At 49.6% G+C, this 140,654-nt stretch overlaps 1 protein-coding gene, 2 non-coding genes and 1 pseudogene across 10 annotated transcripts; 3 read left to right on the top strand and 1 right to left on the bottom strand.

Annotated features, from left to right (window-relative positions):
* The first annotated feature begins 28,019 nt into the window (after nt 1-28,019).
* PRRC2B (proline rich coiled-coil 2B) lies at nt 28,020-137,144 on the top strand. Of its 7 annotated transcripts, none has more exons than XM_050759694.1 (32): nt 28,020-28,224; nt 67,834-67,999; nt 69,660-69,837; nt 73,554-73,656; nt 76,416-76,488; nt 81,562-81,705; nt 84,084-84,325; nt 84,769-84,890; nt 85,341-85,483; nt 92,893-92,983; nt 96,922-97,114; nt 103,641-103,959; nt 106,784-106,974; nt 109,974-110,169; nt 112,507-112,723; nt 113,450-115,528; nt 116,760-116,965; nt 117,473-117,618; nt 118,245-118,386; nt 120,732-120,814; nt 121,383-121,574; nt 121,720-121,917; nt 122,367-122,453; nt 123,689-123,793; nt 123,951-124,143; nt 125,108-125,205; nt 126,178-126,305; nt 126,871-127,111; nt 130,425-130,580; nt 131,181-131,272; nt 133,384-133,465; nt 134,707-137,144. In XM_050759694.1, exons 2-32 carry the CDS (start codon nt 67,885-67,887, stop codon nt 134,839-134,841), a joined length of 6,690 nt encoding a protein of 2,229 aa, XP_050615651.1. In that variant the 5' UTR covers nt 28,020-28,224; nt 67,834-67,884; the 3' UTR covers nt 134,842-137,144. The 7 variants fall into 7 exon arrangements, with proteins under 7 accessions (XP_050615651.1, XP_050615654.1, XP_050615653.1 ...); XM_050759697.1 differs by having other exon boundaries at nt 67,830-67,999; nt 96,928-97,114; XM_050759696.1 differs by having other exon boundaries at nt 67,830-67,999; nt 103,644-103,959.
* LOC126938163 (small nucleolar RNA SNORD62) lies at nt 124,683-124,768 on the top strand. Its single transcript, XR_007719989.1, has one exon. It is a non-coding gene; the product is annotated as a small nucleolar RNA SNORD62 (small nucleolar RNA).
* LOC126938164 (small nucleolar RNA SNORD62) lies at nt 129,478-129,563 on the top strand. Its single transcript, XR_007719990.1, has one exon. It is a non-coding gene; the product is annotated as a small nucleolar RNA SNORD62 (small nucleolar RNA).
* Nucleotides 137,145-137,983: 839 nt separating the features above from the next.
* Nucleotides 137,984-139,130, bottom strand: LOC126937069 (uncharacterized; annotated as a pseudogene). The gene has a single exon (XR_007719634.1). The product of XR_007719634.1 is annotated as an uncharacterized LOC126937069 (transcript).
* Between the last annotated feature and the right edge of the window lie 1,524 nt (nt 139,131-140,654).

Genomic DNA, 140,654 nt, shown 5'->3' with positions numbered 1-140,654 from the left:
ACTAACCATGCCTAGGAAGGAAAGGAGTTGTTGTTTTGTAGAAGGGATTGGGATTTGGGAGATTAGCCGGACACGATCAACAGGGAGAGTAAGTGTGTATTTATGAGAATTATGCCGAGGTAGGTAACAGATGAGGAAGAAATTTGGGCTTGACTGAAGTAATGGGGGCTGTCCGTGAGGCCTTGCAGCAGTACAGCCTAGGTAATTTGCTGAGCCTGATGGGTGTCAGGGTCAGTCTAAGTGAAAGCGAAGAGAGGCTGGGATGAAGGGTGTAAAGGAATGGTAACGAAAGAATGTTTGAGATCCAGAACAAAATACTGGGTTGTGGAGGGAGGTATTGAGGATAGGAGAGTATATGGGTTTGGCACTATGGGGTGGATAGGCAAGACAATTTGGTTGATAAGGTACAGATCTTGAACTAACCTGTAAGCCTTGTCTGGTTTTAGGACAGGTAAAATGGGGGAATTGCAAGGGGAGTTTACACACAAAGGAGGCTTTGAACGGGGGGAAAAGGCAGCAATGAGGTGTGGCTGTAGCCTAGGAATTGTCAGGGAAGCAGATAATTTAGTTAAAATGTCTTGGCCTAATAAGGGAACTGGGCAGGTGGGGATAACTAAAAAGGAGTGCATAAAAGAATGTTGTCCAAGTTGGCACCAGAGTTGGGGAGTTTTAAGAGGTTTAGAAGCCTGGCCGTCAATACCCACAACAGTTATGGAGACAAGGGAAACAGGCCCTTGAAAAGAAGGTAATGTGGAGTGGGTACCCTCCGTATTGATTAAGAAGGGGACGGACTTGCCCTCCACTGTAAGAGTTACCCAAAGTGTCTGTGATGGTCCAGGAGGCTTCCGAGGTGATGGGGCAGCGTCAATCTTCAGCCGCTAAGCTAAGAAGGTCTGGAAAGGAGTCAGTCAGAGAGCCTTGGGCCAGAGCTCCAGGGACTCTGGGAGTGGCTGTCAGGCGAGTTGGACAGTCCGATTTCCAGTGGGGTCCCGCACAGATGGGACACAGCTTAGGAGGAATCCCGGGCTGCGGGCATTCCTTGGCCCAGTGGCCAGATTTCCAGCATTTGTAGCAAGCTCCTGGGGGAGGAGGTTCTGGAGGAACCCCTGGCAGCTGCGGTTCAGGCGTTTGGAGTTGTGTGCTGGAGATGTGGCTGGGGTTTGTCTCACAGTGGAGGCAAGGAATTGCAACTCAGAAATAAGTTGCTACTTGGCTGTCTTTATTATTGTGCACCTTGAAGGCGAGGCTCATTAAGTCCTGTTGTGGGGTTTGAGGGCCGGAATTTAATTTTTGGAGCTTTATTTAATGTCAGGAGCAGACTGGGTAATAAAATATATATTGAGAATAAGATGGCCTTGTGACCTTTTAGGGTCTAGGGCTGAAAAGTATCTCAGGGTTGCTGTTAAACAGGCCATGAACTGGGCTAAGTTTTTTTTTTTTTTTTAAATATTTGATGAAAAAGAGCCTAAACGCTAACTGATTTAGGAGGGGTCGGATAAAGAAAAAGGAACATTAATCTTGACTATGCCTTTAGCTCTAGCCACTTTAAGAGGAAATTGCTGGACAGATGGGGGAGGGCTAGTCGCAGAACGAAACTGTAAGCCAGACCGGGTGTGAGGAGGGGAGGTGATAAAAGGATTATAGGGTGGGGGAGCGGAGGCTGAGGAAAAATTGGCACCTAGCTTGGCCTGGTGAGGAGGACAGAGGTCAGATGGGTCTGTAGAAAAGGATGATTTTTAGAAAGACTCAGCGAGGCTTGGGGTTGGGACTGAGGGGACAGGCGGGAGGGAAAAAAGGAAGATTTGGGACGAGTTGCATTGGGAAGAGTGACTAGGGAGGGACCAATGTGTAAAAGAATGCCTGGACGTCAGGCACCTCAGACCGTTTGCCCATTTTACGACAAGAGTTATTTAGATCTTGTAGGTTGGAAAAATCGAAAGTGCCATTTTCTGGCTATTTGGAACTACTGTCGAGTTTGTGTTGGGGTTAAGCGGCATTGTAGAAGAAAATAAGGCATTTAGGTTTTAGATCAGGTGTGAGTTGAAAAGGTTTTAAGTTCTTGAGAACACAGGCTAAGGGAGAAGGAGGAATGGAGGGTGGAAGGTTGCCCATAGTGAAGGAGGCAAGCCCAGAGAAAAGAAAGAGTAGAGACACGGAGAGAAGGAGTTTGGGGGTTCCTGCCCTCCAGAAAAGCGGGAAAGGGATCAGGGCGCGGAACTAAGGGATTGGGGTGCAAAAATAAGAGGTCAGGGTGCAAAAATAAGAGGGGGCACAAAAATAAGAGGGGCACAAAAAATTAGAGGGGCACAAAAAGTAAGAGGTCGGGGTACTTGCCCCTTCCCCAGAAAAGCAAAGAAGGGGTAGAAACAGAGAGAAGGGGTCAGGGTGCTTGCCCCTCCCCCAGAAAAGCGGGACTTGCCGCTTAGGGTGAAGGACCAAGGCAGGCGTCCCCACAGCGTGGTCAGACACCCCTGAAACGTGGGTGAGTAATCAGAGAGGCGTCCCTGCAATGATTAAACACCACGGGAAGGCTGCCTTCCCCAGTCCGTGACCAGCGCCGGCGTTTTGGGTCCACGGATAAAACGTGTCTCCTTTGTCTCTACCAGAAAATGAAAGGAATTGAAATTAAGAGAAGGGAGAGACTGAAGGGTGGTGCCATGATTGAAAGGAGAAAGAGGTCGAGGGATAGTGAGAGAGGTTGGAGAAGAGAGTAAAAAAGGGGGCACTTACCTGATTTAAAATTGGTGAGATGTGCCTAGGGCTGGTTGGTCTGAGGACCAGAGGTCATAGGTGGATCTTTCTCACGGAGCAAAGAGCAGGAGGACAGGGGATTGATCTCCCAAGGGAGGTCCCCTGATCCGAGTCACGGCACCAAAATGTCATGCGCGTCCGTGTGAAGAGACCACCAAACAGGCTTTGTGTGAGCAACATGGCTGTTTATTTCACCTGGGTGCAGGTGGGCTGAGTCCGAAAAGAGAGTCAGCAAAGGGAGATAAGGGTGGGGCCGTTTTATAGGATTTGGGTAGGTAAAGGAAAATTACGGTCAAAGGGGGTTTGTTCTCTGGCAGGCAGGAGTGGGGGTCACAAGGTGCTCAGTTGGGGAGCCAGGAAAAGGAATTTCACAAGATAATATCATCGCTTAAGGCAAGGACCGGCCATTTTCACTTTTTTTTTTTTTGGGACGGAGTCTCGCTCTGTCACCCAGGCTGGAGTGCAGTGGTCGGATCTCGGCTCACTGCAAGCTCCGCCTCCCAGGTTTACGCCATTCTCCTGTCTCAGCCTCCCGAGTAGCTGGGACTACAGGTGCCCGCCACCTCGCCTGGCTAGTTTTTTTGTATTTTTTAGTAGAGATGGGGTTTCACCGTGTTAGCCAGGATGGTCTTGATCTTCTGACCTTGTGATCTGCCCGTCTAGGCCTCCCAAAGTGCTGGGATTACAGGCTTGAGCCACCGTGCCTGGCCCATTTTCACTTCTTTTGTGGTGGAATGTCATCAGTTAAGGCGAGGCAGGGCATTTGCACTTCTTTTGTGATTCTTCAGTTACTTCAGGCCATCTGGGCTTATCCGTGCAAGTCACAGGGGATGCGATGGCTTGGCTTGGGCTCAGAGGCCTGACAGGAGTATTTTCTTTTCTTTTTTTTTTTGAGACAGAGTCTCGCTCTGTCGCCCAGGCTGGAATACAGTGACATGATCCCTGCTCACTGCAACCTCCACCTCCCAGGTTCAAGCGAGTCTCCCGCCTCAGCCTTCTGACTAGCTGGAATTACCGGTGCATGCCACCAGGCCTGGCTAATTTTTGTATTTAGTAGAGACAAGGTTTTACTGCGTTGGTCAGGCTGGTCTCAAACACCTGACCTCGTGATCCGCCCCCCTTGGCCTCCCAAAGGGCGGATTACAGGCATGAGCCACCGCGCCCAGCCGGATGTATTTTCAGAACAACTCTAAAGCAGAATGCTGTTCAAGTCACCTAATTTCTGCCTCATATGGTGTCTCTTTATATGCATAAGCCTCACTGTTTCCATGGGTCCCTTGGAAATACTATCACGAAGGTGACTGGCTGATGGACTTCATCTTTTGGTATCATTATATACTTCTGGTGGCATGTTACCCTTGTTTAACAAGCCCAAGAGGCACTGCTTGCAGAGATTTTCACTAGACAGGATCGTCAGTGTCAGCTTATTAAATATAAACAAGTGGCATCAGAAATAAGATCTACCATTATCCTTTCCCGTTTTTCTGATAACATGGAAATTTTGCCCAGTTTTCAGGCTATTGCCATTCTTGCCACCGCCTAGCTTTACGATCACACCAGAAAACACAGCATGACTGAGAATTCGAATAAACCTTCCAAAAATCTTCTCTCCAAAAGTGAACTGGATCTCTCTTGGGCCTCATACACCTCACAGATAACAAACCTTCATCCAGAAAAACGTTTAGCTCTTTGTTATGAATTTTTTGCGAGTCTTCCATTTAACTTCTTCAACAACTTCACGATGATCTTTGCAGATATGCTCATTCCCACAGAGGTTCCTTCGAGGAGGGAGTTTTGGGTTTTGTTATTTTTCCCCCACAGACCAAAAGCTACAGAAATGAGAGGCCATGGCCGGGCGCGGTGGCTCACGCCTGTAATCCCAGCACTTTGGGAGGCCGAGGCAGGCGGATCACCAGGTCAGGAGATCGAGACCATCCTGGTTAACACGGTGAAACCCCGTCTCTACTAAAAATACAAAAAAATTATCCAGGCGTGGTGGTGGGCACCCGCAGTCCCAGCTACTCGGGAGGCTGAGGCAGGAGAATGGCGTGAACCCAGGAGGCGGAGCTTGCGGTGAGCCAAGAGTGAGACTGTCTCAAAAAAAAAAAAAAAAGAAAAAAGAAATGAGAGCCCATGCACCAATTTTTGCTGGTCACAGTTCTGGATCCTTTTCCTTTGACCAAATGTCCTCAATTCCCCCACATGGCTCTGGAGATGGGTTTGTAAACCGAGAGACCCCGCTGTCAGCAATTAGCTTCCCTCCCCAACCGCTGCCGCCAAGACGGAGTCTCACTTTGTCGCCCAGGCTGGAGTGCACTGGCGGAATCTCAGCTCACTGCAACCTCCGCCTCCCGGGGTCAAGCAATTCTCCCGCTTCAGCCTCCCAAGTAGGTTGGTTTACAGGCGTGCGCCACCACGCCCGGCTAATTTTTGTATTTTTAGTAGAGACGAGGCTTCACCATGTAGGCCAGGCTGGTCTCGAACTCCTGACCTCGTGATCCACCGGCCTAGGCCTCCCAAAGTGTTGGGTTACAGGCGTGAGCCAATGCGCCCGGCCTTTAGCACTTAGCTTTTTGATTTTTTTCTTCCCTTTGCTCATAAACATCTACAAGCCGATCACTGCTCTGCTGCGGAAGCGCCACCTGCCCCGACAGACTCAAGTTTGTGTACTGCCGCTGATGGGTGTGTCCATTTGCTTTCGGAGAAGTCTCCAGGTCTAGGTTCCGAATTCGGCTGCAAGCTGGGGACCTTACTGGGGGCCCTGTGCACAGACCACGGCGTCTGGCTTCCTCTCAATCTCCCCCACCAAGGCTCCCGTCAGCATCTTGGACGGTCTTTCCCGGGACAGAGGCCACCACCCCGCCAAGGCTGGCCTTCCGCCCTCGAGCCGGACTGTCGCTGTCTCGGATCGCCTCGCACTACCCGACACATGGAGCGCGGATGCGCGCGGCAGGACCCTGCGGGAGTCAACTGCTAGCGTCTCAGCCTAACTGACGTGAAAGTTAGTCAAAACCCATGGCGCTATTTCGGCCAGTCGGAGCTGGCCAATGGATGAGAGGCAGCTACTTCATGCAATCACGTCCGTCCGATGGCCCGCAGGTCGCCCAATCGCAAAACGATGCAGCCAAAGTCGCTTCCGGAAGACGCAGGGAAGGCGGGGAATAGGGAAGGGGTGTGGCCACAGGCCCCGCCTTCCGCTCTGGGCAGCCGCGGTTCTGGGCGTGCGTGAGGGAGGGTGGGTGCTGAAGGTGGAGGCGGCACCCACGCCAGGTGAGCAGACGTTTTTTTGGGTGGCTCTTTTACGATCGCTCGGCTACAAAGAAAAGGTAAATGTTTGAGATAATGGATATTTCAGTCACCTTGATTCGTTCTTTACACATTGTATGCATGCATCAAAATAACATGTACCCCCTCAAATAAGTACTATTATCAATTTAAAAAATACCTAAGAAAACCACTCGTCCACACTGTGAGTTAGTGTGGTTAAAACTAAACACACTGTGGCTGGGTGCGGTGGCTCACGCCTGTAATCCCAGCACTTTGGGAGGCGAGGTGGGTGGATCACCTTCCGAGGTTAGTAGTTCGAGACCAACCTGACCAAGATGGGGAAACCTCACCTCTGCTAAAAATGCAAAATTCAAAATTAGCTGGGTGTGGTGGTGGCGCCTGTAATCCCAGCTACTCGGGAGGCTGAGGCAGGAGAATCACTTGAACCTGGGAGATGGAGATTGCAGTGAACCAAGATCACGCCATTACACTCCAGCCTGGGCGACAGAGCGAGCCTCTGTCTCAAAACAAAAACAAAAGCAAAAAACGAAAAAAAAAACCACTAAACACACTTCACTGATTCACGTATCCAAGAGTTGCCGGTGATGCCTTCTGTTTATATTTATCTGTATTCTAAAAAAAGAAAAAAGTCAGAACGATATTAAATTTTGCTAACATGTATTACACAGATTGAACCCACTAGGCGTCAGTCTGTATAATGCATATTGTAAAGGTTAACCTCGCTCCTTTTTTTTTTTTTTTTTTTTTTTTTTTGAGACAGAGTCTCACTTCATCCCTCAGGCTGGAGTGCAGTGGCGTGATCTCAGCTCACTGCAACCTCTGCCTCCCGGGTTCAAGTGATTCTCCTGCCTCAGCCTCCTGAGTAGCTGGGATTAGAGGCATGTGCCACCATGTCCAGCTAATTTTTGTATTTTTAGTTGAGACGGGGTTTTCTCCATGTTGGCCAGGCTGGTCTCGAACTCCTGACTTCCAGGTGATCTGCCCACCTTGGCCTTCCAAAGTGCTGGAATTACAGGCGTGAGCCACCATGCCCAGCCGATTTTTTTTTTTTAGATTACAGATAAATGTAAATAGAAGGATCATATTTCCCGCACACATCCCAGTGGACCAGCTTGCACCTTCCCCAGGGTACCACTGCCTCTCTTAGGAGACTCTGCCCCACAACACTTCAGTTTATTGTTTGTGGAGAGGCAGAAGCTGAGCAATTAATGTATAGGTAGACGGGAGACAGACTACCCAGGTTTGAGTCCTGTACCTTCCATATACATGCTGAGTGACCTCAAGTCACGTAACTTCTCTGTGCAATTTCCTCATCTTCAAAATAAGGTCATTGGCCGGGCGCTGTGGCTCACGCCTGTAATCCCAGCACTTTGGGAGGCCGAGGCAGGTGGATCACAGGTCAGGAGTTTGAGACCAGCCAGACCAACATGGTGAAACCCTGTCTCTACTAAAAATACAAAAATTAGCCGGGCATGGTGGCATGCACCTGTAATCCCAGCTACTCGGGAGGCTGAGGCAGGAAAATTGCTTGAATCCCGGAGGCGAAGGTTGCAGTGAGTTGAGATTGCGCCATTGTACTCTAGCCTGGGCAACAGAGCAAAACTCTGTCTCCAAAAAAAAAAAAAAAAAGCATTAACAATAGCTGTCTGGTAGGGTTTTTGTGAGGATTGAATGAGTTATTATGAAGGTGCTTAGAGTAATGTGTAATCCATAATCTGCACTTAATAAATGATGCTGTTGGCCGGGCGCGGTGGCTCAAGCCTGTAATCCCAGCACTTTGGGAGGCCGAGACGGGCGGATCACGAGGTCAGGAGATCGAGACCATCCTGGCTAACACGGTGAAACCCCGTCTCTACTAAAAAATACAAAAAACTAGCCGGGCGAAGTGGCGGGCGCCTGTAGTCCCAGCTACTTGGGAGGCTGAGGCAGGAGAATGGCGTGAACCCGGGAGGCGGAGCTTGCAGTGAGCTGAGATCCGGCCACTGCACTCCAGCCTGGGCGACAGAGCATGACTCCGTCTCAAAAAAAAAAAAAAAAAAAAAAAAAAAAAAAAAAAATGATGCTGTTGAGGGAATGGGTGTTGTCTCAGAGCAGGTAGGAGCGCCCCATGTTATCTGTCCTTATTTCATTGTCTGCCACAGGCTTTGAGGTCGGAAGGAACTTGTCCACGTCGGTTCTCTAAGCATGCACCTTTTACCTTATAAAACTTACCTAAACTTTCTGAGACTCAGTCTCCTCCTCTGTAAATGATAACTGATGTTAAGGATGAAATTAGGCTGGGCATGGTGGCTCAGGTCTGTAATCCCAGCACTTTGGGAGGCTGAGGCAGGCGGATCACCCGAGGTGTTCAAGACCAGCCTGAGGTCAGGAGTTCAAGACCAGCCTGGCCAATGTGGTGAAACCCCTTCTCTACCAAAAATACAGAAATTAGCCGTGCATGGGCCGGGCGCGGTGGCTCAAGCCTGTAATCCCAGCACTTTGGGAGGCCGAGACGGGCGGATCACGAGGTCAGGAGATCGAGACCATCTTGGCTAACACAATGAAACCCCATCTCCACTAAAAATACAAAAAAATTAGCCGGGCGTGGTGGCGGCGCCTGTAGTCCCAGCTACTCGGGAGGCTGAGGCAGGAGAATGGCGGGAACCCGGGAGGCGGAGCTTGCAGTGAGCCGAGATCGCGCCACTGCACTCCAGCCTGGGGTACAGAGCGAGACTCCGCCTCAAAAAAAAAAAAAAAAAAAGAAATTAGCCGTGCATGGTGGCAAGTACCTGTCATCCCAGCTACTCGAGAGGCTGAGACAGGAGAATCACTTGAACCCGGGAGGCGGAGGCTGCGGTGAGCTGAGATCGCACCACTGCACTCCAGGCTGAGCAACAGAGTGAGACTCTGTCTCAAAAAAAAAAAAAAAAAAAAAAAAGGCTGCACTCCAGTAATCCCAGCACTTTAGAAGGCTGAGCAACAGAGTGAGACTCTGTCTCAAAAAAAAAAAAAATACAAAAAAAAATCAGCCAGGTGTGGTGGCACGCACCTGTAATCCCAGCTGGGCATGGTAGCTCACATCTGTAATCCCAATGCACTCCACTTTCCGTCTCCAAAAAAAAAAGAAGAAGGGAGGTAGACACCCACAGGGAAGGGTTCTTAAAGGAGGATGTCCAAGATGAGTCGTGAGGGTTGAGTAGGATTCACCTGTGCCAAGGAGGCTGAGGGAAGTCAGGCAATTCAAGACCAGTGTCTAGGGGAGGAGGTGACACGGCCAAGGAGCTCTGCTGGAAAACCCTGGCACAACTGGTAGCTGGTATTTCACTAGTTAATTTCTCCTCTGAAAAGAATGGGAGACAAAAAATCCCAGCACTAGGCCGAGGCGGGGGATCACGAGGTCAGGAGATCGGGCTGACCTGAAACCCCGTCTCTACTAAGAAATACAAAAAAAACTAGCCGGGCGAGGGTCCCCTGTAGTCCCAGCTACTGGGGAGGCTGAGGCAGGAGAATGGCGTGAACCCGGGAGGCGGAGCTTGCAGTGAGCTGAGATCCGGCCACTGCACTCCAGCCTGGGCGGCAGAGCGAGACTCCGTCTCAAAAAAAAAAAAAAAAAAAAGAATGGGAGAGAGCACAGGAGCGTTCAGCTCACCCTCCCAGGGCTGGGATGGACGCTGAGCACCTGGGAAAAGCTGCCGCTCACAGCCCTTGGGGAACTTTTGCAGGTGGGGACCTGACCTGTGGGGACATAGTACAAGGAAGCCCAATTATCTCATTATTATTGGTGCATTTTAGATTCCACACCTCGCCCCCAATGGCATGTCATTCCCCCTCCGGCTATGGTCTTCCTCTGGGAGGCTGGAGACCTGTGGCATAGGAGCACCCCCTGCCTTTGTGAGAACGGGCCTGCCAGCATTTTTTTTTTTTTTTGAGACAGAGTTTCACTCTTGTCGTCCAGGCTGGAATGCAATGGTGCAATCTCCACTCACTGCAACCTCTGCCTCGCGGGTTCAAGCAATTCTCCTGCTTCCGCCTCCCGAGTAGCTGGGATTGTAGGTGCCGACCACCATGCCTGGCTAATTTTTGTATTTTTAGTAGGGACGAACTATCACCATGTTGACCAGGCTGGTCTCTAACTCCTGACCTCAAGTGATCTGCCCACTTTGGCCTCCCAAAGTGTTGGGATTACAGGCGTGAGCTACTGCCCTTGCCTAAATAAAAAAGAATTTCAGTAGAGATAGGCTCTCACATGCTCGCTTCGGCAGCATATATACTAAAATTGGACATAGGCTCTCACTATGTTGCCCAGGCTGGTCTTGAACTCTTTCCTTCAAGGGATCCTTCACCTTGGCCTCCCAAAGTGCTAGGATTACAGGCGTGAGCCGCTGAGCCCAGCTTTGAATATTTTTAGTGGTGTGTGGTAAAATACACATACAATTTACCGTTTTAACCACTTTGATGTGTCCACTTCAGTGACATTTAATACATTCACAGTGTTGTGCAGGCATTACCTCTCCCTAGTTGCAGATTGTTTTATCATCCCAAAAGGAAACTTGATATGAATTAAGCAGTCGCTCCCCATCCCTGCTTCTCAGTCTCCGGCAATCAGTGATTTGCTTTTTGTCTCTGTGAATTTGCCTATTCTGGGCATTTTGGGTGGTTTAGTTTTTGTTTTTTTTGGTTTTTTTTGAGACGGAGTCTCGCTCTGTCGCCCAGGCTGGAGTGCAGTGACCGGATCTCAGCTCACTGCAAGCTCCGCCTCCCGGGTTCACACCATTCTCCTGCCTCAGCCTCCCGAGTAGCTGGGACTACAGGCGCCCGCCACCTTGCCCGGCTAGTTTTTTTGTATTTTTTTAGTAGACACGGGGTTTCACCATATTAGCCAGGATGGTCTCGATCTCCTGACTTCGTGATCTGCCCGTCTTGGCCTCCCAAAGTGCTGGGATTACAGGCTTGAGCCACCGCGCCCGGCCTGTTTTTGTTTTTTTAATTGAGATAGAGTCTTACTCTGTCACCTAGGCTGAAGTACAGTGGTGTGATTTTTGGCCCACTGCAAATTCTGCCTCCCATGTTCAAGTGATTCTCCTGTGTCAACCTCCTGAGTAGCTGGGACTACGGGTGCCCCTCACCACACCCGGCTAATTTTTGTATTTTTAATAGAGACGAGGTGTCACCATATTGGCCAGGCTGGTCTTAAACTCCTGACCTCAAGTGATCTGGCCACCTCGGCCTTCCAATGTGCTGGGATTACAGGCTCAAGCCACCGTGCCTGACCTTTTTTTAAAAATTATTTTTGCAACCTAATACAGGATGGACATTTCGTACAAAGGGAATCTTGCAATACATAGCCTTTTGTGTTTGACTTCTTTCCCTTAGCATAACGTCTTTGAGCTTCATCCGTGTGGTACCATGTGTCAGCACTTCTTTCCTTGTGTCTATCCATTCATCAGCTGATGGAATTTGGGGTTGTTTCTGCCTTTGGCTATTGTGAATAATGCTGATGTGAACATTCGTGTATACTTTTTTGTTTGAACATCTGTTTTCAATGTGTTGGGATATATATCCAGGAGTAGAATTTCTGGGTCATACAAGAATTCTGCGTTTAATTCTGAGAAACCACTAAACTCTTTTCCACAGCAGCTGCACCATTTTACATTTCTACCAACAATGTATGAATGTTCCAGTATCTCCGTATCTTTGTCAACACTTGTTATTTTCCATTTTTTTGGATGATGGCCATGCTAGTGGGTATGAAGTTGTATCTCATAGTGGTTTTGATTTGCATTTCCCTGCTGGCTGGTGATGTTGAGCATCTTTTCACGTGCTTACTGGCTATGTGTATATCTTCTTTGAAGAAATACCTATTCAAGTCCTTGGCCCATTTTTTTTCCATTGGGTCGTTTGCCTTTTCGTTTTTGAGTTGTAAGAGTTTTATATATATATATATACACACACACACGCGCACGCATATATACACACATATATACACATATACAGATATACACATATATACACATATATATGTATATACACACATATATACCTATATACACATATATATACATACATACATATATATGTGTGTGTGTATATATATATTATTATTATTATTTGAGATGGAATTTCACTCTGTTGCCCAGGCTGGAGTGCAGTGGTACGATCTCGGCTTACTGCAACCTCTGCCTCCTGGGTTTGAGCAATTCTCCTGCCTCAGCCTCCCAAGCAGCTGGGACTACAGGCGTGCGCCACCATGCCCAGCTAATTTTGTATTTTTAGTAGAGACGGGGTTTCACCATATTGGCCAGGCTGGTCTCAGAACTCCTGACCTTGTGATCCACCCGCCTCTCAAAGCGCTGGGATTACAGGCATGAGCCACCGCTCCTGGTCGAGTTATTTATATATTCTAAGTCAGGTGTGGTGGTGCTTAGACTATATAGATGGTGCTCCAAGTAGTCTCAGCTACTAGGGAGGCTGAGGTGGGAGGACTGCTTGAGCCCAGGAGTTGGAGGCTGCAGTGAGCTATGATCCCACCACAGCACTCCAGCCTGGGTGACAAAGTGAGATTTTCTCTAAAACATAAATAAAAATCTTAATAAAAGAGTTCTTAGGCTGGGCACAGTGGCTCACACCTGTAATCTCAGCACTTTGGGAGGCTGAGGTGGGCAGATCACCTAAGTTCAGGATTTCGAGACCAGCCTGGGCAACATGGTGAAACCTTATCGCTACTAAAAATACAAAAACTTAGCTGGGTGTGGTGGTGCACACCTGTAATCCCAGCTACTTGGGAGGCTGAGGCAGGAGAATCCCTTGAACCTGGGAGACGGAGGTTGCAGTGAGCTGAGATTGTGCCTTTGTACTCCAGCCTGCAAAACAGAGCAAAAACTCCATCTCAAAAAAGAAAAAAAAAAAAAGGCCGGGCGCGGTGGCTCACGCCTGTAATCCCAGCACCTTGGAGGCTGAGGTGGGCGAATTACGAGGTCAGGAGTTCGAGACAAGCCTGGCCAACATGGTGAAATCCCATCTCTACTAAAAATACAAAAAATTAGCTGGGCGTTGTGGTAGGCGCCTGTCATCCTGGCTACTCTGGAGGCTGAGGCAGGAGAATCGCTTGAACCCAGGAGGCAGAAGTTACAGTGAGCCAAGATCGCCCTACTGCACTCCAGCCCGGGTGACAGTGTGAGATTCTGTCTCAAAAAAAAAAAAAAAAAAAAAAAAGTTATTTGTATATTCTGAGAACTAGACCCTTCTCAGACATACGGTGTACATATATTTTCTCCCTCTCTGTGGGTCCTTGTCTCACTTTTTCGACATCAGGTTAGATTTTGAGATCTATTTCTCCAGGGCCTACACTTCCGAGATACCGGCCTACACTATCTAGGGCAAGACTCGATTACTAAATTCTGCTACCAATGACCCTTCTTCATCCTACCCTTATCCTACCACCTCTACCTCACATGTCAGCTTCACTAGTTGCTGTGTCTTCCTGGGTCTCCATGTTGAGGAATATTCTGAAGCGGTTGAGCAGGAAGAGGACTGTGGTTTGGGAATGCCGCCATGGGCACAGAAAGGGGGCAGGTGGGATGGCTTCCTGATACTTGGCCATTCCTGTTCTTTATTTGGGAGGCTCCTTCGAGAGCTGCCTCTTTTTTCTTTTCCTTTCCTTCCCCAAACTCAACCCTTCAATAGTTCTTCATTGCTTATACTCAGCCAGAGTTTCCAAGTTTTAGTTCTTTTTTTTTTTTTTTTTTTTTTTGAGACGGAGTCTTGCTCTGTCACCCAGGCTGGAGTGCAATGGCGCGATCTCGGCTCACTGCAACCTCCGCCTCCCGGGTTCACGCCATTCTCCTGCCTCAGCCTCCCGAGTAGCTGGGACTACAGGCGCTCAGCACCACGCCTGGCCAATTTTGTGTATTTTTAGTAGAGACAGGGTTTCACCATGTTAGCCAGGGTGGTCTCGATCTCCTGACCTTGTGATCTGCCTGCCTCAGCCTCCCAAAGTGCTGGGATTACAGGCGTGAGCCACCGCGCCCGGCCAGTTCTTTTTTTTTTTTTTTTTTTTTTTTTTGAGACGGAGTCTCGCTCTGCCACCCAGGCTGGTGTGCAGTGGCCGGATCTCAGCTCACTGCAAGCTCCACCTCCCGGGTTCACGCCATTCTCCTGCCTCAGCCTCCCGAGTACCTGGGACTACAGGCGCCCGCCACTGCGCCTGGCTAGTTTTTTGTATTTTTTAGTAGAGACGGGGTTTCACTGTGTTAGCCAGGATGGTCTCGATCTCCTGACCTCGTGATCCGCCCGTCTCGGCCTCCCAAAGTGCTGGGATTACAGGCTTGAGCCACCGCGCCCAGCCAGTTCTTTTTTTATATTTGTTATTTTTATTATTTTTTTGGGGGGACAGTTTCGCTCTGTCGCCCAGGCTGGAGTGCAGTTGCATGATCTCGGCTCACTGCAACCTCTGCTTCCCAGGTTCAAGCGATTCTTGTGCCTCAGCCTCCCGTGTCACTGCGACTACAGGCACGTGCCATCACGCCTGGCTAATTTTTGTACTTTTAGTAGAGACCGGGTTTCACCATGTGGGCCAGGCTGGTCTTGAACTCCTGGCCTCAAGTGATCTCCCTGCCTTGGCCTCCCAGAGTTTCCAATTTATTTATTTATTTAGTTTTGGAAACAGAGTCTTGGTCTGTCCCTCAGGCTGGAGTGCAGTGGTGCCATCTCGGCTCACTGCATCCTCTGCCTCCTTGGTTCAAGCAATTCTCCTGCCCAAGTAGCTGGGATTACAGGCATCCACCACTACGCCTGGCTAATTTTTGTATTTTCAGTAGAGACGGGGTTTCACTATGTTGGTCAGGATGGTCTCAAACTCCTGACTTCAGGCAATCCACCCTCCTCTGCCTCCCAAAGTGCTAGGATTACAGACGTGAGCCACCAAGCCCAACCAGAGTTTCCAAGTTGTAAATCTTACCCTTATTTTTTCTTTTATTCCCCAGTCTCTGGTCTTTGCCTCCTCTCTTCCTCCAGTGTCTGGTGGGAAATGGAGGGCAACATTTTAAGGACTGGCTGTGGTTTGAAGAGAGGGTGCCAGGGGTCCCAGGGAGCCCCTGTATCGCTGAGCCCCTCAGAGGAGACTTGCTTTTAGCCTGTATGTGTGTCCACTGCTGAGGCTCAGATGTCCGTCCCTGCTGTGAGCTGCTGGGTCTACGCAGGGGCCCCCTGCTGCTGGTCCAGACCAAGTGTTGTATTTTTAGCTCCAGGCCCCCATTCCTTTTTTTTTTTTTTTTGGAGACAGTCTTGCTCTGTTGCCTGTTGCCCAGGCTGGAGTGCAGTGGTGTGATCTTGGCTCACAGCAACCTTCACCTCCCAAGCTCAAGCAAGTCTCTTGCCTCAGCCTCCCAAGTAGCTGGGATTATAGGCGTGCACCACCATGCCCGGCTAATTTTTGTACTTTTAGTAGAGACAGGGTTTCACCATATTGGCCAGGCTGTTCTCGAACTCCTGACCTCAAGTAATCCGCCCACCTCAGCTTCCCAAAGTGCTGGGATGACAGGCGTGAGCCACCGCACCCAGCCAGGCCCCCCATTCCTGTAGGAGTGCACCTTCCCTCAGGTGGGGCCACATCTCCAGTGGCCACCAGAGAGTGTGGGGTGTACTCCTGGTGCTCAGACACTCCACCCTCTAGCCTTTTGTTCATGCTGGTCCCTCCATCTGGAATGTTCCTCTACCGTCTCCTCTGACTAAACTCTGCTCTTCCTTCAAGTCCTGCCCTCAAAAGCACCTGCGCCAAGACCTCCTCCAGCTCTCCAGCAGGAATCCATTTCCCCCTGGAATATTGTTCATTTTTCCCCTTGAGTTTAGAGGACTCCACTTTCTTTTTTTTTTTTTTTTTGAGACGGAGTCTCGCTCTGTCACCCAGGCTGAAGTGCAGTGGCCGGATCTCAGCTCACTGCAAGCTCCGCCTCCCGGGTTCACGCCATTCTCCTGCCTCAGCCTCCCGAGTAGCTGGGACTACAGGCGCCTGCCACCTCGCCCGGCTAAGTTTTTGTATTTTTAGTAGAGACGGGGTTTCACTGTGTTACCCAGGATGGTCTCGATCTCCTGACCTCGTGATCCGCCCGTCTCGGCCTCCCAAAGTGCTGGGATTACAGGCTTGAGCCACCGCGCCCGGCCGAGGACTCCACTTTCTAAACTGAACATGGGAACTCATGCTGTGTCTCGTTAGTACAACTGCACTGTGGAGAACAGGTGCAGAGCATTTGAAAGCGGCCAGTCCAAGAATCCTGGAACAGCTCATGACTGAACCAGCTGGAGGCCTCACATTCCTGGATCGGATCATATTACAAGTTAGCTGTGGCCAAATCCCTGTTATCCTCCTACCCTTTCTCAGGAAGGAGGAAGCACTAGAACACGTAAGAGCCAGGCCCCAAGACTTTCAGGCCCAGCTTAGGCTGTGTCTGGCAGGTAGTGAGAGCTCACGAAATCAGTCTTCATTGTTGTAGGGTTTTGGTTTGCTTGTTTTGGTTTCTTTTTTTTTTTTTTTTTTTTTTTTTTTTTTGAGACGAAGTCTTGCTATGTCGCCCAGGGTGGAGTGCAGTGGCCGGATCTCAGCTCACTGCAAGCTCCGCCTCCCGGGTTTTTACGCCATTCTCCTGCCTCAGCCTCCCGAGTAGCCGGGACTACAGGCGCCCGCCACCTCGCCCGGCTAGTTTTTTGTATTTTTTAGTAGAGACGGGGTTTCACCGTGTTAGCCAGGATGGTCTCGAACTCCTGACCTCGTGATCCGCCCGTCTCGGCCTCCCAAAGTGCTGGGATTACAGGCTTGAGCCACCGCGCCCGGCCTTTTTTTTCTTTTTTTGAGATAGAGTCTCGCCCTGCCGCCCAGGCTGGAGTGCAGGGGCTCGATCTCGGCTTACTGAAACCTCCGCCTCACAGGTTCAAATGATTCTCCTGCCTCAGCCTCCTGAATAGCTGGAACTACAGGCGCCCGCTACCATACCCGGCTGTTTTTTTGTATTTTTAGTACAGATGGGGTTTCACTGTGTTAGCCGGGATGGTCTCAATCTTCTGAGCTTGTGATCTGCCCTCCTCGGCCTCCCAAAGTGCTGGGATTACAGGTGTGAGCCACTGCGCTCTTTTCCGCGACAGGTCTTGCTCTGTCACCCAGGTTGGAGTCCAGTGGCACAGTCATGGCTCCTTGGAACCTCTGCCTCCTGGGCTCAGCTCATCCTCCCACCTCAGCCCCTGAGTAGCTGGGACTACAGGCACCCACCACTCTGCCTGGCTATGTTTGCTTGTTTGTTTGTTTGTTGAGACAGACTATTGCTCTGTTGGCTCAGGCTGGAGTGTAGTGGTGCGATCTCAACTCACTGCATCCTCTGTCTGCCTTCTGTGCTCAAGCGATTCTCATGCCTCAGCCTCCTGAGTAGCTGGGATTACAGGCAGCTGCCACCATGGCTGGCTAATTTTCGTATGTATGTATGTATTTATTTATTTGTTTTATTTGAGATGGAGTCTCGCTCTGTCACCCAGGCTTGAGTGTGGTGGCACGATCTTGGCTCGCTGCAACCTCCATCTCCCAGGTTCAAGTGATTCTCCTGCCGCAGCCTCTCAAGTAGCTGGGATTACAGGCACGTACCACCATGCCCAGCTAATTTTTTGTATTTTTAGTAGAGACGGGGTTTCACCATCATGGCCAAGCTTGTTTCAAACTCCTGACCTCAAATGATCCGCCCACCTCGGCCTCCTAAAGTGCTAGGATTACAAGTGTGAGCCACTGCGCCCGGCCTAATTTTTGTATTTTTGGTAGACACGGGGTTTCACCATCTTGGCCAGGCTGGTCTTGAACTTTTTTTTTTTTTTTTTTTTGAGACGGAGTCTCGCTCTGTCCCCCAGGCTAGAGTGCAGTGGCGCGATCTCGGCTCACTGCAAGCTCCGCTTCCCGGGTTCATGCCATTCTCCAGCCTCAGCGTCCTGAGTAGCTGAGACTACAGGCCCCCGCCACCGCGCCCGGCTAATTTTTTGTATTTTTAATAGAGACAGGGTTTCACCATGGTCTCCATCTCCTGACCTTGTGATCCGCCCGCCTCGGCCTCCCAAAGTGCTGTGATTACAGGTGTGAGCCACCGTGCCCGGCCTGGTCTTGAACTCTTAACCTTGTGATCCGCCCGCCTTGGCCTCCCAAAGTGCTGGGATTACAGGCGTGATCCACCGTGCCTGACCTAATTTTGTACTTTTTTAGTAGAGACAGGGTTTCACCATGCTGATCAGGCTAGTCTTGAACTCCTGACCTCAAGTGATCCACCCACCGTAGCCTCCCAAAGTGCTGGGATTACAGCCATGAGCCACCGTGCCCAGTCAAAGGAGACATTTTCACACTGGCTGTAACAGAAGTGGAACCAGAGCTGGAAGATGGACAGGAAGTAAGGAATGAGCGAACCCAGGAGAGCAAGGCTGGAGAGAGTGGGCATGAACCAATGAGCAACTGTTGGGTTGTGTTTTGTTTCCTTTAATTTTATTTATTTTTTTGAGATGGGATTTTGCTCTTGTCACCCAGGCTGGAGTGCGGTGGTGTGATCTTGGCTCACTGCAACCTCCGCCTCCCAGGTTCAAGTGATTCTCCTGCCTCAGCCTCCGGAGTAGCTGGGATTACAGGCATGAGCTACACCAGTAAGTTTCCTAATATTTAAAAGAAAACAGCCGGGCACGGTGGCTCATGCCTGTAATCTCAGCACTTCGGGAGACTGAGGCGGGTGGATCACATGAGGTCAGGAGTTCGAGACCAGCCTGGCCAAAATGGTGAAACCCTATCTCCACTAAGAACACAAAAGGCAAGGCTGTGCGTGGGGCTCACGCCTGTAACCCCAGCACTTTGGGAGGCTGAAGTGGGTGAGATCACCTGAGGTCGGGAGTTCGAGACCAGCCTGACCTAAATATACAAAATTAGCCGGTCATGGTGGTGCATGCCTATAATCCCAGCTGCTTGGGAGGCTGAGGCAGGAGAATCGTTTGAACCCAGAAGCGGAGGTTGCAGTGAGCTGAGATTGCACCATTGCACTGGGTGCGAGAGCCTGGGCTACAAGAGCAAAACTCCATCTTAAAACAAAAAAAGAATAGCCAGGCACGGTGGCATGTGCCTGTAATCCCAGCTACTCGGGAGCCTGAGGAGGGGAGTCACTTGAACAGGAGGCAGAGGTTGCAGTAAGCTGACATCATGCCACTGCACTCTAGTCTGGGTGACAGAGCAAGACTCCGTCTCAAAATAAAAACAAAATTATCCAGGGGTGGTGGCACATGCCTGTAATCCCAGCTACTTGGGAGGCTGAGGCAGGAGAATCACTTGAACCTGGGAGGCGGAGGTGGCAGTGAGCTGAGATCGCGCCATTGCACTCCAGCCTGGAAAACAAGAGCGAAAAACTCCGCCTCAAAAAAAAAAAACACCTTACTTACCTATGTAAGTCCCTTAACTTCTGACCTAAATTTCCTTATCCATAAAGTGGGAGAAATAATAACAGTCTTGCAAGTGTTAATTAAGTTATCTTAGCAGCATGCCTGGCCCAGAAAAGATGCTTTAAACAACAGCAATCATCATTCTTTTTTTTTTTTTTTTTTTTTTTTTTTTTTTTTTTGAGACAGAGTCTTGCCTTGTCACCCAGGCTGGAGTGCAGTGGCGCGATCTCAGCTCACTGCAAGCTCCGCCTCCCGGATTCACGCCATTCTCCTGCCTCAGCCTCTTGAATAGCTGGGACTACAGGCGCCTGCCACCACGCCCGGCTAATTTTTTGTATTTTTAGTAGAGATGGGGTTTCGCCATGTTAGCCAGGATGGTCTTAATCTCCTGACCTCGTGATCCACCCGCCTCGGCCTCCCAAAGTGCTGGGATTACAGGCATGAGCCACCACGGCCAGCCCATCATTCTTATTGTTGTAATCTCAGAGAGAAATGCAGAGAGAAAAGATTTCCTGAATTTGGGGTGTGGTTGGGATGTAGCCTAACCGTTGAGCTTTGTGAGGCGAGTACAGGATCTGTGGCTTTTTTTTTTTTTTTTTTTTTTTAAGAGATAGGGTCTTGCTCTGTTGCCCAGGCTGGCGTGTAGTTACATGAACACATCTCACTGCAGCCTTGACGTCCCGGGCTCAAGCAATCCTCCCACCTCAGCCTCCAGAGTAACTGGGCCTACAAGTGTGCGCCAACATTCTCGGCTACTTTGTTAATTTTTTTGTAGAGATGGGGTGTCTCACTGTTGCCTATGCTGGTCTTGAACTCCTGGGTTCAAGCAGTCCTCCTGCTTTGGCCTCCCAGAGTCCCGTGATTATAGTGTGACCCGCTGTGCCTGGCCTATGCCTGTGGCTTTTTAACAACCAGGGATGCAGCAGCTCCCACTGTCCCCAGACAGTGTCATCCCACTTCCAGATCTGCCTGATGAATGGAGCCTTTGACTCGACTTTCCCCCTTAACACTTCCTCATCTGTCTTCCCAGAACACCCACGTCCTTCCAGGCTTTTCATACGTTTATGTCCTCTCTTGTCAGATGATAGAAACGGGTAACCCTATGATTCTTAGTGAGTCCCAGGGTCCCTTCTGTTGTGGCCAATGAGGTCAAGGGCCAGACACCCATTCTGCCATTCAACAAACCAACCAAATTCATTGAGCACTCACTGTTTACCAGGCACCACGTTTGGTGCTAAGGATAGCACAGGTGTATTAGGGTTCTCTTAGAGGGACAGAACTAGTAGGATATACATAATCATATATGTAAATCATATATATATATACACACATAGGAGTTTATCAAGTATTAATTTACACGATCACAAGGTTCCACAACAGGCTGGCTGTCTGCAAACTGAGAAGCAAGGAGAGCCAGTCCGGGTTCCAACACTGAAGAACTTTGGGAGAAAGATGTAGGCTGGGAAGTTAGGCTGGTCTCTCTCTTTCACAGTTTTCTGCCTGCTTTATATTCGCTGGCAGCTGACTAGATTGTGCCCACCAGAATAAGGGTGAGTCTGCCTTCCCCAGCCCACTGACTCCAATGTTCATCTCTTTTGGCAACACCCACACAGACACACCCAGGATTAATACTTTGTATCCTTCAATCCAATCAAGTTGACACTCACACACTCAGTATTAACCATCACAGCAGAGAACCAAATGGACTAAGTCCTTGTCCTCCTGAGCCTTAGACCGATGTGATGTCTCCGTTGTGCCAGACTTAATCCCTGAGGTGATTTGCATCAAATAAGACAGATGCGGTCATCCTGCCTCTCACGGTACTGTCATCTCCTCCACCTCCCAAACTTTGGCAAAGGCTATGAGGAACAGTGGAGAGGATAAAGAGCTCACTGTCCCCGTGCCGCCACCGAGAGCATGAAACGTGCCCAGCGCTAAGTGACATGTGCTATAAAGTGTAAAATACATGCCGGACTTGAAGACATCATGTGACCACAAAGAATGTCAATGATCTCATTTATAATTTTAAAACATTAATTACATGTTGAAACAGTAATATTTTTGATACAGTAGGCTAAATAACATTCATTATTAGGCCAGGTGCAGTGGCCCATGCCTGTAATCCCAGCACTTTGGGAGGCCCAGGTGGGTGGATCACTTGAGGCCAGGAGTTCAAGACCAGCTTGGCCAACATGGCGAAACCCCATCTCTACCTGGAATACAAAAAGTTAGCTGGGTGCGGTGGCACATGCTATGTAGGAGGCTGAGGCATGAGAATTGTTTGAATCCGTTGTGGGCGGTGAGCTGAGGTTGTAGTGAGCCGAGATTGCTCCACTGTACTCCAGCCTGGGCAACTGAGCAAGACGCTGTCTTAAAAAAAAAAAGAAATCGTTATTACAATTCAATTCAATTCATCTCTCCTTTTACCTTTTTTTTTTTTTTTTTTTTATTTTTATTTTTTTTTTAGATGGAGATTCCCTCTTGTTGCCCAGGCTGGAGTGCAATGGCACAATCTTGGCTCACTGCTACCTCCGCCTCCCAGGTTCGAGCAATTCTCCTGCCTCAGCCTCCCAAGTAGCTGGGATTACAGGCATGCACCACCACACCTAGCTAATTTTTTGTATTTAGTAGAGATGGGGTTTCACCATGTTGGTCAGGCTGGTCTCAAACTCACGACCTCAGGTGATGCGCCCACCTCAGCCTCCCAAAGTGCTGGGATTACAGGCGTGTGCCACCACGCCTGGCACTTTTTTCCTTTTTTTTTTTGAGATGGAGTCTTGCTCTGTCACCAGGCTGGAGTGCAGTGGCGTGATCTTAGCTCACTGCAACTTCCGCCTCCTGGGTTCAAGCGATTCTCCTGCCTCATCTTCCCGAGTATCTGGGACTACAGGCACATGCCACTATGCTCAGCTAATTTTTGTATTTTTAGTAGAGACAGGGTTTCACCATGTTGGCCAGGATGGTCTCGATCTCTTGACCTCGTGATCCACTGTCCTCGGAGTTCCAAAGTGCTGGGATTACCGCACCCGGCCCCTCCTTTTACTTTTTTTTTTTTTTTTGAGACGGAGTCTTGCTCTGTTGCTAGGCAGAAGCAACAGTCTTGCTCTGTTGTTGGAATGCAGTGGCATGATCTTGGCTCACTGCAACCTCCCCCTCCTGGATTCAAGCAATTCTCCTGCCTCACCCTTCCGAATAGCTGGGACTACAAGTGCATGCTACCACCCCTGGCAAATTTTTTGTATTTTAGTAGAGATGAGGTTTTACCGTGTTGCCCAGGCTGGTCTTGAACTCCTGAGCTCAGGTAATCCACCCACCTTGGCCTCCCAAAGTGCTGGGATTACAGGTGTGAGCCACTGCACCCAGCTCCTTTTACTTTTTTTTTTTTTTTTTTTGAGAGAGAGTTTCGCTCTTGTTGCCCAGGCTGGAATGCAGTACTGTGATCACGGCTTACCACAACCTCCGCCTCCCCGGTGAATCAAGCGATTCTCCTGCCTCAGCCTCCCAAGTAACTGGGATTACAGGCATGCGATACCAAGCCTGGCTCAGTTTTTGTATTTTTAGTAGAGACGGGGTTTCTCCATGTTGGTCAAGATGGTCTCTAACTCCCAACCTCAGGTGATGCACCTGCCTTGGCTTCCCAAAGTGCTGGGATTACAGGCGTGAGCCACCATGCCCGACCTCCTGTTACTTTTTTAATATGGCCATTAGAGTGCTTTAAATGATCTATGTGACTCACATTATGTTGTTATTGGATGGCCTAGGAGGCTTGGTTTTACTGGAACTTGTAACCGTGGGCAAGTTTTTAAAAAATTTTTTTAAATTTTTTATTTTTTGAGACAGGGTCTCGTTCTGTCATCCAGGCTGGAGTGTGGTGGCATGATCACAGCTCACTGCAGCCTCAGCCTCCTGGGCTCAAGTGATCCTCTGGCCTCAGCTTCGCGAGTAACTGGGATCACAGGTGTGCACCACCATGTCGGGCTTATTTTTAAATTTTTTTTCTAGAGATCGGGGTCTCACTGTGTTGTCTAGGTTGGTCTTGAACTCCTGGGCTCAAGCGATCTGTCCACCTTGGCCTCCCAAAGTGCTGGGATCACATGCGTGAGCCACTGCACCTGGCTGGGCAAATCATTGAACTTTCTGATGCTCTATTTTCTCGACTGTTAAGTGCAGGTATTCGAAACACCAGGTACGTTTTCTTCCTCTAACACTTTGCTGGATACTTTGTCACCATAGTGGTGACAGTGGTGGAAGGAAGGCTGGGCACCCACCTCCAGGCTAGCTGGGGTTTAGAGGCTTTACTGCATGTGCTTATTTGGCTGGTTTTGTGAGCCATGTGTTTTGTGTGGTTGGTCAGGAGCCATGTTTTTGGCCTCAGTTGGCCAGGCATCCACTTTTCAACCACCATGGAGATTGAGTGCTTACTTTGTGCCAAGCTCTCTTCTCTGCTTGGGGATCCCAGCTGGAGAGACACTACAGTGCTCCCCACCCAATTTTCTTTTTTTTTTGAAATGGAGTCTTGCTCTGTCACCCAGGCTGGAGTGCAGTGGCGCGATCTCGGCTCACTGCAAGCTCCGCCTTCCGGGTTCACACCATTCTCCTGCCTCAGCCTCCTGAGTAGCTGGGACTACAGGCGCCCGCCACCTCACTTGGCTAATTTTTTGTATTTTTAGTAGAGACGGGTTTTCACTGTGTTAGCTACGATGGTCTCGATCTCCTGACCTTGTGATCCACCTGCCTTGGCCTCCCAAAGTGCTGGGATTACAGGTGTGAGCCACCGTGCCCGGCCCCCACCCAGTTTTCACAGGTAGAAACTCTTAGGCACCAAAAGGCTAGCTCTACTGGTTGGAGGCAGAACCAGAACTAAAACCTTGGAATATCAGTTTGTGTTTGTTTTGAGACGGAGTCTTGTTCTGTCACCAAGCTGGAGTGGAGTGGCGATCTTGGCTCACTGCAAACTCCGACTCCCGAGTTCAAGTGATTCTCCTGCCTCAGCCTCCTGAATAGCTGGGATTACAGGCACGTGCCACCATGCCCAGCTAATTTTTGTATTTTTAGTAGAGACGGGTTTTCACTGTGTTGGCCAGGATGATCCCGATCTCCTGACCTCATGGTCCTCCCGCCTTGGCCTCCCAAAGTGCTGGGATTACAGGTGTGAGCCACCGCGCCCAGCCTGTGTTTGTTTTATTGACTGTAGTGGCCCCTGTCTGCCCAGTTCAACAGCATGGCCCCAGAGGCTGGCACAGTGAGCACCAGAGTGCAGGTGCCCAGGGAATGAACAGATGAACTTTGATTCCCAGGGCTCTCCTGGGAATTTGCAGGGATGGATGACTGCATGTCATTCTCTCCATGAGGATGGTCAGGGAGGTAGGAGGTGGCTGAGCTGGATTTGAAGCCAGGTCTCTTCTCTCCCAAGACTGCTAGTTTGCTTTTTTTTTTTGATACGGAGTCTCGCTCTGTCACCCAGGCTGTAGTGCAATGGGGCAATTTCAGCTCACTGCAACCTCCACCTCCTGGGGTTCAAGCAGTTCTCCTGCCTCAGCCTCTTGAGTAGCTGGGATTACAGGCACGTACCACCACGCCTGGCTAATTTTTGTATTTTTAGTAGAGACGGGGTTTCTCCACGTTGGTCAGGCTGGTCTCGAATGCCTGACGTCGTGATCCGCCCACCTCGGCCTCCCAAAGCGCTGGGATTACAGGCTTGAGCCACTGTGCCCGGCCCTAGGTTGCCTTTTAACCCGTACCTCGCTGTGTTGCCTTCAGCAAGTCTCCAAGTTTGCACTAGTTTTCTGTTGCTACATTACCACACATTTAGTGGCTTATGTAACTTTGTTATCTTAAAGTTCTGGAGGTCACAGTGGTTGGCAGGGCTCATTTTCTTCTGGAGGCTTTAGAGGAGAATCCATTCCTTGTCCTTTGTAGCTTCTAGAGGCGGCCTGCATTTCCGGTCATGAGTTCCTGCATCATTCCTTTGTCAGTCAAAATGATTAATTCATCAACCACATCTCCGACCCTGATCCTTCTTCCTTCCTCTTGTGAGGATCCTTGTGATTCCACCTGCCCAACCAAATAATCCAGGATTCATCTCTGCATCTCAAGATCCTACAGAGTCCCTTTTGCCATAGAAAGTACCATATTCACAGGTTTCAGGGATGAGGACTTGGACATCTTTGGTGGGGGACTTTGTATTGCCTCCACAAAGTCTACTTTTCCTCTCTGTTGGATAGGCACACTAATAATGTCTGTTTTGTGGGTATGTCGTGAGGATTACCTGAGTGACTCTATAGGGAGTATTTAGCACAGTGGCTGTCACATAGTAAGTGCTCAGTAAACCACCCTGTTACTGTTCAGCTTCCTCCTATCATTTTGTTTTGTTTTGTTTTGAGACAGAGTCTCTCTCTGTTGCCCAGGCTGGAGTGAAGTGGTGTGCTCTTGGCTCACTGCAACCTCCACCTCCTGGGTTCAAGCGATTCTCGTGCCTCAGCCTCCCGAGTAGCTGGGATTACAGGCCCTCACCACCATACCTGGCTAATTTTTGCATTTTTAGTAGAGATGGGGTTTCACCCTGTTGGTCTCAAACTCCTGACCTCAGGTGATCCATCTGCCTCAGCCTCCCAAAGTGCTGGGATTACAGGGGTGAGCCACCGCACCTGGCCTTACAGATGAAGAATCTGAGGCTTCAGCTTATTTTTTGTTTATTTGCTTTCTATATATATATATATATATATATATTTTTTTTTTTTTTTTTTTTTTTTTGAGATGGAGTCTCACTCTGTCACCCAGGCTGGAGTGCAGTGGTGCGATCTCAGCTCAGTGCAACCTCCGCCACCCAGGTTCAGGCAATTCTGCCTCAGCCTCCCAAGTAGCTGGGATTACAGGTGCCTGCCACCATACCCGGCTAATTTTTGTATTTTTAGTAGAGAGAGGGTTTCACCATGTTGGTCAGGCTGGTCTCTAACTCCTGACCTCGTGATCCGCCCACCTCGACCTACCAAAGTGGTGGGATTAAAGGTGTGAACCACTGTGTCAGCCTTACAGATGAAGAACCTGAGGCTCAATTTATTTATTTAATTTATTTTTTATTTGTTTATTTGCCTTCTATCATTTTTGTTAGTTGCTGGGTTTTGAGCACTGGGCCGATTCTATGGCCATCCTGAAGATGGTCAAGGTACAAAATGGAAAATAAAAATTAGGACTACATCCTCCCTGTTTTGTAGAGATAGAAAAATATTGAAGACCTTGGCAGGGGAATAACGCAAATTTGATGATTTAAAAGAGAGTGGCCTGCACTATAATCCCAACACTTTGGGAGGCCAAGGTAGGCGGATCACTTTAGCCCAGGAGTTCCAGACCAACTCGACCAACATGGTGAAACCCCAGCTCTACTAAAAATACAAAAATTAGTCAGGTGTGGTGGCAGGTGTTTGTAATCCCAGCTACTCGGGAGGCTGAGGCAGGAGAATCGCTTGAATCTAGGAGTTGGAGGTTGCACTGAGCAGAGATTGCACCACTGCACTCCAGCCTGGGGGACAGAGAGAGACTCTGTATCAAAAAAAAAAAAAAAAGTTCTGGAGTTACGCTGAAGTGGGTTAATTTTCCTTCCGGGTCCAGCTGTGTGGCTTTGGGCACATGGTCTCAGAGCCTCCTTTGCCTCACCTGTGAATTAGAACAATATCTGCCCCTGGGTTAGGATTAAGTGATACAAACCACGTGCTTTAGCATAGGGCATGGCCCGCAGCTGGTGCTTAGTGTGTTAGCAACTGTGCCTGGAAGCCGGTGGGATGATTGGGGTGCCAGACCCCAGCATTTTTTTTTTTTAATTTGCTTTTTGAAATTGCTTTTATAATTGGTTAGGTGTCTAAAAAAGTAAGAACCCTCCTCCGCTCTCCCAACCTCAAACCACAGAGATAACCAACATGGGAGTGCAGGCTCCCGGACCTTTTGTTTTGCAATCACACAAACACACAACACTCAAGAGGAGGGGCTTATTAGTTTTCATTTTGTAAAAATGGGACAAAGTACCCATATTGTGCAACAACCTTGCTTTTGAAATGAAAAAAGTATTATTTCTGCTTCCTTTCCGTGCATATACCGTATACATATTTTAACAAAATCCGGGCTCAGTCTGTTCTGAGGCTCTGCAGTTTTGATGGGGGAGGGGGCGGAGATCCGGACTCGCTCCCCGGTCACTGCCCCCTCCATCCCTTTCCCCTCTTTCCGGGCGCTCTTCCCCCGGGCCCAGGCCGGGCCCAGGCCGGGCCCAGGCCATCCCCAGGCCCCTTCTCTCGGCTCCTGGCCCCTCCTCCAGGTCTCCTCCCGGAGCTCCGCTCTGCCTGGGTCAGCCTCACTCTCTCCCGCCCCTCCCGCCGTCCCCGAGTCTCCCCCCTTCCCAGCCCCCTCCCGCCGCTCCCCGCCCCTCCCCCCGGGCCCCCGCCCCCGCTCCGCCCCCGGGCCGATCCCAAGGCCGCCGCTCCCGGGAGGCGCGACAGGGGGCGCTGCGCGGGCCCAGGCTGCGGGCGGCGGCGGGAGGAGGAGGCCGAGGAGGCGGGGGCGGCGGCAGGCGGGGGGGCGGGGAGCCGAGCGCGAGAGGGAGCGAGCGGCGAGACAGGCGCCGAGGCTCCAGCGCGCAGCGACGAGCGAGCCCGGGAGGAGGGAGGGAGCGAGCGAGCAGCCCGCGCCGCCGCCTCGCAATCCGCCGCCATCCCGCCGCCCCCGCGCCCGACCGCCGCCCGACCGCCATCGCCCGGCCCGGCCGCGCCCGCGGAACCAGACCAGGTGGGCCGGGGCCGGGGCCGGGGCCGGGGCGCGGGGGCGGCGGCGCTAAGATGGAGGCGGCGCGGCCCGGCCGGGCTTTGTCTCCCGCGGCGGCCGCCGGGGGCCTTGAGGCCCTGCCCGACCTTTGTCCGCGAGCGCGGCAGGGCTCAGCCCCCGCCGCCGCCGCTTCCTTCTCGCCGGGCGCGGGGCTGCGGGGCTGGGAGGCCGCAGGGCCTGGGGGCGGCGGGCCCGGGCGCGCTCGCCATTGTTGTGGCGGCGCCGCGCGGCCTCAGTCTCGGGCGGGGTCCGGGGGCCGCACGCCTCCCTCAGGGCTCGCCCGCCAGCCCCGTGCCCCCGAGGCCGGGCCGGGCTGCAGAGGCCGGAGGGTCCCCGGGCCCGCAGCCGGGTCTCGGGGTTCCGGGGCCGGCGTCCCTGCTCCCCGCCCCGCCCAGTTGACGGAGCAACGCGCCCGAGGCGGGATCCTGCGGGGTCGGGCCTTGGGCCCGGGGCTGTCGGCGGTGTTCGCGGGGCCGTTCCTGGCGCGGGGTGGGCCGGGCCCCGGCGGCGCTAAAGTTGGCGGCCGGGGGAGGGAGGCGAGCGACCGCCCAGTCTTGGTGTGAGTGCGGGAACCAGAGGGTTATTTTCGAAATGCTGAATGCTCTATGCTAAAAATGTTTAATAATAAACAGGATGTCGCCACTCGGGGCCTGCCAGATGGGTTTTTTTTTTTTCTCTTCTGTTTTGCCTCCCCCCAACCCCCAAGAGAGAAATTCAGCCCTGTTGAAACTGTGGGTCTCTGAAGAGTGGATTTGCCTACTTAAAACTAAGAGGTGGATTTTTTGCCTCTTTTTCCCTTTTCTTTTCTCCTCCTCCTAAATACCGTGGGAGGTCGGAGCCCACCTTTAGGCAAGAATAGGTGTTTTCAGTGGTGAGCTTGAAGGAAGTGGGAGAAGGGGGGCTGGGCAGTGTGTCATTTGCTAAATGGCTTCCTGGGAGAAATCTTGAAATTAAATGCCTTTGGTTTACAGGACTGTTAAACTTTCCCTAAGATTTTTTTGTTTTCTTTAAGGTTTAGTGTGCATTTGATGTGGCTCTGTACAGTATCGTCCAATTTGGCTTTTGTAACCATTCGTATGCGGTCTTAGCATGGTTTCTCCGAATCTCGCTGCGGCCATTTAGTCATGTCTATGCACAGCGCCGTGGTGTAAGGTGGGACTGGGGAGGCCCAGGCATTGGGGTACAGATCCTGCTGCTTTCTTCCCTAAACCTATCACTCTGGGGCTGTCTGAGGCTTTATCTGCATAAATCGGGGCGTGCACTTCCACTTGGCAGGTTTGGGCTACGGTGAAGGGCCTAGCAGAGGGCCTGACACAGTTAGTGGTTCCTCCTACCGTTGTTGGTGTAACTGCTGTCAAGTCCTAGGCAGACATGGGCCCCTTGTGGTGCCACCCATAGAGAGAAACTGTGCCAATGGATGCCACAGGTGCTGGCCTAAGGCATGGACAATACAGAAGGAATTCGAGGCCCAAACATTAGTGGGCGCTTGCTTATACAGTGCTGAGCCTCTAGAGTAGCATTTGGAGCTTTCTAAAGGTTAATAGACACGGAGTGTGTGGTAGTTGGTCAGTTTAAGGCAGGGTTAGAACAGTACGAGATGCTCAGGAAAAACAGACGCCCAAGGAATCCTGCCTTCTGAGGATAACTGCTTTCCTTGGGGATTGGCAAATAATCCTTTGAGAGTGAGTTTCTACTTGTTTGGGCAAGTGTGTCTCTTGGAGCCTGAGCAGCTGGATTCTGGTCCTCATCGGTTACCTTTACAAAGCAAGTCTCTGAGCCTCAGACCTTGCATCTGTAAAATGGGAATAATTATGCCTGCCTTGGGTATCTATTAGGGCTCTTGGGAGCGTCACATAAGATTCACAGTGAATTGTTTCTCTCCATAGGAAGGTGATGAAATGTATGTTTTTGTTGGTTATCTGTTTTTCTGGTTCCTTTCTCCTTCCTTCCTTCCTTCCTTCCTTCCTTCCTTCCTTCCTTCCTTCCTCTCTCCCTTCCTCTCTCCCTCCCTCCCTTTCCCTTCCTTTCCCTTCCTTCCCTGCCTTCCTTCTTTTTTCTTTTCTTTCTTTTTTTGGAGACAGTCTCACTCTGTCGCCCAGGCTGGAGTGCAGGGGTGTGATGGGGTGTGATCTCAGCTCGCTTCAACCTCGGTCTCCTGGGTTCAAGTGATTCTTATGCCTCAGCCTCTGGAGTAGCTGGGATTACAGGCATGCGCCACCACACCCGGCCAATCTTTGTGTTTTTAATAGAGGCGAGGTTTCATCATGTTGGCCAGGCTAGTCTCAGACATCTGACCTCAGGTGATCTGCCTGCCTTGGCCTCCCAAAGTGCTGGGATTACAGGCCTGAGCTACAGCCCCCGGCCTCCTTTCTCTTAATGCTTATTTTTTCCTCTTCTCTTGGTTGGTGGAACTGTGACCTCCCCACCCCAAATTCTATGGCTGGCTAGTGTTTTGCTGTGGTGACTATCACCCATCTGCCTGGAAGCACCAGAATGGCTTAGTACAGCTAGGGAACTCAGCCAGATCTTGGTGTCTGCTGTTTGTTAGAGACTATGGAAGGACTAATGCGAAGAAGCAGGAGACAGACTGAACCCAGTGTTGGCCACAAGTGAGGACTGAGACCCAGGTTACCTCTCGGCTAAGCATGTTAACTGTTGGCTCTGCAGTGGTTCTGTATTTTAGTGGGGAATTTGTTTTGGTTCATTTTGGCATTCCTGCAACCATCTTGTTGGTTTTTTGGTAAAATGTGGCACCCCCTCCAGACCTCCTAGCTGTGGGACTGAGATGTTTTAGCAGGATCCTGTCATCCTTTGATTTTTCCTTGCTTCCTGCCTCTTGGCCCTTCCTTTTTGTCTGACTTCACTCAGGCCCAGTCTGGCTCTAGACTGTTAGCTGGTTAGTTAGGCCGGGAGACTTCTCCCACAAGCTTCTGCATATCTGTGAATTTTGGTTTTCGGTGGCCCCCTAATGCTGACTGCATGCCCTTACCTTAGCCCCTAAGCCCACTGTGTGGGCGTCCCATCTCGTACAGTGCCCTTGGCCCTCTCCGGCCTCCACTGGGCCCAAATAGGTAAAAAGAAAGCCTGAGGAAGGAAGAGCCAGGAAACCTCGGGAGAGTGGAATTTCAGGAATGGCAAGTCAGAACTGGTTCCAGCATGGGTCCGGTTGCCTTGTGCTTGGCTGAGGGATTTTTGTTGTGCTTTTTTTTTTTTTTTTTTTTTTTTTTTTTTCCTGTTCACCACTCCTAACCTCTTTTGAATTTCAGTTCTCTTTTTTATCCTGAAGGATTATTTTATTGTACTTTTAAGGGTTTTTTTTTTTTTTTTTTTTTTTTTTTTTTTTTTTTTTTTTTGCCTTGCACAAAGTACTGACTCATGTTGCTAATGGCTGTGGCTGTATGCTGGTTATATGTCTCATTATCCTACCGCTTAAGATCATTACTGTGTTGGTTTCTATTTCAAACCGGAATAGGCCAGGTGGGTCAATTCATGTATTTCTGAATTCAATAATGAGGTTTCCCTACTGTGAAATCTTGTCATGGGTAGACAGGTACTAAATAGGGCCTATCTATACTAGATTTTAAAACAATGCATTTCTCCCCAAAACCCAAAATTTCCAGCAGACCTTGGGCTTTGTGCTCCAAATGTTGTAATTTTGGTTTTAAATTCATGTAAGGAGGCAGGGCTAACTAGACTGTCTTCTTTTCAGATCATAACTCGATCTCTTTTTAAGATTATTTCTGGGACTTGTACAGCCTCAGGAAACTTGAGTCTGTCATGGGGACAAAGAAATACAGGCACTGGCTGTGGTGTTGGAGATGGGAGCGACATGGGATATCGTGAGCTTTGTTTCTGGTGAAATATAATTGTTTATCATTAGCTTTTAGGTTTAAAAGGTGCCATTCAGACTGGACCTCCTCACCTGGGAGCTGGCAGACCTGGGCCTTGCCACTGGCGATATCACTGTTTATACCTATGGGTGGCACGTGGGAAATCTCTTTTGTGCTGGGAGGGAGGTTTGCCTTAGTGACTTGAGCCAGAAGTTGTGGTTGAGCTTTGTTCTCCGCTGTACGTATTGGTTTCCCGTGTGACCTGGGAAACATCCTTCGTCCGAGCTGAAGTGCATCTCTGAGGTGCTGGCAGCAGCGCTGGTTTGTGGAGCATTGCATGCAGCAGGAGTAGCTGGCGGAACAAAGCCTGTCTCAAGTTGCTGGCGGTCTTTCACATCTTGTACAGGACTTCCTTCCGTTCTTACCTCTGCAGCCAGTTGTGTGGCTTCCATCTGGACCCTCTTCCTCCTTGCCAAGATAACCATCAACCTTTTTCTCTGTGGGGCTGCAGAAGCAGTATTTATTGCATTTTTAATTCACTTGTAAGGCAGTAGATACTCCTTGAGCACCAATAATTTGCCAGGCATTGTACAAGGCCCTTTAAATACATTTTTCTTGTGGTGGGGTGAGGTGCTTATGCGTGTAATCCCAGTACTTGGGGAGGCCAAAGCGGGTGGATTGCTTGAGGCCAGGTTAAGACCAGCCTGGGGCCGGGCGCGGTGGCTCAAGCCTGTAATCCCAGCACTTTGGGAGGCCGAGACGGGCGGATCACAAGGTAAGGAGATCGAGACCATCCTGGCTAACACGGCGAAACCCCGTCTCTACTAAAAAAAAACCACAAAAAATTAGCCGGGCGAGGTGGCGGCGCCTGTGGTCCCAGCTACTCGGGAGGCTGAGGCAGGAGAATGGCGGGAACCCGGGAGGCGGAGCTTGCAGTGAGCTGAGATCTGGCCACTGCACTCCAGCCTGGGCGACAGAGCGAGACTCCGTCTCAAAAAAAAAAAAAAAAAAAAAAAAAAAAGACCAGCCTGGGCAATGTGATGGAAAAAAAAAAAAACAAAATGTCTCCTAAAAGAAAAAATTAGTAGGGTATAGTGGCACATGCGTGTAGTTCTAACTACTTGGGAGGCTGAAGCAGGAGGATCACCTGAGCTTGGGAGGTTACGGTTGCAGTGAGTTGTGATCATGCCACTGCACTCTAACCTGGGTGACAGACTAAGACCCTGTTTCAAAAGAATAAAAGGTAGGCCAGGCACGGTGGCTCATGTCTGTAATCCAAGCACTTTGGGAGGCCAAGGTGGGCGGATCACCTGAGGTCAGGAGTTTAAGACCAACCTGGCGAACATGGTGAAACCCCGTCTCTGCTAAAAATACAAAAATTAGCTGGACGCCATGGCAAATACCTGTGGTCCCAGCTACTCAGGAGGGCGAGGGTGGAGAATCACTTAAACCTGGGAGGTGGAGGTTGCAGTGAGCCGAGATTGTGCCACTGCATTCCAGCCTGGGAGACAGAGTGAGATTCTGTCTCAAAAAAAAGAAACTGAAAAGAATAAATACCAAAATATATAAATCATTTGTGATCTCACCATCCAGAGCTAACTACAATAAAGATGCCAGTGTGTTTCTTCTGATAATGTCTGTTTTCAAAATTAGAGCAATAGTATATATACGTTGAATACACAGTTGATAGCTTGCTTTTTTCCTTTTAATGTTATAGTGTATTCTTCTGAGTTATTTTTACAATTATACATTTGTTGTTTTTTTTTTTTTTGAGACGGAGTCTCGCTCTGTCGCCCAGGCTGGAGTGCAGTGACCGGATCTCAGCTCACTGCAAGCTCCGCCTCCCAGGTTCACGCCATTCTCCTGCCTCAGCCTCCCGAGTAGCTGGGACTACAGGCGCCTGCCACCACGCCCGGCTAGTTTTTTGTATTTTTTAGTAGAGACGGGGTTTCACCGTGTTAGCCAGAATGGTCTGGATCTCCTGACCTTGTGATCCACCCGTCTCGGCCTCCCAAAGTGCTGGGATTACAGGCTTGAGCCACTGCGCCCGGCCTACAATTATACAATTGCTATTGTACAGATATGCCATAATTTATTGAATCCTGTATTACTAGACATTTAGATTATTGTTGCCCTGTTTTCCCTTTTATGAGAAAAGCTGTAGGGAGCATCTTGGCATGTAAGTCTTGGTCCATGTGGCTGATTATCTCCCATAAGTGGAATTTCTGGGGTCAGAGGGTTGTAGGTTGTTCTTCTCTTCTGGACAGGATCGATTTTCTCCTTCCGTCTTTATCATCTCCCTCTCCAGCCTTGAGCGCAAGGCAGCCACTTTCTTAGTTTTTTCTGTTTTGAGGCAGGGTCTCACTTTGTCACCCAGGCTGGAGTGCAGTGGTGTGATCTCAGCTCACTGTAACCTCTGCATCCTGGGCTCAAATGATCCTTCTGCCTTAGCCTCCCGAGTAGCTGGGATCCTATAGGCATGTGCCACCATGCCTAATTTTTGTATTTTTTTGTGGAGACCGGGGGTTTCGCCATTTTGCCCAGGCTGTTTGTTTTTCTTTTCTTTTTTTCTTTTTTTTTTTTTGAGATGGCATCTTGTTCACTTGCGCAGGCTGGAGTGCAGCTGTGCGAACTTGGCTCACTGCAACCTCCACTTCCTGGGTTCAAGTGATTCTCCTGCCTCAGCCTCCTGAGTAGCTGGGATTACAGGCGTACACTACCACGCCTGGCTACTTTTTGTATTTTCAGTAAAGATGGGGTTTTGCCATGTTGGCCAGGCTGGTCTCGAAATCCTGACGTCAGGTGATCCACCGCGCCTGGCCACCCAGGCTGTTTCAGACTCCTGAACTCAAGCAATCCCTCCGCCTCAGCCAATCAAAGTGCTGAGATTACAGGCATGAGCCACAGCACCCAGCAAGGCAGCCTCTTTCATGAACCACTAGGTTCTGGGGGTCTCAGTCCTGGTTAAGCCGTTTGATGAGTGGGCTTCAGGTCTTACTCCATTTACTGGTTTGAGCCTGGACAAGCCTTTTGTCTTAAACAGTTTTTGTTTCTAGGGACATGGAGACGTGGATGCCGCATTGACTCCTTGGGGAGATCCTGGTCCAGTGGGGAGGAGGCGGATACCTCCTTAGGGAGGCCCTGGAGAGCCCCCCACCTAACTTTGATCTCATCCTCCTGTGATTTCTTTTTTCTTTCTTCTTTTTTTTTTTTTTTTTTGAGACGGAGTCTTGCTCTGTCACCCAGGCTGGAGTGCAGTGGCCGGATCTCAGCTCACTGCAAGCTCCGCCTCCCGGGTTTACGCCATTCTCCTGCCTCAGCCTCCCGAGTAGCTGGGACTACAGGCGCCCGCCACCTCGCCCGGCTATTTTTTTGTATTTTTTAGTAGAGACGGGGTTTCACCGTGTTAGCCGGGATCGTCTCTCGATCTCCTGACCTCGTGATCCGCCCATCTCGGCCTCCCAAAGTGCTGGGATTACAGGCTTGAGCCACCGCGCCCGGCCTCTTTCTTCTTTTTTTTAGATGGAGTTTTGCTCTTGTTACCCAGGCTGGAGTGCAGTGGCGCGATCTCGGCTCACCGCAACCTCCACCTCCCAGGTTCAAGTGATTCTCCTGCCTCAGCCTTCCCAAGTAGCTGGGATTATAGGCATGCGCTACCAAGCCCGGCTAATTTTGTATGTTTAGTAGAGATGGGGTTTCTCTGTGTGGGTCAGGCTGATCTTGAACTCCCAGCCTCAGGTGATCTGCCCACCGTGGCCTCCCAAAGTGCTGAGATTATAGGAGTGAGCCACTGCGTCTGGCCTCCTCCTGTGATTTCTTCGGCGCCCACTATAGTTTCTCTTTATAGCACTTTTCACAACTTGTAAATAGGTGGTTTTTTTTTTTTTTTGAATTTTAAAAACTGTGGTGAAGTATATATAACATAAAATTTACCATTTTTAAGTGTACAGTTGAGTGGCATGAAGCACTTACACAGTGTTGTGCAATTATCAACACTGTCCATCTCCAGAACGTTCTCATTTTCTCAAACTGAAACTCTGTTCCCATTAGATGCCATTTCCCCTCCCCCATCCACTGGTGGTGGTCACCATTCTCACCATTCTTTCTCTTTTTTTTTTTTTGAGATAGGGTCTCCCTCTGTCACCCAAGCTGGAGTGCAGTGGCACGATCTTGGCTCACTACAGCCTCAGCCTCTTGAGTAGCTGGGATTACAGACACACACCACCACACCCAGCTAATTTTTGTATTTTTTGTAGAGACGGAGTTTCACCTTGTTCACTAGGCTGGTCTAGAACTCTTGGCCTTAAGTGGTTCGCTTCCCTCAGCCTCCCAAAGTGCTGGGATTACAGGCGTGAGCCACCGTGCCTGGCCTAGTTTTTGTATATTTCATTGAGATGGAGTTTTGATGTTGCCCAGGCTGGAGTGCAATGGCGCGATCTTGGCTCAATGCAGCCTCTGATTCCTGGGTTCAAGAGATTCTCCTACCTCAGCCTCCCGTGTAGCTGGGATTGCAGGCGCCTGCCGCTATGCCCAGCTAATTTTTGTATTTTTAGTAGAGACAGGGTTTCATCATGTTGGCCAGACTGGCCCCAGGTCAGTCAGCTTGTAAGTGGTAGAACGTGGGCTTGAAGGCAGCTGACCCCAAAGCAAGGCTTCCAGTGTGGGGTGCTGCACTGTGCCTGCAAGGGAGAGCCACTCTCCACCAGGAGGAGGGGGAATGGCATTCCCAACTCTCCCAGCCAGCTCTCTCTGAATTCCAGCTAACAATATCCCCCACCAAGAGCCAGAGCAGTGTAATTCCAAACTGCATCTCCTCTTGCCAGAGCACAAATCCCCGCACTGGGGTGTGCCAGAGCACACCCCTGGAACCCCTGAACCCCTGGAACCCCTGACCTCAGGTGATCCAGCCACCTTGACCTCCCGAAGTGCTGGGATTACAGGCGTGAGCCACTGTGCTTGGTCTAATTTTTGTATTATTATTGTTATTATTTTTGAGATAGAGTCTCGTTCTGTCTCCCAGGCTGGAGTGCAATGGCGTGATCTCGGCTCACTGTACCTCTGCCTCCCAGGTTCAAGCGATTCTCCTGCTTCAGCCTCCTGAATAGCTGGGATTACAGGTCCAGCTAATTTTTTGTACTTTTAGTAGAAACGGAGTTTCGCCATGTTGGCCAGGCTGGTCTCGAACGCCGAGCTCATGCGATTTGCCTGCCTCAGCTTCCCAGAGTGCTGGAATTACAGGCATGTATAATCCCACGGTGGCAATGGTGAGCCACCTTGCCCTGCCCACCGTTTTACTTTCCTTCTGTGAAACTGAATGTTCAAGTACCTCATGTAAATGAGATCATCCAATATTTGTCATTTTGCGTCTGGCTTATTTTTAGCGTAGTATTTCCAAGGTTCATCCATGTTGTAGCATGTGTCAGAACTAACTTCCTTCTTAAGGCAGAATAATATTCTCGTATTTGCATGTATTTACCAGATTTTATGTGTTCATCCAGCGATGGGCAGCCGCCTGTATATAGTTTTGTTTTCATGTATTGAATGGTCCTTTCCCCCGGTGGAGGGAGTGAGTGCATCCGGAAGCAGAATTCTGTTGTTTCCCATTCATCACTGTGTGCTAGGTGTCTGAGAAGGGGGTCTCATAGGAGCCCACCCAGAAACCAAGCTCACCTCAGTCTGGGTGTGGGGCAGTCAGGGGAAGGCGTTCTGGAGAATGTAGCTGACTTGAAATAAGCACCTATTGAAAATAGTGTGCTGAGCCCTGGAACATTAAAAATGTGTTCCTATGTGGAAATCAGAAATGTATGGGTCGCAGAAGAGAGTTTGTGGGTCAGCCTGCTTTCCAGAGTGCCGAAGCCCTTTCAATGGTGGACATTATGCAAGCGTTCTCGTATGGCCAGTGGCCAGCAGGGAGGAGGGCAGAGAATGACTGTGGCTCCGGGAAGCGTGCGTCAACTTCCCAACACACTTCAGGACCATCTCTTTGTATAGAACCATGGGATGGACTGCTGCAGGACCTACTGGAAAAAGGAGGTCATCTCCAGCGCTCTTTCCATGGGTCCTTTGTGTCTGGCAGAACTTTTTTCAGCAGGTGTTGTTTACATATGGTTCAGAGCTTAAAGAGCAGCTCTGTTCCAGGCCAGGGCAGAAAGCACAGGCTTGTCTGGGAGGGGCATCATCACTCCTGCCTGCCTGCCCAACCGACCTGTCAGTGGACTGAACGGGCCAAGTGTTCAGAAATCCTTGGGGAGAGGATAGTGTCCTGAATCATAATGTGGAATTTTCTGGGTTTTTTTATTTGATAAAACATTAATTACGAAAGTATAGAATTTTTTTTTTTGAGATGGAGTCTTGCTCTGTTGCCCAGGCTGGAGTGCAGTGGCACGATCTCAGCTCACTGCAACCTCCACCTCCTGGGTTCAAGCAATTCCCCGGCCTCAGCCTCCTGAGTAGCTGGGACTACGGGTGCATCTCGCCATGCTCGGCTAATTTTTTTTTTTTTTTGTATTTTAGTAGAGATGGGGTTTCACCATGTTGCCCAGGCTGGTCACGAGCTCCTGAGCCCAGGCAGTCCATCCACCTTGGCCTCCAAAAATGCTGGGATTACAGGCGTGAGCCACCGCACCTGGCCCATAATTTTTTTTAAAAAAAAGAATTTTTGGCCGGGCGCGGTGGCTCACGCCTGTAATCCCAGCACTTTGGGAGGCCGAGACGGGCGGATCACGAGGTCAGGAGATCGAGACCATCCTGGCTAACATGGTGAAACCCCGTCTCTACTAAAAAATACAAAAAACTAGCCGGGCGAGGTGGCGGCGCCTGTGGTCCCAGCTACTCGGGAGGCTGAGGCAGGAGAATGGCGGGAACCCAGGAGGCGGAGCTTGCAGTGAGCCGAGATCGCACCACTGCACTCCAGCCTGGGTGACAGAGCCAGACTCCGTCTCAAAAAAAAAAAAAAAAAAAAAAAAAAAAAAAAATTGTTTTGTTTTGTTTTGTTTTTTTTTAAGTCAGAGTCTCGCTCTGTCGCCCAGGCAGGAGTGCAGTGCCATGATCTCGGCTCACTGCAAGCTCAGCCTCCCGGGTTCATGCCATTCTCCTGCCTCAGCCTCCCGAGTAGCTGGGACCACTGGGATCGCCACCACGTCTGGCTAATTTTTTGTATTTTTAGTAGAGACGAGGTTTCACCATGTTAGCCAGGATGGTCTTGATCTCCAGACCTGGTGATTCGCCCGCCTCGGCCTCCCAAAGTGCTGGGATTACAGGCGTGAGCCACGGCGCCCTGCCTAAGAAAAGAAATTAAAAGCCAAGTGCTTGAAGAGAAATGAAAGCTTCTCCTCAACGTCCCAGGCAGTAACCGTTATTGATAAATTTGCTTTGTTTATCCTTCTAGGTTCAATGCGCATATAAATAATGGCCTCATGTAGGGAGGTTTTTTAAAAAACAAAAATGGGATATACTATATCGTATTGCAATTTGGCATTGTCAAAATATCACAGTCATTTTTCCATATGTATTTTTAAGCATAACTTATTTTCTCTTATTTTTATTTTCAGTAATACTTTTTTTTTTTTTCCTTCCTTAGGGATGTGGGGGTGGGTCTCGCTATGTTGATCAGGCCTGTCTTGAACTCCTGGCCTCCAGTTGTCTTCCCATCTTGGCCTCCAAAATTGCTAGGATTACAGGTGTAAGCCTCCACACCCAGCCATTTTTCCATATTAATGTGAACAGACCTGTCACACTAAATGTTTTAAAATGTTAGATTTTTAAAAAATATACAAGTGTGTAAAGAAGAAAAAATCATTTGTAATTTGATGGTTTAGATATTCCCAATTGACTTTTTTTTTCGGGGGGGAGGGGGTTATGAAGTTTTGCTCGTCGCCCAGGCTGGAGGGCAATGGCGTGATCTCGGCTCACTGTAGCCTCCACCTCCTGGGTTCAGGCAATTCTCCTGCCTCAGCCTCCCTAGTAGCTGGGATTACAGGCATCTGCCACCATGCCTAGTTGATTTTTTTGTATTTTTAATAGAGACGAGGTTTCACTATGTTGGCCAGGGTGATCTCAAACTCGACCTCAGGTGAGCCACCTGCCTCAGCCTCCCAAAGTGCTGGGATTACAGGCATGAGCCACTGCACCCGGCCCCCAGTTGACTTTTTAAAAAGAAAATTCAAGTTGCTCAGGGAGGTATAAAGGCTTTTCCCCACTCTCTCTGAAAAGAAACCACTGTGAGAAAGTTCTTGGGATTCCTCCCAGAAAAAAACCCACATTATCTGCATGCACGTTTGTATTCTTCAGGCATGCTGCTGCCCTTTCACGTGATAAAATGTCTCATCGTGCTCCCTGACAGCCACGCAGACGGATTTTTTTTTTTTTTTTTTTTTTTTTTTTTTTTGAGACGGAGTCTCGCTCTGTCACCCAGGCTGGAGTGCAGTGGCCAGATCTCAGCTCACTGCAAGCTCCGCCTCCCGGGTTCACGCCATTCTCCTGCCTCAGCCTCCCGAGTAGCTGGGACTACAGGCGCCTGCTACCTCGCCCGGCTAAGTTTTTGTATTTTTATTAGAGACGGGGTTTCACTGTGTTACCCAGGATGATCTCGATCTCCTGACCTCGTGATCCGCCCGTCTCGGCCTCCCAAAGTGCTGGGATTACAGGCTTGAGCCACCGCGCCTGGCCAACACGCAGACGGATTATGTCGTCTGTTTCAGCAATTGCAGAGAGTATTTTGTGGGTGTACTTGATTTAACCTGTCTCCTACTGGTGGACATTTGGGCTATTTGTAGTTTTGGAATATTATACAATTTTGGTAAAACTGTACCAGATTTGTTTTCAAAAACATACAATTTGTCTATAAGCATATAAGTGTGAGTTTGTGGTTCGCAGGGTGGACTCTTCAACTCAATCGCTTTTTGGTAAGAATTCTGTCAAATTTCTCTTCAGAAAACATTGTATCAGTTTATATGTGTGAGCCTATGTTTCTGGACTATGGGCTTTTCTAAATGAACAGGCTATTTGGATTGTTTTGGGTGTGCACATTTTCCAATCAAAAGCCACTCTTTGCGGCTTTGTGGTCAGCACAGGGTCTGATGTTTGGGTGAGCTTGGGCAGGCAGTGATCAGACACAGCAGCTCCGTTCACAGCGCAGAAGCGGCCACTGGAGGAGGTACTCTGGGTGTCGTTAGGTGAAGGCCACTGTGGGAACTAGAAGGAGGCGATAGACGCAGGCAGCCAGGTCTAAGGTTGATGTTCTGTATCAACTAAAATGATGGTCCTTGCTGCCTGTTTTCTTCCAACTGTTATACACTGGAGCCTGGTGCATAAAATTCAGAGACGGCGTCCATTTTAAGTTTTCTCATAGCCCCGTGTTTCACAGCCCTTGGTGGTTTTGTCGCTGTTAATATTCATCGCTGTTGGCGCTTTTGCAGCTTGTGATAGTGGCTGTTGTGCACATCTCACTTCTTGACTCAACCTCTTGGCGCGCCACCCCTCCTGCCCCCCACTTTGGTTTAGTTCTTCCAGGAGATCACACCAGTGGTTGAAGTGACTGAGAAATGAAGTGCTGGAATGCCTGGGTGGTGGTGTTTCATCAGGCTAGGCTGGCAGGGGTTTGTGCTCTGGCAAGAGGAGGTGCAGTTTGGAATTACGCTGCTCTGGCTCTTGGCGGGGGGCGGCGGGGGGGGATATTGTTAGCTGGAATTCAGAGAGAGCTGGCTGGGAGAGTTGGGAATGCCGTTCCCCCTCTTCCTGGTGGAGAGTGGCTCTCCCTTGCAGGCACAGTGCAGCACCCCACACTGGAAGCCTTGCTTTGGGGTCAGCTGCCTTCAAGTCTAGGTTCTACCACTTACAAGCTGGCTGACCTGGGGCCAGCTTTTAAATCTTTTTGAATCTCCGTTCTCTTCCTCTGCAAAATGTGATAGTAACACCTTCATAGGACCTGGGAAGGGATTCAGAGGGTCGTGTGCTACAGAGTTGATAGGGTACCTGGCACAAGGCAGTAGTCTCTCCATAGACCGCAGCTATTAATGGTTCCTGGATTCAGCCCTCCCCGGGGGCGTCGGGGTTTGGAGCAGGCAGGCTTTTGTACACTTGGGGCTTGTTTGTTACCTAGGTGTTGGGGTTTCTAATTGTGTGCTCAGCACTGTGCTACATGCTAAATATTTGGACCCATAGCACATTGCCCTCACCTCCTGGAGCTCAGTCACCTTAACTAGCAAGGGCCTCCCATCGGCAGGTGCATCGGGGCTCTTTCTTCCGTCCATCTCTCCACATTGAACACCACTGCGGATGTCTGTTCCCACGAACAAGGGCGTTTAATAGCTGGCAGCTGCCCTGTGTCTAGTCTGTTCTATTGTGTTCTTGGAGAGTTTCAGGTAAATGTGTTGGAAGGAATGAAGGTAGGCATGTTAAGGCAATTTGTGGGTTCCAGCTGCAAGGGAGACTGCTGCTCGGCCAGCAACGGCCCTGACTTGACCTCGGGCTGACAGGAGTATTCCTTTTAGCCACTTAGACCTACCTGCTGTGAGGTAGGTCTTGAACAAATCATCTCTTTTGCTCCTTTAAGTCTCAGTTTTCTTATCTGCCAAGTGGTTATGGAACCTGTCTCATAGCATTGCTGCAAAGAGTGGCGTAATTTCTGGGATACAGTTGGTGCAGTGTAGGAAACCTAGTCAACTTGGAACAGTATATGGTGTTTATACTATGTTGCTCAGTTCACTGAGATCTTAAAAACAATGTAACAGCTATAATACAGGGGTGTAATAGTTACAATACAAGCTTGCTACAAACATCAAGCTCCAGAAGTGCACAGAGTAGAAAGTGAAAGTCATTCCTTTTTCCTTGCTGTTTCTTTTTAATATCAAGAGAGGACTGCTGTCTTAAACAATTGTTTTTAACTAAGGGAACTGTTTTAACTGTGCATATGAATTCTAAACCTGAAGTGACCACTGGAAGGTGGGACGTGTGACTGTTTATAGGTAGACCGTAATATAAGCAAAGACATCTCATATGTGTCTCCTTAGTTTGGTCACTTCAGCTTTTTAAGGGGAGAAAAGGCCATTGTAATTCTTTGCACACCCTGGATAAATCATAGTGTTGTATTGGTAAAGTTCAGCAGCGGCATAGACTTGGTTTAATTAACAAGCGCTGCTTCCAGAGATCCCACAGCTTTACAATTTGCTGTTGACATGGTTGGAGGGTGGGGGAAGGGGAAAGGTGGGCATGCCCTTAGCGTAATGAGGCAGTGCAGTCTGATGTTTTAGGAGCTTTGGGGGAGATGGTGGGTGGGGGAGGAGAGTTGTGAGTGTAGGGTTTTGGGTGGGGTGAGGGGTCTGTGGGTAAGGTGTTTATAACGTGTGTAGTTTATTTGCAGTGAGGGCGCATGCTCCCCTTTCCCACCATTCCGAAGTCACAGTTTGGCATACCTGGGAATGCCCTTGGGGTAGTAATCCCTGGCCCTTATTTTGGGTCTGCCGTTTCTTCCTTTGTTACTTTAGAACTGGCTTCGTCAGCCATTGTCCTGGGTTTCCTCTAGTGTCTGAGGCTTGGAGGAGAAATCATGCACGGCTTCTGGGGTCCAGTCCTTTGGCCTTTGCTGGAGATTATTTATACCAACCCAGCCCTTTTAGCCCCCACTTCAGTATTTTTGGATTTATTTAATTTCATCAAAGAGAAAGGGCCTTTGTCGCGGCTGAGTTGATGAACCGTCTCTGTAGCAGCAAACACCCGAGGGTGTGTGGCCCAGCTCTGAGAGGCTGCGGTCGAGTGAGGAGGGCACCGGTCGAGTGAGGAGGGCACCGGTCGAGTGAGGAGGGCACCGTGTGACGCTGGTTCTCACTTCACCTCTGGGCCTCTGTTCCCTTATCTGCAAATAGGGGGTGATAGTAAGGACAGCCACCTCAGTGGTGGTTAGGAGGTTGCTCTCCCCAGCTGTAATGTTTATTCAGGCAGCCCGATGGAGTATTTCCTCATGGGGTGATGGGAGGCTTTGCATCCAGGTTGGAATGGTTGCTAAGGAGTCCTTCGGTGCTTCTGGTGATAGTCATTGGTGGCCCTAATCCGCGTCCTCCAGCTGAGCTGTGGGAGTGCCACAGCTGGAGGGGGTGGGAGGAAGAGGATGGGTTGTTGTGAGTAGGCTGTGTTCTCTACCTGTCTGGGCATTTGCTGCCGAAGGGTGTCTGACTCCCATGTAATTTACCTAATGAGAGGTCTCGGGCCTTGCTGGTTACTCTGCGTGGGGTTACAGCTTTCAACTCTTTCTTTTCTTTCTGTGGACACAAACGAAAAAATGTGCTTTGCAGAGATGCCAGGTTGTAAAGAAATATTGGCCCCAGCATGTAAAGATACATGTACTGGAGTGTTGGTTATGGCATTATTTGTGGTGGGACATGTCCAGTTGGACATTTCCATAGGGCAATGGGTAAATAAAATGCGATGCCACTGTGTAGTGGAATGCTGTGTAGGCATTAAAAAGAATGAGGTCGATCACTGTGTGTATTTTTATCTTTTAATTTTTAAGTCCGAACTAAACAGAACTATGTATATTTTTAGAAAGATGACCACTAGATAGAAAGAGAAGAACCCAGGTTGAATAATGTAGTAGTTTCCTGCATTTGTAGAGAAGATCATGACTGCTTGTATGAATGTGTGTAAGCCTGGAGGCTGTCCACCAGTGTGTTAACACTGTTTACCTTTTGAGTTGGATTGTTTTCTCGGACACATTAGTAGCTTGTTTTTTTGAGACAGAGTTTTACTCTTGTTGCCCAGGCTGGAGTGCAGTGATATGATCCTGGGTCACTGCAACCTCCGCCTCCTGGATTCAAGCGGTTCTCCTGCCTCAGCCTCCAGAGTAGCTGGGATTACAGGCACGCGCCACCACACCTGGCTAATTTTGTGTTTTTAGTAGAGAGACAAGGTTTCTCTATGTTGGTCAGGCTGGTCTTGAATTCCCAACCTCAGGTGATCCGCACGCGGCCTCCCAAAGTGCTGGGATTACAGGCATGAGTCACTGCGCTCAGCCACCTTTTTTTTTTTTTTTTTTTTTTTCTCAGATGGAGGTTTGCTCTTGTCGCCCAGGCTGGAGTGCAATGGCACGATCTTGGCTGACTGCAACCTCCACCTCCTGAGTTCAAGCGATTCTCCTGCCTCAGCCTCCCAAGTAACTGAGATTACAGGCATGTGCCACCACGCCCGGCTAATTTTGTATTTTTAGTAGAGATGGGGTTTCTTCATGTTGTTCAGGCTGGTTTTGAACTCCCGGCCTCAGGTGATCCGCCTGTCTCGGCCTCCCTAAGTGCTGGGATTACAAGCGTGAGCCACTGTGCCTTACAGGTGCCTGCCACCATGCCCGGCTAATTTTTGTATTTTTAGTAGAGATGGGAGCTCACCATGTTGGCCAGGCTGGTCTCGAACTCCTGACCTCAGGTGATCCGCCCATCTCGACCTCCCAAAGTGCTAGGATTATAGATGTGAGCCACTGCACCCTGGCCACATTAGTATCTTTTGAATTTGTCTTACTGAATGTGTATTAGTAACATGTATTGATTACAAAGATAATAACAAAGGTAACTTGCAGGCGTTTCAGTACAGTGGAGCCTGTGGGGGCTGGGCTGGGCTGGGGCAACTGCTTTGTTGGTGGCTCTTTTCCTGGTGCCAGATCAAACCTCCTGTGAGACAAGAGCTGCTCCAGGCTTCATATTCCACGCAGACCCATCCAGTGTGCCCTGGCTCCTGGTATTGGGCCCCAGTAGTTCCCGTGAATTTAACTAGCTCAATCGTCTGTCTCTGTTGATGTGTCAGTGGCCCACAGAAACTGCTTTGTTGATCTGGTTAGAAGGAACAATCCAATACAAATGCTGTCTCCGATTTACCTTCTTTACTAAATCAGATTGTACAATAAAGAACACAGATTTTGGTTGCATTTTCAGAGTACTTCTCATTTGTGAATTCACCATTATTTGGAGGTGAAAAAGGAAGGAGTAACTGAAAGAAGGCCATGTATTTCATGTCCATGAAATTTGCCAGGTCCTTGTTAGATTTTGACACGAGAGAGGGAGGCCTTTGTATAGCACATCTGTCCAACTGTTCATCACTCACTGTGTATTGAAATCATCTTCTTCCCTGCCCCCCTTGCTGAATTAACCGCATCTTTGAAAGGGGAGGTAGGCAGGAACTTGTGGACTGCAGGTGGGCTTTCCAGCCAGAGTCCTCTTCAGGCTTCAACCCAAGCCTGCCTGCCTGTGAGCTAGATGAGGAGGGGCTCCAGGTAGACCCTGTGGGTGAGGAACCCAGAGCTGGTGCAGACTCTGGGGGCGTGGGATGCTATATTAGAGTAAAGATACCAGTGCTAGCGCCAGCTCACACCCCACCGCAGGCCAGGCCTGCACTTCACATTCACCTCAGGTCCCCAGGGGCGCTGGCAGGGCCAGGGAGTACTGTGGGCAGGTGGGGCCATTCTCTGGGGCCTACCACATGGGCCTCCCAATCATGGCAGCAGGCATCGTTCTTCAGTGTGTGACACTGCCTAAGTAAATCTGGGTGTCAGATCACCCTGGGTTTAGGTTCAGGTTTTTTAGACTCACTAACTGGATGATAGTGACCTTGGGCTAGTTATTTAACCTTGTGGAGCCTTCATGTCTGTAAAATGAAAGTACTAATACCCTTCTCTGAGTGGTTTATCTATTTTGTTTTTTGTTTCAAGGAACTAATTTTATTCATTTTTTTCTTTTTTTCCTTGTGGACCTCACCTGACTGAAGGAGCTCCTGTTCTTAAATGCAGTTTTATGCAAGTGTATTTATTACAGTCCCTAGCTCTCTTCAGGCTTTTTCTTCATTGTTTCTGCTTTCCCTTACTTTCACTTGCATTGTTTTTTTTTCTGATTTCTTTTTTTTTTTTTTGTTGAGACGGAGTCTTGCTTTGTCGCCCAGGCTGGAGTGGAGTGGCCGGATCTCAGCTCACTGCAAGCTCTGCCTCCTGGGTTTACGCCATTCTCCTGCCTCATCCTCCTGAGTAGCTGGGACTACAGGTGCCCACCACCTTGCCCGGCTAGTGTTTTGTATTTTTTAGTGGAGACGGGGTTTCACCGGGTTAGCCAGGATGGTCTCGATCTCCTGACCTCGTGATCCACCCGTCTCGGCCTCCCAATGGGCTGGGATTACAGGTTTGAGCCACCGCGCCCGGCCTTTTTTTCTGATTTCTTAACTTGGATGCTTAATTTATATTTTTTTTTTTTTTTTTGGTTAGGAATTTGGTTTTTAGGATATTTCCTCTGAGTACAAATTTACTTTTGCTTTGAAAGTTTCTTATGGCCTGTAATCCCAGCAGTCTGGGAGGCCAAGGCAGGCGGATCACCTAAGATGAAGAGTTCAAGACCAGCCTGGCCCACATGGTGAAACCCCATATCTGTTAAAAATAAAAAAAATTAGCCGGGTTTGGTGGCACGCACCTGTAATCCCAGCTACTTGGGAGGCTGAGCCAGGAGAATTGCCTGAACCCAGGAGGTGGAGGTTGCAGTGAACTGAGATCGCGCCACTGCACTCCAAGCCTGGGTGACAGAGCAAGACTCTGTCTTGGGGCGGGGGGAGGGGGAAGAACGTTTTGTTATGTAGTGTTCTGTTTCTCATGTGTACTATTTTCTAGACATTTTGCAGGTGTGGTTTTGAATTCCACGTAGATTCAAAAGTTTTTTAGTAGAGAGTGTTAGGTTTTCCACCTGTTAGGGTTATTCTTTTTTTTTTTTTTTTTGAGACGGAGTCTCGCTGTGTCGCCCAGGCTGGAGTGCAGTGGCCGGATCTCAGCTCACTGCAAGCTCTGCCTCCCGGGTTTTTACGCCATTCTCCTGCCTCAGCCTCCCGAGTAGCCGGGACTACAGGCGCCCGCCACCTCGCCCGGCTAGTTTTTTGTATTTTTTAGTAGAGGCGGGGTTTCACCGTGTTAGCCAGGATGGTCTCGAACTCCTGACCTCGTGATCCGCCCGTCTTGGCCTCCCAAAGTGCTGGGATTACAGGCTTGAGCCACCGCGCCCGGCTGGGTTATTCTTATTTCTACTTTCATCACGTCTTGTTTTATTGCACTGTTGTCAGTTTTACTTTACAGAATTTGGGATTTTTCTTTTCTTTTTTCATTTCTCTTCAGACAGGGTGTTGTTCTGTCACCCAGGGTGGAGTGCAGTGGCACAGTCGCAGCTAACTGCAGCCCCAAACTCCTGGAGTCATGGGAGTCCCCCAGGTAGCTGTGATCCAGGCATGTGCCATCACGCCCAGCTAATTAAAAAAAATATTTTTTTTTCTGTAGAGATGGCGTCTTGCTATGTTGCCCAGAGTGATCTCAAACTCCTCACCTCAAGCGATCCTCTCCCACTTTGGAGTCTCAGAGCGTGGGGATTACAGGTGTGAGCCACTGTACCTGGCCTGGATTTTTCTTAAAGTCTAATATAGTGTCTTTTAGAACATGTTTGCTCATCTACATTGACCGTCTCTATCTTGATGGGCTTGATCTACCAAGGTGGACAAGCTTCTGTTTTTTCTAATGTTTGTACTTTCATTGTGGGTGGTCCCCTTGGCCCTTTTAAAACTACCCTGCTCTGCTGCTTGCTCTTTTGTGTCTGTCTCCTTTGATTCAGCAGTTTTTTTTGTGCCTTTCTTCTGTATGGTTGTATATGTTTATTTGTTCTTATTGTAGAATGGTTTTTGGTTATGTGGATATAATATTTATCCATGTGACAGACTGAGCTCATTTCCATAGTTCTTCCAAACAGTGCTGCCACTGGCTTGGCTTTCAGAGCTTGTGTGTGCGTGCATGTGCACGCTGTTGGGTACGTACCTAGGTACGGAGTTACTGGGTCATGGGTGGGTATATGGTGGCTGCATGGGCAGCTGCCAGCTCTCAGTGATGGCGCCAGGTGCACGCGGGTCATCTTTGCTCTGCTGGCGCTGTACAGATGTTGCTTCTTTGCAAATTAACCTCTAGATGCCATGTAATTCTAGTGAAAATCCCAGCAGCTTTTCTTTTGTTTTAGCTGTTTATTTCAGAAATTGACAAACTCATTCTGAAATTTATATGAAAATGCAAAACGGCCAAGAATAATCAAAGCATTCTGTCTCTCTCTTTTTTTTTTTTTTTGAGAAGGAGTTTTGCTGTTGCTCAGGCTGCAGTGCAGTGCAACGATTATAGGTCACTGCAACCTAAAACTCCTGGGCTCAGGAGATCCTCCAGCCTCAGCCTCTGGAGTAGCTGGGATTATAGGTGTAAAAAGTAAAGTAGAAGTTTCATTTTAAAGATTTTCCTCTTCATCTGATTAGGAATAAATAGTAACTTCTTTTAGAAGCAAAATTTATTTAAAACCTGTGCTAACATTCTTTTTTTTTTTTTTTTTTTTGAGATGGAGTCTCGCTCTGTCGCCCAGGCTGGAGTGCAGTGGCCGGATCTCAGCTCACTGCAAGCTCCGCCTCCCGGGTTTGCGCCATTCTCCTGCCTCAGCCTCCCGAGTAGCTGGGACTACAGGCGCCCGCCACCTCGCCTGGCTAGTTTTTTGTATTTTTTTAGTAGAGACGGGGTTTCACCGTGTTAGCCAGGATGGTCTCGATCTCCTGACCTCGTGATCCGCCCATCTCGGCCTCCCAAAGTGCTGGGATTACAGGCTTGAGCCACCGCGCCCGGCCGCTAACATTCTTAAATATCTGCTAGCTGTAGTAAATAAATTAATGTTCTTTATACTCTTAGCTCCTACAATTTAGCCTAAATATTTGCCCTGGCATGCTTATACTGGTCCAAGCAAGCATTAGGTCATAGCCTGTTCCTTTTCCTTGTTTGAAGGTGTTTTTACCTTTCTTAGCATTCCACAAGTTACTTCCTCCTTCCTTTGTTCTCCTCTGCCTTTGCCTCTTTTATAAAGTTCTAAGTTGCTAGCCAATCAGGACAAATACAGAATGTGAAGTCCCATTCCAGCCAATGGAAACTGAAAACAGCAGTAGGGTGGACGCATCAGGTTATAAATGACCTTGTCTCCTTTGTTCAGTGTACTCTGTCTCCTTTGTTCGGTGGCAAAACTGCTAGCAAATGTTCCCTTTCTGCAGAAAGTATAAAAATGGCCTTGCTGAGGAAATTTACGTTCAAGTGCCGTTTCTTTACAGCACCGGGGAACAAGCATTTCAAACAGGCATGCACCAACACACCCAGCTAATTTTTAGTGGAGATGTGCTCTCACTGTGTTGCCCAGGCTGGTCTCAAACTCCTGGCTTCAAAAGATCCTCCTGCCTTGGCCTTCCAATGTGCTGGGTTAAGGTGTGAGCCACCTCACCTGACTAATCAAAGCATTGTTTTTTTTTTTTTTTTTTTTTTTTTGAGACGGAGTCTCGCTCTGCCGCCCAGGCTGGAGTGCAGTGGCGCGATCTGGGCTCACTGCAAGCTCCGCCTCCCGGGTTCACGCCATTCTCCTGCCTCAGCCTCCTGAGTAGCTGGGACTACAGGCGCCTGCCACCTCGCCCGGCTAGTTTTTTGTATTCTTTTTAGTAGACGGGGTTTCACTGTGTTAGCCAGGATGGTCTCGATCTCCTGACCTTGTGATCCGCCTGTCTCGGCCTCCCAAAGTGCTAGGATTACAGGCTTGAGCCACCACGCCCGGCCACATTCTTTTTGAGACAGAGTTTTGCTCTTGTTGCCCAGGCTGGAGTGCAGTGGCGTGATCTCGGCTCACTGCAACCTCTGCCTCCCGGGTTCAAGCGATTCTTTGGCCTCAGCCTCCCGAGTACCTGGGACTACAGGCGCCCACCACCAAGCTGAGCTAATTTTTGTATTTTTAGTAGAAATGGGGTTTCACCATGTTGAGCAGGATGGTCTCAATCTCCTGACCTCGTGATCAACCCGCCTCGGCCTCCCAGAGTGCTGGGATTACAGGCATAAGCCACCGCGCCTGGCCTTAATCAAAGCATTCTTGAAGAAAAACAAAGCTGAAGGACATATCCTACCAAATATCCAGACTTTATAAAAGCTACAGTGATTAAGACAGTGCAGTGTTGCCAAAAAGATAGACAAATAGGCTGATTGGATGGAACAGTCTTGAAACAAACTGCACGTCAATAGTCAATTTATGACACATGACAAAGAGAAAAGATGGCCTTTTCAGAAAACGTACTGGGAGAACTGAACTCTCTCCATAAGGGAAAAAAATGAAACTTTTATCACAAATCATATTCAGAAATCAGTGTTAGGTAGATCATAGATGTAAACATGAAAGATAATAAAGCTTCTAGAATAAAACAGAATATCTTCATGGTTTTGGAAAAATCGGACACAGAAAGCAGTAATCAAAGTAGAAAAATTTGATACATTAAAGTTTGTATCTTTTGCTTTTTACATTGCTCCAAGAAAATGCAATCTATACTAATTTCTAATTTCCTGGAAATGGTAGATAATCCATCCTGTTTGTTCCTCCAGAAGCCTCTATCCTGCTCTTAGCTCTTACCAGGACTGTTGCCCCTCTGGCCCATGGTTGAGCTTCATTTTTTTTTTTTTTTTTTTTTTTTTTTTGGAGACGGAGTCTCTGCTGTGTCGCCCAGGCTAAAGTGTAGTGGCCTGATCTTGGCTCCTTGCAACCTCCGCCTCCCGGGTTCAAGTGATCTTCTGCCTTAGCCTCCCAAGTAGGTGGGACTACAGGCATCTGCAACCACACCCGGCTGATTTTTGTATTTTTAGTAGAGATGGGGTTTCACCATATTGGCCAGGCTGGTTTCAAACTATTGACCTCAGGTGATCCACCCGCCTTGTCCTCCCAAAGTGCTGGGATTATAAGCGTGAGCCACCGTGCCTGGCTACCATCTTGGGCTTCTGTTGGTTGTCATTCTGGGACTTGTTTTTGTCTCTCCACTTGTGGTCCTCCTGGGTCCTGTTTGTATTGGTTGGATAATTTGGACATAATGACAGCAACCATCTTTTTTTTTTTTTTTTTTTTTTTTTTTTTTTTTTTGGGAGTCAGAGCCTCGCTCTGTTGCCCAGGCTGGAGTACAGTGGCACTGTCTTGGCTCACTGTAACCTCTGCCTCCTGGGTTCAAGTGATTCTTCTGTTTTCAGCGTCCTGAGTAGCTGGGACTACAGGTGTACACTACCACGCCCAGCTAATTTTGTATTTTTAGTAGAGACGGGGTTTCACCGTGTTGGTCAGGCTGGTCTTGAACTCCTGACCTCAGGTGATCCACCCACCTCAGCCTCCCAAAGTGCTGGGATTTTCACGCCCGGCCAACAGGAACTATCTTAATAAGAACTATTCATTGACTCAAGTAATTGCAAGTCTGGAAGTAGACAGGTTTGGGATTATTTGGGTGCACCCATTCTGAACCAGTCCTTAGAACCAGGGCTGGGCTTCTCTTAGGCCAGGTCCCCCTCCCCTGGGGCTGGGTCTGGGTCAGCCTCCCTCAGGCTCCATCTGGAAGGAGGAAGGGAGAATTAACTGCTGGGTAGGCAGACAGGAATGCTCCCAGTGACATTACCTGTCCCTGGGTTTGCTCTCTTGTTAAAATCCTGGTTTGAGTCCTTATGTAAGTCTGAGAAAGTCTTTTTCTGTCCCTACACTTGACTTGGTCAGCTGAGTATTGGATTCTAGATTGAAAGTCATTTCCCAGAGAAGATAGTGATGCTGCTGAGAAGTCTCCATCATGGTTGCTCCTGAGAAGTCCCCATCATGGTTGCTCCTGAGAACTCACTGCCATTCTGATTGTTCCTCCCTGGGAACTTTTTTGGAAGAGGGATGACTTTTAGAAGCTTTTAGGTTCTCAAACTGTATCCCTAACATTCTGAGATTTCACATTGTACTTTGTGTTCTTTTTATATCCATTGTTCCGAGCACTTGGTGGGCCTTTAAAGTCTTGACTACTTGACTACTTCAACTCTGGGAATTATTTTTGGCATTTTTTACTTGATAATTTCTTCCTCTCCTTCCCCCACCCCACCCCCATGTTTCTGGGACTCCTAGTTAAATCTGGACTCCTGGGTTAATCCTTTGATTTTGGGGGTAGGATGTGACTGGCATTTATCCCTTCGCTAATTTTCTGAGATTTGCTTGGCTTGCTCTCCCACCTCTTCTTTTTGTTTTGTTTTGTTTTGTTTTGTTTTTGTTTTTGTTTGAGGTGGTGTCTTGCTCTGTTGCCCAGGCTGGAGTGCAGTGGCGCGATCTCAGCTCACTATAACCTCTGCCTCCTAGGTTCAAGCGATTCTTCTGCTTCAGCCTCCTGAGTAGCTGGGGTTACAGACGTGTGCCACCACGCCTGGCTAATTTTTGTATTTTTAGTAGGGATGGGGTTTCACTGTATTGGCCAGGCTGGTCTCTAACCGCTGACCTTGTGATCCACCCACCTCGGCCTCCCAAAGTGTTGGGATTACAGGCGTGAGCCACCACGCCCGGCCCCTTCCACCTCTTCTAATTGGACTATTTTACTTTAGAATAGTTCAGGTGTACATAAAAGTTGGAGTTCCCATATGGCCTACTCCCAGTTTGCCCCCATTATAAACATCTTACTTTAGTACGGTGTATTTGTCACAACTAATGAACCAGTATTGATATATTATTATCAACTAAAGTTTACGCTTTATTCAGACGTTCTTAGATTGTACCCAGTGTCTTTTTTTTTGTTCCAGGACACCACATTAAATTTAATCATGTCCCCGTAGTTTCCACTAGATTGTGACAATTAAGTTTTTGATGAGCATGACAGTTTTGAGGTGTTTGGTAGATCACATATTTGGTAGAATGTTCCTCGATTGGGATTTGTCTGATGCTTTCTTCATGATTATCCTGAGGTTGCGGGGTTTGGGCTATCACATGCTTAATTCTAACTAGGGTGATTCTTGTTTCCTACTTACCCTTTAAGGGGGAAAAAAAACAAATGTTTATTTCATGGGTGTGGTGTCTTCTCTTGATTTTCAGAGGATATTAATTTTATAATACATATTTTTAATCTTTGATCTCTGGCACTCTTTCTTCTGTTATTTTGTCTACTTATCTGGTCATCTCTCAGATACCTGTGGTCTCGGGCACACAACTGATTGGAAATTGGGTGGACTCTTCAGTGTGGGTGCCTGGATGGGAGGCTGGCCTTTTCATTTCTTGAGTCCCATGTTGTGGTGTATATAGGTTTTCTTTCTCTGGGGCTGGTGTTTCAAGAGAAGACTCCCTTGTCTTTGCCTGGGGAATGGAGGGTGGTGTGGTGTTTGTCTGCTGCCCTCCTGTGAGGAGCAGCAGAAGTGGGGGGCCTGAGGCTTCCTAGGTTTGCCACTCAGGTTCTCTCTCCGCTTTTTTTTTGGGTCTCCTTTCCCCACCCCTTCCCCCTCTGACCTGGTGTTCTCAAGTCGAGACTTCTCTTGTTTAATGTATCCAGTGGGGGAGGGAAGGGGCTGTGGGTGTCTAGCTGTTGCACTTGCAGCCTTCAACCAGTACCCCCACATCTGAGTTCCCACCTTCCGCTTTCATGCAAGGTGCCTGCCACCTCCTAGGACCTCCTGAGCCTTCTGTTATCCTGGGTGAAGGGAGGTTTTCCCCTCTGCAGTCCTCATGTTGTGGCATCTTTCAGTCTGTTAGATCTGTTCATACTTGTGCCCACTCTTTGCCAGAACTGTCCCTATTGTTTGGGTTTCCCATTTTCATTTTCGGGGGTTTTGGAAGGATGAGCTCTACAAGCCTTCAGTCTTTCTGCCATGTTTAACCAGAAGCCCCCTGTATTCTAAATAGTGTGTGTGTGAGTTGGATGGAATTGAATTAAGGGCCATCTGTGGGATGTGTGTGTGTGGAGATGTGTGCACAGCCCTCTTTATGTACATGGGTGTGGGAGTACTTTTGTCTGAGCACAACTCAGCTGTCTTTTCCCCATGATCGAGCATGGCTGTCTTTTTGTGTCAGAACCTCAAGAGCTGCCATTTGGTGTGGTGGCTGCAGAGCATGGTGAGGCCTAGAGGTAAGGCTGGTTTTGATGTCTAGTCATTGGCACAACCTTCTTACACATGTGGAGGGTGAACTTCTCTCTCCTTCTCTCCAGACGCCTTGAGAAGGGGAGCCCAAAGCCCTGGAGGCAGAGAGTTCAGCCAGCTGCAGGGGGTGATGGCGTAACCACCACTATCTCCTGAATTCCTCTGTGCCAAGGAGCATTGCATCAGGGTGCTGGTGGTGCACTTGGGGATCATCATCTCTTCCTTCTAAAGCAGCTCTCTGTCCCCACTTTGTCACTGAGAAAACAGTAAGTGCAGGAGGTGATATTTGGCCCCTGGCCCCCTCTTCCTTCTGGAAGCTTGTGTGTAGAGAAAGCTGCTGCTTGCAAAGGGGGTTCATCCTCTGTAGGGAATGTTTGCCCCAGAGTGTTTATCTAGAGGTTAGGTGGGAGTTTAGATTCAGCGTTGGTTATGATCTGGTGGGTGATAGAACCAGTCTTGGTTTTTTTTACCCCCCTGTGTTTTTTTCCATGAGTCTTCGTGAGGACACAGGGTTTAGGAAGGTGGGGAGGAGTGCTTTTTCCTGGGCTGAAGGAAGTCACTTGCTGCCAGAGACAGACCAGCCTGATTTGTCCTCTTCTCTTGCGCCCAGATTCCAGCTTGCTCCAGGTGACGTCATTCCTACAGGGGAAAGGCTTTGGGTGTAAACAGTGGCGCTGCCGGGCAAGCCAGGGACAGCTGCAGCTGGCTGGGATGTGGCCTTCCTCCTCCGTGTGCTTGTGCTCAGCTCAGCCTTCCTGCCATCCTGAGTTTTCTTTAAAATTATTTTCATAGTTTTAAAAAACAAATAGCAAATCTGTTTGGAATTAATACACAGTGTTTTATGACCCTTTCTGCTGAATTCTTTTGAAATAGGAAGTCAAAACCCAATAGTACACGGGCAGGAGGCAGATGATTAGTATTGCAGCGTGACAGCACCCGGAATTTAGGTGGCTCGTGCTGGTGAAGAGAGATCCAGGGATCTAATCTGGGAGCTCGTTTAGGGATGATACTTCTCTAATTTTTTAAAGCTTTACAGTTTTTCTGTATCAAGCATATATTCCTTTTGTTACTAAAAATTGTGATGGAGAAAGAAATGAGCAGAACTGGGATTATCTACTTCCGTAAGGCCATCTATTGTAACATCAGAGAGTGACTGCAGTGAATAGCTATGTTTATTACCCTAAAGTGGGAAGCCTTGAAACTGGGGCAGTTTAGTGTGGTTTAAATTAGTCACAGTGGAGTGTTTATCTCGAGAGGGTTTTCTGAGAATCTCCCTGCATCTCTGTCTTCCTGAGAATTAATTAAAGGGGTCCGCCAGCAGATCCTAAACACCTGGGAGTTTGTCCTCATGGTGTTTGAAGGTCTGCTGTCTGTACCAGCACCCTTAAATTGTGACACACCAACATGGGGATGGGTCCCCGGTGGACAGGAGGAGGCAGAAGCACAGGTGCCTGGTCTACCCAGCACCACCCAGAGCAGCCCTGCTGGGGAACGGAGGCTTCCCTGGCTGCACAGGAGTCTGGAGAGATGAGCACTGTTGAAAGCTGGTAATGGGATGGACCACAGAGAGAACAACAGCAGAACCGTGGTGAGGTGACAGCTGACATGGGTCGAGTGCCTACCGAGGACAAGTGCTGGGTCAAGTGCAGGGTCTTTGTTCTCTCGTTTGTTCCTTACAGCAGACCTGAGAGGTGCAAGGTGAACATGGTATGTTCACCTTACTTAACCCACGAGGAAATAGACCTCAAGTCACAGTCAGTGTGGAGTGGAGGTGAGATGCAAACCCAGTGTTTCAGATTTGAGACTGCTGGGGGTGGGGTGGGGAGAAGGCTGGGTGGCAGCGTGGGGCCAACATGTTGGGCTGAGGGGGGTCTGGACTTGACCCTGGTGCGGTGGCGGGGAGTGATGTGGAAGGTGTGTGAGCAGGTGCTCCCTGTGGTCTGTGTTGCTGTGTGAGCCATGGCTCTGGTGGAGGGAGACCCAGCTGACCGTGTGGTTCCGGCAAGGGTTTCACAACTAAGTGCTGGAGAACCCCCCACTGGGGGTGGGGAGTGCTTCTGTGTCCCCACCACATGCCTCAATGCTTGTTTATTTTTTCTTTTCTCTTACTTTGAAATTGTTTTTTCCTACATGTGCTGTCTCCTTGGGGTGCGTGGTCTTCTAGGGGTGGCTTATGTCTCCCATAAGGAAAACTGGGTTACCAGGAACCCCACTTTCCCCACTCTGTTGTTTCCTCAGACCTTATTTTCAGGTTGTTTATTCTTCGAGAGTTTGTGCAGTATTCTGCAGGGACCTCACCCATTGGGGCTTCTGCAAGTAGAATGCGTGGATTGTGCTACAGCTGAGCCCAGCCTTCAGCTTTCCAGATGGGCCATTGCCTGGCTCTTAGGGAACAGAAATGTGGGCGCTTTAGGGCTCTTTGAAAGCCACCTTTGCTTTTCTTTTTCTCTCTGTCGCCTAGGCTGGAGGGCAGTGGTGTGATCTCGACTCACTGCAACCTCCACCTCCTGGGTTCAAGTGAGTCCTGTCTCAGCCTCCTGAGTAGCTGGGATTACAGGCATGCACTACCACGCCCAGCTGATGTTTTTATTTTCAGTGGAGACAGGGTTTCGCCATGTTGGCCAGGCTGGTCTTGAACTCCTGACCTCAGGTGATCCACCTCAGCCTCCCAAAGTGCTGGGATTACAGGTGTGAGCCACTGCACCTGGCCTACCCTTGCTTTTCTGACAGTGCCATATAGGGAGCCTCTGCAAGCTGGAGATGTGGTGGGGGTTGGGTCAGGCTGTCATTGAGTGAGGCAGCAGAAGTGTCCCCTCAAACCCAGCTAGGGTTCCCCCACCCTGGTATGCACACAAGTTCATCATCATCTTGCAATGTATTCATGTCCATACTTACTTTACCCTCTGAAGCAGAAAGCAGCAAACTGTAACCCCGATTGCAGCCCACCTCCTGTTTTTGTAAATACGGCTATGCCCCTTTGTTTATATATTGTCTGGGGTTACTTCCATGCTATGACAGCGTCAGGCAGAGTTGAGCAATTGCAGCAGAGAGCTCTGTGTGGCCAGCAAAGCTGAGTACATTTACTGTCTGGTCCTCAGCTCCAAATGACACAGGATCTGGCACACACACTGGTCGGTAAACATTTGAGTATTTGAAGTAGGTGAGGTCACGTTACTTATGTTAAAGGTTTTTTTTGCCAGACATTGATTGACGTGTTGTAGAAGGATAGACTTCCTTAATCTTTTTTATTTTTTTTGGAGACGGAGTCTCGCTCTGTCGCCCAGGCTGAAGTGCAGTGGCTGGATCTCAGCTCACTGCAAGCTCTGCCTCCCGGGTTTACGCCATTCTCCTGCCTCAGCCTCCCGAGTAGCTGGGACTACAAGCGCCCGCCACCTCGCCCGGCTAGTTTTTTTTTGTATTTTTAGTAGAGACGGGGTTTCACCATGTTAGCCAGGATGGTCTCGATCTCCTGACCTCGTGATCCGCCCATCTCGGCCTCCCAAAGTGCTGGGATTACAGGCTTGAGCCACCGCGCCCGGCCTGACTTCCTTAATCTTGTCCCTAGATTTTGTGGTGATGGTTCTTGACTGAGACTTAATAAGTCAACTGTCCAGTGACCATGTCCTTTTTCGGGCCCACACTGTTATTTCCTGAAGTGTTTATCCAGCCTGCTATCAATTTCCATTCCTGTGGAATCATGATTTTTGCTATGTTTTGTTTAGCAGTGGGATTTTTCCATTCCTTCTATAAAGAGACATTCCACCTTTCTCACTACCCCCAGCCTCACGGCCAGGGCACTTTGCAGCACTCACTGTGTCCCCCTGAGGTCAGCCTTGGGCCTTTGTCACTATTGTGAGTGGAGGAAAGAGCCATGAAATCTCTAGGTGCCCACCTGTGAAAAGAGTAAAGCGACTGGACTTGCCTTGGGTGAGAATCTGGCTGTTGGTGACATGGCGTAAATAAGTTGCTTGTTTTTGAAGCTGTCCAACGCCATCATCTGTGCAGTTGGCTGGAAAGCAGCTGTTGAGCCTGGGCTGACTTACATCAGAACCCATCGCGCCGCCTTTCGTGTCTGCCCCAGTGCTCTCACCGGCAAAGCAGACTCCAGGTCGCAGGGCATCCTGTCTGCAGCCTGGTGGTGTCCAGTGCAGCCTGGGCTCCAAGCCTGGCCCTGCACTTGGTTGCCTTGGGTGCATTTCCTTCCCTTCCCTTTTCTCTTTTCCCTTTCCTTTTCTTGGCGGGGTGTCACTCTGTTGCCAGGCTGGAGTGCAGTGGTGTGATCTCGGCTCACTACAACTTCTGCCTCCCAGGTTCAAGCGATTCTCCTGCCTCAGCCTCCCAAGTAGCTGTGACTACAGGCATGCACCGCCACGCCCAGCTAATTTTTGTATTTTTAGTAGAGACGGGGTTTCACCATGTTGGCCAGCATGGTCTCGATCTCTTGGCATTGTGATCCACCCACCTCAGCCTCCCAAAGTGCTGGGATTATAAGTGTGAGCCACCGCATCCGGCCGGGTGTGTTACTTTTCTATCCTGATTGACTGAACCTTAACGTCCTTCTCTGTCAGACAGGCAGTAGTATCTTCCAGAAAGTGCTGTTGTGAAGAGGAGTAGAGCACATGAGGGCTCAGCAGGGTGCCTGACCCTTGGCGTGCTGGCAGCCACTGATAACCCCTGAATGCAGAGCTGTAGTGGTTCCTGGTAAATGACAGGTCATGCCAGTGCCCTGGTCAGGCATCTGACACTGGCTGGCACTCAAGTGTGGAGTGAACTTAAGCCTGTTACCCAGAAATGGCTTTTGATAAATTACAGGGCAGAGATGTTCCCTCTGGTGGACAGATAGCAGGAACCTGTTGGACAGGCGGGCACTGTCTGGAGAGGCGGGGCTGGATGTGAAGTTGCCGTTGTTGGCGAATCTTTCTGGTTGTTTTTGTTCCAGCAAAGCCTGGGCGCACTTCTTTAGATTATGTGCCAAAATATGCAACCTGGATTCTTTTTCAATGTTCTTTTCTCCATTCATTCGTTCCCAAATCTATCTTCATATGGGTTTTAAGCCCTTTTTAAATCTGCCTAATGGCAATATTTTCTTTTAGACTGGCAAATTTCAGAATGCTCTAGCTCCCCGTGGCAGTGCCTCTGAGTGGCTGCTGTGGGAAAGGAGGGCTTACAGCAAGGGGGCACACGGGCTGGATTTCTTTCCAGCAGGCGTCACTGGGTTGTGTCTGCTTCATATGTCATACTTAGGTTCCAAGTCAGATTCTGTTTGGGGAGAAAAAGAATTCTGTTGCCTATAGAAGGGAGAGAAGGTGAGGTAAAGCCGTGGCCATAAGCCAGGTTCAACTTATGCTCACCTGCAAGGACCTGGTGCGTCTCTGCCGGGTCTAGTCCCACAGACCTAGGGGTGAGTCAGAACTGGATGGAAATGCCTCAGATCCGCTGGAGAGCTTTTCTCTTGTCTCAGCCGGCTTCCTGCTTCACATTTGGAGGCTCACTAGTGCTTTCTCCCTGCCTTCTGATGGGCTAGCTTAGCTTGGGGTATGCATGTGTGTTGATGGATGGAAACTCGGCAGGCGTTTGAAGCCCTGCGAACAGCGCCCTGGCCTGATGTTTGTGAAAAGCGCTGGCAAGCAGTGGAGCCAGATGGTTGTGGGCGGGGCCAGGCCTCACACTCGGCCTGGTCAGTGGAGATTCCCTACAACGGGAGGAAATCTGAACGATTCTGGTTTATTTTGGAGTTGTGTCCAGTGAAAGGTCTCTCGACTGCTCTGAAGCAGGTGTGCATACACTTTGTAAAGGGCCAGGCAGTAACTGTTTTAGGCTTTGTGGGCCACAGATGGCCTCTTGATTATTTCTCTTCAGGCTGACTAGTTTGCCAGCCCCTCCTCTGAGGGAATGCTGAGGCTGGAAGATTGTCCACCCTTGCAGTCTTCACTGTGGAGAGTGTGATTGTCCTCACAGGGGCTGCTTTCATTCACTGCAGCAGTGATTCGCCTGGTTGCTTGTTGGTATCCTAAGTTTGTATAGGAAATAGGATCCAATCCCAGGCTTACAAGAGGTGGCTGATTCCACAGTAAGCCGTTTCTTTCTTTCTGGTGTTTGTTTGTTTGTTTAAGACAGATTTTTCCCTCTGTCGCCCGGACTGTAGTGCAGTGGCCCAGTCTCTGTTCACTGCAATCTCCACCTCCCAGGCTCAAGCAATTGTCCTGCCTCAGCCTCCCCAGTAGCTGGGATTACAGGCATGCATCACCACGCCCAGCTAATTTTTTTGTGTGTGTTTTTAGTAGAGACGAAGTTTTACCATGTTGCTCAGGCTAGTCTTTTTTTTTTTTTTTTTTTTTTTTTTTTTGTGAGACAGAGTCTCGCTCTGTCGCCCAGGCTGGAGTGCAGTGGCCGGATCTCAGCTCACTGCAAGCTCCGCCTCCTGGGTTTACGCCATTCTCCTGCCTCAGCCTCCCGAGTAGCTGGGACTACAGGCGCTTGCCATCTCGCCCGGCTAGTTTTTTTTTGTATTTTTTAGTAGAGACGGGGTTTCACCGTGTTAGCCAGGATGGTCTCGATCTCCTGACCTCGTGATCCGCCCATCTCGGCCTCCCAAAGTGCTGGGATTACAGGCTTGAGCCACCGCGCCCGGCCTCAGGCTAGTCTTGAACTCTTGGACTCAAGTGATCCACCCGCCTCAGCTCCCCAAAGTGCTGGGATTACAAGTGTGAACCACCGCGCTTGGCCAGTAAACCCATTTTTTATTTCTCTGGCTGTCAGTTGTCAACACTGATGGACTTGATTTTAGGGTCGGTGCTTGTCTAGGCCACTCCAGTAGATGAGGAAACTGAGGTCTAGAGAGGCCAATAGTGTGCCCAATAAGGGCAAAACTTGATTAAAAGGTTGGGGGCACTGGCTGGGTGCGGTGGCTCATGCCTGTAATCCCAGCACTTTGGGAGGCCAAAGTGGGCGAATCACTTGAGGTTAGGAGTTTGAGACCAGCCTGGCCAACATGGTGAAACCCCGTCTCTACTAAAAATACAAAAATTAGCTGGGCGTGGTGGCGCACACCTGTAATCCCAGCTACTTGGGAGACTGAGGCTGGAGAATCACTTGAACCTGGAGCAGAGGTTATAGTGAGCCAAGATTGTGCCACTGCTCTCCAGCCTGGGTGACAGAGTGAGCTTCTATCTTACAAAAAAAAAAAAAAAAAAAATGGAGGGCACTAAAGAAAAAATTTGTACAAGCAGATTAAGTGCAGATGTTAGTCCAATATGTTTCTTGTACTGGCTTCACCAAGGCTCTGTGATTGGAAGGGGTGGAAAACATTTCACCTGGAACATAGAAGGTGCCCAGTTAGTATTTGTTAGGTGGTTGAATTTACTGGGAGGACATACTTCAAGCAACAGTTGTAGACAGACTAACGTCTCTTAAACACAATTCTAAATTTCCCGGAGAGTGTCTCATATTTGAGTAAGGTTTTTTTTTTTTTGGAGATGGATTCTCACTCTGCTGCCCAGGCTGCAGTGCAGTGGCACAATCTTGGCTCACTGCAACCTCTGCCTCCTGGGTTCAAGTGATTCTCCTGCCTCTGCCTCCCGAGTAACTGAGATTACAGGTGTGCACCACCATGCCTGACTGCTTTTTTTTCTGAGACAGAGTTTCACTCTTGTTGCCCAGGCTGGAGTGCAATGGCGCGATCTTGGCTCACTGCAACCTCCGCCTCACACGTTCAAGTGATTCTCCTGCCTCAGCCTCCTGCGTAACTGGGATTATAGGTGTGTGCCACCGAGCCGGCTACTTTTTGTATTTTTATTAAGAGACGGAGTTTCCCCATGTTGGCCAGGCTGGTCTCGAACCTCTGACCTGATGAGTGATCCACCCACCTCGGCCTCCCAAAGTGCTGGGATTACAGGTGTGAGCCACCGCGCCGGCCCCTTTTGTATTTTTAGTATAGGCGGAGTTTCACCATGTTGGCCAGGCTGGTCTTGAACTCCTGACCTCAGGTGATCCTCTCACCTTGGCCTCCCGAAGTGCTGGGATTACAGGTGTGAGCCACCATGCCTGGCCCGAGCAAGGTTTTTTTCCTTTTGTTTGCACTAGGGTATGGGAAAGTATGAATCAAACCTTCTTTGAGAAGTGTGGTGTGTGCCAGGTAGTTGCACTGAGAGCTGTGTGTGTTCATTCTACCCTCTGCCCTCAGGCCCGGTCAGCACAGAGTCAGAGAAAGATTTGTTATCAGCGAACTGGTAGAGGCCAGGGCAAACAGATTTTAAGAGGACTTTTTAAGCAAAATGTATCGAAACAAATGTATTTCTGGTCAGTTTTCAGAATTAAATGACATTTTAGTTGGGCATGGTGGTGCATGCTTGTAATCCCAGCTACTTGGGAAGCTGAGGCAGGTGAATCGCTTGAACCTCGGAGGCGGAGGTTGCAGTGAGCTAAGATCACGCCACGGCACTCCAGCCTGGGTGACAGAGTGAGACTCCATCTCAACAAAAAGAAAAAAAAAATCACATTTGATTTAAGAAATCATTCGATATTGCCAGGCACAATGGCTCATGCCTTTAATCCCAGCACTTTGGGAAGCTGAGGCAGGTAGATCACTTGAGGCCAGGAATTTGAGACCAGCCTGGGCAACATGACGAAATCTTGTCTTTACTGAAAATACAAAAAATTAGTCGGGTGTGGTGGTGCACACCTGTAATCCCAGCTACTCAGGAGCCTGACGCAGGAGAATTGCTTGAACCTGGGAGGTGGAGGTGCAGTGAGCTAAGATGGCGCCACTGCACTCCAGCCTGAGCGACAGGGAGAAACTGTGTCTCAAAAAATAAAAGCATTCAATGTGAAATCTAGACATGCTTTTTTTTTTTTTTTTTGAGACAGAATCTCACTCTGTCCTCAAGGGGCTCGCAATCTAGCCCAGGGAAGGATTCTCTTACTAATTATGACTTTTGGGGTGGGATAGCAACTCACTAGACCCAGCCTCAGGAAGGGAGATTTCAAATGGCTCATGGACCCCAGGGCAAGGAAGCAGCCAGTTCGTGGGCACTGCGATCAGAATTGGGCACGTGGGACCGACTCCCATCCTGAGCATTGCTGCCCTTTGCTCTGGGGCAGGAGGCGAGCTCTGGGGAGGGCTTCTGGGGTCAAACAGCTGCTGGCAGGTAACTTGAGGGCAGTGAGTGCTTGGAAGCTCTTTTGCTGGTATGTTTCTTCATTGTGCCAGACTCTCCTACACACTCTAGTACATTCAGCATCCTTGGGCTTGGCCACTGAATGTGGGCGGCCCTCCCGTCATTGTGACATCAAAAATGCTCCTGCACATTTTCAAACACCCTGGTATTCCTTGGCCCATGGCCGCAGCTGAATAAACTGGGATTTGGGTGAGAGAAGGGAGTTAAGTAACCAACCAGGATGGCTGAAGCCATGTGGTGCAGAGAGGAGAATTTCCTTGAAGAAGGGTGCAGTGTGAGCCTCTGGTTGTGTCCCCTGCTCATACAGATTGGACTTACGACCACTCATCCCTTGGCATCCATCTTCTTGCATTCTTCATGAGCATTTCCTGATAGGAATTGCATGCGGATCTGTCTCTCAGTGACCGGCGGATCTTAGGCATCAGTCAGTACCTGTTCAATGAATGAAAGGATGGTTTGCACACTTGCATATTTGACATGGCACCGGCTCAGTCAGTGTCTTTTGTCTCACTTGTTTTGGCCTCTGTTTGTAATCGATTTTCACTCCTTGTGTTTTATTTGGATCATAATAGAGTTTGTTTTTTTTTTTTTTTTTTTGATGGAGTCTCGCTCTGTTGCTCGGGCTGGAGTGCAGTGGCACGATCTCGGCTCACTGCAAGCTCTGCCTGCTGGGTTCACGCCATTCTCCTGCCTCAGCCTCCCGAGTAGCTAGGACTACAGGCACCTGCCACCATGCCTGGCTGATTTTTTGTAATTTTAGTAGAGACGGGGTTTCACCGTGTTAGCCAGGGTGGTCTCGATCTCCCGACCTAGTGATCTGCCTGCCTCGGCCTCCCAAAGTGCTGGGATTATAGGCGTGAGCCACCACACCCGGCCCATAATATAGAGTTTTATCTTTAAAATCATCCTTTGGGGTACAGATTGCCGCCCCACCACATCGCATGTGTTCCTCCTGGCCTGCATGGTGTCAGAACAAGATGGTGAAATGGCAAACCTTGCTTCCGCAGCTACTACCAAGTGCCTTTTACCAGACAGTAGTAAAATGACGAATTGTAGGTCATTGAGGGCATGTTAAACATATGCCTTAATTATTGCTTTAGCTTTGTTTTCCAGTGAGAAGTGATGGTCACTTACACAAGTTTTCTTTTCTTTTCTTTTTTTGAGACGGAGTCTTGCCCTGTTGCCCAAGCTGGAGTACAATGACACAATCTCGGCTCCCTGCAACCTCTGTCTCCTGGTTTCAAGTGATTCTCCTGCCTCAGCCTCCTGAGTAGCTGGGATTACAGGCGTGTACCACCATGCCCAGCTAATTTTTGTATTTTTAGTAGAAACGGGGTTTCACCATGTTGGTCAGTCTGGTCTTGAATTCCTGACCTCGTGATCTACCCGCCTTGGCCTCCCAGAGTGTTGGGATTACAGGCGTGAGCCACCGTGCCCGGCCTACAAGTTTTATTTTTTAAGAGATGGGTTCTTGCTCTGTTGCTCTGGCTGGAGTGCAGTGGCCTGATCATAGCTCACTGCAGCCTCAAGCTCCTGGGCTCAAGTGATCCTCCTGCCTTAGCCTCCTAAGTAGCTGGGACTACAGGTGCATGCCAGCATGTCCTGCTAATTATTTTTTTTTTTTTTTTTTTTTTTTTTTTTTTTTTTTGAGACTGAGTCTGGCTCTGTCGCCCAGGCTGGAGTGCAGTGGCCGGATCTCAGCTCACTGCAAGCTCTGCCTCCCGGGTTTACGCCATTCTCCTGCCTCAGCCTCCTGAGTAGCTGGGACCACAGGCGCCCGCCACCTCGCCCGGCTAGTTTTTTGTTTTTTTTAGTAGAGATGGGGTTTCACTGTGTTAGCCAGGATGGTCTCGATCTCCTGACCTCGTGATCCGCCCGTCTCAGCCTCCCAAAGTGCTGGGATTACAGGCTTGAGCCACCGCGCCCGGCTAATTATTTTTATTTATTTGAGATGTAGTCTCCCTCCATCACCCAGGCTGGAGTGCAGTGGGGGCAGTCTCAGCTCACTGCAACTTCTGTCTCCTGGCTTCAAGCGATTCTCATGTCTCAGCCTCCTGAGTAGCTGGGATTATAAGCATGCATCACCATGCCCGGCTAATTTTTGTAATTTTAGTGAAGATGGGGTTTCACCATGTTGGCCAGGCTAGACTCAAACTCCAAACCTCAGGTAATCTGCCCACCTCAGCCTCCCAAAGTGTTGGGATTATAGGTGTGAGCCACCACGCCTGGCCTATTTTAATTTCTTTAGACACAGTGTCTTGCTGTGTTGACCAAGCTGGTCTCAAACTCCTGGCCTCAAGCAGTCTTCCCACCTCAGCCTTCCTGAGTAGCTGGGGTTACAGCCATGAGCCACTGAGGCCATCAAGTGTTTTTGGTTTTTGGTAAGGAAGCTTAGAACCTATTGCCACGGTTGGGTATGGAATAAAAAGCAGTGAAGCTCTTAGTCCTCAGTGCCTGCTGGCACACAGGCCCTTGGTGGGCACTTAGTATTTGTTTTTGTTGTTTTTTTTTTTAAGATGGGGTCTCGCTTTGTCACCGAGGCTGGAGTGCAGTGGTGCAGTCTTGACTCACTGCAGCCCAGGTTCAAGCAATTCTCCTGCTTCATCCTCCTGAGTAGCTGGGATTACAGATATGTGCCACCACGCCTGGCTAATTTTTGTGTTTTCAGTAGAAACGGAGTTTCGCCATGCTGGCCAGGCAGGTCTCGAACTCCCGACCTTAAGTGATCTGCCCGCCTCAGCCTCCCGAAGTGCTGGGATTACAGGCATGAGCCACCACGCCCAGCCAGACACTTAGTATTTTGAGTGAGTGAGTGAGTGAGTGAGTGAGTGAGTGAGTGAGTGAGTGAACTGATGAGGAGAGCACTAGTAGACTCATGGACACCTGTAGAACATTAGAAAGTAGCAGAGGAAGGTCTTTTCAGGGTTGTCCCTTGAAAGGGGCAAGTACAGATGGCATAGCCCCCATGTGGTCTCTCCCTTGCCAGCCCTGGGGAGTTCTTGCTCTCTGTTTTCCATGCATGTACCTTAGAGAGCCCTTTCGTTGCCTAAGCAGATGTTTTCTCTCTGGGTACTAGTTGTTTATTTCGAAAAGTGCATATACCTGATTATTTCTGAAGGCTAATACTCTGGTTGCCCTCCTTTGATTTGGTTTTGCTTGTCCTTGGGACTAACAACCATGGCATAAGTGGGTTGTGTACCTCCCCTATTCTGCTAGTCTTATTTTCAGTGTTATACATGGACGTGCTACAAGTACTGAGCATTTATTTTTCCATCTTGAGCTGTCCTTGACTTGGAGAGGGCTCTGTTGAAGTTTACATGTCAGTGTGGTTGGTGTGCAGTAGGCTCCAGCCAACTCAGACAGAGTGAGAGGAATTAACAGCAGGTAGGGATTGGGGGGTACTCCACAGATCGCCTCGTGGTGTCTACAAAATGCCCTGTAAATGTGAATGAACAGCATATGAGTGGTGAGAGCAGTTTTCTAAGGACAGTCCAAAGCTGTCTTCAGATCTTTAAGGAGATCCATGATTCCTAAAGGATTCACTTTGCTGGATCAGAGGTTCTGCTGGAGTGACACGCTTTTTTTTTTCCTCTCTCTCTCTTTTTTTCCTTCTCTATTTCAAAGGCAGATCGGGAGCGGTGCCGAGAAAAATTTCCTTACTAGATGACATTTCATCGCAATGTCCGATCGTTTGGGGCAAATTACCAAGGGCAAGGATGGGAAAAGCAAGTACTCGACTCTCAGCCTGTTTGATAAGTATAAAGGAAAATCAGTAGACGCGATTAGATCCTCAGGTAAGGCCCGAGGTTGAAGGCCAGTTCCTCAAACTTTCTCCTAGTGACAAATCCCAGAAACCCAGAGTCCCTCACCTGGGTAGACAGATGTGGTCCGTGCACACCAGGCTTGTGGGCATGCATGTAGAATCACTCTCTACTTCGTGCTTGAGGTGTGATTTCAGAGCCTTGAGCATCCTGACTTCCTGTAGTGGAATTTTCTCCATTTATTACCTTATTGAAGCTGGGGAGATTTTTTTTGTTGTTGTTTTTTTTGAGACAGAGTCTCACTCTGTCACCCAGGCTGGAGTGCAGTGGCATGATCTCAACTCATTGCAACCTCCACCTCCCGGACTCAAGCAAGTCTCTTGCCTCAGCCTCTCGAGTAGCTGGGATTACAGGCGTGAGCCACCACGCCCAGCTAATTTTTGTATTTTTAGTAGAGACAGGGTTTCCCCATGTTAGCGAGGCTGGTCTCAAACTTGTGACCTCAGGCGATCCACCCGCCTCGGCCTCCCAAAGTGTGGGGATTACAGGTGTGAGCCACTGCGCCTGGCCAAAGCTGTGGATATTTTAATCCTGATGGGTAGAATGGGACTTAATAGGCACTAGTGTTACCCTTTTGTTTTTTTTTTGAGACAGAGTTTCACTCTTGTTGCCCAGGCTGGAGTGCAGTGGTATGATCTCAGCTCAGTACAACCTCCACCTCCTGGGTTCAAGTGATTCTCCTGCCTCAGCCTCCCAAGTAGCTGGGATTACAGGCATGAGCCACCACGTCCAGCTAATTTTGTATTTTTAATAGAGGTGGGGTTTCTCCATGTTGGTCAGGCTGGTCTCGAACTCCCTGCCTCAGGTGATCCGCCCACCTCGGCCTCCCAAAGTGCTGGGATTACAGGCATGAGCCACTGCGCCCAGCCAGCGTTATCCTTAAAGAATTTAAAAAATTTTGTTTTTAAATTTATTTATTTATTTATTTTGAAACCGGGTAGCTGGGATTACAGGCATGTGCCACCACACCTAGCTAATTTTTGTATTTTTAGTAGAGAGGGTTTTGTCACATTGCCCAGGCTGGTCTCGAACTCCTGGGCTCAAGCGATCTACCCACCTCAGCCTCCCAAAGTGCTGGGATTATACGCGTGAGCCGCCATGCCTGGTGTGTTAATCAGCCTTTTTAGCTTTCATCGTTCCTGATAATTCTGGAACTTGTTGGAAAGGTTCATGTTGATCCTGTTCACACCCCGTGAAGAATTCATGAATGTCGAAGGGTTCCTGTTCAGTCTTGGTTTGGGTCTAGGTAGAGGCTGTCCCTTTAGTCCTGTAATGAGACCAGAGCTGTCTCAACTTGCAGAGAAGTGGTTCCTCTGTGAGCTGGAGGTTCCTGGGCCTGGCTTCTCACCCATGTTGTAAAGTCCCCAAGCCTTGTCCTGCCCACTAGTGAAATGGAAGCCTTTGTACAGGTTTCAGCAGCTCCTTTGTCCCTGTAGTCTTCAGTGCACAGCTTGTAAAGTGACTAAAGTGACACCAAACACTTGTTTGTTCCACTGCTGGTCTGCCCTTTGTTTTTTGTTTGGTTAGCTTTGTCATGATCACTTAGAGTTTGAAAGAACAGCTAAATGCATCCGGCCTCTTTCCTTCTGTGACCTTTTTGCGCGGTGTCTGTTCCGTGCCCCTCTCCCTGCAGTTATTCCTAGACATGGCTTACAGAGTCTTGGGAAAGTTGCCGCAGCCCGGCGCATGCCACCGCCTGCAAACCTGCCGAGCTTGAAGTCTGAAAACAAAGGAAACGACCCCAACATCGTGATAGTACCCAAGGACGGGACGGGATGGGCAAACAAGCAGGATCAGCAAGACCCAAAGAGGTAAACGGAGGAGGTGGGTGGTGAGTGGGAGCTGGCACTCCAGGGGTGGTCCAGTATCCTTCCCTTTGGCAGACTAATCCCAGCCCTTTGACCACTGCAGCACTAGTCTTTGCCGTGGCAGAGCTGGAAAACTGGGAGATGCAAATGAAGCCGCTTCCTCTCGGGCCCTGGTGCTTCGTGTGTTTCTTGTTCCCTGCCTTCATTTTTTCTGGGTTTTAGAGCCGATAGAGCAGCACATCTGTGGACAACCTTGTCCCCAGTGACCAGTTTCCCCCTGTGCCTTATTAGGAAAGGCCTCATCACCCCAGAGGAGCTTATGTAATGACTCAGAGCCAATTCCTGTAAGAAACACTGGACAGAGCTGGGGCTTGAGGACTTCATTCCTGGTGGTGGGTGTCCCTGTGAGCTGAACTCGGCAGAGAATCATGCAGCCTCCCTAATCGTGGGCCCAGCAGCTTCCCAGACAGAGGAGACTTCCGCCGTTGCTCTAAACAGACCCAGTCATCAGAGCCAGCACAGGACTTCCAGAAGCCCTAGGGGGCCGAGGGCAGCATGGTGCTGTCATCAGAGAAACAGCCCCTGTGTGGTGGGCTGAAAACACAGGGCCTGGCTGCCTGGGGCCCACTTGGATGGCTGTACCTTTGTCTCCTACTGCAAGTCCTCTCTGAGTGTTCAGCCAGTGCTAAGACAATTCAGGGAAGGGGATGTGTTGAGGGAGGGACAGGGCCTTGTTGAGGCTGGCAGGCAGAAACCTGCTGCTGGGGTTTACCTGTTAAGGAATGTGAACAAAGCTGTCTGGCGGCAGCGCCCTCCTGGCCTGCATCTCTGGTGGCCTCCGTGCTGACGTGGGAAACTAGACGGCAAAAGGGACCCAGATCTCAGGCTGCCAACCCCCGCATCCTTTTCTTTCAAGTCTATGCTGGAAATGACCATGGCAGCTTTTATAAAATTGTTGCCTGTAGTTACTTCAGACAAGATGTAGAGAGTGAGCTAGTTATTCAGCTAGATGATTATAAAGTAGTAATCACAATAGGGCCTTAGAAGTTATTTTTAAAATGTTTCTGACAGTTTGCTTAGGGATCATATTGATGGGCGGTATAGCATGACTTTTGAAATCTACCAGCCCTACGTGGTTTCCAGCTAGACCACTTATTAGCTTGATGGAACCTGGCGAATTGTTTGACTTCTGAGCCTCAGTGTCCCCCCTTGAAGTAGGAATGATACCTGGCTCTGCTGATGGTTACAAGGTATCCATGAGGCATTGATGGGCTAGCACAGATCAAGTGCTTAGCCCAAACCTGGCACAGAGGAGGGGCAGATATTGACTGCTGTCATCATTCCATTCAAATGGTACTCATTCCATTCACACCATGAGCTCTGGAACAAAATGAATATTGCACATTTTAATGGAAGGACTGAAATGCCTCTGCACCACCAAAAGTTCTAGAGAGGACAAAGCATTACTCCCTCCTGTTATCCAGCCTTTACTCTGCCTTGGCAGCTCCAGTGAGGGCTAGTTGTGCTGGAGCACGTCCGCCAGGGAAGAGGTGAGGACGGAGTGTTGGTGAAGGCACAGATCCTGGTGTGGTTCTCTGCTGCCCCGGGCCACATCCTCCCACCAAGGTATCAGGTGGCAAGTGGGCCCACAGCGTGGGGACTCAGTCCTTAGTTTTGGAGAACACAGAGGTGCGACTTCCTGGAAGCTTCTCTTTTAGGTAGAAGGAGATGTAAGAACCCATTCAGTACCTTCTGTTTGTAATAATCACGAATGGTGAGTTGCCTGGGTCAGGTGAATCTTGGAAGATGGTGTCTGTAAAGAGTTTGGCTTCCATTTACAGATGAGCCACTTGTATTGGAGGAGTTCCTACCAGGGGGGTGGCTGCCCTCCTTGAATCTTGTTGAGTGGAAAGTTGCCTACAGTGACTGGAGGGCTGAGTTAGAGCAGAAACCTTCATTCGGCCATTTTTTGTTGATTTCATCACTTCACCTGTGGAGTGTAAATTCACTGACACAGCCTTTTTTGGAGGGCAGCCTGGCAATCGTTTAAACTTCAAAACATCTTTTGATCCAGCATTTCCATTTCTAAGGTCGTATGCCATGGAATTACTTATAGGAAAAGGGTGCAAAGATATATATTTTAAAAATTCTTGACTGGGTGCGGTGGCTCACACCTGTAATCCCAGCACTTTGGGAGGCCGAGGAGGGCGGATCACCTGAGGCCAGGAGTTCGAGACCAGCCTGACCAACATGGCGAAACCCCATCTCTACTAAAAATACAAAAATTAGCCGGGTGTGGTGGTGCATGCCTGTAATCCCAGCTACTTGGGAGGATGAGGCAGGAGAATCGCTTGAACCGGGAGGCAGAGGTTGCTGTGAGCGGAGATCGTGCCATTGCACTTTAGCCTGAGTGACAGAGCAAGACTCCGTCTCGAAAAAAAGAAAAAAAAATTTTTATTGTAGGCCAGGTGCGGTGGCTTACACCTGTAATCCCAGCACTTTGGGAGGCCGAACTGTGCAGATCACATGAGGTCAGGAGTTCGAGACTGGCCTGGCCAACATGGCGAAACCCCGTCTCTACTAAAAATACAAAAATTAGCCAGGCATGGTGGTGCATAACTGTAATCCCAGCTACTTGGGAGGCTGATGCAGGAGAATTGCTTGAACCTGGGAGACGGAGGTTGCAGTGTGCCGAGATCATGCCACTGTACTCCAGCCTGGGCGACAGAATGAGACTCTGTCTAAAAAAAAAAAATTCTTATTGCAGTTGTATCTGTAAGAGGGGAAAAAACCCATATGAACGATTGGTTAAATTATGACCTGTCTAGTTGTGTTATGTGGTCATTAAAAGCAAAAGGAAGATCCATTTCTATGGTGATGAAAAGATGTTCAGATGCATGAAGTAGAAAAAGTCATAGAGCTTTATGTATGGGGTCACTCCACTTCTGTTGGAAAAATACTATATTCCTGCAGTGTAAAACTCTGCTGGTTAAAAACAAAACTCTATTGACAGGTATAGAGAAATCTGCTTGGAGTTTCTCTCTGGATGATGAGGTCATCATGTTCTGTGTTACCTACTTTTATTTATAAGTTTATTTTTACTCTGAGCATGTATTTGTAAACGCAGAGAGGGTTAAAAAGTCAACCCTCTGAGTAGGTATGGGCTCTGGGTCTGGGATAAGGGGCACAAGCCTTTCATTCCAGTGATTTAGTTTCCCTGTTGGCAAATCCTTCACTTGCATTGTTTACAGTGAGCTTTTAGTTTTTGCAGACAGAAGGCTCTACAAGAAGGCAGAAAAGTTTCATTTTTAAAAAAAGAAAGACCAGGCAAGGTGGCTCACACCTGTAGTCCCAGCTACTTGGAAGGCTGAGGTGAGAGGATTGCTTGAGGCTGGGAAGCGGAGGTTGCATTGAGCCAAGTTTACCCCACTACGCTCCAGCCTGGGTGATAGAGTGAGACCCCCTGCCTCGAAAAAAAGAAAAAGAGGCAGAGGACTGTCTTGTGCTAATTTTAAATGCCAGTGACTAGAACTAAAGCATGGTTTGTTTTCTCATTAGTTTTTGCCAGCATAAAAATCTGCTGGGGAAAGTCGTATTTTTGTTGGCCAGAGGTGGTCTGCTTCCTGTGAGCAGCTGAACAGCTGTGGCTCCTGAGAATGCAGAGACCTGGCCAGCGCACTCTGTGCGGTGCCTGACCCCACTGCCCTGCCTTTGTCTAGTTCCAGTGCGACGGCCTCTCAGCCGCCGGAGTCGCTGCCGCAGCCGGGTTCGCAGAAATCTGTCTCCAATTTGCAGAAACCGACACAGTCAATCAGTCAGGAGGTAGGTGCTGGGACTCCATCCCAACTGTTTCCTGGGCATGGTAGTCCCTCAATGTCCTTGTTGCTGGGGGCTGGGAGGAGTTGCTCCTGAGAAGTGTGGTTGTGCATGGCCTGTCTATTCCAGAGGCACACCCAATGAGTGACTTTAGAAAACCAGCATGGGAAACTGTCGTGGTCACTGGTGAAGAAATTTAATCTGCAACTTTTGGAAAAAGACCTCAGATATGGTGCCTGTTGACTTACCTTGAGGCGTAGTCACTCAGGCCGGACTGCAGACTAGTTCAGGGTGAAGCTCCATGGAAGCGTCACGTGATGTCCATGGAAGCTTGGGTCACAAGAAGACAAAAAGTGGCAGGTCACAGAAAGGTTCACTGGCCGGGTGAGTTCGAAAAACAAAATGAAGCGAGCTCCTTTACTGCAGTACTTTTCAGTGCCTTTCATGTGCTAATACCTACTGTGGCTCTCTGAGAAGAGGATATAATGGGCAGCAGTCCCTAAATTTATTTGTCCCAGGAAACATTTCTTCACCGAATGTCTCTAGGGACTAATGTCTCTCAGAACATGCTTTGGGAAATACGAAGCTACAATCCTTTAATTGTTGATGTGTTTTAAATGTTTCTCTAAACAGAAAGTAATGTTTTCACCAAGCAAGAGCTCATAACACACTCAGTCCATCAGAGTCTCGCTGCGGGTTTCTAGAGATTGGCAGGAGGATATACTTAGCCGGAGCTGGAAATCTAGATGAGAAGTCTGAATTTTTTAGAAGATGAAAAGAAATGTAGACATAGATACCTCGTATTCACCAGCTCTCTTGGCAGCGGGAATGAACATATTTTGGTTTTGCTTTGCTGCATGGGCAATATGAGGTCTCAAATGTCATCCCCTCTCTGCTGTAACCATACTCGGGAAAGTCTGTGGCTTTGCCAGGACACCCTCTCCCCACCTACCACTGAACTGTGCTTTTAAAATTAAAGACAAAGAAGAAAAGAGGGGTCTGTGATCGTGCAAGACGCCCTTTTCATTGGCGTAAATCTACTGGGACCTTAGGCTAGTCAGAGTATTTAGAGTTGAGTTCCTTTCTGTTTCCCAGAATTTGAAAGAGGAGGAGTGAGCTGATAGAGCTCAGAGATCAGATTTGCCTCTGAAACCTGTTGAAGATGTGTGTGCCCAGACCCCCACCACTGGGGGGACTGTGGGTGAGGTCCTGGGCATCTGTTTGATTGAATTGCTGAAGGGGCAGCTCTATGCCAAGGAAGGGGAACCCATCCTGGCCCTGGCGCAGGGGTCACCGTATCCGGCGCTCAGTGCTGCTTTGCTGCTACCTGGTGTCTCTCACACGTGAGGCACAGGTAAGAAGAGGCACCCGGTGTTGGGCGAGTTTTAGAACATCTCCACGGAGGGATCACAGCAGCTCTGCTCTTGGGATGAAGTTTGCCAGCAGTCTCAGTAACACCTTCTTGGTCCTATGTGTGCTCTTCCTAGTTTAATGCCAGGGGAGTCATCCCTGTGACTGCAGAGGGGAGGGGAGTGGAGGGATGGGATTGCATTAGCATATTAAAGGCCTTCATTGGAGACCTTACGTCGAGGGGAGCCCCTGTGCCTCCTGTTTGCTGCTGGATCTGAAGGCCTCTAGCCCACCTGTGGGATGTGTCTGGCCCCAGCTGCTCTGCCTCCATTGTGCCACTGACCCCACCCTTATGTAGTCCGTGGCAGGGAAACTGTATAGGCACCCCAGGCCACCAGTGTAAAGCATTCAGGGCACCTCTGTGATGAGTAAATGGATTGCTGTACCCGGTCAGCTCTGCATCACAGGCAAGAGAGACAGTTGTTTGCCTTGTGAGTGGATGGTGCTGGCTGAGGTGGGTGGGAGAGGGTAGTGATTTAATATAGCATTTCATCTAGTAAGTGGGGAAACTTCACAAAGCAGCAGCTTGTTTTGTGTATTTTTACCTTCAGTTAGAAGAAGGAGGCTGTGAGTTGAATGTTAGTTGAATGGAAAAGATGGGGTGAGCTTAACGGTTAGAGACTCGAAAGGGCACTGAACATAGGCAGGCTGGAGACTGGTCCTGGTTCTGCTGTTCTGCATCTGACTCAGTCACTCTTGTCTGAGCCTCAGTGGTGAATGTGACTAGAACCTCCCCAGGGTGTGGTGAGCATCTGGTCAGGCTGGGTGTGCCTCGCATAATGCTCACCCTGGCGACTTTTCAGCAGAGGTGACCTGGCATGGTTCTCAGGAGGGGAGCTGTGCCTTGTAGAGTCACAGTCACTACAGAAGGTGCTGCAGCTGGCCCACCCAGCTCAAGATCTGGCACGTTGGCCTCCCCGTGTTCGTGTTCCTCGTTAGCAGCGGTGCAGTTTTAAAAACACATGCCGGAACTGGGCCTTAGTCTTTGTCTCTGGAGCAAAATAAAGTAGCTCTATGTGGACATGGGAGGTTCCAGAGCACCGCATAGAGGGAGACAGGTTTGGGTCCTGGCTTTGCTGTGTCACTGTCTGTGTGACTTGAAGCTGATCACTCCCCAAATCCTGCTCCTTGTCTGTAGAGTGGGCCTGGCATTTTCTGGTCCCTGGGACTGCTATGTGGAGTGTGCATTGCAGGGGTCGTTCAGGGCTTCGCTGCTGCTCAGAAAGTGGTGGTGGATGGATCCTTATAGGGTTCAAATCTAAGGGGCTGGCCTCTCAGCAGCTTGTTGTAATGGGCTGTCACTGTACAGTGGAATAAGGGAGCTGGCCCTCTTCTGATTCTCTTCCTTCTTTCAGAATACAAATTCAGTGCCAGGTGGACCAAAGTCATGGGCACAGCTGAATGGAAAGCCAGTAGGACACGAAGGTGGTAAGTGCGCACGTGTGTGTGTATGTTTGGGGATGGCGGGGAGGGGGAGGTAAATGTCTTTTCCAGAATGTCTGGTTGGGTCTAGGCACCCAGAAGCTTTGAGGACTCTCTTCCGCAAAGAGGTACCGTTCTGTGGAGCCCTTGCCTTGCAGGGCACTGACTCTGCAGAGGGGCCAGCTCTTTGGTTTCTTTGGATGAGTGCTCTTGCTGAGACAGGAGTGCTGACTGGGCTGTGCTGCTGGTGGGCTCCTGTTTGCTCCGCGCTTGTGGCGTTGCCAACACCATCCGCCTCCTCTCTCCTGGGACCACAGGTGGGAGGTGTCACGTGGTGTGGCTTGGGTTGATGAAGAAGCTGGCCGTGGGGTTGGAGTGGCCCGCCTGGAGGATGTTCTATCCAAGCACTCCGAGGGTTACGTGGTGTTACCAGAAGTGCTGTGCCCAACACACAGGAAGCTCCCTGGAAGCGGAACCCACTGTGCTGCTTCCGTGGAGCAGCTCAGGGGAAAGATGAGGGCGATGGACTGAAGGAAACAGTGTTCAGAGTTTTAAAAAATAAATTCATGGGAATTACACATTCACACGGCCTCCGAGGCAGGCCCAGGATAGTGGGCTAAAGCAGTTTGGTGAGTTCTGTGCATCCAGGCTGCCCTCCAGCCCCCACAGTCCTTGGAGAATGTGGGTCAGCAGATGTTCTTGAGAAAACCAAAAGATCTGGATTTTCCACAGGAGCTCTTCTAATTTTTGATGATAGCTTGAATGTTTCTAGCATACTGTGCTTCAGACCAAACTAGGCAGCAGCTCTGAGTGGGAAGGTGAGTGGTCATGGTGTGGGCAGACGATTCAAAGGAATATACTGGGGAAAGCCCACAATTCACTTTCTCCTGTAAAGTAGCACTGACTGCCCTTTTTTACCCTTTGCCGCCATCCTGGGTATTGCCTTCTGCCTCCTGCGCTACCCCTGCCAGCCAAGGCTTCACCAGACTTGGTCTTTAGTAGCCTGTATTAGAAAACCAGCTGCACATCCTTCATTCCTTGAACCTCACCCCCAGCCTGCCATGCCTCGGAGGTCCTGCCCCTTGTGGGTTGAAATCCCTGTGTTCAAAGGCTCTTCCCTCAGTCTCCAACGGGAAGTGACCCATCAGTCAATGTGCCAATTGGATTTCAATGCCCCAGCTTCTCCCAAGGGGCTGAGGGTACAGATGGAGTGCCAGCAGGAGTGGGGTGGTGCAATTATAGCCATTGCAGCCTCGATCTCCCGGGCTCAGGCAATCCTCCCACCTCAGCTTCCTGAGTAGCTGGGACCACAGGTATGTACCACCACACCTGGCTGATTTTTTTTTTTTTCCATTTTGAGTAAAGACAAGATCTCACTATGTCGCCCAGGCTGGTCTTGAACTCCTAGGCTCAAGCGATCCTCCCACTTCAGCCTCCCGAGTAGCTGGGGCTGGGACCACAGGCGCATGCACCACCACACCTGGCTTATTGATTGATTGATTGAGTGATTGATTGATTGATTGAGATGAGATCTCACTATGTTGCTCAGGCTGGTCTCCAACTCCTGGGCTCAAGTGATCCTCCTACCTTGGCCTCCCAGAGTTTTGGGATTACAGACGTAAGCCACCGTGCCTGGCCTCAAAAGCGTCTTTGAAGATGCTTTATGAAGAACATTCACTGGACTTGTAACTGGTTCTTTGGCTTTCCATATCTTTTATTTCTGTAAGGTAGAATTTTTTGTTTGTTTTGTTTTGTTTTGTTTTGTTTTTTTTGGAGGCAGTCTTTGTCACGCAGGCTGGAGTGCAGTGGCATGATAGCTCACTGCAAACTCCGTAAGGTTAGAATTTTTAAAAGTAGATATAATATATTAATTTTTATTTAAAAAGAACTACAAAAATGAAAAGAAAAACCCCTGTATAAATTGACCCAACTCCTATGGAAGCCAGTTTGGCACTGCCTGGCAAAATAATAACACATAATACCCTTTGACCTGGCAAGTGCACCCTGAGGAAATTACTCTACAAATTGTACTTGCCCATGTGTGAAATGACCTGTGTACAAGACTATTCACTGCAACATTATAATAGCAAAAGATTGCAAACAGTCCCTTGAAATGCCTGTAAAATTATGGTAATGAAATGTGATTTGGCTATAAAGAAAAAAAGCAGAAGTTTTCTATTGATTTGGCAAGATCTCCAGGTGAAGAAAAGTACAGAATGGTATGTATAGTATCTTACCATTTGTGTAAAAAATGGGGGTGAAGGCTGGATGTGGTGACTCACACCTGTAATCCCAGCACTTTGGGAGACTGAGGCAAAGGGATTGCTTGAGTCCAGTAGTTTGAGACCAGCCCGGGCAACATGGCAAAACCCTGTCTCTATAAGAAACACAAAAAATCAGCCGAGCGTGGTGGCAGACACCTGTAGTCCCAGCTACTTGGGAGGCCAAGGTGAGAGGATTGGTTGAGCCCAGGAGTTTAAGTCCAGCCTGAAAAGCATAGCAAGACCCTATCTCTACTCAAAATTAAAAAAAAGAAAGAAAACAATTGCAGGCAGAAACCTGCCAGCCCACAGAACTGACACACTGGGCAGGCTGGGGGCCAAGTGTAAAAGTCCGTTTCGGTTCCCCATCTTGTGCTAGAGTCACGCATCTGTGACACTGTCAGGAGTGTGGGGATTGGAGGGTGTTGTCCACAAGTGTTTTCATGACTCTTTGGAATTCAAAAGGGCTTTTCCTGAGTTGATAGACTCAATTGATAGGTCACCTGAAACAGACCCAGGAGACCTGATTGCATGTTTGGGCAGAGGTCAGAGACTCAGACACCAGCTACTACCCCACCAGTGGCTCAGCCTGTGACCTTGGAAGAAGCCCTCCGACTTTCCTGCCTCAGTTTCTTATGGTGGAGAACAGATGGCAGGTGAACATCATAAAGCATTGACACCTTATGAATACTGGTATTTTGCTGTGAGACTTTTTTCCTACCCTTTATCCTTATTAAGGTTAATGCATGCTTACAATAATATCTTCATGATTCTTGAAGCAGAAAGAGGAGATGGAACAGCAATATTGGACAGATGCTGTGTTTTTTTTTCCTAATTTCAAATCTACCGTATTTTGTATTTTTTTTTTTTTTTTTTTTGAGGAAAGGTTTCGTTCTGTTGCCCATGGGGGCTGGAGTGCAGTAGCGCAATTTTGGCTCACTATAGCCTCAGTCTCCTGGGCTCAAGCAGTCCTCCCACCTCAGCCTCCCAAGTAGCTGAGACTGCAGGCACACACCACCATGCCTGGCTAATTTTTGTGATTTTTGTAGTGATGGGATTTCATCATGTTGTCCAGCCTGGTCATCCTGTATTTTAAAAATGAGAGTTTTTATTTGATTCTTGCCTGTGACCTTCTACCATAATGAAGCGACTGAGTCAGAGCCCCCTTCACAGTGCCCCGGAGCTCCTTCTTGACGCTTGGAGGCCATCTCTGGCTGACCATTGGTGAATGGTGTCCAGTCTCACCCTGTCAGGTTTATTTGAGCAAATTGCTGCCACATGCCTGTGTGGTGATCCAGCCGCGCCTTGCCGGCACAGTCAGCTTTAGTGAACAGGTCTATGGATCAGTGGTGCTAAGAATAATTTAAACAACTTAGGGGAAGGCTGGGGTTTAGCTGTATAGGGAACAAGGCATTCCACGGGGGGCCATTTGTTGTGTGGTGTCACCACTGTTCCTAGATTTCTCCTGTCTGGAGTGTGCTGCGTATTCCAGATCAGAAGACATGTGCCATTTTTAATCTGTTCATCTGAAAATGGTGGCAGAACCTCTGCTAAGTTCTGTGTGTAAGGGAACAACATTAGGAAAGTCTTCTTCTCTAAAGCAGGTTGTAATGTCAAGGAATGAATGAAAGAATGAAGAACTAAACTGTTCCCAGGATTATACGAGTGGAATGTTTAGCCTTGTAGGGCTCAAGGAACTTAGTAGAAAATGCAGAAGGACAGGTGAATGAGGAGGTACTCATGTCTGTACATCTAATTTCCACCTGATCTTACCAGCAGCTGTTATTTTATTTTATTTTATTTTATTTTATTTTATTTAAGATGGAGTCTCACTCTGTTGCCCAGGCTGGAGTGCAGTGGCTCACTGCAAACTCCACCTCCTGGGTTCACAGCATTCTCCTGCCTCAGCCTCCCAAGTAGCTGGGACTACAGGCACCTGCCACCACGCCTAGCTAATTTTTTTTTAATTTTTAGTAGAGACGGGGTTTCACCATGTTAGCCAGAATGCACTCAATCTCCTGACCTCGTGATCCGCCTGCCTTGGTCTCCCAAAGTGCTAGGATTACAGGCATGAGCCACCGCGCCCGGCCTATTTTATTATTTTTAGAGAGAGAGTCTCACTTTATCACCCAGGCTGGAGTGCGGTGGCGCGATCTCGGCTCACTGCAACCTCCACCTCCCGGGCTCAAGCGATCCTCCTACCTCAGCCTCCTGAGTAGTTGGGACTACAGGCGCCTGGCACCAAGCTAATTTTTTGTGATTTTTGGTAGAGACAGGGTTTTGCCGTGTTGCCCAGGCTGGTCTTGAACTCCTGAGCTCAAGTGATCCACCCACCTCGGCCTCCCAAAGTGCTAAGATTACAGGTGTGAGCCACTGTATCTGGCAGAAGCAGCATCTTAATCCTTTTGGGGTCGCCTGGGGCAGGGATGGCAGCACTCTCTGTAGGTGTTGCCTCCACAGGAAAGCAGTTGCCTTCTCGGCCTCCCCTGGGCTGATTTGACTGTGGCCCCAGGCAGTCCGCAGAACCTTCCCTGCTGGGGCAGGCTGTGGCCTGGAGTTGCTGTGATATCTTACCCCATTCCCTTTGTAAGCAGGCACTGGTCCCTGCAGGTCAGCTGGGAAGGGGCATCATGATGTCAGCAGCAGCCTCCCTTGCCACCTTCAGCGCCCCCCTGGTGGCATCTGCCAGCACAGGGCACCCTTGTGACAAGGCTCCCTCAGAAAGCCCACTTGCAGGCAACATGGCTTTCAAGGTGTGGAGCTGGGAAGCAGACGACTCCATCTCACTTCCTCCATGTCTACCCCGTCTTCTTGACAGGTTTAAGGGGCTCAAGCCGACTGTTATCCTTCTCTCCCGAGGAATTTCCGACGCTGAAAGCAGCTGGAGGGCAGGACAAGGCTGGCAAAGAAAAGGGCGTCTTAGATCTGTCGTATGGGCCAGGACCAAGCCTCCGCCCTCAGAGTAAGTGACCGCAGCGTCTGGGCACTCGATGGAGTCACAGAACTTCCTCCCCTCGTCTCTCTGTGCTCCTAGAAGGGTGCTGATGTCACTGGGGTCTCCGGTTCGAGCTGGAAACGTGGCTCTTTGGCTCGTACCCGATCTGTGCGTCCATTGGACTTGCTGCCTAGGCCATTGGGCATTGTGCCTTTTTTGTCTCTTGGGTTGGGCCAGGCCTGTCCCCTCCCCCTCTGTCATCCAGTTGTTAGTTTTGTTGTGCCTGGTGGCTGTGGCAAGAATGGACAAAGGACCAATTAACTTAGGTCCCCAGTTCAAGAGCTTGTTTTCTAAAGCTCCCAATCCTGGTTGGAATCACTGGGGAGCTGGTGAATGAGTGATTTCCAGTCCTCCCCTCCCCCAGCCCAGTTAGGACCTGTATTTTTAACCCATTCCTTTGGGGATTGTGACTTAAATCAGCCGGCACTGCTCTCTACTGCTCCCTTATCTTAGGTTGGCCAGGGAAGGAGCCGGATTGTGTAGCACTTCTTGCTGGAAATTTCTCCTTGGAAGCCGAGGGTGGCTGGAGGTTAAGGTGGTGTTTAGGAATGCGATTTTCCACGTGTTCTACTCAGGGATTTTGAAGTGGCTCATGTAGTCCAGGAGACTTGATCAGGTCTTGAAACGTGAAGGCCTTTTGTTTGCTTGTCTTGAGGCCTCTCCCATTCAAGTCAGAAGTGATGTCCTATAAGTCAGTGATCACTGTGGATGTGTCTTACTTAAACCAGCACTCACTGGCTTTCCAGTGACCCACACAGGACTGGTTTATTTTGCTTCGTGGTTTGTTTTTTTTTTTTTGGTTTTTTTTTTTTTTTTTTTTTTGAGACGGAGTTTCACTCTTGTTGTCCAGAGTGGAGTGCAATGGTACGATCTCGGCTCACCACAACCTCCGTCTCACGGGTTCAAATGATTCTCCTGCCTCAGCCTCCCTAGTAGCTGGAATTACAGGAATGTGCCACCACGCCCGGCTAATTTTGTATTTTCAGTAGAGGTGGAGTTTCTCCATATTGGCCAGGCTGGTCTTGAACTCCTGACCTCTGGTGATCCGCCCGTCTCAGCCTCCCAAAGTGCTGGGATTACAGGCCTGAGTCACCATGCCCGGCCTTTTTATTTATTTATTTATTTTGAGACAAAGTCTTGCTCTGTCACCCAGGCTGGAGTGCAGTGGTGCGATCTTGGCTCACTGCAACCTCTGCCTCCCAGGTTCAACCGATTCTCCTGCCTCAGTCTCCTGAGTAGCTGGGCTGGGACACAGGCGCCCGCCACCATGCCTGACTAACTTTTTGTATTTTTAGTAGAGACGGGGTTTCACCATGTTAGCCAGGATGGTCTCAATCTCCTGACCTTGTTATCCACCTGCCTCGGCCTCCCAAAGTGCTGGGATTACAGGCGTGAGCCTCCGCACCCAGCCTGTTTGCTTCATTTTAGGGGACATGAATTATATCTTTCTGGGATTAATTAAGATGAGCTTCTTTGTGGGATTATAAAAATGTGGACATAGAAGAAGCTTCTAAGCATCAGTTTCATCTCCTCATTGGAGAAGACAAGGAAATATGGACGGGGTGACCTCGCCCCAAATCTCACAGCAAAGGGGTTGAAGAACTGGGGTCAGACATGTCCTGGGTCTCTTTCCCTTAAGGATTGTGTAACTCAGAGACCGTTGTGCTTCAGCTTCTAACCAAAAGGTGACCGAAAACAGGGATCTGTTGTCTCATTTGATTTCTTGTTGGCCTCTAATAATTTCCACCCGATCTTACTACATTTGGCAATAGAAAGCATCATTTAAAAAAGACAGGTCGGCAGGTTTCCGCCTGTGAACTACGGAAGTGCCCCACACCTCCACTGGAAGGACAGCGGCTGCACTTTGCCTGTCTTGTGGGCTGGGGGATCTTTATTAAAAGGTGCCACTGCTAATCAAAGCCTGAAACCACCGTGCCTGGAACTCGCTCCTGTTTTAATGTGTAGTCCAGTGCTCACCCTAAGTGGGCTGGTCAGCATTCGTTGAAGGAATGACCCAAGGCTGTTTTCATCAGGGCCGTCTTCCTATCTCTGGGTTGAAGACTAGGGGGAAGGGTGGCGATTGTTACTCACTGATGAAGCCTTTTCTCTGAGTAGATCTCATTTTATATTTCACAGTCAGACTTCCCTCAGCAAGTTCATCCCCATTGGCCAAGGGTCTGCCCTAACCTTCCCTGACAGATTTAACAGTTCTTCACTTTTGGTGTTTTTTGTTTTTCATTTTATTTTTTTGTTGAAGGAGGGGGTCCCTTGACCTTCAGAACCTCATACGATCCCTCCTTCCCCCTCCTCTTCCCTCTCCCCTTTTGCCCCCTTTCAATTTCCAGATGTGACAAGCTGGAGGGAGGGCGGTGGGCGACACATAATTTCTGCCACGTCTCTGAGCACCTCCCCAACTGAGCTGGGCAGCAGGAACTCGAGTACGGGAGATGGAGCCCCCTCCTCGGCATGTACCAGCGATTCTAAGGACCCCTCTCTCCGCCCGGCTCAGCCTGTCCGAAAAGGGGCTTCACAGTTCATGGGAAATGTATACCACCCACCTACATACCATGATATGCTTCCTGCTTTTGTAAGTCTTCAGAGTGTACTTTTTTTTCCCCCCATCAAGTTGGATTGTGTCCAGCAGATAGGTCAAGTGGTTGAATGTCCCCCTTGGGGTCTCCTCTTGGCCCTGTTACCCTACTTCTGAGGCTTCCACTGGTTTTGCATTTTCTCTCCCTGCTTTTTAAATCTTCAGGGCCTCTGGCTTCTTTCCCTGGTGATGTGGATATCATTTTAGGCTTTGGTTCTTTAGAAACAGGAGAGGCAGGTTTTCCCTGACATAGGTCCCCAGGTCTACTTACTGACAGCAGGAATGAAATGGGGGAGATGGCGGTAGGATTAATTAGGAAACCCCAAGACTTTCCTGTTTCTTTTTCCCATTTTCCACTTTACAAAACACATTCTGATTTAAGTGGAAATTGCAATTTGGGCCATTACCAGCAAATCCTGTTCATCGATGTTATGTTTCAGATGTGTTCGCCAAAGTCATCAGAAAACCAGGGTACAGTGGAACGAGGCTCTTTTCCCCTTCCTCAGCTCCGCCTTGAACCTCGAGTTCCTTTTAGACAGTTCCAGATGAATGACCAAGACGGGTGAGTCCATCGCGTTACAGTCACGTGTGTAGAGATGAGTCCGGTGGTGATTCTGGTCAGGATGAGGGGATGATGAATAGAAGTGCTGTGTCTCCTGGAGACCGCAGAGAACTTTACCAGCTCAGCGTGGCAGGGTGTGTGGGGCGGTGGCTGGGATTCGGAGCTGATTGAGAGATTGAGTCATGATTTCAAGTGCCTGGTAGAGTTGAAGTTCTGGCACGTCCGTGTTGCTGCTGCCCTAGGCCTTAGCGACCAGCATGTAAAACTGCAGGACAAAGCAGACTTCTTTCTGGGATGTACTTGTTTGCTCATTATATATTTCTTTTAAAGGAACTGATAGAAATATTAAACATGAACCTTTGCAGTGTGAAACTTGTTTTTGGAGAGGTATTTGATTTTGCTTCCGTCTGTATACTGGACATGATTCCATCATCTTTTCTCTTTTATCAGAAAAGAAAACAGGCTGGGAGTGTCTCGCCCACTCCGCCCGCTAAGGCAGCTGGTGGAGCGGGCACCACGGCCCACCATTATCAATGCGGAAAACCTGAAGGGCCTTGACGATCTGGACGCCGATGCCGATGATGGCTGGGCAGGTGGGCAGAGAAGCACGGGTGGTTTAGACGGGCAGGACCAAAGTTCATCTGTGCGTACCAGGGATGGAAACCCCCTGGCGCCACCGTGTGTTTTCCCTTGGCAAGATAGGGACTAAGAGCAGGACAGGGAAGCAGCCCCGATGCCCTCCTTCCTCATTTACTCCCCGACTAGCGGTTCCTTCCTGGCCAAGCCATTAGCCTCTTTTGGTTTTTAGTCTTGATCTTACAGTTTTGTTGTTAACTTTTAAAAAATTATTGATGATGCAAAATTTAAACACAAAAGAAAATAATAGCTCCCAACCACTGATCACTCAGGTTCAATAAGTACCAATGTTCTGCCATTCAGTTTTTGTTTAATTTTTTTCCAAGAGACAGGGTCTCAGCTACTCTGGGCATACTACCTATGGATTAGCCCTGCTTTGCAAGGAGCAGTAAAAAAAATAAAAAGGAAGTCTGGGCATGGTGGCTCACGCCTGTAATCCCTTTGGGAGGCTGAGGTGGGCAGATCACGAGGTCAGGAGATCGAGACCATCCTGGCTAACATGGTGAAACCCCGTCTCTACTAAAAATACAAAAATCAGCCAGGTGTGGTGGCGCACACCTGTAGTCCCAGCTACTCAGGAGGCTGTGGCAGGAGAATCACTTGAACCCAGGAAGCAGATGTTGCAGTGAGCTGAGATCGTGCCACTGCACTCCAGCCTGGGTGACAGAGCGAGACACCATCTCAAAAAGAAAAAAAAAAAGGATAGAGAAAGGGTCTGGCTGTGTTTCCCGTTCTGGAGTGGAGTGGCTGTTCGCAGAGTCCATCATGGTGAACTGCAGCCTCAAACTCTTCCTCCTGCCTCAGCCTCTGGAGTAGCTGGAACTACACGTGGGTGCCACAAACCCGGCTTGTTCTGCTGCTCTTATTCCTTTATCCCTACCCACTCCCTATCCCCCAACCTGATTATTTTCTTTCATAGTTCTTTTTATTTATTTTCAGGTAGATTTTAATTATAGTGAAAGGCATTCATGTCACATTTTACCTGTACAGTTTTACAAACGGATACGTGTATATCATACACATCCATATCCAGAGAGAGAGAGAACGTTTCCCTCACCACCCCAGGCTTCCTCATTGCCTCTCCAGAGCTCTGCCCTGCGACTGCTCACGGGCCTGCTGCTCTTCTGATTCACTTTACCCTAGATGAGTTTTGCCTAGTTATCAGACTTCAGATGAGTGGAGTCATACAGTTTTTACTCTTATATGGTTTTCATATTCATCAGTGTTGTTTATATGTCGGTTGCTTTTAGTTCCTGAGATATGTCCTAATGCATCAATATACTGTAATTTGTTTATTCATTCAAAAGCCCCACTCTACACCGTACTTCTGTTTCTCTTGGGTAAATATCTAGAATTGTTGGGTCAAAGGGTAGGCATAGGATTAAGTGTTTAAGACCTGTCCAAACCTTTTCCCCTGGTGGTTATGCCATTTTACATTCCCAACAGCAGTGTGAGAATTTGGTAGGTCTGGATCTTAACATTTTGGTGTTCATCTTTTTTTTTTTTTTTAAAGAGACAGGGTCTTACTTTGTTTCCTAGGTTGCAGTGCAGTGGTGTGATCAAAGCTTACTGTAGCCTTGAACATGTTTGTCTTTTTAATTTTAGCCATTCTAGTGGGTGTTTAGTGGTATCTCATTGTGCTTTTAATTTGCATTTTGCTGATGACTAATGATGATAAACACACTTTTATGTGCTATTTGACAACTAATATATTGTCCTTTGTTTGGTGTCTGAATTTTAAAAAATTGGGTGGTAGGATACCAGCCCTGGATACAAATCCTTTGCAACTTTTATTTTGCAAATATATTTACATATTGCATTCTTTGTCTTAATTTTTTTTAAACACTGTTTTGATGAGCAGAAGTTTGACTTTTGAAATTTAATTTATAAATTTGGGTTTTTTTGTGGTTATTTTTTGTGTCCTGTTTAAAAAAATGTTTGCTTTCCCTTGGTGGTAAAGATATTCCTAGATGTTTTATAGTTTTAACTATTAATTTTAGGTCTTTGATCCACATTGGATTAATTTTTGTATATGGTATAAGATAGGAGTCAAGGTTTGTTTCTTCCCATATGGCCAGTTCTCCACAACATTTGTTGATAAGACTTTCCCTATCAAATTGCTTTGGAATCTTTGCCAAAAATCAATTGACTGTAAAAGCATTGGTCTATTTCTGGACACTGTTCCATTGATCTATTTGTTCCTCATGCCAATACCACACTGTGGGTTTATAGTAAATCTTAAATTTCGGTAGTGTAAGTTTTCCAACATTGTTCTTTGCCAACATTGTTTGTTTCTGCATAAATTTAGAATCAACCTGTCAGTATTTACAAAGAGCCTGTGGGCATTTTGGTTAGGATTATGTTGAATCTATAATGAGGTAAGTGACATCTTAATGTTTTGTCTTTTTTTCTGAGACAGAATCTTGCTCTGTCACCCAGGCTGGAGTTCAGTGGCACGATCTCGGCTCATTGCAACCTCTGCCTCCCAGGTTAAGTGATTCTTCTGCCTCAGCCTCCTGAGTGGCTGGAATTACAGGCGCGCACCACCATGCCCAGCTAATTTTTGTATTTTTAGTAGAGACGGGGTTTCACCATGTTGGCCAGGCTGGTCTCGAACTCCTGACCTTGTGATCTGCCTACCTCAGCATCCCAAAGTGCTGGGATTACAGGCATGAGTCACTGCGCCTCGCCTGACATCTTAACTTTGAAACTTGGTGGTGGTTTTTTTTTTATATGGCTGGAGTGCAATGGCATTATCTCACTGCAGCCTCTGCTTCCTGGGTTCAAGCGATTCTCATGTCTCAGTCTCCCAAGTAGCTGGGATTACAGATGTGGGCCACTTCGCCCAGCTAACTGTTATATTTTTAGTAGAGATGAAGTTTCACCATGTTGGCCAGGCTGGTCTCGAACTCCTGACCTCAGGTGATCAGCCCGCCTTGTGGCCTCCCGAAGTGTTGGGATTACAGGTATGAGCCACCATGTCCGGCCCTTAATTTTGAATCTTTAGGTTCAGGAATCTGGTGTATCTCTTTTTTAGGGCTTTCATTTCTCTCAGCAGTGTCTTTAGAGTTTTCATGTGGAGGTCCTGAATGTCTATTTATTCAGGCATTTTATGGTGTTTTTTTTTTTTTTTGAGACGGAGTCTCGCTCTGTCACCCAGGCTGGAGTGCAGTGGCCGGATCTCAGCTCACTGCAAGCTCCGCCTCCTTGGTTTAGGCCATTCTCCTCCCTCAGCCTCCTGAGTAGCTGGGACTACAGGCGCCCGCCACCTCGCCCGGCTAGTTTTTTGTATGTTTAGTAGAGACGGGGTTTCACCGTGTTAGCCAGGATGGTCTCGATCTCCTGACCTCGTGATCCGCCCATCTCGGCCTCCCAAAGTGCTGGGATTACAGGCTTGAGCCACTGCGCCCGGCCATTTTATGGTTTTTTGATGCTATTATAAATGATACTGATTTCTAAGAACGATTTTATTTTTCAAGGGTTTGCTGTCATTATATAGAAAATATAGCTGAGGCTGGGCGCAGTGGCTCACACCTGTAATCCCACCACTTTGGGAAGCTGAGGCGGGTGGATCACAAGATCAGGAGATCGAGACCATCCTGGCTAACATGGTAAAACCCTGTCTCTACTAAAAATACAAAAAATTAGCCAGGTGTGGTGGTGGGTGCCGGTAGTCCCAGCTACTTGGGAGGCTGAGGCAGGATAATTGCTTGAACCCGGGAGGCAGAGGTTGCAGTGAGCCAAGATCGTGTCACTGCACTCCAGCCTGGGTGATAGAGCAAGACTTAGTCTCAAAAAAAAAAAAAAGAAAAAGAAAATACAGTTGATTTTTGGTTTTTGTATTCACTGGTACCAGACACTTTGTTGAGTATGTTAGTTTTACTGGTTTTTGTTGATTTCTTAGAGTTTTCTACATAGATTCTTATGTAGTTTGTAAATAAGGAGTTGTTTCTTTCAGATTACGTACCTTTTATTTATTTGTATTTTGCCTTATTGCACTGTGGTATACTTCTAGTATAATATTAACCTCAAGTTCTTTCTGATCTTAGAACAAAAATGTTTCATGTGTCAGCATGAAGTGTTAGCTGTGGGTTTTTCAGAGATGCTGTTTTTCAGGTTGAGGATCTGTTGCCTTCTGAGTCTAGTTTGCGGAGCCTTTGGGTTTTTTGTTTTTTTAAATTATGGGTATTGCATTGTGTTCACTGCTTTTCTACATCCGTGATCATATTATTTTTCTCCTTTATTTTGATAATAGATTGCATTGATTTTTTTTTTTAATGCTAAACCAACCTTGCATTCTTAGAATAAACCCTCCCTTTTTGTATGCCTAGACCCAGTTTGTTAATATGTTATTAAAGTTCTGTCATGAGGGATATTAGTCTGTAATTTTCTATTCTTTTAATGTCTTTGTCAGGTTTTGGTATCAAGTTATACTGGGTTTATAAAATGAGTTGTGGAGTGTTCCTTCTCTACTTTCCTAAAAAGTAAGATTGGTATTTTTGTAAGATTGGTATTACATCTTTTTCTTTTTCTTTTTTTTTTTGTTTTTTTTGTTTTTTGAGACGGGGTCTCTCACTTTGTCACCCAGACTGAGTGCACTGCTGTAATAATGGCTCAACGCAGCCTCAAACTCCTGGGCTCAAGTGATCTTCCTGCCTCACCTTCTGAGTGGCTAGGATTACAGGTGTGGGCCAGTGTGCCTGGCCAGTTATTACTTTACCAGTGAAACAGTTTTGCCCCTGGAGCTTTCATTGTGGAAATGTTTTCAGCAATTTATTTGATTTGATTAGTTAGGAGACTGTGCAGATTTCCTATGTCATTTCCTGTGAGTTTTTCAGTAAGTTGTGTTTTTTGAGGAATTTGTTCATTTCTTTTGAGTTGTTGAAATTATTAACATAAAGTTGTTGAAAATACATTACATTATCTTTTTGATGTCTGTAGGATCTGTAGTGATATCTTTTAATTCCTGATAATTTATGTATTTATTTTTCTTCATTTCTGCCAAGGAATTAAGTTTTATTAATCTTTACGAAGCAGCAGCTTTTGGCTTTGTTCATTTTCTCCATTGTTTGACTTGTTTTCTGTATCTGTTTTAAATGATTTTTTAAATCATTGAGGCAATTTTTTATTATTGGGGCCTTTCTAGATTGCTAATTTAGATGTCTTATAGCCAGAGAGCACATTCTGTATGATTTCAGTTGTTTTCAAGTTAGTAAGACTTGTTTTATGACTAAGATATGATCTGTCTTGGAGAATATTTCAGGTGCTCTTTGGAAAGTATATATTCTGCAGTTGTTGTTGGGTGTCATGTTTTGTATGTTCCAACTTAGTCAAGGTGGTTGATGGTGGCATTCAGATCTTACTGTATATTTACTGATATTTTTGTCTGCTTCTGTCAGTTAAGGAAAGTGAGATGTTAAACTCTAATTATGCATTTATTTCTTTCTCCCTTTTATACTGTTGGTTTCTGCTTCATTTATTTTGAAGCTGCTTACACACATTTATAGTTTCCATGCCTTTCTGGTGTGTTTCCACATTTCCCTCCTTATCTCTAGTAGTCTATTATCTTGCAGTCTCTTTTGTCCTGTGTTCATACCATCGCTCTGACTTATTGTTTCCAGGGAATATCTTTTTCCATTCTTTTCCTTTAAACTCCTTTGTGTTTGTATTTAAAGTGATTATTTAGTAGACAGCACGTAATTGCAACTTGCTTTTTCAGTTCCTAACTCTTCCTTTTAATTAGATTGAGTTTTTGTTGTTACCTTTTAAATTTTTTTTATTTTAACTTAATTTATTTTTTTTTAGAGATGGGGTCTTGCTCTGTTGCCCAGGCTGGTCTTAAACTCCTGGGCTCAAGCAATCCTCCCGCCTTAGTCTCCTGTGTAGCCAGGACTGCAGGCATATATCATGGTGCTCAGTTAGCCTTGTGTTTGAGGCAGGATCTTGCTGTGTTGCCCAAGCTGGAGTGCACTGGCACAGTCACAGCTCACTGCAACCTCAACTTCCTGGGCTTAGGTGATTCTCTCACCTCAGCCTCCAGAGTAGCTGGGACTACAGGTGTGCACCACTATGGCTGGCTGATTTTCTGTATTTTTAGTAGAGATATGGTTTCGCCATGTTGCCCAGGCTGGTCTCAAATTCGGGCCTCAAGTGATTTTCCTGTCTCGACCTCCCAAAGCGCTGGGATTACAGGTGTGAGCCACTGTGAATTATATGATTATATGATTCACATAATTTTAATATAATTATATGATTGACATGATTGTCATATAACATAAAATTTACCTTTTAAAGTCTATGATTTAGTGGTTTTTAGTATATTCACAAGGTTGTACAACTACCATGACTATCAATTTCAGAATGTTTCCATCACTCAAAAAAGAAACCCAATACCTGTTGGCAGGCACGCTCTGCCACCTGCTAATCCTGGGGCAAAAATAAATCTACTTTCCATCTCTATGGATTTGCACATTCTGGTCATTTCCTATCAATGGAATCAATATGTGGCCTTTCTGGTCTGGCTTCTTTCACTTAGTATAATGTTTTCACAGTTAACTGTGTTACAGCATGTGTTTGTATTCATTCTTTTTTATGACCAAATAATAATTTCATTGTGTGGACCTACCACACTCTGTTCACACAGTCTTCAGTGATGGATACTTTCTGCCATCTCAGCCACTTGGGTTGATCAGTGCCTAGGGCAAGTCGTAACTCACAAATCTCCCAAGTCAAGCTTCTGTATTATAAAGGTAGACAGCTACTTGGTTTCTGCCTGTTTTGTTCATCCTCTTGGGCCTTGAAATAGATTTTAAAGATTTATTGTTCAGATTTAAGAATTGTTACCTGTGGGGTGGTTAGTCTAACCAAGCTGCCCTGCTCTTACCAGAAGCCAAAACTGCCCTTCAGTCACAGGGGGAGGCAGCCAGGTGATTGACTCAGCTCCTCTGCTGGGATAGCAAGATTCCTGGCCGAGGGAAGCTCTCCGATGGTGCCTGGGCACCATTGACCTTTTCTTTTTCTTTTTTATTTTTTTGATACGGAGTCTCACTCTGTCACCCAGGCTGGAGTGCAATGGCATGATCTCGGCTCACTGCAACCTCTGCCTCCTGCATTCAAGCTATTCTTCTGCCTCAGCCTCCTGAGTAGCTAGGATTACAGGCATGTGCCACCACGCCCAGCTAATTTTGTATTTCTAGTAGAGGTGGGGTTTCACCATGTTGGTCAGGCTGGTCTCAAACTCCTGACCTTATGATCCGCCGACCTCAGCCTCCCAAAGTGCTGGGATTACAGGCATGAGCCACTGCGCCCGGCCACCACTGACCTTTTCATTCTTTCTCATTTTACCTGGCCCCTTCTGCTGTTGTAGGCCTCCATGAAGAAGTGGACTACTCTGAGAAACTGAAGTTCAGCGATGATGAAGAGGAGGAAGAAGTTGTGAAGGACGGCAGGCCAAAGTGGTAAGGACCCGTCCGTGCCCCATCAGCGTGAGTGCATCCCTGCTTGGTGCTGCTATGTGCCGAGAGCATTTCCCAGTTTCCATAGCAACCTGGAAGGGCAGACAGATGCTGTTTCCAGTTTCTTCTGGGGGTGACAGCTACTGATGATGGCTGTGAAGGAGGGGAGCCACAGTTTGCTTGCAGGTGTGACTGTGTCCTGTGCATAGTCGGCCTTTTCACCACCACATCAGTGTGTCCCCAAGTGTGTTACGCAGACCACGTCTTCATGGATTGCTTGTGGCTGTTGTGCCCGAAAAGGCTTCTGTGGCCAAGCAAGTCTGGGAAACCTCCCTGGGTTCAACTTTTTTTTTTTTTTTTTTTTGAGACAGGCTCTCACTCTCGCCCGGCCTGGAGTGCGGTGGCGTGATGTGATGTTGGCTCACTACAACCTCCATCTCCTGGGCTCAGCGATTCTCCCTCCCACCTCAGCCTTCTGAATAGCTAGGACCACAGATGCACGCCACCATACCCAGCTAATTTTTATATTTCTGCTAGAGATGGGGTTTTGCCACGTTACCCAGGTTTGGTCTCAAACTCCTGGGCTCAAGCAATCCCCTGTGCCCGGCCTCAACTTCTTTCTTTACTCTAAATTCCTCAGAGGCTTGAACATGATAAAGTACACTGGGGGCTGGGCACGGTGGCTCATGCCTGTAATCGCAGCACTTTGGGAGGCTGAGGCAGGTGGATCTCTTGAGGTCAGGAGTTTGAGACCAGCCTGCCCAAGATGGTGAAACCCCGTCTCTACTAAAAGTACAAAAATTAACCAGGTGTGGTGGCATGTGCCTGTAATCCCAGCTACTCAGGTGGCTGAGGCAGGAGAATTACTTGAACCCAGGAGGCAGAGGTTACAGTGAGCAAAGATTGCGCCACTGTACTCCAGCCTGGGCGACAGAGCAAAACTCTCTCAAAAAAAAAAAAAAAATTAAGTACACCGGGGAAGTGAAGAGGCAGAATGCATGCCAGCTTTCCTGAATTTATTTGATCATGTTAATTTTGTCTCTCTCTTTTTTTGATCATTACCTCAGACTAGTTTAGTTTTACTTAATTTCCTTTAGAAAATACTGCATTGTACTGTCATCCCTCCAGTTTTTATAATGTTAGTAGCATTTGCTAGTACTTTTAAAATAATACCCCACAATGGCCGGGCGTGGTGGCTCACACCTGTAATCCCAGCACTTTGGGAGGCCAAGGCGGGTGGATCATGAGGTCAGGAGATCGAGACCATCCTGGCTAACACAGTGAAACCCTGTCTCCACTAAAAATACAAAAAACTAGCCGGGCGTGGTGGCGGGCGCCTGTAGTCTCAGCTACTCCGGAGGCCAAGGCAGGAGAATGGTATGAACCCGGGAGGCGGAGCTTGCAGTGAGCTGAGATCATACCACTGCGCTCCAGCCTGGGTGACAGAGTGAGACTCTGTCTCAAAAACAAAACAAAACAAAACAAAAAAATAACCCACAATTAGCCAGGCATGGTGTGCACCTGTAGTCCCAGCTACTCAGAAGGCTGAGGTGGGAGGACTACTGGAGTCCAGAAGGTCGAGGCTGCAGTGAGCCATGATTGCACCACTGCACTCCAGCCTGGGTGACAGAGCAAGGCCCATCTCAAAAAATTAATAAATGATTGTTATAATTTGTATTTTTTGAGTACTAGCAAGTAAGAATTTTTTCTTTGTTTCCTTTGTATAATGCCTGTTTCCTTCACATTTATTACTGCTTTCCTTTAAAATTTGATGTTTTATATTGTTTAGATGTTAATGCTTTGCTGTTGTCTTGCAAATATTTTTCTCTTTGTTTTCTTGTCAATAACTGAATATTTGTTTAGTCAAATCTGTGAGTCATCTTTTTCTGTTATTTCATCCTTTACTTAAAAGCTCCTAAAATAAGTTCCCATCTCCTGGAAGGAGTTGGTAATCATCTTTGCTACTCTTTTTCTGATGACACACAAAAAATGAAATTCTGTAATGTCCTTTCATGCTGTTTGATTTCAGCTGAAGCTTTGGATGCAGTCGGGACGTACCTATGGGGTCAGTTCCTGGAACACTAAGCTCAGAAGGAGCTGTGATCAAGAATTTAAATCAGAGGCAAAGACATAAACTCCTAGAGCCTGATTAGAGCAGTAGGACACTCTGTTCCTTGTCTCTTTGAGGCGATGGGAACCGAATATTCCCCTGAAGGAATTGGACGGTGGTTTTGGAAGCAGTTTTGCCCCTGGCTTTGACCAAGGGCACTTCAAAATCAGAGTGCCCGAACGACCTCCTCCTGAAACCTGCTCTTTTTTCGTGTTCCCTGAGCTGGTTGGTGACCTGGTAGAGACTTAGTGCAAGCGTCCATGTCTTATTTGGCATCTTTATTTCCTCATACACAATTGGCTCCCAAAACTTGCCCTGACTCTGTCTCCTCTTTTCATTTTCTCTGGGGCCACTGGGACCTCCTCCTTTTCCAGACCATCCATGGGTCCACCAGTTCATCTCCATCCTTTCAGCCTGTCCTCTGTGGCCCATCCTTCACACCCTGTCCATAGTCATCTTCTAAAAACACAGGTCTTTTAGACAGGTCAGCAGCTTTACTGTGGTCTCCATTTCTCACAAAATCAGGTCAGAATCCCCGTTGTCCCCTCTGTAATCTCCTAAGCTGTGTTACCTGCCTCGTCTTCCCTCCCTCCCCATGTACATGTGTGTGGGTAGACATACGGACCCACGCATATCCCTGATTCCGGCTTTTCTGTGGCCTGCGGTATTATCCGGCCCTTGTCAATGCTTTGCCCCAGTCCCATTGCTTCCACTGTGAGGCGTCCAGATAAGCACGGCACCCATCTCCCTTCTTGTCCAGCTGCCCCTGCAGCTCTGTTTGGAATGCCTCTTCCTTTTCCGTGCTGCGTGGGCTCTGCCTGTCTCCTCTTGCTCTTTTTATTGTGGCACTGTTTATTATCATCTTATGTTCTTTTGAGGGGCATTTATTGAGCAACTGGCTTGTGCAGAGCATAGGGAGGGAGCGGTACCAAAAGAAGACTGACACGGACCTGGGAGTCCTGGTTCAAATCTGTGAGCTCCTCCTTGTGAGGGGTGCCCCCTTAACCTTGATGAGACTCAGCTACTGACTTTCTAAAGCAAGGGTGTCCAATCTTTTGGCTTCCCTGGGCCACACTGGAAGAGTGTGTCTTGGGCCACACATAAAATACACTAACACTAACGATAGCTGATAAGCTAAAAAGAAAAAGTCACGAAAAAAATACCTCATAATGTGTTTTTATTATTTTCTCTTTGGGTTGGGATCTTGCTCTGTTGCCCAGGCTGGAGTGTAGTGCCGCGATTTTGGCTCACTGCAACCTTCACCTCCGGGGTTCAAGCACTTCTCCCACCTCAGCCACGAGTAGCTGGGATTACAGGTGCCTGCTACCATACCTGGCTAATTGTTGTATTTTTAGTAGAGACTTGGTTTAACCATGTTGGCCTGCCTGGCCTGGAACTCCTGACCTCAAGTGATCGGCCCGCCTCAGCCTCCCAAAGTGCTAGGATTAGAGGCGTGAGCCACTGCGCCCAGGCCCTCTTGTAATGTTTTAAGAAAGTTTACGAATTTGTGGTACACTATATCCAAAGCCCAGGGCCGTCCTGGGCCACATGTGTTTGGACAAGCTTGCTTTAAAGTGAGGGTCATGAGGACTTTTTTTGCATCAGTGAAATAGTGTGACAAATCCTACCTGGGGCTCTGTTTATGAGAGTGACTTGATAAATGGTGGTGCTGAATTGTGGAATTCACATGGAAGTGGTGGGAGTGGTGGTCCATTCTAATGAAGGAAATGATATGGACAACTGACTTTGGAATTCCCAAGGCCTCTGACCAGTGACATCAGACATGCTTGGCCTGACTGCAAAAATTAACATCAAATGTGGTTTGTCCTAGGAACAGTTGGGACCCTAGGAGGCAGCGGCAGTTGTCAATGAGCTCTGCAGACAGTGCGGACGCTAAGCGGACTCAAGAGGAAGGGAAGGACTGGGCTGAAGCAGTGGGTGCGTCCCGTGTCGTCCGAAAGGCGCCAGACCCTCAGCCGCCGTCCAGGAAGCTTCATGGCTGGACACCAGGCCCTGACTACCAGGTACCAAGGGCCCTTGGCTGTCCTATGTATTTGTACTTCATTGAGTTCAGTGGCTGGGTTTCTGAAAAGTCCTAAGTGGGCATTTCTTTTTCATTTTTATATTTCTTCTTTTTTTAAAGTATTTTTTTCATAGAGACAGGGTCTCACTGTGTTGCCCAGGCTGGTCTTAAACTCCAGCTCAAGTGATGCCAAAGTGCTAGGATTGTAGGTGTGAGCCACCATACCCTGCTATTTTTACTTTTTTTGAGAAAAGGCCTTGCTCTGTCCTTCACCTCCCACCCTCAAGTGATCCTCCCACCTCAGCCTCTTGAGTAGCTGGGACTACTGGTGTGCCGCCACATCTGGCTCATTTCATTCATTTTTTTTTTAAGAGACGAGGTCTTACTGTGTTCCCCAGGCTGGTCTTGTGCTCCTGGGCTTAAGGGATCCTCCTATCTCAGCCTCTCAGCGTGCTAAGATTATAGGCATGAGCCGCTGCGTTTGTCCTCTAGTTTTTTTTTTTTTTTTTTTTTTTTTTTTTTTGAGACTGAGTCTGGCTCTGTCGCCCAGGCTGGAGTGCAGTGGCCGGATCTCAGCTCACTGCAAGCTCCGCCTCCCGGGTTTACGCCATTCTCCTGGCTCAGCCTCCCGAGTAGCTGGGACCACAGGCGCCCGCCACTTCGCCCGGCTAGTTTTTTGTATTTTTTAGTAGAGATGGGGTTTCACCGTGTTAGCCAGGATGGTCTCGATCTCCTGACCTCGTGATCCGCCCGTCTCGGCCTCCCAAAGTGCTGGGATTACAGGCTTGAGCCACCGCGCCCGGCCAGTCCTCTCGTTTTAATTAAAATAAAAAATAAAAAACAGCTGGGCATGGTGGCTCACACATTTTGCAAGGCTGAGGCAGAGGGATCACTTGAGATACCAGGAGTTCAAGACCATTCTGGCCAACACAGCAAAACCCTATCTCCAAAAAAAAAAAAAAAACAGCCAAAAAAATAATTAAAACAGCCTCAAAGTGATAGCAGAGTTGGAAGTACAATACCAACGTTTTTTTTTTCTAAACTGATTGAACAGTAAGTTGACAACCTGATGAGACTCTTTACACTGTGGTACTTGTTTCCTACCAAGATGGGGACATTCCACCCAGGTAACCACAGTGAGTTCCAGGAAATTAGCCTTGATAATTGATTGCCATTTAATCTGCAGGCCCCGTTTAGCTTTTACCAGTTGTCACATTAATGTCCTTGCTTGAAATAATCCAGTTCAGAATCACACACCTCTGCCCTTCAGTCTGGATCCATTCCTCAGCCTTTCCTTCACTTTCATGACTTTGAGGCTTTGGAAGATTACAAGTCAGTGGAATGCCCCTCAAATTGGGTTTATTATCATCTTTCTTGTGAAGAAGTCCAAGATTTCCATCCTTGGCAGGGATCTTCAGGCATGACCTGACTTTTCTTATTTCATCCCACCAAGGCAACCACGATTTTACCCCATCCCCCTCTGGCTACGTGCACTTTGGTCTCTTGATTAACGGGGTGCCTGCCAGGTTTCATGCTGTAGTGTTACTCTTTTCCCTATTTGTAGTTGATAATAATTTTTTTGGGAGAAACTTTGAGACTGGACATCTCGTTTTTGATCAAGCTTTCAGTTTATTCATTTATTTACATCAGTGGGTGGTAATCTGCTGCTCTTACCTGGTTGGCCATTGGGAGCTTCTTCAGGCCAGTGCATGTCCTTTTTACCTATTCTCCATCCTTTTTGGAGCCCTCCCTTCATCTTTCCTGGATGCATGACCTGTCTTGTCCTGGATCAGCCCTTTCTCCATGAAGTCCTAATTCCTTTTAGTGAAGGATGGTATTTAGAAACCAGTGTCTGAGCCCCAGCAGTGTCCTTGCTGCTGGGGTGTCACTGCTCCTGGGCCTCCTCAGCGGACAGTTCGGGGGGATATATGTAGGTATATGTGTCTGGCTGCTGGGGTGTCACTGCTCCTGGGCCTCCTCAGCGGACAGTTCGGGGGGATGTATGTAGTGTAGTATGTGTGTGCACAAATACACACATTCATACCTGTATTATTTCTGTATCTGTCTGTCTTGGAAACTGTGTTCTCCTCGATACCTCCAGTTCCACAGACTTCATTCCACTTCCTCCCAGTGCATGTTTGCACCTCCTTTCTCTCACAGTGAGAATCTGTCTCCCATCGTCCCTCATATTTATACTCACTTGGTCAGTCTCCCTGTGTGTGACCAATCTCATTTCTGCTGCCACACACTCTCCCTTGCACAGGTGCCCTCCTTGCCCACTCAGATGTTATTGTCCCCACTCCTGGATACCCTGAATGTTCCTGCTGGGCCAACTCTGCCTATGAATGTCCCCCTCATCTAGCTTGGGCTCCAGCCCCACACCTCCATGTGTATGCCCTCCTCCCCTTGCCTGGGCTCTAACCATTTGGAGTGCAGTGAGCCGCCAGGACTCCCCGGCACCAGGCACCTGACTCACATTGCCACACCTAATGACTCTGGGACTGGACTGTTGAGGAGTGGGAGGGCTGGGGAAGGGGGAGTCATGACTTTGAATACACTTGGTAAAGCCTGCTATTTTCAATGCTCTTTGCTATTTATTTATTTATTATTACTTGTTTTTGGAGACGGAGTTTCACTTTGTTGCCAGGCTGGAGTGTAGTGGCGCAATCTTGGCTCACTGCAACCTCTGCCTCCTGGGTTCAAGCGTTTCTCCTGCCTCAGCCTCCTGAGTAGCTGGGATTACAGGCATGCACTGCCGTGCCTAACGAACTTTTGTATTTTTAGTAGAGACGGGGTTTCGCCATGTTGGCCAGGCTGGTCTCAAACTCCTGATCCGCCCACCTCAGCCTCCCAAAGTGCTGGGATGACAGGCGTGAGCCAGTGCGCCAGCCTGCTCTTCGCTATTGAAAGGGCTCCTCCTATTCCACATTCTTAGGAAATGAAAATGCCCTTAGCTGCAGTCTTCTTACTGAATACTGATGATATGCCAGGCACACACGTACGTGCTGGGCACAAGAGACACAGAAGTGAAACAATAGACACAATGCCACTGCTCTTGGAAATTATTCTGCAGTTAATCCGCATTTCATTCACATGTTGAGGTTGCTCAGTATTCCTTTTTTTTCCTTTTCACCAGTCAGGAAGTAGTGCTGATCAGTATTCAAAAGGTTTCACTTTAACCTACTCATGATAGCACTGTAAATTAACTGAACATCAACACTGATGAAATCTATGTACTAAATTTATGTATCCAAGGCATCTTCTGACCAAATTTCCAGTTTCCTTTCCTTTCCTTTTCTCTTTTCTTTCCTTTTCTTTTCACTTTTCTCTTTTCTTCTCCCCTCCCTTCCTCTCCCCTCCCCTCCCCTCCCCCAGAGCCTCACTCTGTCACCCATGCTGGAGTGCAGTGGTGTGCTCTCAGCTCATTGCAACCTCCGCCTTCCAGGTTCAACCAGTCCTTCTGCCTCAGCCTCCCACATAGCTGAGATTATAGCTGTGTGCCACCACACCCAGCTAAGTTTTGTATTTTTAGTAGAAATGGGGTTTCACCATGTTGCCTAGGCTGGTCTTGAACTCCTGACCTCAGGTGATCCACCCACTTCGGCCTCCCAAAGTACTAGGATTATAAGCATGAGCCAATGCACCCGGCCTATTCTGATCAAATTTTTAAAAAAATGATCTGAATTCGCCCAGCCGCGGTGGCTCACACCTGTAATCCCAGCACTTTGGGAGCCCAAGGCAGATGGATCACGAGGTCAGAAGTTCTAGACCAGCCTGACAAACATGGTGAAACCCCATCTCTACTAAAAATATAAAAATTAGCCGGGTGTGATGCGGTGTGCCTCTATTCCCAGCTGCTCAGGAGAATCACTGGAATCCAGGAAGCAGAGGTTGCAGTGAGCCGAGATTGCGCCACTGCACTCCAGCCTGGGCGACGGAGCGAGACTCTCTTTTAAAAAAAAAAAAAAAAAAGGCCGGGTGCGGTGGCTCAAGCCTGTAATCCCAGCACTTTGGGAGGCCGAGACGGGCAGATCACGAGGTCAGGAGATCGAGACCATCCTGGCTAACACAGTGAAACCCCGTCTCTACTAAAAATACAAAAAAAAAACTTAGCCGGGCGAGGTGGCAGGCGCCTGTAGTCCCAGCTACTCGGGAGGCTGAGGCAGGAGAATGGCGTAAACCCAGGAGGTGGAGCTTGCAGTGAGCTGAGATCCGGCCACTGCACTCCAGCCTGGGTGACAGAGCAAGACTCCGTCTCAAAAAAAAAAAAAAAAAAAAAAAAGGCTGGGCACGGTGGCTCAAGCCTGTAATCCCAGCACTTTGGGAGGCCGAGATGGGCGGATCACGAGGTCAGGAGATCGAGTCCATCCTGGTTAACACAGTGAAACCCCATCTCCACTAAAAATACAAAAAAACTAGCCGGGTATAGTGGTGGGCGCCTGTAGTCCCAGCTACTCGGGAGGCTGAGGCTGAGGCAGGAGAATGGCGTAAACCCGGGAGGCGGAGCTTACAGTGAGCCGAGATCAAGCCACCGCACTCCAGCCTGGGCGACTGAGCAAGACTCCGTCTCAAAAAAGAAAAAAAAAAATTGGTCTCAGTTCAAATTACTTTGCAAAACATTTAGTCTATAAAATGATCACTAATTTCAGGGCTGTTTAGGAAGGCACATCAAAGATCTTGATGGTGTACGTGTGCCCTCTGAGTCTATTATTTCCTTTCCAGGAAATTATCTGAAGGAAGTAATCAGGGCTAGGTGTGAAGGCTATGTGCAGTGGTGTATTAAATCCCATGCAATAAAGACAGATAGGCAGACTTTGGTATGAGCCATGAACTGATCAGTACACAGCCATTAGAAAGGTATGGATAGACGCTTATGTTCGATGGCAAAGTGAAAGGAAACTGCATGCTTCGGCTCCAATGATATTATACAAAATGTACCTTCATGCTTCTAAATTGGAAATTTATAATCTTATGATTACAGTACTTACCTCTGGCTTATGAGAAGTTAATTTTTAGGAAACTCATTGACTACAGTAAATTTGTTGTATATTTCTTTTACCGAAGTATAACTCACAAGAAAAGGCCTAGATCCTGTTTCTTTGGTTTGATTTTTGACAGCTGTATACATTTATGTTAACTAGCATTCAAAACAGGAAGTCCTGTCTTTTTCTGATAGTCAGATCTCATTAGAATTTCAGTGGCCGGAGCTCAGGTGACAGCTGTCCATCATTTGTGCCGTTGCCAGGTCTGCGTGCTGCTTGACCCCTGCAGACCAGTGCGAAAGGGCCCCAGTGTCGAGCTTTTCACTCTGCATCTTTGGCACTCTCGTCGTCTAGTAACTGGCAACCAGCAAGAAACTCAGAAATGGATAAATATCCAAAAGAGATTTTTTTTAGGCATGCTTTTTTTTTTTTTTTTTTTTTTTGGATGGAGTCTAGCCCTATCCCCTGGCTGGAGTGCAGTGGTGTGATCTCGGCTCACTGCAGCCTCCTGGGCTCAAGTGATCCTTCCCACCTCAGCCCAGTGGCTGGGACCATAAGCATGTGCCCATGTCCAACGAATTTTCCTAATTTTTTTTTTTTTTTGGGTATATATGGGGTCTCACCATATTGCCCAGGCTGGTCTTGAGCTCCTAAGCTCATGCGTCCCCCACGTTGGCCCCCCAAAGTGTAGGAATTACAGGCATGAGCTACTGCACCTGTCTAGACATGCCTTTTTTTTTTTTTTTTTTTTTTTTTTTGAGAGAGATGGAGTCTCACTCTGTTGCCCAGGCTGGAGTGCGGTGGCATGATCTCAGCTAACTGCAACTTCCACTTCCCAGGTTCAAGTGCTTCTCCTGCCTCAGTTTCCCAAGTAGCTGGGACTGCAGGCGCATGCCACCACGCCTAGCTAATTTTTGTATTTTTAGTAGAGACGGTGTTTCATCATGGTGGCCAGAATGGTCTCGAACTCCTGACCTCAGGTGATCCACCCACCTTGGCCTCCCAAAGTGCTGGGATTACAGGCGTGAGCCACTGTGCCCTGCTGACATGCTTAAATGTCTGACAGCTTTATGTCTGACAGTGAATTTCATTTTGCCAGGGCTCCTCCTACCCAGGGATTTATGTGTTTTTGTGCGGGCAGGAGTAGCAGTTTCGTGACCCAGGAAGGATCAGTGTGTGGCTTCCTGTTCTGGTTTTTAGCCATGGAGGCCCTTAGCTTGCATGCCCATCAGCAGTGGTGAGAGTGTTTCCCGCGTGTGGGTCGCATATTGCTTTGCAAACATGGTTTTCACCTTCACAATCCTAAGAGCTTCCTTTGTTGTCCCCATTTTAAAAACAAGAAAGTGAGGTGTGAAGAGTTGGCACTTGGCCTAAACCCCATTCTACATACAGCAGAGGCCAGAGCAGCTCTGTCTGCCACACGCCTGTGCTGCCCCTTGAAGGTGCTTGAGGATCTTGGGAGGATAACTGATCCCAAAGTGGGAGTGGTCCCTGTATCCCGGGTCCACGACCCACCACCTTATCTCAGAGACGTTCTCTTGGCAGAAGTCCTCAATGGGCAGCATGTTCCGGCAACAGTCCATCGAGGACAAGGAGGACAAGCCCCCACCGAGGCAGAAGTTCATTCAGTCAGAGATGTCCGAGGCGGTGGAGCGAGCCCGAAAGCGCCGGGAAGAAGAGGAGCGCCGAGCCCGGGAAGAGAGGCTGGCCGCCTGCGCCGCCAAACTCAAGCAGCTGGACCAGAAGTGTAAGCAGCAGGCACGAAAGGCAGGTGAAGCCCGGAAGCAGGCCGAGAAGGAAGTGCCTCGGTCTCCAAGTGCTGAGAAAGCATCTCCCCAGGAAAACGGCCCTGCTCTCCGCAAAGGTAACTGGAAACTCTCCCACCAACTGGAAACTCTGGCCTGTTGTCATCGGCTTGTTACTTGCAACTGCCTTCCTTCTTAGCTAGCAGAACCTATGGGTTACAACGAGATCGTATAGGGAAGCGTTGGTTATTAAGAGCGTAGGCCTGGGTCAGATGCCTGGGTTCTGATCCTCTTTGAACTTCTTTTTTATAATTTCAACTTTTACTTTAGTGTCGGGGTACTTTGTGTGATGCTGAGGTTTGGGGTATGAATGATCCTGTCACCCAGATAGTGAGCATAGTACCCAATAGGTAGTTTTTCAGCCCTTTTTCCTTCTCCCTCTGAACTTGTTAGACTAACTGTGAGCACCTCACCTCTCTGAAGCCTGTTTCTTCATCTGTGAAATGGGTTGAGTATGTACCTGCCAGCACGCAGAGGGGTATACAGCACGCTCGTTTCTGGGACATTGAAAGCATGCATCTACTCACTGATGATGCTCATCATTGTCACTATTATCATCACTATCCCTGCCCAACCAAAGACACACGTGCTCCAGGACTTTAATAAAACCACAGATCCTTTAACACAGAATAAAAATAAGCCCACCTGCTTGGTAGAATACGGTTTTTCCTGGTGTTGATTCTAAAAGGAATGGATCACATGGCCCTATTATTTTTTTTTTTCCTGAGACGGAGTCTCTTTCTGTCACCCAGGCTGGAGTGGCACGATCTCTGCTTATTGCAACCTCCGCCTGCCAGGTTCAAGCAATTCTCCCAGCTCAGCCTCCCGAGCTGCTGGGATTACAGGCGCCCGCCACCACGCCCAGCTAATTCTTGTATTTTTAGTAGAGACAGGGTTTCACCATGTTGGCCAGGCTGGTTTGGAGCTCCTGGCCTCAAGTGATCCATCTGGCTCGGCCTCCCAAAGTGCTGAGATTACAGGCGTGAGCCACCTTGCCCAGGCAACATGGCCCTGTTTAAGAGGGATTAAGCAGTGCTCTGTAATGCAGAATGTCTCTTGTAGCAGTTTTAAAGAATATAATCAGCTGTTTTCTTTGTAATTTTATTAAATATACTCAGATCAGCTCTGGTTAGGAAACAAGGGGCTGTTTGAGGCTCTGAAAGCTTTTCAGGTTAGAGAGCCCTAGCGCCCTCTGGCCAGGGAACTCATCTCTGGTTTTCCTTCTACCCTCCCTCCATTAAAGGTTGAGTGAGGACTGTGCCAGTCTTATAGGGAAGTTGCACTGAGCATTTTCTGAAAACAGGCACTGTTTTCAGTATATTATTTCAATTAATTTAATTCTCACAGAAGCCCTTGGTGAACACATGGTAGTTATTCTTATTTGCAGATGAAGAAATGGCCAAGGAGAGCCTGAAAAATGTGCCCAGGTCACACAGCCTTTCTCTTGTTTTTGTTTTTGTTTTTTTCCTTTTTTAAAAAATTGTCTTTTCTTTTGTATCCTTGCCAGCAGGAAGCCATACACAGTATTTGCATATGTTGAGTTCCTGCTGTTCAGGTGTTGGATATGTGGGCTGTCACTGAGTTCGTGGCTGTTCTGTTCTCTGTCAGTCCTTTTTTTTTTTTTTTTTGGGAGATGATGGAGTCTTGCTCTGTCACCCAGGCTGGAGTGCAATGGGGCAGTCTCACTGCAACCTCTGCCTCCTGGGTTCAAACGATTCTCTCACCTCAACCTCCCATATAGCTAGGATTACAGGCATATGCCACTATGCCCGGCTACTTTTTGTACTTTCTCTCTTTCTTTTGAGAAGGAGTCTCACTCTGTCGCCCAGGCTGGAGTGCAGTGGCCGGATCTCTGCTCATTGCAAGCTCCGCCTCCTGGGTTCACGCCATTCTCCTGCCTCAGCCTCCTAAGTAGCTGGAACTACAGGTGCCCGCCACCACGCCTGGCTGATTTTTTGTATTTTTAGTAGAGACAGGGTTTCACCATGTTAGCCAGGAGGTTCTCTATCTCCTGACCTCGTGATTCACTGACCTCGGCCTCCCAAAGTGTTGGGATTACAGGCGTGAGCCACTGTGCCTGGCCAATTTTTGTACTTTCTTTTTTTTTTTTTTTTTTTTTTTTTTGAGACGGAGTCTTGCTCTGTCGCCCAGGCTGGAGTGCAGTGGCCGGATCTCAGCTCACTGCAAGCTCCGCCCCCCGGGTTTACGCCATTCTCCTGCCTCAGCCTCCCGAGTAGCTGGGACTACAGGCGCCCGCCACCTCGCCCGGCTAGTTTTTTTTTGTATTTTTAGTAGAGACGGGGTTTCACCGTGTTAGCCAGGATATTCTCGATCTCCTGACCTCGTGATCCGCCCGACTCGGCCTCCCAAAGTGCTGGGATTATAGGCTTGAGCCACCGCGCCCGGCCGCCAATTTTTGTACTTTCAATGGAGATGGAGTTTCACCATGTTGGCCAGGCTGGTCTTGAACTCCTGACCTCAAGTGATCCACCCGCCTCAGCCTCCCAAGGTGCTGGGATCACAGGTGTGAGCCACTGTGCCCGGCCTTATTAGTCCTTTTTAATAAAACGTTTTCCACCTGAAATCAGATCTCAGCTCTGATGTGTATGACTGACTGTGTGACCCTGGACATTATCTAACCTCTTGACCCTTAGTGTCCTAGTCTGTAAGGTGGCAACAAAAGTGAAGCCTCCTCACGTGTGTTGTGGGGAGTCCCTGAGCTCATGCACGTGGTACGTTTGGTGCAGGCCCAGGGTTCAGAGACGTGACTGTTCTTGCAATAGAGCGTACGTGCCAACAGGAAGAAGTGCTTGCTTGTAAACACTTGGTTGGTTGAGCTTCTGTGAGCTCACTGTGTTATTTGTCTGCTGGTCTATTCTCTAGGCTCCCCAGAATTCCCTGCCCAAGAGACCCCCACCACGTTCCCAGAAGAGGCACCCACAGCGTCCCCAGCAGTGGCACAGAGCAGCAGCAGTGAGGAAGAGGCCAGAGAGGCTGGGTCCCCTGCTCAGGAGTTCAAGTATCAGAAGTCCCTTCCTCCCCGATTCCAGCGCCAGCAGCAGCAACAGCAGCAGGTAAACAGATGAGATGGTAAAAGCCTGTGATAAACAGGCCTGAGTGCCGAGTAGATACTTCCCGTCACCATCCCCATGCCCACCTTCAACTTAGAAAAAGTCCAGAATACCCCTTATGTGCCCCCAAGACCAGTGGGGACTTCAGGAGTTGTACCTCAAAACTTGACCTTGGTAGATCAGCCCCTGGCCATTATTTATTTCTCCAAGTGGTGGAGGTCCGTGGGAATGAATATAGCCCTTGTGGTTTATTGACCTTGTTTTCTGATATTGGTAAGGAACCTATTTAGTGCTGTATGCAGTGAGCTCCACTTTTCTAGTGTGCAGGCTGGTTGTTTTATTTCAGAGCAATGCACCTTGGACATTCCTTAGAGGACAGTGGTCCCGCCCTAGGATCCTCCCAAGGTGTAAGGGAGGCCCGTGAGCTGTTTCAAGAGCTGCCAGAGAGAGGCACGTCACCTTTGGGTTACGGACGTAGATTTGCAGGTTTCAAGTTGGGCAGCTCCCTTCCCGATGTTGCTGCTGAGCTAGTTGTGCATGGCCTTGGACGGGTCAGGTACACCCCTCTCACCTATATTTCTTCATGTGTAAACCAGGAAGAATGAATACCTGCCTTTCAGCGTGGCAGAGCGTTTCATGCCATAACACCTATAAACTGGTTTATCGGTGTCACCGTTACTGACTTTTTATAAACTTTATTTTTTTATAAATTTTAAAAGGGACCTACTTTTTGTCGTAAAGAGCATGTGGATAATGGTTGTAATTCCACCAATCTCTCCTAGTCCTGATGGTCTTGAAGCACTCATCAGCAATCGTGCCTACTAGAGTAGTAATAAGTAAAGGAACACAGTAGTCAATACTGAGGAATAGTGCATTTTGTTGGGAAACTGAGGTGATACGTAGACATTACTTGGTGCACACCAAACAGCAAGGTGTGCAGTAAATTATTACTAATATTAGCTGAAAATATTTCAAAACCTGTGTGCTGTGGAGAAACAAGCCAAGGACTTAAGGTTTTTCCCAGTATCTCACTTAATTACCTTTAAACTTCTCTGCTCAGCCTCTTCTCTCTTCTGGGCCCCTGGGAGCATTCCAGGGACTGCCTTTAATGTGATTTTAGAGCATGGGAGTGTAGGCGAGCACTGCACAGTTACTCATGTTCGTGGGTTATAGAATTACTGATGGGGGAGAGCTCTGGAATTACTTGTGCCAAACCTAGCAGTGACAGTTGCGCTAGGTAACTCCTTGGGGTGCGGAGGGAAGTGATGGGTAAGTCCTTCCTTAAGAATAGAAGGAATTGTCAGGCGTGGTGGCCCACGTCTATAATCCCAGCACTTTGGGAGGCCGAGGCAGACGGATCACCTGAGGTCAGGAGTTCGAGACCAGCCTGACCAGCATGGTGAAACATCATCTCTACTGAAAATACGAAAAGTAGCCAGACGTGGTGCTGTGCACCTGTAATCCGCTACTCAGGAGGCTGAGGCAGGAGAATCGCTTGAACCTGGGAGGTTGGAGGTTGCAGTGAGCCGAGAGCGCACCACTGTACTCCAGACTGGGTGACAGAGCGAGACTCCATCTCAAAAAAAGGAAGTCTGAAAGCACCAGGGCAGCCTGTCTAGTCATAATTGCTGGAAACCTAGGGTGTAGACAGGAAGAGGAGCTGGGAGATGGAGGCCCACAGCCTTTTCTGTGGACTGGGAGAGTGAATGACTCAAGTCTCTTGATTGATGACCTATATTTATTGAGTGCTCTTAATAGGCACTGGGAGCACCAACAGAACCGTCCAGGGAATCAGCTCAGGATGTGCTGGAGACTGCCAGGCGGATTGGCCGCCTTTTTGTTTTCAGAATGGAAGGATGTGTGCTGGAGGCTGCTGGGGCGTCCTCAGAGTGTGAGGCAGCAGTGAGTCCTGCCTCAAGGCCAATTCAGGGTTCCTTTAGGAATTAGCACCCGGGGTCACTGATGGGATAGAGCAGGATCTGAAATGAACCCTCTTGAGTCAGGCAAGAGCCTTGATTTTGAATAGTTGACTGATACTTTCTGTTTACCCATTTGTGCAAATGTTCTGTATCCCGATTGTGGTGCTGTGGGCAAGGGTGCACAGGGAGTCTCTTAGGGTTCGGTGAGGGTTACCAGCAGTCCAAACCATCAACTGCTGTGAGTGCAACAAAGGAGCACTGGCCGTTCTGTGGGAGCAGAGAACTGGGGATCTGGTCTTGTCTGGGTGTAATGACAGGCTTCCTAGAGGATGTGTTGAAGCTGGAAACCTGGATTTAGGGATGGAGGGAAGAGGCGCTTACCTAGGGGCCCCAGTGTATTCCCATGGCCTGAAGTGGTGGCAGGGATATATGGAGCAGAAAGCAGAGGGCCAGTCGTGCAAGGCAAAGCTAGAGAGGCAGACTGGGCAGTCACATGGGACCCAACCGTCACCCTAACCCCATAGGTCACGAGTAGCCTCGTAGGATTTAGGCTGTCGGGTGGAGAGTGGTGGAGAACCACTGAAGGCTCTTTTGAGCTAGGGGTCGACCTATTGGACGTGGGGTGTCTGTGTGAAAAGATCACCCTAGTCGAGGATGGAAAATGGATTGAAGAGGCCAGGAGGGAGCAGGGAAGGGATGCTGGTATGTTATTTAACCTCAGGTGGTAGCTGCAGACAAGGAGAGAAGTGGCCAGCGTCCAGACATTCTGTGGGAGGCTGCTGGTGGATTCCAGGAGTGTCTGATCTAAGTGAAAACCTAGCCTGTCTCGTGTACCACAGGCACAGATGGGCCTCCATTGTGATAATGGCTTGGCTCTCCACCAGCCTTGGACAGGGACCTGAGCTTGCAAGCTGTAACACATTGGGGGCTCACCCTTGAGCAGCTGCCCATCCCTCCCCTCTTTGGTCTTCTGTTCCAGGTGGGCTTTTTGTGCTGCCTGCTGGAAAGCTGGAAGGCGTGTGTTGGGTGGCATCTCAGCCCCCTGCCGCACCAGCCTGACCAAGTCTCTCTCTTTGCGGGCAGGAGCAACTGTACAAGATGCAGCACTGGCAGCCGGTGTACCCCCCGCCATCCCATCCCCAGCGCACCTTTTACCCACACCACCCCCAGATGCTGGGCTTCGATCCCAGGTGGATGATGATGCCTTCCTACATGGACCCACGCATCACGCCCACTCGGACCCCAGTGGACTTCTACCCCTCCGCCCTGCATCCCTCAGGTAAGCACTGTGGTCTAATGGTCCATACCTGTATCACCCAGGATAGCGCGGTGGTCAAGGGTGTCATCTCGAGTTAAACAGATACACCTGGATTTTGGTCTGGCTCTTTGTCATGTACACGACTGGTCTGAATTTCAAAGGACTCGCTGGCAAAGTATAGGTACAATAATAGTTCTGTCATAAAGATTTGTCGGGAAAGTCATGAAGATCGTGTATCATAAATTGCTTTAATTAATTTTAGATTTCTGCTGTGTCGTTTTGTCCTTCTCATTCTTAATGTTCTTTGTGCTGTCTCTTTTTTCCTTGATTAGTCTTTCCCAAGGTTTGTCTAGTGCCTTTTTAAAATCAGTATTTGGGCTTCTTCATTACTGTATCTTATTTGGGTTTTATTTTAATAATGTCTGGTTTTTCTTTTCTTACTTCCTTTAAAATATCATACACTTAGTTTACTAATTTCTGGCTTTTAAGATTCTCTTTGTGGTACTAATTTCTAATGTAGTTGCTCTATGGTCAGATAATATGGTCTGTGTGTTACAGACCAGGGGTCAGCAAACTTCTACAAATGACCAGATAGTAAGTCTTTTAGGCCCTGATCAACTAGTCAGTTGTGGTGTTGTAGGATGAAAACGGCCATAAATGATAGTGAGTGAGTGAACATGGTTGTTTTTTCCATAAAATGTTACTTATAAAAACCTGCAGCAGGCTGAGTTTTGTTTAATGGCTGTAGTTTGCTGACCAACTCCTGACTTAGGTTGCTTGACATTTGTTGGGTTTTCTCTGTAACCTCTTCTGTGGTGATTCTAACATTCTACATTTGCCTGAAAAGACTGTATTCTCTGGTTGGAGATAGTCCATTAAGTTTAGCATGCTAATTGTGTTGTGCAAATGTCTTCTTCATTGCAAGTTTTTATCCCTTTGACCAGTTACTAAAAGGTGTTTTAAAATGTCCCACTATGATTATGGATTTGTCAGATCTTCTTTGGGAGCCTGTCAATTTTTGCTGTGTCTATCTGGAGGCATACAGGTTTAGAATTTCTGTATCTTGTTCCTTCTATCCTTATGTAGTACCCTTGTTATCATTAATAGTGCTTTCTATCTTTATTGCCTACTTTGATAGCAAAATAATAATTCTAGTTTTTTTGTTGGTAAGTATTTGAAGTCTTTTGTTCCAATTTTTACAGTTAGCTTCTTTGAGTCCTTATTTTTTGGGAGTGTATCTTTGTATCTACAAGATGTGTATGGCTTTACCACTCTGAAAGTCTATGACTTTTAATTGCAAAAGTTGGTCCTTTTAGATTTATTGGGATTACTTTTATTATTGTTAGAGACAGAATCTTGCTCTGTCGCACAGGTTGGAGTGCAATGGTGCAATTTCAACTCACTGCAACCTCTGCCTCCTGGGTTCAAGCGATTCTCCTGTATCAGCCTCCTGAGTAGCTGGAATTACAGGCACCTGCCACCATGCCTGGCTGATTTTTTTTGTATTTTTAGTAGAGACAGAGTTTCACTATGTTGGCCAGGCTGGTCTCGAACTCGACTGACCTCAAGTGATCTGCCTGCCTTGGCCTCCCAAAGGGTTACAGGCATGAGCCACCACGCCCAGCCTTATTGGGATTATTATATTTAGATTTTCCAACTATGATAGTTCATGCATTCCATTCTTATTCTTCTCTTTCTATGCCTTTTCTTCTTATTCCTGCCTTTTCTTGGTCCTATTCTTGTTTTTCTTTTGCTTCTACGTTTCATTTCTATATGTTAGTGGTTACATGAACATTCTAACATGCACCTTCAACTTAGCAAAGTATTTGGGGAGGTAGAAAGTCTTTGTCCCTTAAACCCCCATGAAAGTAGGCATGTGAGTCTGAATTCCTGGGAGGGGGACAGTGGTTTCCCTGCCCTGGTCCAGGCCAGACAGACCACCAGTCTGTTCCCGGTAGTAAAGTGCATATGTCTATCTAATGTGCCTTTTGAGGATGTGGCCCTTTTGGGTCTTTGTTTTAAACAGTGTCTCAGTTGTATCTCCCTGCCCTGTTTAGAAAGACTTCATCCCCTGTCCTGTGAGTGTTAAGGACCAAGCCCGTATCTGACAAATGTGCTTTTCTTGCCCGCTTCCTTGGACTTCACAGGTCTTTGAACCAGGCAAGGTGCATGCGTGTGTGCCTTCAGAGGTCCTCAGGTCAGGACAGATTAAGAGCCCTGTGATGTGTAGGTGGGTGGGGTGCTGTATCCACGGGACAGTCAGGGTAACTGTTGACTTCTTTGGGCCTTTGGTTGAGCCTGAGATTGGAGCAGGGCTTTCTAAATGAGATGATGTAGATCAGTCTTTGCCTTCTTCAGGACTGATGAAGCCCATGATGCCCCAAGAGTCCCTCAGTGGGACAGGCTGTCGCTCTGAAGATCAGAACTGTGTGCCCCCACTCCAAGAAAGAAAAGTGACCCCCATCGATTCACCCCCTGTGTGGAGCCCAGAGGGCTACATGGCACTGCAGAGCAAGGGCTACCCGCTCACGCACCCGAAGTCGAGCGACACCTTGGCTATGGACATGCGTGTCAGGTGAGATGAAGCCTGGTCCTGCTGCCTTGCCACTGAAGGAAGATTCCAGGTCCAAATCCAGAGGTCCTGGGATGAGCTACCATCCTCATCCACAGGGCCCTGGGATGAGCTACCATCCCAGGAGACACTGCCCATGGGAGACGTGCTCTTTTGAAGGGACTCCTGGTTCCTTTGGGGAAGGAGAGTGTGAGGAGGATTGCTTGAATGCTTTGTGCAAGAGGCTCTTTTCAGATGGCGAGACTTAAGGTGAAGGAGAAGTCCTGGGGTCATCAAACCCTGGGCACAGGGTAGGTGGGTGGGGGCTTTACAAGGCAGGTGGTGTCCAGAGCATGGGTCTTGGCTCTTCTGTGGAAGTAAACAGAGTTAGCCCTGCCACCCCCATGGCCCCAGACTCTTCATGGCCTCCCAGGCTCCAGCTTGCTCTCTGACCCGGAGGATTGCCCGGCTCCTCTGTCTCGAGGGGGCCCGCTGCGCCCACCCAGCGGCCACGACAGTCTTCACTCTCATGGACTCCAGGGGCCACCGACCAATTCATGGCCTGGCATTTCTGAGACGTGTTTAAAGATAGAGCAAATGTTGGTGCTTATGTGTTTTGTTTTTTTTTTTTTCTAACTTTCTTTTTTAAAAAGTTTTTTTTTTTCTTTTTAAAACTAAGCTCTGTGTTCAGCATGGAAACCAGGAACCAGGCTCCAATCACATTGACTGATTTTTCTGGTTCCTTTTCAGGAATGAAAGCTCTTTCTCTGCCTCGCTCGGAAGGGCAGGGGGCGTAAGTGCCCAGCGCGATCTCTTTGAGGAGAGAGGGGAGGAATACTTGAGTGCTTTTGACAAGAAGGCCCAAGCAGACTTTGACAACTGTATCTCTTCTCAAAGAATAGGCCAGGAGCTTTTGTTTCCACCCCAAGAAAATGTTCAGGAAGCGGGTGCTCCTGGGGGTCACACCCAAAACCTCAGGTGTTCCCCATTGGAGCCTGACTTTGTCCCAGATGAGAAAAAGCCAGAGTGTGGCAGCTGGGATGTTAGCCACCAGCCAGAGACCGCTGACACAGCCCATGGTGTTGAGCGGGAGACACCCCAGGAGGAGACGGCCTTTAACATCTCCTGGGACAAGAATGGGAGCCCCAACAAACAGCCGTCCTCGGAGCCTGAATGGACTCCTGAGCCCCGGAGCTCCAGCAGCCAGCACCCAGAGCAGACGGGCAGGACCCGGAGGTCGGGACCCATCAAGAAACCAGTCCTGAAAGCCCTCAAGGTGGAAGACAAGGAGAAGGAGCTCGAGAAGATTAAGCAGGAGCTAGGGGAGGAGAGCACCCGGCTGGCCAAGGAGAAGGAGCAGGGCCCCATGGCCGAAAAGGACGAGGACGAAGAGAATGACGCCTCTCTGGCCAACTCCTCCACCGCCACTTTGGAGGACAAAGGCCCTGGCCATGCCACTTTTGGCCACGAGGCCACCAAATTTGAAGAGGAGGAGAAACCTGACAAGGCCTGGGAAACCAGACCCCCACGAGAGTCCAGCGATGTTCCCCCCACAAAGAGAAATAACTGGATCTTTATTGATGAGGAACAAGCCTTTGGGGTCAGAGGGCAGGCCCGGGGCAGGGGCCGTGGTTTCCGAGAGTTCACTTTTCGTGGTCGGCCTGCCGGCGGAAATGGGAGCAGCCTCTGCGGCGGGGGGGTCCTGGGTGCCCGCAGCATCTACTGCAGCAGCCAGCGCAGCGGCCGTGGCCGGGGCCTGCGAGAGTTTGCTCGGCCAGAGGACTGCCCCAGAGCCAAGCCCCGACGGAGAGTTGCCAGTGAGACCCATAGTGAGGGCTCAGAGTATGAAGAACTTCCCAAGCGCCGCCGGCAGAGGGGCTCCGAGAACGGGAATGAAAGCTTGCTCCTGGAGAGGGAGGAGAGCACCTTGAAGAAAGGCGACTGCAGAGATTCTTGGCGGTCCAACAAGGTGTGCTCCGAGGACCATAGCGGTCTAGATGCCAAGAGCCGAGGCCCTCGGGCCTTTGGGCGAGCCCTCCCTCCCCGGCTGAGCAATTGCGGGTATGGACGGAGAACCTTCGTCTCCAAAGAGTCACCCCACTGGCAGAGCAAAAGTCCAGGCAGCCCTTGGCAGGAATATGGCCCTTCCGACACATGCGGATCCCGGCGATCTACAGACAGAGACTATGTCCCGGATTCCTACAGACACCCTGACACGTTTGGTGGCAGGGGCTTCGAGGACAGCCGCTCAGAGGACAAGAGGTCCTTCTTCCAAGATGACCATGTGGCGGATTCTGAAAATGCAGAGAACCGGCCCTTCAGGAGAAGGCGCCCCCCACGCCAAGATAAGCCTCCTCGCTTCCGGCGCCTCCGGCAAGAGCGGGAGTCCCTGGGCCTGTGGGGATCCGAGGAGGAGCCCCACCTGCTGGCAGGTCAGTGGCCAGGCAGACCCAAACTGTGTTCTGGGGACAAGAGTGGCACTGTGGGCCGCAGGTCCCCTGAGCTCTCCTACCAGAACTCCTCCGATCACGCCAATGAGGAGTGGGAGACGGCCTCCGAAAGCAGCGACTTCAGCGAGCGACGGGAGCGGCGGGAAGGCCCCGGGTCTGAGCCTGACTCCCAGGTAGACGGTGGCCTGTCGGGGGCCAGTTTGGGTGAGAAGAAGGAGCTGGCCAAGAGGAGCTTCTCCAGTCAGAGACCACTGGTTGACAGACAGAGCCGAAAGCTGGAGCCGGGAGGGTTTGGGGAGAAGCCCGTTAGGCCAGGTGGTGGTGACACCTCCCCTCGCTATGAGAGCCAACAGAATGGGACGCCTTTGAAAGTCAAAAGGTAAAACCAGACACCATCTGGGCCCTTTTTGTTGTTGTGTTCTGTTCTCAGCAGCACTGAGTTCACGCATGCATGCCGCCGTGTGTCGGGACTGGGGGCCTGCCCCCAGCCCGTCTGTGCGCGTCTTCATCACCTGCCCCCGCATTGCCTGTCTGCTTTTCTCGTGGTGGTGTTATTGTGGCTAGAGCCCCCCCAACCCCCCTCCGCAGTGGTGCTCTGAGGCCGCTGTCCAATACCTGGCCTGGGAGTCTAGGAATGTGTCCCTGCGTGTGTCCCTGGAGCCCCGCCAAGGGGCCACTGCAACGAGGAGCATTGCCTGTGCACAGTGCCGGGTGCCAGTCAGTCCACCAGAATCCTCTACTCCGGAGTTGCTGCCAGGCAGCATCCTAGGGGGCATCACTGCCCTCGTGGCTGCATGGAAGTGGCTCTTCCCAGGTGGTTCTGCTTCTCCACTGTGAGGAGATGTGGCCCCACGGTGGGGTTGCCACCTCAGCATGGCAGGAGCCCAGCAAGTGCAGAGGGGAGCAGGCTGCGCATGGTCTGGCGAGTACCTCTTCCACAGCCAGGGGCATTTGGGTGATGACCTCTGCTCAGGGACTAGGAGAGGGTCCCCTGCACAGTCTGGGTTGACTGACTGCGCTTGGCTTGTAGCTCAGACAGGGAGGTACAGGGGCTGCTGAGGCCTTCCCTGTCTTCAGCATACTGAGGAAGATGGCTTCACACCTCCACCCTCCTTAGAATTGAAGGCAGAGAAATTCCCAGAGGAGGAGCCACAGGGAACACTGACTCTTTCAGGTGGCGTCTAATCTAGCTTTCCAGGTGCTAGAGGCCGACCCTTGGCTTCACCTCAGTTTTATGCCCCAAGGGCCCTCTGGCAGGGCAATCCTGGAGAGGAGCAGAAATACTGGTGGCTCCATTCCGAGCACATTCCCCTTGACTCTCTCCCCCCTGCACTCTCTGAACATAGCATGTGGGAGAGCCCTGGGGAGCAGAAGGTGACAGAGCCACTTTCCCCAGGAGCAGGCAGAGCCAGCGGGGGCAGCCTTCCACGTGTGTTTGCACACGGACATGGATGCACTGTGGCCAGCCAGCCACTCCTCCCCACCCGAGGAGTCAGCGAGAGGAAGTGGACCTAGATCAGGGTGCCAGGCTTGTGTGCAGGCAGTGTGCACGTGCATTGTTTTCCCTCCTTCCACAGCCTCTGGTTAACAAGATCCTCTTTCCCTTACAGATCCCCAGATGAGGCCTTGCCTGGAGGTCTTAGTGGCTGCAACAGTGGGAGTGGCCACTCCCCCTATGCCCTGGAGCGGGCAGCCCATGCCAATGCTGACCTTCCCGAAGCCTCCAGTAAGAAGGCAGAGAAGGAGGCCAAGTTGGCTGCTCCGAGGGCAGGTGAACAGGGAGAGGCCATGAAACAGTTTGACCTGAACTATGGAAGTAAGTCGTCCTCACATCTTCAGGGGAAAGAACTCAGGTGGAACCAGGGGCCGGGCAGTCCTCGGGCCGCCCGAGTTTGCCTTTGCACTGAGTACCGTAGCTTTCGGGAACAGCTCGCCAGGCACTGGGCTGGATTCTGGGGCTGTAGAGTTGAGCAGAGTAGGTAGGATTCCCACGGGTGTTGCTCACAGCCTGTTGAACCCCCGTGACACCCTGTGGCTTCTGCGTTTTAAAGAGAGGAAGCCTGGGGCCTAGAGGTGTTCGGTGGTGTGTCCAAGGTCGCAGAGCTGGGGTTTAAGCCCTTTGTGTGTTCTCTCAGTCGTGCTCTTGGACATCTTTGGTTTGGGATAACAACGTTTTAGATCAGAGGTGGCCTGAGAAAGGTGCAGAAGTCCTGTCCAGGTTTGTGTTGAGCTTGACGCTAGATCTTAGGCGCCTGTTGAATTGGGTTGTTCTTGCCTCCTGGTGAATGGAAATACTGTTCCTTCTCGTGAAATCTTGGTTCAGGTGCCATCATCGAAAATTGCGGGTCCAGTCCCGGGGAGGAGAGTGAGGTGGGTTCTATGGTGGGCGAAGGCTTCATCGAAGTCCTGACCAAGAAGCAGCGCCGCCTGCTGGAGGAAGAGAGAAGAAAGAAGGAGCAGGCCGTGCAGGTGAGGGGTTGGGGGGCGGGGCATGGGGCGGGAGGGCAGGCTGGCAGATGCCCAGGAAACCCAGAGCCAGAGAGTAAGGGAGTTCTCGGTCAAGCTCAAGGTGGCAGAGAGGAAGACAGTATTTAGCAAGCACACATTGTCTCCCCATGCCTGCTATTACCAAGGCCCTTCTATCAAAGTAGGACTAGGTGGTGGCGTCACTGTTATGCAGAGGAAGAAACTGAGTCTTGAAGAGAGTGACTTGTCTAGGGTGATAATAGTGGAAACTTGTCCAAGCCAGGATGCAGACCTCCGTCAGCTCCCGGCTCCTCCTCCCTCCCCACTCCTCATTCCTGAGTGGAATGAGATTTGTCTCCCTGAAGTCACGTGGATCATGAACCCTGTACTAAAATGGAGTCAGGGCTGGACCCACACACAGGTCACGGTCCATTGGCCTTTCAGGTCTTTCCTGGGGGGTGCTTTGCTTGGCATCGCAGTTCTGCTTGAGTTTTTGGGAGACGAGCATCCCACACGTCTCTGGAGCATTTTCAGGTGGTGTGATTTTGGTACCTGGGACACTTATCCTGGGGAGAATTTATCAGTCTTTGTGCCTTAAGCTAGACTACAGCACCCTTTCTTCCCCTCAGGTGCCTGTCAAGGGTCGAGGCCTTTCCTCCCGTATTCCTCCTCGATTTGCGAAAAAGCAGAACAACTTATGTCTGGAGCAAGGTGACGTGACCGTGCCTGGCAGCAGCCTGGGCACTGAGATCTGGGAGAGCAGCAGCCAGGGTGAGAGTTGGGGGATGTGACCCCAGCTGTGGTGTCCAAGGTCACATCACGGACCGGGTTTGCTTCTTGGGGAGGATTCTGCTTTTGAGCTATGAATATAGATGGAGTAGTGCCTGTTTGCTGGGTTCCGCTGCTGAGCTAGTGCCGAATGCCATCTGAGCGATTTGCTGCTGCAGCCCCCAAACAGATACACAATTTTCCTTGCCTAAAATTTGGTAGAAGAGCAGAGCATTCATTACGTCCAGCAGTGTGGAAAAGGATGGCCCCTGGAGCTGAGATCGCGCACTAGTGGGCCTGGCCTTCTTTGTTGGTTGTCATTTTATCCCACTAACTTACAAAAGCGAAGCAAGGGACTGAGAGACCAGCAGCAAGAGTTCAGGAGCTCTCTTCTGTGCTGTGCACCCTTTCTTAACATGAGGAAGGCTCTGGAAACTCCTTCCTGAATGCTCTTCTGGAAAGGCAAACTGAGACCAGAAGAGGGTGTACGTTAGTTTTTAGAAAATTCGTTGCCCTGAAAACTTTTTTTTTTTTTTAATTCTATATCAAATGTAATTTTTCTGGGTATTTTTCCTTGTAAAATCAAAAGCTATTTTCAAAGAATAGGTTATTCTTGAGGCTTACATGAGCCAGGAGCCTGCACTGTTAGCCCAGAGGGTGCATAGATGAATAAAGTAAGGACATTTGACATTTCATAGCTTGGGCCCATGAGAGGATCTCGGAGAGGTCACCTAGTGCCAGCTCAGTTTTCTGCAAAGCAGCTGAGGCTTTAGAGGGAAGAGACTTGACCCAGGGGACTCCAGGGTCGTAGGACAAGCACCCGAGACACTGAGTTCTGGGCCTTGGTTCTTTCACTGTTTCCACATAGCTTGTCCTCATGTGCTCGGTGAAAACGTGAAAACTTTGGTTCTTGTAAACTACAAAATAATATTCGACATGCCCAGCTTTGATGGAAAGGGAGCACAATCCTTTGATAAAACATCAATAACGCTACATTTGGTAGTGACTGAGTGACAGGTGTCATAGTATTGATGTCCAAAAATGCCCAGGCGCCAGATTGGTTGAGCTGCCAGATGTCAGTCAGATGTGACTCTCAGGTGTGAGTCATCATCCCCTTTTGTCAGATCTTTTCCTCCAGAATTCTGCAGAGTCTCGTTGGTTCCTCAGACCAGGGGTTGTGTCCAAGGATGGCTTCAGAGAGCCCTTGGATATTAAAATAGCATGTGAAAAGATTTTTGTTTTGTTTTGTTTTGTTTTTAAGATGGGGTCTCACTATGTTGCCCAGGCTGGACTTGAACCTCTGAGTTCAAGCAATCCTTCTGTCTCAGTCTCCCGAGTAGCTGGGATTGCAGATATGTGCCCCCACCCCCTGCTAGCATGTCAACTTTTGCATGCATATCTATTTTTCTGGGCTCAGGATCCAGGGCCACTCAAGAAGTGGTCTGTGAGCTTAAAAAATTTTAGTAATACCCACTTGGATCTTTCAGAGACTCTGTAGAAGCCACCAACTTTGGCCAGGAGTGGTGGCTCACACCTATAATCCCAGCACTTTGGGAGGCCAAGGCGTGAGGATCACTTGAGATCAGGAGTTCAAGACTAGCAACAGAGTGAGACCCTGTCTCTATTGTTTAAAAAAAGAGAAAGAAGGCCAGGGGCGTTGGCTCACGCCTGTAATCCCAGCACTTTGGGAGGCCGAGGCAGGCAGATCACGAGGTCAGGAGATAGAGACCATCCTGGTTAACACAGTGAAATCCCGTCTCTACTAAAAATACAAAAATAAAAATAAAAATTAGCCGGGCGTGGTGGCGGGCGACTGTAGTCCCAGCTACTCGGGAGGCTGAGGCAGGAGAATCGTGTGAACCTGGAGTGCAGAGCTTGCAGTGAGCGGAGATCGCGCCACTGCACTCCAGCCGGGGCGACAGAGCGAGACTCCGTCTCAAAAAATAGAAAGAAATATATATTTTTAAATTAAAAAAAAAGAAGCTACCAACTTTTAGAAATAATATAAGTGAAAGGAAGTGTGAGCATAGCAGAAATAGCAACAGAGAATCCAGATGGGCAGGAGTGAGGGCTCTGCCCTACTCACCCTCTCCCGTAATGAGTGAGATGCTGAGAAACACATTGGGTGAGGATGTGGAAAGTTGGGTAAGACTGTCAGACCAGCTCTTCCACGTCACACTGTTCACTGGGTGTCACAGGTAGGGGGCTGGGGTCAGGGGTGCAGGGGAGGCAGGGGAGTTGGATTTCTGCAAGCCGTGCCTATGCTTGTTCTTTAAGAGCTCATAAACTTGTGTTTCTCTAGACGGGTTGCTCTTTGATGCCCTGACTCTGTCTCGCTCCCCTGGCAGCTCTCCCTGTGCAGGCCCCAGCCAACGACTCCTGGAGGAAAGCCGTCACTGCCTTCAGCAGCACCGAGACTGGCTCTGCGGAGGTGAGTGTGGCCGCTGCCCGCATGCTGCTCCTGGGATGAGTGTGAGCTCACCATCCAGAGAGCCGGCCTGCCATGGATCTGTGCATCCAACCCAACCAAGCCCCTGCCACTGCAGCTGAGCTTGGAATTAGGTTGTTTCCATGGGGCCTAGCTCATCAGTGTTTTTCCATCTTGATTTCTGGCCTGTACATCGGGTGTGCATGAGCAGGAGAAAGAGAAAAGGGGTAACAAGGGAGGACCTAACGCTGGGTGGGTAGAGGGATTCAGGACCGCCTCTGAACTGGCGTCAGCAGCCATGTAGTCTGGTGTGGGTCACAAGTAAGATGGGTATGGCAGCCTCGGTCTGGGGCCTGCAGAAGATTCTGTGGTCACAAGCTCTATCGGGGTTGGTGTGTTTGGCCACATGTAAGTTGTCAGGCATCCTCAGCAGGGCAGGATCAAGATCAGGACCAGACTTGGCAAGGGGCATGCAGCTGGTGTAGACAAGTCTGTGTGCCACACACAGCTTTACTCTCTGGATAATCAAGTTGGGAGTTTGAGGCTATAACCCATTTTGTGCTCTGCACAGCAGGGTTTTAAGAGCAGCCAGGGAGATAGTGGCGTTGACTTGAGCGCCGAGTCTCGCGAGTCGTCTGCGACCTCCTCACAGCGCAGCTCCCCGTATGGGACTCTGAAGCCAGAGGAGATGAGCGGGCCTGGCCTGGCGGAACCCAAGGTTGACAGCCACAAGGAGCAGGCCCCAAAGCCATCTGAGCAGAAGGTAACCTGGACGTTCCAGTCACAGTGGCCAGGGCCTGGGCGGAAGGGGCCATCGTCTCGTCGTCTTCCTCAATTCCTGTGACAGTAGAAGCTGGAGAGAGTGGTCATTCCAGTCTGTGTCTCCACCTCTCTGCTTTTTTATCAAGGATTCAGAACAAGGCTCTGGACAGAGCAAGGAGCACAGACCAGGACCCATCGGCAACGAGCGTTCTCTGAAAAACAGGAAGGGCTCAGAGGGGGCTGAGCGGCTGCAAGGGACTGTGGTCCCGCCTGTTAACGGAGTAGAGATTCACGTGGACTCCGTGCTGCCTGTGCCACCCATTGAATTTGGAGTCAATCCAAAAGTGAGGCTTTGTTTTCTTGCTTGCTTCTTTTACTTTTTATTTTTGGTACTTGGAGAGGCTGGGGGCTCAGACAGAATTATCTCCTAGAAAGAATAGAAGGACAGGAGCCAAGCACTCTTCCAGTGGCTAGAATGTTGGTATGGAGTCCTGCACGTGGCCAGTGCTCTGTTGAGTTGCTTTAAAGATTGCTTCACTGACACCAGACAGGCCAGCGATCTTCCCTGTTTCTATCAGGCCACCCAAGGGACAGGGGGAAAGGAGTGGAGCTGGCGTCCTGTCTCCTGTGCCATGGGAAGCCTCTGGCCATCTCGCTCATGTGTGGCTCCAGTGAATGCTGCTCAATGGAGTTTTTGAGTCACGGAAACTGCATCACGTGAATGTGTGCCTCTGGGGAATGGAGAGCCAGGAGGATCTCAGTGGGCTGTGTGGCTTTTTTTTTTTTTCTCCAGGACTCCGATTTCAGCTTGCCGCCTGGTTCTGCCTCTGGCCCTGCTGGGAGTCCGGTGGTTAAACTTCAGGACGCCTTGGCCAGTAATGTAAGTCCACACTTCCGCTTCTGGCTGCACTCGCGGCTTGGGGCTGGCAGGCCCTGGGCGAAGGAGACAGCACACGTATTTCAGGTGACCTGGGCTGGCACGTGACTCAGTTGCTAGCAGCTCCGTGTCCTTAAAAGGTGCTTAAATGTTCCTGCCCAGGTTTTTGACCTTCCAGTGGGGATCGTATAGTTCCTAAGGTCTGGTTTATTTGGCTCTCTTTGGTTCCATTGTCTCCTCTGTGCCAGGTGCGAGCCCATACTCAGGCTGCCTTTTCCGTGGCCAGGGGTGAGGGGCACACAGATCGAGTAGGAGAGCCCTCCTCAGGAGGCCCCATCTCACCATCCAAGGGTCCCTGCCACCTGCGATCTGTTGTGATCCAGAGGACCTCCTGGCGCTCCACCGTGGGCTCAGGAGCTGGCAGTTGCATCTGTTGTGGCCACTCGGGGCTGTGGCCGAGGCTGCCGCAGTGATGTCTGGTTCACTGCTCTGTCCTCACCGCCTGCAGGGGTTGGTGCTAGTGCATATGTTGAATGAATGAGTATCATTTGGGCAGCATTTCCCAGAGGATTCCAAGGAATGTGAGTGCTGTACAATATTCACAGGTGTTGAATGAAAAAAAATGTGGAAGTGCTGGGCTCTACAAGGTTCTTTACTCTGACAGTCTACAGTCCCTATCATGTATGGATGGACATCGGGGATCTGCAGGAGGCGGGGGGCACTGTTGCGTTTTCAACCTGTTACCAGAGCCCTCTTTCACTGTTTGCTGAGGGGCACAGCCTTCCCTGTCTGGCCCAAGGCATCTGCAGGCCAGGTGACAGGTGCCTTCTGAACCAGGTGCTTGCGTGCAGGCAGCCAGTCCATACTTATACTGCTGGGACATGGCTCTCCCTGTCTGGAGGGCACCATGGAGTGTGGATATGGGGGTGGCTCTCTGCAGACTTGTGTGGAGGAAACTGATGGAGGCAGCCATCTCAAGGAGATCAGTCGTGGTCTTGGCTGCCATCAGTTTCATCTGGGTGGTCTTGGGTACATGTGGCCAATACTGAAGATGCATTTGGACAATTCATAGATGCTGCTGGGCACTGTAGGTGCTTTTGGGCAAAGCCACAGATGGGTTAAGTCATAGATGGCATTTGGACAAGCCTTGAGTGTGTTCAGGCGAGCCATGGGTGGGTTTGGGCGAAGCTGTCTCTGTGCCTATTTGTGTTCCATGGTTTCTTTTTCCTCCTCTCCAGGCAGGGTTAACACAGAGTATCCCCATCCTGCGGCGGGACCATCACATCCAGAGGGCCATTGGTCTCTCCCCAATGTCCTTCCCCACCGCCGACCTTACTCTGAAGGTAACACCAGCCCTGAGCTGGGCGAGGGCCCACCCAGTACCTTAGCTTACAAAGAGGCAGAAGGGAGGAGTCCCCGACCCCCGGAAAGCTTAGATCGGTGCTGCCCACTGCCATCATGATAGTAATTTTCATCCCTCCCCCACCCTTGCTTCTGAAGATGGAGTCTGCGCGCAAGGCTTGGGAAAACTCCCCCAGTTTGCCGGAGCAGAGCTCTCCAGGCGGCGCTGGCTCAGGCATCCAGCCTCCATCCTCTGTGGGTGCCTCCAGCGGGGTCAACTACAGCTCCTTCGGTGGAGTGTCCATGCCACCCATGCCTGTGGCCTCTGTAGCACCTTCTGCTTCTATGCCAGGTATCTCATCCCCTGAGCCAGGCCTTGGGGTCCTTCTCCATTTATTGTCAAGAGAAATGGATTAACAGCCCCGAACACCACCTCCTGGCCTTGTCTTAAGTAGCAGGTAGAAGTAGCAAGTTGTTTTTAGGCCGAGTGGCCACAGCGCCCCTGTGCTGCAGGTAGTGTGCACGCTCTGCTTCCCCGTGCTGGGAAACAGAACTGGGGGCGACCGCGAGGCACTCCTGCCTCCTGGTGAGAGGAGCGGGCAGAGGCTTGGCTTTGAGTCAGACCTGGGTTACGTGCTGGAGCTGTGCTGCCTCGGCTGGTGATCAGCTCTCGCTGAGCCACAGCGTCCTCCTCTCTTAAATGAAACGGGGGGCGATGACATTGCTCCATGAGGTGGCCACACCCGTGAAGCCAGGTCTTACCTGGAAAGGGCTTTGTATCAACAGAGCCCTTAGTCACTGGCAGCTGTTTTTGTCCTGACTGCTACCATCCTTGTCATGTGTCGATGTCCCCAAGGGAAAGCGTGGGGGTTTTGAGGGCGCAGCTGCCAGTCTCAGTGATGTAATCCCAATAGATCCTTCTGACCCTCCACTGTGGACTCAATAGCAGGGAGATGAAGAGGACAGTGACTGAGAGACCAAGGCAGTCCTGGTTAAAGTAGAATGTCCCTTCGAGTGTCTGGGGCAGTTGATGAGTGGGAGGTGGGAAGGGTAGGCCAGAGCCCACCTGCCTCCTCCCACCTCCTAGGTCTGACGCTGCATCCTCCCTGGGTTCCCTGAGGTGTGTGCCAGGCGTGTTGTGAGCAGGCGCGTGCTTCAGGCACACAGGGAACCGAGCAGCCTCTGTACACATGCCCTTGTCTGTCCGCACTGACTCTCCTGGGTAGAGCAGACCTGTAGACTTGTCGCCCTCAGGGACATCCAGAAGTAGTGAGGCTTGATCTTCTTCTACCTCCCTTCTGCCGCTCTGTTTCTAGGCAGCCACCTCCCGCCCCTGTACCTGGATGGCCATGTGTTTGCAAGTCAGCCCCGGCTCGTTCCTCAAACGATACCTCAGCAGCAGAGTTACCAACAGGTGACAGCAGCCAGCCAGGTGGCCTGGCTGGGGGTGGTGGGGAGGAGCCAGCACAAGGCGAAATTGGCTTGCTCTATCTGCTCATTGTCTGTCTGGTTTTCCGTCCCCCTCACATGTGGTGACCAGCACCTGGCCCGCCAGGAGACATGTGTTAAGTGAATAAACAAGAGACAGGGAAGAGGAGTGGAGTTGGCTGCTCCAGACTCTGCTTAGTTTTCCTTTCTCAAAGTTCTCCCTCCTGTGTCCTAGCCGGGGAATTAGCTAAAATGGAATTTTCTTTGGTGATCAGGTATCCTTCTGATGAAGAGAAGAAAGGCCTAAACTCCCAGGCATGGATGCATTAGAAAGAGGTAGTCTTAGAAATGAGCAGGCGTTGGTTATTTATGCAGGACTGGCATACTTTCTGTGCTGCCAAGGGGTGATGTTTGGAAGTCTCCCCTCTAACGCTGGTGCTGGGTCTTTGGGATGGTTCAGCCGCCCCTCGACCCATGTGCCTGCCCAGCCACGACAGTGGCCTTCCAGGCAGAATCTGCTCCGAGCGCAGGCTTGCTGATGGAGGACGTGGTCTCTGCTGACCTCTTTAAAAACATGTTCTTAACTGCTGTATTGTGTGGTTTTCAAGATTTTGGTTCTTGCATAACTGGGTCAGACTGCATGTATCTTTGTTTTTTTACGTCGTTAAATTCAGCGTTATGTTTCTGGGACTCACCGCTGTTGATGTATGTGCTAGAATCCATTTTTGTTGCCGTATAGAATTCCAGGGTAGGGAGATGCTGCGGTTTGGGGCTGCTACCAGTTTTTCATTATAGGCTTTATCCCAATAGCAAGGGAAGCCCAGGAATGACATGCTGGCATTTGAATTTTGGGCGGTGTTCCAGCAGCCATGTGGAGAGGGGCAGGGGAGGTGGGAGGGGAGGAATCACCTGGATGGGCCTTGTGGTTACCTCCACCACCCTGTTTTCCCGTTCACAGGCCGCCGCTGCCCAGCAGATCCCTATCTCCCTTCACACATCTCTGCAGGCACAAGCTCAGCTTGGACTGAGGGGTGGGCTTCCTGTGTCCCAGTCCCAGGAGATCTTCAGCTCCTTACAGCCCTTCAGGTGAGCTCAGGTACCAGCTTGTGGAGCTGGCAGCTCACAGCCAGGGCCTCAGCCCTGTGTGCAGCCTTTGTCCTGTGGCTGTTTGGTGCTTCTCTGCTTTGGGGCAGCGGGGTGGGGAGGGGTGGGGCTTTGCTCTGGATCACTCTTCAGTCCGTTGTTAACTGTGCTTTAGGAGAGGCCTGGGGTGAGCTGATATGTGGCAGGCCTTGTTTTGCTTTTCCATGTCATCTTGCCTCCTTCCCTTGCTCCTTCCTCCTTCTCTCCCCTTGACTCCCTGCCTCCTCCCCACCGCGGGCTGCTCCGTCAGTGTGGCTGCCAGTCATTGTGGCTGATGTCCTGTGCCTCGTTCGTACAGCCTGGATGTGTTCACTTGTTTAATCCAGCAGCATCAGCGCCATCTAAGAGCTTGTTCTCAGGCCCCATCCTGGACCCTCTGAGTCGCGCTCTGGGAGTGGGGCCGGGGATCTGTGTTTTAGCAAGCTTTCTGGGGGATCTCTGAGGGGTGGGACGAGATCCACAGCTGGACTCATCGACCTGATCCTGACCATCTGTCTGGCTTTTGCAGATCTCAGGTGTACATGCACCCCAGCCTGTCACCGCCCAGCACCATGATCCTCTCTGGGGGCACAGCCTTGAAGCCTCCGTACTCTGCGTTCCCAGGCATGCAGCCCTTGGAGATGGTGAAGCCGCAGTCTGGCTCACCCTACCAGCCCATGAGCGGGAACCAAGCCCTGGTCTATGAGGGCCAGCTCGGCCAGGCTGCAGGCCTGGGTGCCTCCCAGATGTTGGACTCCCAGCTCCCACAGGTCAGGAATTCAGTCACTCCACCCAAAGCCCTAGGCTTCTTTCCTTCACGACCTTGCCTTTTCTTTCCTCCCGCCTCAGTGTGTGCTGGCCTATCATGCTGTTCGTTGGTAGCCACCGTGCCCGCTCCTCAGTGTGCGGGAAATCAGCCTCTTCTGAGTAGCCCCATCACCTTTTTTTTTCTTTTGGACAGAGTCTGTCACCTAGGCTGGAGTGCAGTGGTATCATCTCGGCTCACTACAACCTCTGCCTCCCGCATTCAAGCGATTCTTCTTCCTCAGCCTCCTGAGTAGCTGGGACTACAAGCGTGTGCCACCGCGCCTGGCTAATTTTTGTATTAGTAGAGATGGGGTTTCACCATGTTGGCCAGGCTGGTCTTGAACTCCTGACCTCAAGTGATCTGCCCGCCTTGGCCTCCCAAAGGGCTGGGATTACAGGCGTGAGCCACCACCCCCGGCCCCTCGTGCACCTCTTTATTCTCAAGACTTGGCTGTGCCCTAAGCACTGCCTGCTCCTGCAGCCCCCAGATGGGGGCTCCTTCCTTTCTCCCTGCCCTTGTGCAGTAGGGTGTGGAATGGGGTAGGAGTCCTGTTTGCATAGTTGTTGATGCTTCTAGACTCCTTCCTTCCTCCCTGAAACCCCAGCTTTGAAGCCCACACCATAGACTGTGCCTGACAAGCCCTCCACGCTGCTATGGTGCCGTCACCACATCCAGCGTCTGCTGTGAAATCTTCCTCTCCGTCGACCTGTGGGCAGCATTTGGCACCTTTGAGGGTCACCCTCCTTGTCTGGCCTGGTTTTCAGTCTGTCTCCACTCTCCTGTTCCAGTTCCTAGTGGTTTTGATGTCTGCAGAGATGACCCTGGGTCTTTGTGCCATGGACCCTGTCCATGCAGTTCGTGCCCTCCTCACCACTGGTGCCCTTGTTCACTTGGGCCCCTGCTCTGTGCAGTTCTCTCTAGGCTTGGCCGCTCCCAGTAGCTGTGGCTCTCGCATAATCTCAACTTTCAGCGTCCCTCTCAGTTGTCACCTCTGGCTTTTTCAACTCCCTCTAGTGACCCAACTCGAAAATTCTTTTTTTTTTTTTGAGATGGAGTTTCACTCTATCACCCAGACTAGAGTGCAGTGGCTGGCACAGTCTCGGCTCACTGCAACCTCTGTCTCCTGGGTTCAAGCGATTCTCGTGCCTCAGCCTCCCGAGTAGCTGAGATTACAGGCGCCTACCACCCACCGGCTAATTTTTGTATATTTAGTAGAGATGGGATTTCACCATGTCAGCGAGGCTAGTCTCGAACTCCTGACCTCAAGTGATCCACCCACCTTAGCCTCTCAAAGTGCTGGGATTACAGGTGTGAGCCACCACGCCCAGTCTCCACCACCCACGTTTTTGTCATTCTCCCACTTGGCTTGGCTTCTTCCTCCCCATCAGCAGATCCGTTGAGCCACGTGTCCTTTGCATTTCATCCAAGCTGTGGCTCTGAGTCAACCACCACCCTCCTAGCAGCTTTTCAGACTTGCATCTTGCCCCTCACTGCCTCCCATCCGTGATCTCCCTTTCTGTGTCACCCAGGAAACAGAAGCAGTGACAGTCTCCAAGCCCCTGTGGCCACATCCCTGCCTGGGTGCTGCCTGTGCCCCTGGGGGGCCCCACCCCAGCAAGTCTCCCTCCCTTTCATGCATCGGATGGCCCTTCCTGTCAGTACACAGACGAGTTGCAGTGCTGACCCCGTAATCCCGCCCCCCACAGCCCTTGAAGCACTGTCTTCACCCAGTTACCAGGCCATCACTCCTGGCTTTCCTGCTGCCTCAGACTTCCTCCTCAGTCTCCTTTGCTGTCCCCTCTCCTTCCCAGTCCGTAACAGTTGGCATGCCCCTGGGCCCTGCTTTGGGCGTCTTTTAAGAGTCATGGCTCTAAATTCCTCCATCTTCTCCTCACTCCCAAATGGACATCTTCAGCTCAGATCTGTCCCTGGAATTGAATGTGAAATCCAATGAACTTTCCAGCACCTCTCCTGTGGTCTCATGACATCTCAAGACTCATCATATCCAAAACTCGATTTTCCTCCCCATCCTTCTGCTTGTCCAGTCCATGTCCTCTTTTGCTCCCTTCTCCCCTCACCTCACCCGACCCTTCAGCGGGCCTGTCGGCTCTGGCTTTAAAAGCATTCAGAATCCAGCTGTGTCTCATCCCCTCCACCCCCGCTGCACGCTGTCCAGCTCCTGTGGGGGCTCCTACCTGGCCTCCCTGCAAGTCAGATCATACCCCAAGTCAGCACTCTAAATGGCAGCATGTCCCCATCATCTTCATCCTGCACCATGTTGGTGCTCCAAGGAGGAGCATGGTGTTTTGCGGCTCTGGCCACTACACGTCTCAGTGATGTAATTCCAGTAGATCCTTCTGACCCTCCACTGTGGACTCAATAGCAGGGAGATGAAGAGGATAGTGACTGAGAGACCAAACGTGGCCCAGCCCTGCTACCCCATTGTGTCCCCCTGTCCTTAAGAGTCTCCAGGCCCACATTTCCCCCTCACCTATCTTGTTCTAGTTAGTTAGGCCCTGCAGCCACCCTGTTCTCCTGTCACAGCATGCTTCAAAGAACCCCCACAGCCCAGAATCCAGCCAGTCTTGTTTTTACCACCACTTGATGCAAAACAGTGAGAGTCTCGAATGTTTGTGCTGTACAGAGGAATGCAGAGATACACGTCTGGTGCGGCTTTCATCTTTTGGGATTTGGCTTGGCCATTACTTCTGACTTTCCTCACTCGTCCTCTCCTTGCCCACCCCGCCCTGTGTGCACCCACAGATCTGGTGTGCACACACAGATCCTGTGCCACTTTGCACCCTGAGTGTCCTGCAGCTGTGTCCAGCGTGTGACATGCCACCCTGGCAGTGTGCAGGCCCATGTCGGACAGGGCCCTGCCGCTTCCCCAGCACCTCGTATGCTTTTAGTAAGCACTTGCTGGACAAAGGCAGAAAGGGCTGAAGATAGACGCAGCCCTTAGCAGAGATGTGGATGAGACACACTTAACGCTGTTAGCTCCTGTGCCTGCAGCCAGCTTCGTCTTGCCCGTTTTCTCACCACCTACTCCATTCCAGCAAGAAGACGTGCCCCTGCCATCGAAGGTGTGAAATCCTGGGCGATGTCTGCTGTGCTACAGTAGAAATCAGAGCGTGTCCTGCTGTGTGCAGGCTTTGCTTTAGTTCTTCTGAAGTGTATGAATTTGAAGTACATGTGCAGTCGCTCTTTGGTGCGTGTTTGGGGTTTCTCCGTAGCATCGGTCGGTCCCCCTCCTGACTGTCGTTGTCACCCAACAGCTGACCATGCCACTGCCTCGGTACGGCTCGGGGCAGCAGCCGTTGATCCTGCCCCAGTCCATTCAGCTGCCGCCTGGGCAGAGCCTCTCTGTTGGGGCCCCCCGAAGGATTCCTCCGCCCGGGTCCCAGCCGCCAGTCCTGAACACCAGCAGAGAGGTAAGGGGACCCATCTGCCTCTGACCCTAGGGAGGGGACCTTGTGTCACCAACCTTTTCTAGCAAGCTAAGTACCCCTGTGTGGTAGAAAGAGCCAGTGGCCTGGGTGTGTGCAGGACTGTCAGGGCAGAAAGGAAGGTGACCGTGTGTGGGGCCATCACACAGGCAGGTCCTGGGGACTCTGAAGTTGTCGACGGCTGAGGACCAGGAACCAGCATTCCTCCCCGGCTCCCCAGGAGGCCCTGCTATGGACGGCCATGCTTCATTGGCTCTCCCACCTCACTTTAAAAAGAACAAAATATTGTGATGGTTCTTGATTTCTAAGAAGCAGCCCTCTTGAGTCTGGTTTGGAGGGGAGGGGCTTGCAGATTCCTCCAGAACAGGGGTGCCTAGCCCCTGGGCTGCAGAGCTGTCCTGGTCTGTGGGAGAATTGTCTTCCATGAAACTAGGCCCTGGTGCCAAAAACCACTGCTCTAGAAGATGCCTCCCTGGGAATTCGCACGGCCCTCACCGCCTCTGCCCTGGGTTGTTCAGTGAGTCTGTGTGGTCCAGCTGTGTCCAGGGCCTCAAATGACAACTTGTTGCTGCTTGGTCTCTCTAGCCCTCTCAGATGGAGATGAAAGGCTTCCACTTTGCCGACAGTAAACAGAATGTCCCTTCAGGAGGCCCCGTGCCATCGCCACAGACCTACAGGTAAAACCACTCCCTGGGGACTGTGTGCTATGAGCTGAGCAGTTGCCAGAGCCGTGGCCCGGTGGCTCAGAAGAATCTGTGGGCCTGGGGAGAGCCACCAGAGACCTGGTCCCTCTGTGGGCCACGTGTCACTGTGGTGGTTCGGCACGGGGATGCACTTGTGTTGCAGTTAAACGTGGGGGAGTGAGGAATCAGGAGAGTGGTTTTGGCTTTAATCATTATAATAAATAAGATGCTCTGGATTGGGGAGCTTCCTGGAAAGGTAGGAAAAGGAACGGCTGACGTTTAGTAGGCGTCAGGACTGACGTGACTTCCCATCAGATCCGAAAACAGGACCCACTGGCCACAGGGCTGCATCCGGCCTGGCAAGGGGAGAAGCATGGCCTTTCCCAGCGTCTCAGTCCTCGGACTTGCCCTATGACCCCTGCCAGGGGACTTTTTATTGCAGGGCTTGTGGGGCCATTCCTTCCACACTACAAACCAGCACCCTCTTTTTGCTTCCTTTGTGTCTGTCTCCACCTCCAGCAACTGTCTCAGGGTCCCCTTAGCTGGATACTCAGGTGGCTCTGTCGGATGCCAGCGAGAGCCTCTGGTCCACTGCCGTTTCTGCCCGTGCTGGTGTGTGAAGGCAGCATGCGCTGGCCCTGGGCTCCGAGGGCTTGTACAGTCCACCCTTGTTACATGTGGGAGAGTCCTGAGACCCCTTTGTGTTTATAAATGAGTGAAACAGACCTGCCTGACCCATGGTGCCCTGTGAGGTTAATACCATCGCTGCAGGCGCCACGAGGTGTCCCCATGACTACACAGGTCCTTGCAGACCCGAGGAGTGCTCTGCAAGCCGGGCCCCCATGGTCTGCAGGTTGCTCCGGCTGCGCCCCCTCTGCCCCGCTGCCCTTTGCCTGTCTTCCATCACGGCATTCCACTCTTGTACCTTCATTTCCAGAGAAAGGGGTTTTTGTGAATTTTCCTCCCATTCTTTCTTTTCTGTTCTTATTTTCACTCTCCTGGCTTCATTTATTTCTGTTTTTAGTACATTTTGTTTTCCTACCATGTCTGTCATATAGACCAAAACATCAGGACTGTGTGAAAAAGATAGCTGGACAGTACCGACCATGGAGCGGAACTGGAAGGAGGAAGGCAGCTGCAGGTCTCAGCAGACGCTGTCCTGCTGCTGCCACAAGCAGATTCCAGAAGCCTCAAAAAGGCAAAACCCAGAGAACAGAGCCTGACAGGACAAGAGTCGCCTGTGCCTATGTAGTTGTAGGAATGAATGGCAGCAGATTATTCTTTGGAGCATATTTAGACAGTGGAAGCCTTAAACTAGTAGCTTTGTTTCTATGGTGTTTTAGGGGGGTTGGGGAATTGCTATAATTGTGTAAAGCAGTGTTTCCCAAAGTGTTCTGGAAATAGAGCTGCCGAGATGTGCGCTGCAAAAACAAGGGTTCCCTGGTCAGGTCCTTGGGGCAGTGCTGTCCCGGGTTGGCCTGCTGGGGAGGGCATTCACCACACAGAGGCTGAGCGGCCCTAGGTTGAGAGTCCTGTTGAACTCTGCACACGGCACTTAGGCTTTTTGACCGCAGACTTGTTTTCCACGTAGCACCCACAACATCCCTGGGAACTAACTAGTGGTCAGTGGGACACATTTAGAAGTATGTTGTACATTTTGGTTCCCCCACCCCTTCTTCTAAAAAGTTAAGACTAGAACAATACTCGGCACAGTTCTGGCTCAGTGTCAGGCTTCTAGGCCTTTTGTCTGGGGCACTGCATCATGTTGGTCCAGACCCTGAGACAGCCAGTGTCGCTTTCTGCACAGCAGGACAGCCGTTCCCACCTGTACGGGGCCTGGGCCTCCCTCTCTTGTGATGCGTCTCCTTGAGCTCTGTCCTGGAGGTGCTGGGGTGGTCAGTGACAGTCACCCCCTCACCCTTCTGCGTTCTGGGCTGTCTTAGGTCTATGGTTGTTTTCCATCCGAGAGATCCACAGACCGTCCCGAGCACGCGCCTCTGGCCACAGGCCCTTCCTTCCTTGTGCCTCCTCCGTGTGCTAGGCTTTGACTCCATTTCTGTGGTGACACGTTGTGTATTCTCAACCCCTGCCTTTGGTTTTTTCAGGCCTAGCTCTGCTAGCCCCAGTGGGAAGCCCTCTGGATCAGCAGTTAACATGGGCTCTGTGCAGGGACACTACGTGCAACAGGTAGAAGATGGCTTTCCAGACCCTTCAGCCCTGGACACTTAGGCCTGTCTCCAAGCGCCAAAAGAGAAGGGACTGTCCAACCTATCTGAGCGCTCCTTGTCTAAAGAGAGCCATGCCCTAGCGGTTAGAGCACGGAACCAGGAGCTGGGCCGTCCGCGTCCCTCCTGGCGAAGGCATTTCTCCTCTTGACGGGCGTCTGGATCCTTCCTTGTCCTGCAGAGAAGGGAGGATGCCGATTCCTCTGAGGAGGTGGTGCTGGAAGGTGGACCAGCCCTGGCAGGTCGGGGCTGAGGTGCCCTGGGAGACTCGGTTAGGTTTGGGGGTCGGCTCTAGGAGCCCGGGTGCGCGCGCTGGTTCTGGTCAGTGGTGTGTCTCGTTTTTGTCTTGGCCGGGTGGGAGCACAGGTGAAGTTAATTTTACCCATATAATGAAAAGGACATCGCAGTGTATTTTCCTGCACTATTCTCTTCTCTGTTCTCTAAAACATGCTGGGGCTCAGAGCTTAGGCCCCTCAGACCTGGGTTTTTAATCAGTCACTGTGCCTGGCTGGTAGAGGTGGGCAGTGATTGCTCTCATTGGTTCCCTTGCGGGTCATGAGAGTTGTGTGGAATGAGCTTCTAAAGCTTTCTTCCAGAGTTCAGACCTGGTGGGGGGCAGATGCGCTGACTGCTCTGTGACTTCCCCCCCCCACTCCCTGTGTAGAGCCACAGACCAGGGGAGCCCTGACTAGGAATGGGGCCCCAGGAAGAGGTTACAGAGTGGGAGTGGTAGGGGGTTTGGCTGAATCGCGGCCAGAGATCTGTGGGGCAAGTCTGCCTAGGGCCCCAGCAGACAGTCGGGGGCTCCGAGACGTGCAGGGGGCACTTGGATCTACTCGAAGGGGCTTTTTTGCCTGCGGGGCAGGAGGTGCACTGATTTGAAAAGGTTCTTCCAGTTGGCCTTGGGACCGGAACTGCTTCCGCCCTGGGATGTGCCATGGCGGAATTCTTTGTGGAGGACCCGGTGTCTTCCTGCCTCTCCGAATCACTGCACTCGGGGCTCATGGGAGGGAGCAGAGAGGGCACTCGCGCCACTTTCCTTACTAGGAGGAGGGTTTCTAAGTCTGGTCCTTCAACCAAGGGACGGATGACTTACGGGAGCTTTCCCTGCATCTCAGGAGCAGGAAGGGAGTGGTGGGAACTGTGTGTCCAAACACGCTTCAGCGCCAGGGTCACTTTGTTTTCCCATTCATCTGTCCAAAGGCAAAACAACGAGTGGATGAGAAACCCAGCCTGGGAGCCGTGAAGCTGCAGGAGGCCCCCTCGGCTGCCTCCCAGATGAAGCGAACCGGAGCGATCAAGCCTCGGGCTGTCAAAGTGGAGGAGAGTAAGGCCTGATGGTGCCTGGCTGCCACCTCATGTCGCCCCACTGGGGATGGTGCCGCCACGCGGCCTTGACATAGCCGACACTCGGGAGCCTCACCAGATCCACCGTCCAAATGCCTGGCCCGGACTGAGAGACCTCCCTCCTCTCCACTCCCGAAAGCTCCGTTGTCAACCAGCTTGCACCCGTGGATATATGGCATTGACCCGCTTGCTTTGATATGAAACAAAAAAGCAAACGACACCTTCATCCCATCTGCTCCCACCGTGACCGTGGAGTGACGCCTCCCGTGCAGTGCAGATCTGCCCTCCCTGCCTCCTCCCTGTCCTGCCGCACAGCCAGGGCGCCTTCTCAGCAGTGCTTCCGGCCCAGCCGCCCAGTCCTAGGCACAGTGGTTTGGCAGCAGGGTCATTTTACTTTGAGGCTTTTTGTTTTAAAATGTAGCCAAGGTTTTTACAAAGGGGAAAGGAAAAGAAAACAGAAACGCAAGCTCCCTGTGTATAGCTGAACTTTTATATGTTTCTCGCCAGCCCCTCTCCTCCCTCCCATCTCTAGCCTCTGTCCAGTTTAATTTGATACGTCACTGCAGTACCTTAAGAGGTGACTCTTAAGAATGCATCCCCTCCTGATTCCTCAGCTGGTTCGTCTTTGAGGTTATTTGCAAAAAGAAATGGAGGTTCTCGAGGGCACCCGTTGCGAGCACTCTGGTGCCTGGCTCCCCGCCTAGGAAGCAATGGGGTGCGCAGAGCAGCAGGCAGGTGGCGGCGGGGGGGTCACAGTTGGGTTCCAGCTCCTGGCCTGATGAGCCCAGGGTGCCTACAGGCAGCCCATGAACTTGATGACGGTTTTAGCATGAAGTTGATGACGGTTTTAGCATGAGAATCACACAGGGTCCCTGTCTTGAGCTGCTCTGAAGCCGGTGGATGTGCTGAGCACTAGAGCCCAGTCATGGAGGTGGCTGCTGGTGGCTCCCAGGCTGGCCCAGATGGGATGAGCTGAGACACCACAGGCCCATCCCAGGCCCCGTGCCCTCTGCTTCTGGGGCTCCACACCCTGCCCCTCAGGGGCGCTGTGTTTCACGCACTCTTTCCTTGAAGCCTTCTGTAACCTGTTGTTTTCCTTCCTTCCTCTTCTGGAGCCTGCTGCTTTCTCTGGACCCGTCTCCACCTCCCACACAGCTCGTCGTGAACACCACTTGGTGACGGAGGAGTGGACCTGCGTGTGGTCCCCAAGTGAGGCCGCTGGGAGTTTGTCCTTTTCCTCCTTTGCTTCACTCCCAGCAGCAGACCCAGGTTGTTAGGACAGGAGGGCCTGAGCTAAGCAGCAGGCATCAGTCTCATTTGTCTTCAGATGACCGGGGCGGGGGCAGGGTGAGGCTGGGTGGAGGGCTGACCAAGGTCCAGAGGGCCTGCGCAGTCTCTGCAGGGGCAGCTTCTCCAGCCAGAGGCTTGTGTGAGCCATCGTGTGCTGGGCTTGTCGTTGTTAAATAAGAAACAAGGAAATCACTCCAGATTCTGTCATTCCAAGGAAAGGGAAGGGGACAGTTCAAGTTTCTTAGCTGTTCTTAGAGGTCACTGAGCGTCTACCTGCCCTTCCACAGGAGGCCAGCTCAGAACACCGTGAGGAGGGCCAGGGATGCACCGCCCAGAGGCTGCCCTCGGCGTCTCATGGGTGCAGGACAGCGCTCGGGCTTGGGCTCTAAGCTCTGTGTCTAGTGTAGAACATGGGGAAGGAGCATCTTAGGAACTGCTAAAGTAACTTCTTACTGCTCTCACAATTCTAAGGAAGTGGGAGAACGGCCTCCTACAAACAGTGCCCACCCCAGAGCTGCCTGGGAAGGAGCAGTTTTACTGAAAGCTGCTTTACTGTTCACCTGCATCTTTCAGCAGCTCCCCTCCTGCCCTCATCTGGTCTTTTCCCTCTTCATCCAGAGTCTTTACGCTGGAGTCCTTTCCCCAGGGGCTGTCCACCTGACAGTTCCCGGCATTCCCTACCTGAGCTGCGTGTCTGCTTTCCCTTCTCCCACTGCAAGCGGCTGCTTGTGGGGCCTGGGATGAGCCCTCTTTGTCACTATCCGCCCCCCTTGCCAAGCCATTCCTGGGTGAGTCCAGGCCTGCGGGAGCCACACATTCATCTCCACCTGGACACTTGAGCCACATGGCGAGACCCCTCCCACCCGACGCGGTGGTGCGTACGATTTGTCGAAAGAAAAAGCCTCCCGGATGCTGTTAAAAAGATATACCCTTCAGGTGAACCTGGCATCAGACCCACAGTACTTGCTGTTTGAGAAAAAATAAAAACAAAAAGGTCACCTGTTCTCCAGCCCTTTTCTCTTACCCGGTATTTCCTTCCTTCCTTCTCCCCGACCCCAAATAAAAAAACAAAAAACACTAGAATTTATTTATATGTATTGATGTTGTAGGTCTAGATAAAAAAAAAGAAGTAAATGTTTCACTGCTCTATTTATATATAATGTCTGAATTAATTCTGTGCAGGAAAGGCCAGGAAATTGCATGTGAAGTTCGGTGCAGTCACCACCTCTGTGTGACCTGAGCTGCAGTCTCTTCGCTGAGATGCAGATTTTAAATGAGACTGGGGGCTGAGGGCAGGCCTCAGACCTCCCAGCGCCCCAACCCCTCCTTGGTCTGATTAAATGCAGTTCTTAGTGCAGAGACGTTTTAAGGTGCAATATATCTCTTCCTTTCACGTGGTTTTAGAGCCAAGCTCAAGGTAGTAGGACGTAGGGTCTTATTTTGTTTTCAAACCCCCATCTTCAGAGCGTAGATACATGCAGAGGCTTCTGCCAGGATACCATGGGGCCTTGGTGGGAACAGGTGGAGACCAGCGCTTGCCTTTTCTGCTGCTGAGTGGGGGGTCAGAACCCACTCACTTTTGCCTGCTCAAGTTGCCCTCTTCCCGATGCTGGCAGCTCTGCCTTTGCCATTGGGGGTGCGGCCCATTGCTCAGCAACCAGTGGCCTTGCGGTGGTATTTGTCCACTGTCCGCTAGAGTGGGATGAAGTCCAGAGTGTGGGTGTGCATCTGAAATGCTCATCCACCCACTGGGGACTTCAATGCCAGCTGCATTCGGTTTGGTTTTCTTCACTGTTGGCTTCTCCCCCCAGTTTTTTTTTTTTTAAACATTTGTATTGTTTTCAAACTTGGAATTCATAGACACTCTGGCTCTAGGTTCCTTAAGGGGGAAACAAAGGATGACTTTATTTCACATTCAAGAAAATCAGTTCAGTTCCAAAGCTGTGGTCCTTCCAGCCACTTCTAGGGACACTGGGGTACCTTGTCAAACATTAACATCAGTGCTCTCCAGCCGAGCTGTCGCCCTCCTATCTTAATGGATCTGCCTTCCGGATGGTCAGTGACGCCTTCTGGAAGCTGAGCGCACACAGGTGCACGGCCGTGCTGTGGTCTGGCCTGCTGCGGCAGCATGGCAGCTCTGGTGGAGCCTGCTCCCTTGCCATTTGGTTCCCCTCTGCCAAGTAACTGCAGGCTGCCCCTCAAATCTTCATTTGTCCCTTTTCACTTCCTGCAGAGCAAGCCTAGGTTAGAGGGTCTGCTGGAAATGGCCTTTGAAGACCAAGGATACCAGTGTGTGTGTGCTCTGTCATATTCTGTGATGAATGGGAAACAGGCTTCCAGAAAGCCAGCTCTTTTCTGAAATGTGACGGACCTAAGCAGGAAGTCATCCAGGACAGGAGTGGCTTGGTGTTGGAGATGGACGCTGTTGCCCTGCCATGCTCCACCAGGGCCACCAGTGTATATCTGGCTGGTGGTCTTCGGGCACGTGAGACCTGCTCTTCACTGTCTCTACCCCAGTTGGTGGCCTCCAGGATGGTAGTGGCACCCCCAGAGCCCCCATCTTCAGCATGTTCCAGAGCCTCGGAGTGGAAATTCCTGCTAAGGCTCTGTGTGGACGCCTTTCTCCCATGATCTACAGGGGACACTGTACTCTTAAGCTTTTGACCTCATGCCTTGTGTAGTAAAAAAAGGATTTGGGGGTTTTTGTTTGGTTCCTGAGAGGGCTGTGTTTTGTTTTGTTTCCTTTTGTTTATGTTTTGGCCTTTCCTCTTTGTCTTTCCATGTAGACCAGATATTTGAAAGGGCAGACGATGGCTAGAGGTGTAAGTGCAGCTTGTTTAGACGTTATTTCGGGAAACTTACCTTGGATGGGAAATGGAATCGTGGATTCACCAGGCCGGTGCTGGCACACTCAAACCCTCGCCCTTTCCCTCCGGTTCAGTACCTATTGTTTCTCCTTTCAAATATGTGATTGTACTAGCTCTTTCCATATGAAAGAATTCTCCTTATTTAAATAAAAAAAGTTAAAAAAGATAAAGCTGAACATGCTTTCTCAGGTTGTACATCCCTCTTTTCTTGGTAATTTGACCAGAGAGAACCACAGATCAAAGAGTTCTAATTTTACAGAGTTCACATGGAAATTAGGAGTGGCACGGCCGAAATGCCTTAACAGAAGCTGTATGGGTAGAGAAGGGATTGAAACCCGTGGTTAAGAAGCATCTTCCAAATGCTGCAGCATCAAGCACTCTCCACTCTTCCCACGGATGGCATCTGGCTGTGTGCAGAGCCTGCCTGCGGCCCCATCACTTGCCATGAGAAATGAGCTGGTCAGAGGAGGTAAGCATTTGATGTGGTGTGTGGTGGTGTCACTTCCAGCAGTGCTTTTTGCAGGAAGTGGAGGAAGATTATGCTGTGCTTTGGGGTGGGGAAGGAGCAAGCCAAGCCAGGCCTGCGGCAGCGAAGACTAAAAGGTAAGAATGAGTTGAGGCAGCAGTTCTCAGTTTTGCCATTGCCTCACTGTGTGACCTGGGGAAAGAGTCAGTCTCCTTAATCATAAAATGCAGACTGTAATGGTATCGACCTCATGGGGTAGTGCAGATTCAAAGTCACCAGTAGCTTTTAGCTTAGTGCCTAGAACCAGCTAAGAAAACTTACAAATTACCTCCAAGAAATAAAACGCTGTTTCCGTGAGAAACACCAATCCCTCAACTTCCTTCTAAGCCTTTTGACTATGGAAGAGAGTTGGGGACCTGGGCACAGGCATCTCGGCTTTAACCAGCCACACTCACTGCCCTGATTCACTGCTCCCTAGGGACAGGTGGCTCAGAAAATCTCAAAGGGAGACGGGCCCTGAAGGAAGCTAGTCCTGAGGTTGGGGACTTGCAAGACGGAGGCTCTCAGTCCTGAGGCACCACCACTGTTAGCATGGCATGAACCAAAGCTCAACAGGCCAGCCCCACTCCCTCCTGGGGCCCAGGGAACCTTCCCTGCCCACTGTAAACACAGTTTGCCTGCAGCCTCTGGCCACAAACACAGGTGAGCCCCAGCTCCTTCCCTCTCTGTGGGATCTTGGGTGAGTCACATAACCCCTCAAGGGTAAGCCATAAAGAAGTAACCACTAAATTCTCAACTGGTGTCATCTAACGCTATGTTGACCAACATGGAAAAAAGGAAAAAAAATCTTGCAGACAGCCAAGAACCGTAATTAAGGTTATTAAACCTGCAGTGTGTCCTTTTGGTCTGCATAGATTAACATACAAATAGACCAGGAGATCAAGAAGAAGCGAGGCTGAGAAGAGTGATCCATCAGCCTGGTTGCCTTGCTGTCAGTTACCCTGCTCTGGGTGCCGACTGTTCCAGGGAAAACATGGGAAGGGGTGCATTCACCCAACCAAAAGTACCATGTCTGCCCCAAAGCAGGCCTTTGGGAAGGCTCTTGACCCTGAGCACAGGGGCCTGGAGAGGCTGATGGAGAAGGAGGAGGAGCCCTGGGAAGGGAGGAAGAAGCCTCCAGT

The sequence above is a fragment of the Macaca thibetana genome, chromosome 15 (assembly GCF_024542745.1).
Source record: "Macaca thibetana thibetana isolate TM-01 chromosome 15, ASM2454274v1, whole genome shotgun sequence".
NCBI classification, from domain to species: Eukaryota; Metazoa; Chordata; class Mammalia; order Primates; family Cercopithecidae; genus Macaca; species Macaca thibetana.
This window is presented reverse-complemented; position numbering and strand designations above follow the sequence as displayed.

Excerpts from the sequence above, each read along its gene's own strand:
- PRRC2B (XM_050759694.1), top strand. The coding sequence starts at position 67,885 with ATGTCCGATCGTTTGGGGCAAATTACCAAGGGCAAGGATGGGAAAAGC. Across the intron at positions 81,706-84,083 it reads ACCAAGCCTCCGCCCTCAGA|ATGTGACAAGCTGGAGGGAG; the intron begins GTAAGTGACCGC and ends TTCAATTTCCAG. Across the intron at positions 97,115-103,640 it reads CACCAGGCCCTGACTACCAG|AAGTCCTCAATGGGCAGCAT; the intron begins GTACCAAGGGCC and ends TTCTCTTGGCAG.